The sequence below is a fragment of the Ceratotherium simum genome, chromosome 30 (genome assembly GCF_057802395.1).
Source record: "Ceratotherium simum simum isolate JZ-2026a chromosome 30, ASM5780239v1, whole genome shotgun sequence".
Lineage (NCBI taxonomy): Eukaryota > Metazoa > Chordata > Mammalia > Perissodactyla > Rhinocerotidae > Ceratotherium > Ceratotherium simum.
This window is the reverse complement of record NC_141929.1, coordinates 17,399,703-17,543,881: the sequence shown is the minus strand read 5'-3', so window position 1 is coordinate 17,543,881 and position 144,179 is coordinate 17,399,703.

Sequence of the window (144,179 nt, the reverse complement as noted above, 5' to 3'; positions counted from 1 at the left end):
GGGTAGTTGTGAGGACCAAATGAGCTTACCTGACCATGGTAAACTCTATCATCCCATCACAACCAACTTCATCATCGTCACTGGGCTCTCTATCACTGTCATCAGCTCCTTTCCCCAGTCAATCCTCTGCTCTTCAAGATCCGATCTTTGTTTATCTTCTAATAACCACAGCTCATATGCTTTACTTTGAAGACTTCTACCCTATTGTTACTCTGTATCTGAGCTCATGATTTGGCCGCTCATTGAAATTTTATCATTTCAGCGAAGTAAGGCCAAGTTCACCTTCAGCAAAAGATTGAAGGACACTGCAGAAAATCTGATTATGGCCAAGGTCACCCTAAGCAGCTGTGAGGCTTTTCCTCCTCTTTCTTATCCTTCCTATTCTCTCTTCCTCCTCCACCTCTTCCTCTTCCTGCTTTCTTCTACTATTTCTTCTTCCTCTGTCTCACTCTTCCTCCTCCTATCTAAAATGGTTCTGAATCCTTCCCTAGCTAAGCATAAGGTATAGAGTCGGTTCTTGATTATAAGTTCTAAAGGAAGAATACATTGTGATGATAATCCCAAATATTAGATGAAGGTGTACCTCCTTACTTGGCAGCCCAACGGCCTGTGGCTTTATAGAGTTATAAAATTAATCAGTCAGCCAGCACATTTGGTCTCTAAATCATTTGAGAATTCAGATTTTGAGTAATTTATCTCTTCTTTCTTGCTTATCTCTACTTCTAGGCCTTGGGTTAGCTATAGACTAACTTCTTTGACCTGCTGAGAAGACCGTGACTGCCAATAGAGTTAAGCTCCCCAAGAGTCACCACCAGATTCACTGTCCCCTCCCCCACCACCAAATGCCAACTCTACCAACTTATTGATGCCTGAAAAGGATTTGGCTCCATGAGAAAGGAAATTGACCCCAAGGTCCAGAGAGCTTGGGTTTTGTAATTCTTTTAAAACTTACTGGGTTTTAATTTTCTCCATCACCCATTGGGGAAGTATTCATTCATAGAACAAATGTTATTATTGAGCGCCTACTGTATGCTGGGTACATTGTTCCCAATAGTAGCTAAGACACAGTCCATGCCCTCCAATCTAGTAAGATATACAGGCAATTGAAGGGAAAATTAGAATACAGACTGATGATTATTACCACTTGAATAGTTCGGGGCAAACCTATAGCAGGCTCTTTTCAATGGCCATGCTTTCACTGAAATTGAAAATAGGACTTCACTCTTTTCTAAAAAAGCTTATCTACTTTACACAATGCTGGATGTTGCACAATGCACAGGATGTCTTTGAAAAGGTCATAATGATATGCTTTCTTAGCTACAGAGTGAATTTCCAAGTATTTACTTGGCTAAAAGTAGCTTGGGAACAGATTTTTCTCCTGTCACTTTGTCACACACAGAGGAGAACTCAGAAATTCTGAAGAGGCATGAAAATGGCAAATAATGAGGTCTGGATGAAATGTTTCATTGTGGGTGAATTTTAAAAGCACTTTTGTTTAATGTATTAACAAAGCATAAGTTTTTTCAGATCAACAAACATTTGTCAGTAGGAGGAAAACTATTTTTGTGAAATAGAGCATTTTTCTGGAAGTTATTTTTAAGAGAAAAGGGCTGAATCTCACAAAAGCTACTGCTGATAGCTCATCCAGTGCTCATGGTTCAACTTTGCCCTAACTTGGTTTATTGTAGGAAAAACAAAATTCTGGACCTCTCAGTAATGCTGTTACAGTGGTTGGCAAGGTTGTGAGCAGTCATGGAAATCAGCGAAGACAGTCTAAGTACCTTTCTTTTTGTGGCTGACACATCTCAAACTTGTTATGTGACCAACACTTATTGCCCATCCCATGATTTTGTGAAGCTTGAGTGACCTGAAGATTTACTACCATTGTCAACATGGCAAGATTTCAAAGAGTCACTTGTTCATTTTTCAACAGAAGGAAGAGGGCCCATGCTCTAAGTAGAGCAAGCTTTCAGTTTATAGAATTAAATAAATTCTCTTCTCAGCTTTAAAATCTTTGGGATTAAAAGACTCTCATGTTACATTGAACTGGATTTATGGGATGTTTGAAAGACAGAATGTTAGCACCAAGAAAAATCAGCTGAATATTTGGATAATTTTTAAGTAAGTGGAAGTATCATTCTGGGCTTGTTTTGTTTCTGGTAATTATGGTCTACCCTTTCTGAATTTTCTATCTTGTTGTTCGTTGGGGATTTCATTAATTATCCTTACCCTTTGGACCATTTCTTTTGCTGAACATTCTAGGCTACAGCTTCTTCATAAAGGTGACGCCATTCAAGGTCAATTTATGCACAGCCAGAGGCAGAAGTTCCTAAGTAGAGTCTTCAGGACCCAGAAAACTCCACTCTCCCAAATAACCCTACTTTCCCTAAAACATCTGCTGCTGTTGCCAGAATTTTTTAAATCAGTGAGTCATTCCTTGGCATTAGTAAGCACCATTAGAAAAAATGCAAGTTGCCATCAGTCACATGTACCCTAATGCAAATCATCTCTTTGGCTCTTCCCAGCCAAGAACAGAGCTTCTAGGGAACGGAATTTAAATCTGAATTAAGAGAGAAGGATAATTTGGAGTAGAAGCTCCCTGTAGAGGAGATCAGGCTCAAGTGGAGATAATAGGGGGCTATACTTAGGGGTAGCGTTCGGGAATACAGAAAGGGAAGGTAGGAAGACACATTTCAGTAGCTTCATAATTTCTTAGCTTAACCTCATGTTGGTGACCTACCATGTTGAAACTCGGATTTTGTGATAGTATAGCCTCCCAGTGGAGCAGGAGCTCTGCAGAGATGAGGTCTATTCATTCACTGGTGTTTGTCAAGCAAGTGGTGTGGTGCCAGCACATAGTGTGTGCTCAATAAATATATGTGAACAAATGAATAGCCTGGTGTGCAAAAGCTACTTTCAAAATGTTTTGGTCTATACTGCTAAAGCTATTTTTTCAGTTAATTTGTAAAATGCTCCAATTTTTTACCCCAACCCTCAAATGATTTTTAATAAGTTTCACTATACCAGATATAAGTAGTTTCCATCCCTCCTCCCAATACTTAAAAGACTAAGTATCAGATGTTCTAGCAAGTAAACAAGCTTATTACAGGAATCAATCAATCAAGTATTTATTGACTACAGATTCTGTGTCCAGGAATTATATATGTTTTTTCTAGAAGAGGCCAATCTGTTAATCCATATTTTACGTTTATACTTATAAGAACCCAAAACAAGCAACCCAAGGCAAGCAATTAGGGCTTTTACTATTTGGGGATGCAAATATGCATGATAAATAATAGCCATCATTTTAATCTTTCAGATTTCATTTTATGGTTGCATTATGACCATTTGTCTGATGTATTTAATTTTCTAAATTTCTGTTACATGAGAAATGGAAACTGTATTGATTTAACATCAGAAAAATGTACAGCAGTTAATATAAAAAAGGCTGCATCTAATTTTGTTAATAAACTATAAATGGTAAAATGACATACAGTTTAGATTTCAAAGCATTGGGAACCCACATTTTTTCTGTAACATTAATTATGTAGTTTTAGTTTTGGCAGCAGCATAATTCTACAGTGTGATATTTCTACTTTATTGTTTCTCTCAAGTAGGCCTAAAATGCTAATATAATGCAGGAAATTTTCCCTTGGTGAGGTGTGCTCTGAGCTAGGGGAATGTAATGTTTGCATGACAAAGGGGAGTCTTGCAGAGATTTGCAGCCTAGACACTCTGGTCATCATAACTACCCTCAACCCTGACATTGAAAGATTTTATTAATGACACACATTTGCCATTATCCATCATGAATTTAAATGTAGTTTGATCTTCCTGACTGTCTCTGGAGTCATAGTCAAGTTTAGTAGTTAACTCTGGTTTGAATCCTGGTCCTCCACTTAGTAGCTGTGTCATCTTTACTTAATCATTCTGTGTCTCAGTTTCCTCATCTATAAAATGGGGACAATAACTAGATCAACTCATAGGGTTGCTCTGAGGATTACATAAGTTAATACAAAGAAATGTTTAGAACAGTGATATGAACATAGTAGGTGCTTGAGAAATATTAGAATTTCTAGGGATAGATAATGAATATTCTTGTCTTTATTAACTGTAGCTCCAATGAAATAGTAATGTAAGAATACTACAAGCAAGGTTCGTTGATGGACAAAATGTAATGAGCTGTAGCCGTCTGGCATGTCACGTCTTGGAAGAGACTTAGTTTAGTTTCGCAAGAGGAGGTTCGACTAAGCACAGAAGAATTCAAGGTGAGAAAGAACACGGGGCTCTGCATTTGGGAGTGCAGAAGTTACTGAGTTTGTGAAAAATGAGTCTGAGTAAGTAAGTGAGGATTGAATCTGGAACCCGTAATAGAGAGCTTGGTGGTTATCTTGAGGGCAGTAGGAAGCCCTGAGGGATTTTAAGTTGGAGAATGACCTGCTGCCCTTGTGAGCAACACCACTGTGCCTGCAGGACAGAGAATGGATTGGGGGGACGTTGACTGGTGCAGAAAGTGAGTCAAGAGGCTGTTAAGAGGCAAGAGCCATGGTGGCCTGGATAAACCAGGCTGGTGCACCAGTGGGGATAGGGAAATGGGCAGATTTGAAATCCATGAAGAAGATAGTAGCGTCCATTGATTGTTTTGATGTGGTGGGTGAGAAGGAGTTTAAGAGTTGAGGATAATGTCCAGGTTCCAGGCAGTGGCTGACCAAGACATTGCCCACTACCTGAGTAGGTACCCAGTGTTGAGGTGGGCCAGAGGCTTACAGGAGTAATGTGGTCAGATGGCACTGCTGTCTGGCAGGCGGTGGCATCAAAGGTAAAACTCATTTGGTCACAGGCTGGAAGGTCAGGTGTGGGTATAGAAGCAACAGGTGTACAATGTTAAACATATGAAATGAGGGCAAATCTGGGGCCAGTGTCTAGGACAGCCTGGGACATCAGGCCCCACACTCTCAGGGTTCCAGGCAGCAGTAGGCAGCCATTTAAATTTTTTTTTTTTAATCTAATTTGACTCTTTTCTAGTGAATACTGTCCCCAAAACAGCTCCTCTAGGCTTTAAATGCCCTGGGCAATTCCAAACCTCTGTTGACTCTCTGCTTATCTGCCCTGGAGCTTTGGTACTAGCAGTTAAGGGTTGTGTCTCTACCCCCGAGGCAAATTGGAGGTCACCTTGAATTTGAGATTTTCTTTGGCTGATACCTCCAGGTTCCAAAGATGCTCTTTTCCCTCTGGGACAATGGACCCTGAGGAGCTAAAGCAGAGAGTTCTTAATTCTTCTTTGTCCATACCCTGTTTGTGACATTTCCATTCCTTAGTCCTTAGGGTTTCTTTTAAACTGTTCTGCTGAAACCTGAAACCTGACGCATTTTAGCTAGACTTTTCTGCGAGCTTGGCTCTTGAGATGAATTGGGTTGAATTCAGCTAATTGATAAATTAACTTTCTAATTTCACAAAGTTCAAGTTTTACAAATCATCGCAAAACTTTTATAATAAACTACAAGTCTGAGCACAATGTGAACTGCAGCACTGGTAGGTGGGAATTGAAAAATTAATGTTGTTCAGAAATTAGCAATCTAATCTTTCATCAGCCAGCTAAGAGTGGTGGAATTGTTAATTTGTGTGAATGAAGTGCGAATCTTTTTTCAGTTTGTTTAATGTTAGAAATTCAAGAAGAGGAAGATTCAACGCATTTCAAAATATTGGAAACCTTCTTAAGGTGATCATTAAAGCAAGCCTCAGTGAAAGTAAACAGACCTCTCTTGCTTCTTCAGCAGACAAACTGCGATGGTGAGAATGAAATTAGCACGGAGAGTATTAAAATATTGATAGCAATCATTCCATGTCCAGGCTTTGCCAATTAATAATTAATTTTACCTTGAAGGTAACTGTAAGAGTCAGACTTTTTTGTTTTTCATGCTTTCACTTGGCAAGAATGTTTGACTTTTTTTCCTCAAGTTATCAAGTCTCTGGCAAATAGTTCACATTTTAATATGGGGTTAGTGGCTGGAATCTCTTTTCTGTGGCTTCATAAAATGAAAAAAAATTTGCTATGAATGGTTTGGAGAAAGTGTGAGTGTCATCTCTCTGACTGATTTATATGTGGCATCAGTGGATTCTTCTTGTATCATTGCCTGTTATGTACGTCTCACAGTGTACCTGTTGTTTTTAAAAATTTCCAAGGGCTGCATCCAAAAGTAGAGGAAATGATCTTTATCCTCTGCACACTGATGATTACAAAAGTGTTATGGATTGCTACAAAATGGATGTTTTCTCACCAAAATAGGAAACATCCTTTAGTTTTTATGGCTTTTTATTTGGGCAAGATAAGTTTGTCTTGAACTTCTTCCCATATCACGAGTGAATGGCCCTCTTGCTATGATGATATTTTGGAGTTAAAAGAGGTTACACTGTCTACGTGTGGATCTTACCCTGACAGCTAGTAGCAAAACATTGTCCTAATTTGTTTTGTACATCTGAAAGTTATATCTTGAGAAGTCTGTTGGAATGAATTTTATGTTGTATTTTTTATTTTGATAAATAAAAAGTGGTTAAAATATTTACTCATTCTCTTAACAACTATTTGCTGAATGCCTGGTGTGTGCTGTTCCAGATAAAAGCAGACTTAAAGCCAGTTTATGTCATACTAAAATGGTTATTAAAGAATGGAACTCTATTCTCATTTTCTGAAATGGAACAAGATATTTATAGTCTTTGGACCTTATACCAAAATGTTTCTGCTTATAAAAATTATCCATCCCTTCCAATTAAAAGCATAGGTTTAATTTGTTTGATTATGTACCTTTAGTTTTAGAGTCATCCTTGACTCCAGGTTTTGGAAATGATTTATTTAAAAATATTTGCTATGTTCAACTACAGGAAAAGTATAATTTTTCTAAGTGACCGTATTCAAATGTTTGAAAACAGCATCTAGCAGAGTGCCTGGCACACGTATGTGTTGATGTCGAGTGTGCTGGAATCCCGGTCTCCAGAATCCAGTAACTCAGCCCCTGCTCTGTCTAGTCATCTGCTTCTCAACAGTGCTTTTCTGCTTTTGTTTCAGTCTTGGTGCCTCAGCTCCAGCTTGACCCAGACCATTCAGTCTGCTTGTTAGACCTAGTTTATAATGAGCGGTTTTCAGATTATTAATTGCAATATTAACATAAGACTTGCAAGCACTGATTATTTTGAATAAAAAGTCAGGAACAGAAGGTAGTATTTATATTTGGGTGACCACTTTTGTGAATGAAAGCCCACTGATAAGGTCTTGTAAGCCAGTTTATTTATTATGAAGAGGATTTGTGTGGCTTATGTTTCTACCAACTCCTACTCTACTGACCCAATGCCATAAGTGGTGAGACACTTGCTAATAAGTTAGACACGTATGGTCTTCTGTAGTTACGCGTGAGATTTATGTCAGTACTTTAATTTCTACAATTTTAAGGTCAATAGGCATTGTCACCTATGAAATGTAAGTGAGCCAGAATTTATAATTACCTTCAGATAGATTTTATTTTTCTCTTTATAGTAACTCATGGAAAGAGAGAGAATCTGTGAAAACAAAAAGATGTACCAATACAGTATAGTATTTATCATTTTTCCAGATTAGGTCAAAAGCACAGTTATAGGTTATTTGTATTGGTCATAGTAGAGTTCCCGATGTAAGTTGATAAGAAACGCTATAATATTTTATATTCAACCTTTCAAAACCCTGTTAATTATGCATAAGATAATATTCTTCAATAACATCAGGAGTAGACAAATGAAATCATTAGTTTTATATTCCAGAGGCCCGTGCACATCTGTTATAACTATGTGTTTGAATGCCTCCACCCCCATTTCTCAAAATCACTTTTTCATACATAATAATGTGATATCATAAATGAATATGAACAGTATTATATAGTGGATGAAATTATACAAAAAAGACCTTAGCTTTTGAAAATTATAAACCTGTCACATTACATGGAAGGGACAATTTGCTGACAGCCTATGACGATGGGAGAAGTGTTGATCAGCCATTTACCATTGTCTTTATTTTGTTAAATAGGGCCTCTGACAAATACGCCATCTGCTCCAACATGCTTAACATGCTGCCATGGCCGTGTCAGAGTAGACAAAAGTGGATCTTTGTGGTGGTACCTTCTAGGAATATGAAGTCTAGCTGGAGAAAAATACTCTGGCTTCCTGCAAAGACTGGTTATAATGGGATATCCGGGGTGCATCTGCATATTCCTTTAAGTTTGAAGCATTCTAGAGAATTATTTTGAGAGGTAAGAGAAGAAATGCACAGAGTACATTTAAAATGACTATGTAAAATGATATGATTTGCCAAAATGCACATTATTGTAATTTAGCCAAGATAGGTGGCCAATTGAATGTTCCCAGAACTGTAATTGTCTACATGCTATTTGCAAGGCCCTTTCTGATAGAGCTAGCAAAATGCACCTTTTTCTTTCAATATCCATTTGGTTAGGAATGCATCCATTACTTATAAATGATGACTCTTTTTTTTTTGGCTACTATAAATACAGGTGAAGGCAATTTCTAATAATGTGTTTTTTTTCTATTTTTGTAGTTGTGGAAATTATTTTAAAATATACTATGTGTTATCTTAAAATTCATTTTAAACCGTATATTTGCTAAAAAGAAAAGGGAAATATAGTCTGAGAAAGACAACCATATCCAAATAGAGGATAGTTCTAGGCATGTATTTTACAGCCAGAATTTCAAAACATGGTTGGAAATATTCTCTAAGTTTTCATTATTAAAAACTAGTTAAACTTACAAACTTCACTTTGCTGACACCAACCAGCAGCAATTAAAATACAAAAATAGAATCATATCAAAGATAGAATCATATCTGTTACAGAAATGGTACATTTTAACTGGAAAAAGCCATGATTTATATATTGGTAGACGTACTGGTACTTTGGTTTTCTAGTTCTAGAGTGTAAACACATGAAACAAATTATAGGAATGTTATATGTTATAATGTTATATAAATGTTAAATATATTTTTCATTGAAAATAAATAAAAAAGTAAACTTTGTAAACTCTGAGTTGTATCTTCCATGTTAGACCTGCTGTAGATGTCTGATATCTCCAGTACACACAACTAGTTATGTTCCTAACTAATCCTCTTTCTACTAGCTGTTTGACTTTAGGAAGTTATTTAAATCTCTCTGTGCCTCAGTTTCCTCATCTGCAAAATGAAGTAAAAATACTGTTTTCCTCATTAAGTTGGTATAGGGATTAAATGATTTAATATATATGTCTAGTCTAGGGATTCAAATAGTATGCAGTGTGGGTTATTCTGAGTTACGCTATATTAATAAAGTCCTTAATAATTAAAAATATATGTATTTTTCAAACTCTAAAAATAATATATTTTCATTTAAAAATTTTGTTAAATGGAGAAAGATATAAAGAAGATAAAAAAAATCACTTATTCCTACCCACAGAGATAATGACTATTACATTTAATTATAGGTCATCCCATTCTTAGCAGCCCCACTTTCTTTTGGTTAGTATTGGCCTAGGATGCCTTTTTTAATCTATTTTCAACCTTTCAGTGCCACTCTATGGGTGTCTCTCTAATAAACAACAAATAGCTGGATTTTTAATTTTGATTCAATTTGAGAATCTCTGTCTTTAAAAAAGGCAATTTAGGGGTCAGCCCAGTGGTGCAGTGGTTAAGGTTGCGCTCTCTGCTTTTCAGTGGCCCAGGGTTTGCGGGTTCGGATCCCAGGCACGGACCTACACACTGTTCATCAAGCCATGCTATGGCTGTGTGCCACATACAAAATAGAGGAAGACGGGCACAGATGTTAGCTCAGGGACAATCTTCCTCAGGCAAAAAGAAGATTGGCAGCAGATGTTAGCTCAAGGCCAGTCTTCTTCATACACATACAAAAAGGGCAATCTAAATCATTTGCATTTATTGTGATAATTGATACTTAAACATTTTTAGTATCTTTATGTTTTCTATTTACCATATTGTTTCCTTTATTTTTTTTCTTCTTTCCTGCCTTTAGTTGAATTATTTGTATTTATCTCCCCTGAACGTTTTCTCCACTTTACTAAATTTGAAGTTTACCTTCTATTTCAATTCTTTCAGTATTTATTACCTGTATTATTTATTACCAGTATTTATTACTGGTAATAATATTTATTATCAGTATTTATTACCAGTATTTATTACCAGTATTATTCAAATATTACCCTAAAATATTTGGCATACATACTTAACTTTAGATTTTCTTAATGCGGTATGAAGTTGATGAAAATCCTATCCTGCTCTTTTTTTTTTTTATGATTATGGGATATCTTTCCCTTTATTCCTGTCTTATTCAATTTCTTTCATCAATTTTTTATAGTTTTCAATGTACGAAACTTTCAGCTTCTTGGTAAATTTTTTAAAAAATTTTTTGTTTATTGCAGTAACATTGGTTTATAACATTGTATAAATTTCAGGTGTACATCATTATACTTCTATTTCTGCATAGATCACATCATGTTCACCACCCAAATGCTAATTACAATCCATCACCACACACATGTGCCGAATTATCCCTTTCACCCTCCTCCCTCCCCACTTCCCCTCTAGTAACCACCAATCCAATCTCTGTCTCTATGTGTTTGTTTATTGTTGTTATTATCTACTACTTAATGAAGGAAATCATACGGTATTTGGCCTTCTGCCTCTGACTTATTTCACTTTGCATAATACCCTCAATGTCCATCCATGTTGTCACAAATGGCTGGATTTCATCATTTCTTATGGCTGAGTAGTATTCCATTGTGTATATATACCACAGCTTCTTTATCCATTCGTCCCTTGATGGGCACTTAGGTTGCTTCCAAGTCTTGGCTATTGTGAATAACGCTGCAATGAACACAGGGGTGCATGTATCTTTACGCATTGGTGTTTTCAAGTTCTTTGGATAAATACCCAGCAGTGGAATAGCTGGATCATATGGTAGTTCTATCCTTGATTTTTTGAGGAATCTCCATACTGTTTTCCATAGTGGCTGCACCAGTTTGCACTCCCACCAGCAGTGTATGAGAGTTCCCTTCTCTCCACATCCTCTCCAACACTTGTTGTTTCCTGTCTTGTTAGTTATAGCCATTCTGATGGGCGTGAGGTGATACCTCATTGTAGTTTTGAATTGCGTTTCCCTGATAGTTAATGATGTTGAACATCTTTTCATGTGTCTGTTGGCCATCTGTCTATCTTCTTTGGAGAAATATCTGTTCAGGTCTTTGCCCATTTTTTAATTGGGTTGGTAGTTTTTTTGTTGTTGAGATGCATCAGTTCTTTGTATATTTTGGAGATTAAGCCCTTATCAGATGTATGGTTTGCAAATATCTTCTCCCAATTGTTCGGTTGTCTTGTCGTTTTGTTGATGGTTTCCTTTGCTGTGCAGAAGCTTTTTAGTTTGATGTAGTCCCATTTGTTTATTTTTTTCTATTGTTTCTCTTGCCCGGTCAGACATGGTGCTTTAAAATACATTGCTAAGACCGATGTCGAAGAGCGTACTGCCTATGTTTTCTTCTAGAAGTTTCATAGTTTCAGGTCTTACATTCAAGTCTTTAATCCATTTGGAGTTAATTTTTGTGTATGGTGTAAGGTAAGGGTCTACTTTCATTTTTTTGCATATGGCTATCCAGTTTTCCCAACACCATTTGTTGAAGAGACTTTCTTTTCTCCATTGTATGTTCTTGGCTCCTTTGTCAAAGGTTAGCTGTCCATAGATGTGTGGGTTTATTTCTGGGCTTTCGATTCTATTCCATTGATCTGTGTGTCTGTTTTTGTGCCAGTACCATGCTGTTTTGGTTACTATAGCTTTGTAGTATATTTTGAAATCAGGGAGTGTGATACCTCCAGCTTTGTTCTTTTTTCTCAGGATTCCTTTAGCTATTCGGGGTCTTTTGTTGTTCCATATAAATTTTAGGATTCTTTGTTCTATTTCTGTGAAAAATGTTGTTGGAACTTTGATAGGGATTGCATTGAATCTATAGATGGCTTTAGGAAGTATGGACATCTTAACTATGTTAATTCTTCCAATCCAAGAGCACGGAATGTCTTTCCATTTCTTTGTGTCTTCTTCAATTTCTTTCAGCAATGTTTTATAGATTTTGGTGTACAGATCTTTCAACTCTTTGGTTAAGTTTATTCCTAGGTATTTTATTCTTTTTGTTGTAACTGTAAATGGGATTGTATTCTTAATTTCTCTTTCTGCCACTTCGTTGTTAGTGTATAGAAATGCGACTGATTTTTGTATGTTGATTTTGTATCCTGCAACTTTACCATATTCGTTTATTCTAAAAGTTTTCTGGTGGACTCTTTAGGGTTTTCTATATATAAAATCATGTCATCTGCAAATAGTGACAGTTTCACTTCTTCCTTTCCAATTTGGATCCCTTTTATTTCTTTCTCTTGCCTGATTGCTCTGGCTAGGACTCCAGTTAAATAGGAGTGGTGACAGTGGGCATCCTTGTCTGGTTCCTGTTCTTAGAGGGATAGGTTTCAGTTTTTCACCATTGAGGATGATGTTAGCTGTGGGTTTGTCATATATGACCTTTATTATGTTGAGGTACTTTCCTTCTATCCCCATTTTATTCAGAGTTTTTATCATTAATGGATGCTGTATCTTGTCAGATGCTTTCTCAGCATCTATTGAGATAATCATGTGATTTTTATTCTTCATTTTATTAATGTGGTGTATTACGTTGATTGATTTGCTAATGTTGAACCATCCCTGCATACCTGGAATAAATCCCACTTGATCATGGTGTATAATCTTCTTAACGTATTGTTGTATGCGATTTGCTAGTATTTTGTTGAGGATTTTCGCATCGATGTTCATCAGTGATATTGGCCTGTAATTTTCTTTTTTTATGTTGTCCTTGTCTGGTTTTGGTATCAGGGTAATGTCGGCTTCATAGAATGAGTTAGGGAGCTTCCTCCCCTCCTCAATTTTTTGGAAGAGTTTGAGAAGGATAGGTATTAAGTCTTCTTTGAATGTTTGGTAGAATTCACCAGGGAAGCCGTCTGGTCCTGGACTTTTATTTTTGGGGAGGTTTTTGATTACTGTTTCGATCTCCTTACTGGTGATTGGTCTATTCAAATTCTCTACTTCTTCTTGATCCAGTTTTGGAAGGTTGTATGATTCTAAGAATTTATCCATTTCTTCCAGATTGTCGAATTGGTTGGCATATAGCTTTTCATAGTATTCTCTTATAATCTTTTGTATTTCTGAGGGGCCTGTTGTAATTTCTCCTCTTTCTTTTCTGATTTTACTTATTTGTACCTTCTCTCTTTTTTTCTTGGTGAGTCTAGCTAAAGGTTTGTCAATTTTATCTTTTCAAAGAACCAGCTCCTGGTTTTATAAATATTTTCTATTTTATTTTAGTCTTTATTTCGTTTATTTCTGCTCTGAGTTTTATTATTTCCTTTCTCTTACTGATTTTGGGCTTTGTTTGTTCTTCTTTTTCCACTTCCTTTAGGTGCATTGTTAGATTGTTTATTTGAGATTTTTCTTGTTTGTTGAGATAGGCCTGTATTGCTATAAACTTCCCTCTTAGAACTGCTTTTGCTGTATCCCATAAATTCTGGCATGTCGTATTTTCATTTTCATTTGTCTCCAGGTATTTTTTGATTTCTTCTTTGATTTCTTCATTGACCCAGTCGTTGTTCAGTAGCATTTTGTTTAATCTCCACGTATTTGTGGCTTTTCTGATTTTCTTCCTATAGTTGATTTCCAGTTTCATACTGTTGTGCTCAGAAAAGATGCTTATTTCAATCTTCTTAAATTTATGGAGACTCGTTTTGTGGCCTAATATGTGATCAATCCTGGAGAATGTTCCATGTGCATTTGAAAAGAATGTGTATTCTTCGGTTTTTGGATGGAATGCTCTGTATGTATCTACTAGGTCCATCTGTTCTAGTGTGTCGTTTAAGGCCAATGTTTCCTTATTGATCTTCTGTTTGGATGATCTATCCATTGGTGTAAGAGGAGTGTTAAAGTCCCCTACTATTATTGTGTTACTGTCTATTTCTCTTTTTATGTATGTTAATAATTGCTTTATGTATTTAGGTGCACCTACATTGGGTGCGTAGATATTTACAAGTGTTACATCCTCTTGTTGGATTGTTCCCTTGATCATTATGTAATGCCCTTCTTTGTCTCTTTTTACAGTTTTTGTTTTAAAGTCTATTTTGTCTGATATGAGTACTACTACCCAGCTTTCTTTTCGTTGCCCTTTGCGTGGAGTATCTTTTTCCATCCCTTCACTTTCAGTTTGTGAGTGTCTTTAGGTCTGAAGTGTGTCTCTTGTATGCAGCATGTATATGGGTCTTGGTATTTTATCCAATCAGCCACCCTATGCCTTTTAATTGGGGCATTTACACCATTGACGTTTAAAGTAGCTATTGATAAGTATGTACTTACTGCCATTTTTTAACTTTTTTTCTCAGTGTTTTAGTAGTCCTTCTCTGTTCCTTTCTCCTTCTATACAGAATTGATGGTCTCTTTAGTTTGACCTCTGTCTGAAAGCTCTACTCTTTAACTCCCTTCCTCCCTCATTTTATGTTTTTGATATCATATCTAACCTCTTTTTTGTGCATTTGTATCCGTTGCCCTCTTATCATGGAAATAGATAATTTTTCCTATTTGTGGTCTTCTCTTTCCCCCTTAAATCAGTCCCTTTAACATTTCTTGTAGCACTGATTTCTTGGTGACAAAGTCCTTTCATTTTTGCTTGTCTGGGAAATTTTTGATCTCTCCTTCCATTTTGAATGATAATCTTGCTGGGTAGAGTATTCTTGGCTATAAGTTTTTTCCTTTTAGCACTTTAAATATATCATGCCACTCTCTTCTAGCCTGTAAGGTTTCTGCTGAGAAGTCAGCTGATAGCCTTATGGGGTTTCCTTTGTATGTAACTTGTCTTTCTCTGGCAGCTTTTAGGATTCTCTCTTTATCTTTAATTCTAGACATTTTGATTATGATATGTCTTGGTATGGGCCTCTTTGGGTTTATCTTGTTTGGGGCTCTCTGTGCTTCCTGTACCTGGATGTCTGCTTCCTTCCTTAGGTTAGGGAAGTTTTCATTTATTATTTCTTGGAATAGATTCTCTGCCCCTTTGTCTCGGTCTTCTCCTTCTGGGACACCTATAACAAGGATGTTAGTGCACTTGATGTTGTCCCAGAGGTCCCTTAGACTGTACTCACTCTTTTTAATTCTCTTCTCTTTTACCTGTTCAGCTTGGGTAGTTTCTTCTAGTCTTTCGTCCAGCTCACAGATCCGTTCTTCTGTATCCTCTACTCTGCTTTTGAGTCCCTCTGGCGAATTTTTCATTTCCAGTATTGTATTCTTCATTTCTGATTGGTTCTTTTTTATATCTTCCATTTCTTTGTTGACATTCTCACTGAGTTCTTCTATTCTTCTGCCCACATCAGTGAGCATCCTTAACACTCTTAGTTTGAACTCTCTGTCGGGTAGGTTGCTCATCTCTGTTTCACTTAGTTCATTTTCTGGAGTTTTGTCCTGTTCCCTTACTTGGAATGTATTCCTTTGCCTCCTCATTTTGCCTCTTTCCTTGTGCTTGTGTCTACATATTAGGTAGGTCAGCTACGTCTCCTGCTCTTGGATAGGTGACCTTATGTAAGTGATGCCTTAGGAGGCTTCCAGTGTGCTTCCCTCAGTTCTCAATGTTCCAGGGCTGACCTCTATGTGGGCTACATGTGTCCTTCTGCTGTGGCCTGTTTGCTCTCCCTGTATGCGCCCACATAGGCCGAGTTATGCCTCTGGTCAGCTGTTGTAATGCTCAGCTGTTTGTAGTTGTTGTGGGCCCTTCAGTCTCTTTATCAGGTGTGGGGAGCCCCAGCACAGTTGGCTGCAAGTTCTAATACCACATTTGTGTTGCAGTATTTCTTTTAAGTGAGTAGGCCCCCAGCGTGGCAGGTTCTTAGGCTCAGGGGCTTACAATTGCTATAAGCTTCCAGCCTTTAGGTCTCTTGTCAGCTCTCTGAGGATTGCAGCTGGGTGGGGCTGGCCTCAGGCACAGGAGCACCCAATTGTTTCAGACTTTGGAAGGTGGGGCAAACCCCCATGTGTGTCTTTGAGAAGCACAAGTCTTCTGCAGCTGACAAGCCCTGCTGCCCACAGGTCCACACACACAGTCAGCACAGTCCTGCCCCGTGTGTGCGCCCCGACCTCCCGAAGTGGACCCAGTCTCTCTGTGGCGGGAGCCGCACACACTCTACCACCTCCCCACACTCTCCACCTGCTCCTTGTGCACGCCCTGCCCCACTGAAGTCGGCTCAGTTGCCAGGCTGCAGAGAATCCAGTCACCAATCTACACAGGCCCACAAGTTGCCTGAGGGCTTGTTGTTGGGTGGGGCCAGTCTCTAGGGTGGGCTGCCCGCCCTGGCTGAGCTGGATTAAATTGGTGTTCTAGTGGGTGGGGCAGACCTGGGCTAGCAGGCCCCAGGGAGAACTCCAATGGCATCTGTGTCAGCACACCCACACCAGGCCACAACAATGGCCGCCGCCAATGTCCCAGTCCCTGGAGAGGTCTCACCTCTCACCGAGATGCACTCAGGGCCTATCAGGTGAGTCTCTTTTCACCAAAGCACTATGCACCTTTCTTTCTGGTGATTTTAGGATGCTTTCTGAAACGGGTGAGTTTGCGCATGGGCCCTTTAAGAGCCAGTTTTAATTTCTTTGTGAACCAAGTTTTCTAGGGGTGCTCCCCAATGTTTTAGTAGCAGGCAAAGTCAGATGTTATGCCACTCATCTTGATTGTGCTGGGTCCACAAAATGCCCACAGCGGGGGTGCTCCCCGGCTCAGGGCCCCACGCCTCCAGGGAGGGCTGCGTACCTGTGGGCTGCTCCCGGGCGGCCGTGAAGCTGGCGGCTTGTGAAGGCAGCGTTTTTTCTCTCCAGAAGGGAGTTTCTGCCTCTTCCACCTCAATTAGGATTGTCCTTTGTTGCAGGAGTTCCTCTTATCCAGTTTTCAGTTCTGTCTCAGGGGTAATTTTTCCACGAGTAGTTGTAAATTGGCTGTGTCTGCGGGAGGAAGTGAGTTCAGAGTCTGCCTACGCCGCCGTCTTGACTTCTCTCCCCTATCCTGCTCTTAAATAAAGCAGGAATCCTAGAACCTAAACACCTTCCCATGTTTCATGTTATTATTGTCAATAATTCCATTATGATTTGAAACCCTTCAAAATTAGTTATTATTGGCTTAGATTAACAACATATGTTACCAATTTCTTTGCTTGCTATTATTTCTTATAGCCTGCTCCTTCCTGTGAGATTCATTGTCCTTTGGGTTGAATACATCCTTTAGCAGTTCTTTCAGAGGAGTCTGTGCTTAGCAAGCTCCTAGGCTTTATATCTTTTAAAGCCTCCTTTTGTTTAAACTTTTAGGTGATTGTTTAGCTAGGTATGGAATTCTAAGTTATGTTACTTAGTGTTACTTAGTGTTTTGAAGTTACTATTGTCTTTGTGCATCTATTGTTGCTGATGATAGGACTCCTGTTGGTCTGATTGTTGTTCCTTTGGAGGTAATTTACCTTTACTTTCTTGTAGCTTTCACAATTTGTTCTCCTTTTTCTTGATGTTCTGTAGTTTCACTACAGTACTTTAGTTGTGGCTTTGTCTTTATTTAGTATGGGAGTTGATGACCTCTTTTAAATCTGAGGATTTATGTAATTCTTTAGTTTTGGGGAATTTTTATATATTATCCCTCTTTTCATTCTCTGTTCTCTCTTTTTCTTGGATGACTATCATATGCTAGAGTTTTTCTTTCTCTTCTAAGTTTCTATTTCATATTTTCCATATTGTTAACTTCCTGTGATATATTTTAGGTGATTTCCTTAGATCTGTCTTCCAGTGGACTAAATTTCTCTTTCTTTTTGACTTGTGTGCTCTTTAAAATATCATTGTTTTGTTTTCCAGTGAGAGTCTTTTAATTCCAGAATTCTTTTTCAAACTTTCTACTTTTCATAATACCCTGTTCCTATCATGTGGAATCCATTATCTTTTTTATCTCCTTGGTGGTTATAAACAATTTATTTTAAAGTTCTTTATGGATTGCTTTATTATTCCAAGTTATTTGGATATGACCTTTTGTTGCATTTGTGTACTTCCACAGCACTGCATTTCTTTGTGTTGTTTGCAGTCTTCTCATTTGGGTTCATCAGTAGTAATAGGTTGGATGGTGAATTGTGGAAGCATCCTTATGGAGTAGTTTTGTGTTTTACTCTGCCGTGGATGTGTAGGTTCCTTGGCTTTGGACCAATTTTTATATAAATTTCTGAGTTTGGAGTTTCCATATGGCTCAAAGAATTTTGCCCTGTGCTGGCATGTCTTGCAGGGTAGGGAGTTCCAAATTGTCATGGTTGACTCTGCTTTCTGCCCATGACTTGAAGCAAACCTTGTCTTCAGGCTTTTGGGAGTTTTTCTAGTTCCATTTCACCCCCTGGTTTTGCTTCATGGAGGAAGCTCATGACTTACCCTCTTGACTTTCTGTGTCATTGCCAAATCTATATCCACTTCTTTCCGAGGGATGTAATGGCTTACTTTTCTGGCCCCTAGAAATGTATTTTTCTTATTTTCAAGCCAGCTGTGTACTTTGAAAATTTTTTTCAAATTTTATCTAGAATTTCTAGATGTGTTTGAAGTGGGAGGAGAGACTTCACACCTCAGCTCAATCTGCTATCTTGCCTGGAATGGCCTTCCATTTTTAATTTTTTTATAAAATTGGGATTCTACTGTATATGTCATTTTATTAATTGCTTTTTTACCTCTAAGAATTTATCATGAGTCTTATACCATTACTAATCTTCTAAACTATGATTCTTTAATAGTTATTTTCCACAGAATGGGTGTATCATTTATCTAGGCAATCCCTGTTGTTGTATATTAAGTGGGTTCTAACTTTTTTTTGCAATTATAAATAATGCTTCTGTGAACATTTTTAAGTATATATATTTGTGAGCATCTCTGCCAAGGCTACCTTCTTAGAAGTGGAAGAATTATTGTATAACAGGATAAGATCTTAACAATTTGAATCACTGATGAAACAGTAGTAATGGAAAGCATAATGGACATATTGCAAAAGTTCTGAGCATTAAGAAAGAATGGGATATAGTGGTAAGAGGAGGATAGAAATGCAAGGGCTTAGAACTTTATACTATTATAAACTTCAAACCTCTGTTCATTTAGTTTATTCATACAGTGGATATTTGAGACATTATATTGAGTATTGTAACTAGTGGGGAGGGATAAGAGATGAATAAACCATGGTTTCTGTTCTTCAGAAGGATATAGGTGAACTCTCAATGAAGATAAATAGAACTACAAGGAACTCTAATAAAAAGGCAGACATAAATAAGTAATATACTAAAGGTAACCGTGAGATTTCTGAAGAAGGATCTACTCAATCTAGTTGGAGGATAGGCCATATCTACCTAATAATTTATCACCCTTACATTGACAAGAAACAAGTGTGAGCAACAAATGAACACATGGTTATAGGAGGAATAGTTGCCTCAGTTAATAATTTTGTGAGTATAATTATCTCAATATACATTTCCTTGCATGAGTGAATTGCCTCTTCACAAGGCTCACTCCTAGTTCAAATGGTTTGCCACCATGCCACCAGCCAGAACAACACTGCCAAGCCTGTTGTTGCACTTCCTTACAGCATAGTCATCTCAACTTCCTCCTTGCCAATAGGAACTTCAATTGGTCTGGTTTTCTACCTTCCTTATACATGGCTCCGTGCTTCAGAGGAAGCTAGGCCTATCCCCTGCTATAGGGTTCCAGTTAATGCAAGTCAATCATAGAGCATTCTCCTTACCAATGACTGGTATAGGCATTGATATGTTGTGCAATTTCAGCAGGAGGAATATTTTGCTGGGGGCTTTCCTGAAAAGGTTTATTCACTGTTACAGGGGCAAAAAGATGACATGATCCTTCTTTCACTGGCCATTGTTGGGTCTGGATGTTGTACTTGGAACTGCTGCAGTCATCTTGCCATCAGCCTTTAGATGAAGTTAACACATGGGAGAAGACACAGCTAAGAAGAGGGTGAAAGGGGACCTGGAGGCTGCCCTAACTTAATGTTGTGTTAATAAATGCCCATATGGTTTGAGTTGTGTTTTTTATTACCTGAAGCCAAAATCTTCCTAACTGATGCAAGAGGTGAGGTGGGAAGACTTCAGAGCTGTCCCTCGGGACTCTTGCCACCTCGGGACAATCCTTGCAGTCTACTGAAGTGTCTCATGCAGGGATTCAGACACGGTTCCAGGTGACTTGGGCTGACTTCCTGTTTGTCGCCTTTGGACAGTTACGGGAATAAATGGATATTTGCATTTCCATTTCACAATGTCTCTTTCAACCCTTCTTTTTCCAGGCTAAACGTAAGATCTTCCAGTTGATGTTTGAATGACCTAAAACCGGGAGAACTATCGATGCTGCACAATACTGACCCGTGTATCTCCAATTCAGTTCATGAAAATTAGGAAAAAAAATACCTAGTGGAGATTATTTTTGGCCAAATGTAATGAAAAGCAACAATTTCTGATTTTCAAATGTGTTGAGATAGCTTGTATTCATTTCCTCCTTTGTGCCTTTACTCTGTCTTGACCATGCTTTGTCACTTTCTTTCAGATGCTTTTCCAAGCATTGAAACTTCAAAAGAAGTTTCCAAATGCTCAACACCACCTCTCCTGCCAAAAAAAAGTTATAATATATTAGATTAAATTGACTTCATAAATTCAAATTTATAATTGGAGATTATGGATGACAGTTGCAGTTAGAGGTTACCTTGAGCGAGTGACTTGTTTCTTTCGTTTATTTTAGATTCCTGTGTTGAGAGAATTCTGATTCACACCAATAAGTAGTTCCAAATTTAAAGATTTTGTTTGCTCAAGCAGCTTGCTTTGCCATCTCTAGGTTCTGAAATAAGGATGGTAAGAAATGCTTAATTCCAAGTTCGCAGAAGAGCAAGTTAACCTGGTTGCACAACTTAATGTTTTGCAAGTTTCATCTATGTTAAGGTTAGTATATAATATTCTCATGTGTGCCTGTTTTTAAATACCCATCTTAGAAGTAAATGCTATTTAAATGAAGAAATTAAAATGACAGTTTTTGTAACCCCTGAAGTACCCCAGCCCAGCTTGAATTTGAAGACCACTGCTTTTTAAAATTGTCTTTTTACAATACTTCTCACACCATGTAGCCATTATTTGATGAACTTTCAGTCCTCCTTGAGCTGCTCGAAGGGCTTGTGTCTCACTTATGTCTGTATTCCTGAATTTAGGCATGCAGTTTTATTTTTACATGGTGAACCCCTCCTTAGACCAACTGAGATCTTCCCAAGGTGATATTCCTCATCCACATAGCACAGTGCCGGCTGCATGGTAGATCTATGGGATGAATCATATGACACCCCAGCAAACATTTCTCTGTCTATTCTGATCTGTTCAGTTTATAAAAGACTAACTTAGGGGTTGATCTCTTATTGAAGCTTTTCTGATGGTATATGTATGCGTATCCATTTATGGTTACTTTTGTTGCTCTCTTCATGTATAAGACAAATAGATGCTCATTGTAGAAATTTAGAGAGTGTAGAAAATTACAAAGAAAATAATCACTGTGAGGTATTTCAGTTTCCTTCTAGTCTTTCTTCTCTGTATATATTAGTTATATCCTGCTTTTTTTACTCACATATTGTGGGCATTTCTCCATGCCATTAAAAAATTTTCATAAACCTAGTTTTAATTGCTTTGTGCACTATTCCATCTTATAAAAGTACCATGGTTTGTGTAACCCGTTACTTATTGTTAGACATATAGTTTCCAGTCTGCTTTTATAAATTATGCATTACACAATGCTATGATATTCTTGCATAAAATGTGTCAACTGTGCAAAGATTTATTTGTTTAGGATAAATTCCTCAAGAAAAAAGAAAAGAGTTACTGGGTCAAAGGTACGACATTTTCAAGGCTTTTGTTATATTTTTGCTTTAGATAAATTTGTGAATGTACCTATGATCTTGGAGAAGAAGTTGTATCTATTTGGTTGCAGTTGGATAATTGTTGATGCCTCAGAAAATGAACTCTTCTGTTAAGAATTTTAGAATTTAGATGACAGTAAAAGCAACAGCTAAGTTAGATTTATCAAATCGAGCAGATAGCAGAACCAGGCCACCATGCTACTTAAGAGAATTGGCTTTCAGACACTGTGCCTTGAGTCTCAGTTCCTTGAAGATTCCTCCCTCCTGGGCTTTTTGTATTCTTGGTTCTTGATGGATTTACATTTCCTGAGTTTTGTTTGCATCTGACCTTTCCCTAAAGAGCAAAGGACGAAAACCTGGGTAGCAGTGCACTCCACTTAAGAACCAGCACCCATTTACTTCCTCAGTCAACCTTGGGTTCTGGCCAGAGGAATACAGTCCTGATTTCTCCTCTCAATTTTGCATTAACAAAGCTTTTTTAAGCTCACACGTGCGGAAAGACTTGATATAGTGGGAACATCATTTTGTTTCAGGGAAGGGATAATATGTACAAGGGGAAACGTTGAAACTGAATTCTTGCTTATTTAAAAAATTTAACCTATTTACCCTGAGGCAGAAATAATTTAGGGCTTAGAAAAAAAAATCACAGATAATTTTAAATTCATGCATTATTATTTGATTTAAAACCATATCTTTCTTCATCTAGATTATATCAGTCTCATACTAAGAGAGACATCTAAGAGGTTTGAATGGAATTTTTTTTTAAATGTAAAGAAATGGCACATTTTTTTAACCAAATCGGCTTTCACAGTGGCAGACTTACAGCTGTTAACTAATCCCATAACGAGCGGTATTTACCCACACATTTTCCAAATTAAATATGGATATATGCAGGCCTGGCTTAAGATCCTATAATACAGACACTTTACTTGCTAAGGAAAAAAAATTAAAACCAAAATCGCCGCAAGGATTATGAGCACTGAGGGAGAGATGAGGATAAAAAAGCCCGAGAAAGGGGATGTATGTGACTTTGTAGAAGGCCCACTTAGGGCAGAGAGGGGAGGAGATTACAGGGATGGTTAAGGAATAATGCAAGTGCCTGAGCATTGCTTAGGAGATCTGATCAGTTGTCCAGAACAAGTCCTGCTTACATTGTTAGAACCTAGGTATTAAGTACTGCCATTCAGGCAAGCACTGATGGTTGTTCTTTGCTAGGAGGTGTTACAATTTTTTTTTTTTTCCAGAATTACTGTGTAATTTCTATTTGCCCTTCTCTTTAAAATTCTTTTTCAGATAGTGAAATGACACTTTTATGTCTTTAGTTTAATTTGGATTCAGTTCAATACAGTTTTTGAAAACAAGAAATTAATCCTGCACTGGGCTAAAACTTGGCTTGGTAGAGTGGCCAATCATAGCATCTCCTCCTAGCCCGCAAATTTTTTGAGAATCCCATTAAATTTTATTCAGGAGTTCCTTACCAGCCAAATGTATTGTTTCCATGGATACAATTAATGGGGAAAGCAATTTTATAAGACTGATGCAAAAAATGAACACTTCATCAGCCCCCCTGCTGGTCGCATTTAGAGCCCAGAGGAAGGAAGTCTGCTCTTGTGGGGTTTGCAGAAGCTCTGTGGTGTAAAGGGGGCAAAACACTGAAAGCAGAAGTCAGAAGTGTCTTCTTAAGTGTAAGGAATTACCCCTGAAGACTTTATTAGGAATTGGAAAATGCCATTAATTGTGACATCTTTTCACACACTTTCTATTTACAGAATCTGCTCTATGACAAGCTTAAAACAACAACAGCTCATTCCTTAAAAATACAGACATCCCTTCTCCTTTAATTGGTGAAACAGGTTTTAGGGTATTTGATACAGGCAGATAGACCCAAGAAAGAATGAAAGCCTTGATGAAATGAAGAACTCACTTCTTAGCTCTGTCACTAATTTCCACCACATTTAAGTTTTAGGTAGTTATGACTCAATCATCAAAATTTCTCTAGATTAGCATTTTTATTCATTTATTTTCTGAAATACATACAAGGAGGTGAAATCGGTATCACCTCATCTCATTTTCCAAAATATTAAAGTGAAAATAAATGAACCACAATGTAGTTTTCTAAGCATCAGAGTGCTTTTGCTCCACTGCCCCCAGCTCAAGCTCAGAGCAGAAATCTGGAGGGATTTCTTGAAAAATTCAGAGCCCTACTGTACAATGGTCTCATGGCATGGGAATGACTATTAAAAAAATTTTTTTTGGAATCTAATTTGGGGACTCTGTTCAGTTTAATGTCACCATGTAGCTTGTGACAAAAATGTTGCCCTTTTCCTATTTTTGTGTGACTGGAAATATGGGACCAATCAACTTTTTTAAATAATACGGTGTGAACAAGTGTATTTTTGGGTGAATAAATGCAGTTTAATTGCTTACAAGCAAATCCATTTAAGAAACCATTTGTTTATATTTTCAGTAGCACAGCTGTACTGTCTTCTTTTGAGATTGCTTGAAAGGTGGCTGTTAAAAAGACATTTTCCCCTGCAGAGGGCAGTCTGCCTCTACAAAATACACCTGGCCCTGGCAGCATCTGAGTGTAGAGAACAAGTATGTATAATTATTTTTTAAGCTGTGAATGTAAATAATTCTTTTTCTTTTGGATGAAGCTATGAGGAACGCAATCTTCTATGTTAGAAAATTATAGATTGTTTACAGCTCTGTGTGTGTGTTTTCCTCTTGTCCTTTTAGATATTGCCTTGCTGACCAATTTTTTTTTTTTTTAAATTGAAGGCATTTTTGAATAAGCATTGAGCAAGAGAGATAACAAATAAGGTCCCAAATGGGGGTGGGGGATGGTAATGAGGAGAATAAGAGATGCATCAGGCTAGGATGTAGATTAAAAATGTATTTATATGAAGAATTTGAGGGCCTACAAATTGCAGCACAAATGCAGAGAAAGTGAAACATACGACCTGATATTTTTTTAAAATACAGAAATTAATTTCAGTTTAAAGAGGTCTTTATCTGCAGCTGGAGATATTTAACCTGAAAAGTGTGAGAAAATAGGTATTTCTTTCCGTAATATTTCTCTCCTTTTTGATATACGTCTCTGTCTGGGTGAGGAATGGATTAAATAGAGGCAGCTAATCCAGAGGAGAGTCGGAACCTTTCGAGAAGAGGCGCTGAAATGCATGTAACTGATGCACAGATAAATACGAGACAACAGAATTCCCAAAGTTTAATCGCAGGTTTTCTGGACTTTAAAGGAGGGGGAGGATTCCACTTTCTGCTGACCAGGAGAAAAGTGCTTAGAGATATCGTGATGGCTTAGTTTAAGGGTGTGTGCAAAATGATCAAGCTGCAAACGATCATTTCAATAGATCAACTTTAATGGGCAAAATAAGCCACCTTCCTGGTGTAGAAATTCATAAATACTGTAAAAAAATTATACGGTTTTTGCTTATTGAAAAACAGAAGAAATGTGTAAAACACTCCTTAAAAATACAGTAACTCATATAGGGAAAAATGCTCAGAATCTTGTGTCTTGGGAATATCGTAGGAATCTGCAGCTCACACCGATTTTCACGTCGTGAATGCAAGTTTGGAAATACCTTTGAGAATTTCTCTTTTGCTGCTTGCCTGCCTATTTACTTGCCAGCATTTTCTCTCTTCCTTTTCTAAAGGAGTTTGAAAATGTGATTTCACGTCGAGATGCTTTTGTGAAGTGCAGTTTATTTATTTGTTTCTCACCACATATGTTTTTATTAATGTGCAATTACTATATAGCAAGATAATACCAGCACAAAATTTATTGTCTCTAAATGAAGAGGAGGGACTGTAAGTGGCTTAATTTTTGAATCTTACGTTTTTGGAGCCGACTCTCAAATCATGCAGCTTTGTAGTGTGCGATTTATGACCGCTGTGGTCGAGCCAGGTGGAGCAAAAGCCGCAAGATGGCAGGACAATTACTATAAGGGAAAATCGTGGAGGAGTCATGTCAGTTCCCAATGTGAAATTTAATCAGGTTACGTAGACTGATGTGATCTATCTTGTTAGCTCATTCTGAACTATTTTGATAATATATATATAAGCCTTTCAAAGTTTAAAACATAGGGAGATTCAGAACTGCATAGATGATCATCCAGATGTTTTTCTGCTGCCATGAATTTTTATATGAGCAAGTTTATTTTAATCAAGTGGCCCATTCGGTATCATACTGATGTTGCACATACAATCATGGTTATTAGGGTCAACAATTTAGAAAGAATTTTATTTTAGCAAGTTTATTGTGATCAAATAGTCTATTCTCTATCACATTGCATTGTTCTATCCTATCATAGTTGCCAAGGCCAACATATAGGTCTTCTTTTCCAGAACTATAGAACAGGTATAAAATGTTTGCATACATCAGACTAGCTCATCTTTGAGGAGTATTTCTCCCTGTGGTATCATAAGCATTTGGGCATTGCTTATACCTCTAATCTAAACAAATCTTAAAAAGTTATTTGTGTTGTGTCCTTTTGTTTTAAATGAACACTACTTAAAACTCCTTGAATATAAAAAATTAAATATAATAAAATGTACAAAGTACTACTAAGCCTTCCAGATATTTAAGGAGTTATAATGTTGGATAGATTATTTTTCACTAAAAATTGAAGACTTTCACCTGTAAAATTTGTGTGCATTTTGTGCCACCAAATTGACATAGTTTATGAGAAAGAAGCTCTTTCTCTCTTCACTCACACACACACACAAACACATGTATATATGTATATGAATATATAAAATACATAACACCCTTTTCTACAAAAAATATGCCTACTTTCTTTCATGGCTAGTGACGTACACCTAATTGACTATCTGTAAATTAGTACTCTTGCCAAAATGTGTTAACTTTTACAGTCTAAGTGCATCTTGCATACAAAATCCACACAGCTGGATTTGCCTGTTCCTCCTAATACCTTGTGAACAATGCTTACAGAGAAAAGGGTGGATGGCTTTTCCTTGGCTTGAAAATTTTAAATAATATTCCAACTTGTACATTGTATGTGCTATTCAGTGATCTTAAGATCTGGATTTTTTTTAAAAGATTGTCTTAGAATTTTAGGTATACGTTGAAATTATGAAAAAGTATACTAAATATTGTTTCTTTTCCCCCATCATCAAGAAAACTCAATTTAAGTAACTTTCACATTTGATTTGAAAAGCAGGAGCATTCAGTGCTGTGAGTTACCCCTCTGTCTTGAGCCTGTATTGTGCTGTGTTTTTCTTGCCACCTTCCGCAGTGGAGTGCAAAAAACCACAGTGGGAACCCTGATTTTTCAGCCATTCTGTATCTTTGTTGCTGTTAGACTCTTAATTCTGCTTGAGTTTATAATATTTGCGTTTGCTTCTATTACACCAAAAGAAATTCCTTGGAATGTGTATTCACTTTCTCCCCATTCCTTTCATTTGCAGATAAAAGGCAAATGCAGATTTAAAAAAAATAAATAAATACGATGTGGTTAGGACCATTCATCACACTCGCTGTCTGCTGGGTCTTTGTTTCTGTTTCATGCTGCGTGCATTACATTACATTTCTGAACCTGTTGTGAGGTTTTTTTTTTTTTTTTTTTTTAGCATTTTTCTTTTGTAGTTTATTAAAATAAAAATATTTTCAGTCAGCAGAAATCCCATTGGTTCTTCTGGAAATCTTGCCCCACAGGCCTTTGCAGGACAAGAACAGATTGTCTGGGGCCTAATTCTGAGCATTGTTTTTATGAGGAAATCAAACGTATAATTGTTAAAACCCAGTGTGTCCTTTTATGTCTGAAAAGGAGAATTAAATTGCTGGTGGCAAAGCAACAGGGGACAGAGAGAGAGTGGATGTGAGGCAGGCCCTCTGGAATTGAAGGTTTGTTATTGAAAGTGAAGGGAGAATGCACTTCAGAGGGTACCCAGACGAGTGTACATGTGGCAGGTAGATCATGGGACCCAGTGAGTGCAATGCAACGGGAATTGAAAAAGAATAAATGCGATAAAATGGTCTCTTTGGTGGTTCAGTTTGCTGCTGTCAAAGTCTTTCTTAAAAAAGTCCCAATTTGCAAATGGTAGAGAAGACATTCTGATTCACACTTAGATGATGGACTATCAAATACTGACCAGCTTTGGTTCTTTCTAGGATAAAAATTGTTGAGGGCTTTTTACCTTGACATGTGCTTTTTAAGCATTATTCATAATGGGACTCCTCTAGCTTTTAGACCTGCACTTTCATTTTTAATTCTGAGGATAAGTAGCTTGAAATTTGGATTTCATTTGAGCTAATTCAGTTTCTGGATCTGATCACTAAATGATGTGTCTTGATTTGGGACTTGTGGCATAACCGTTCTAGGTTCCTGAATGGAGTGAAGTTCTAACACCATCCCCAGAGGTCTGTCTTTCATCGGAATATTCGTACCATTTTGAATTTTGCCTAATATAACATCTCTGCATATTTTAGGGTACACGTGTAAAACAAAGATTCCTTGAAAACACTTTGTGTTCCAAGTTTAATTGGGATGTAACAAAATAGATTAAAAAAAAAAGTGCTGTGAATGCTGACAAAACCTTAGTGGTGTGCTGTGGTGGACAAATGGTTAAAATATACACTCATTGGAGTATGAAGGCAGTTCTTCTTGGCTGTCAGATAGTTTGACCAGTGTCAGGCTATCCTGACGCGTGCAGCATACCTTCATTGCATCATAAATAAAACAGACAAATTACTTTTTTTTTCTCCCTAGGATGGAATAAGCACCATGAGAAAGGATTAAGGGGGGGAGAGGGGTGATTTGGAAGGTCTGTGGGGGGGAGTGAAGAATTAGAAGGGGAAGGAAAAAAGAGAGATCCTTTCAGCCCCTCTATGAATCTCAGAATGGCAGCTGAGAACAATGAGAAAACCAGGCAATTACCTAGAATCCTGTTCCGTTATCCAGACATAGAAAATATATTCTTGCACCAGCCTTCCTTCCATCCCCCACTCTCCGCCTGCCTCCTCCCCTTCCCCCTCTATCTAATTCAGTTCTTTAGTGGAAGGCCCAGCAGATGTAACAAAGGGAGAAGGGTTTCTGGTGATGGGTCACTCAGAACTCGAGGGCCCAGCCTTCCAGGTCTGCAGTGGGAAACATTTTTTTTTATATTCTGTGCCCTTACAGACTTTGGTAACCTCTGAAGCCATAGCAGTGAAAAGTGAGCAGAAAGGTATTTTATAGCCTGAATTCTTTTCTCGATTCCCTGAAAATCAAGTGGTCAGGACGCTAAATCACTTGGCCCAAATGCACCAAACAGATACATCCTTTCAGCGTTTAGAAATTCCACCCTAAGGTGTGACTAGGAATTCTGGGCTCTGAAACCATTTTGCTCAGAAACCTTCCTGAATTCCACTGAGGAGTTCTGCTTTATTTCTTATTTAATCATTGCAGTCCTGCAAAAGGCTGCCCCCGTACCCAACTTTTCCCTTCGATTAGACACCGGTGAATGAAGATGCTCGTAGCGTTGGAGATTTGACAGGTTCTGTCAGAGTGATTGGAAAGTCTGCCTTTCTTCACTCCTGTGCTTCCTAGCCACCTGGCCAAAGCACTTAGGACAGGTACGGAAGGATGAATGGTAAATGACTACTCCCTTTGAGGCCTTTACAGTTGGAATGTGTGCATTCAATTATATACTGAACAGGAGCATTTGGTTAACCTATCTATTGAAGACTGACATTTAAGCGAGAGTGTGTGACTGAACCCCTGTCACTTATATTCCAAGATGGCAAGAGTGGACCTATATATGATTTCCTGGGTCCTCCATCCACCTCCACCCACAATAGGCAAGACTTACTTTGCACTGTCTTGAATGGTGATGGTTTATAGTGCACCATCCACACTTCTTGTCTTGACCTGTAGTTCATTAAGTGGGACAGCTGCCTGGGGTTAGGGTGTGGTTGGCGGCTGCTTACAAAAATTCCTCTCCGTGCTCTTTACAGTAGCTGTGCAACCACTATAAAAAGTGGAATACCCAAGCTTTCCCATGGCAACGCTTACTCAAGCATAGTGCTTGAAAGAGACTTACGTTTCTTCTTGGAAAAACAATCAGCAAAATCTCAGAGGCCAGGAGATTGCCAAGACCACCTCCCTACATTAGCCAAAGAACACTTGTTGGCGTTCACTGGCTTATTTAACCTTTCCCTTTAAGTAAAATAGATTTACTAGAAATGCTATTGTTTCCAGTGGAGTGGTGGTGTTTGGTTTCAAAGTGGATGCAAAGTGCTTTGACATCTACTGTGCCTTAAAATGTGATTTATGTCTTATGCAGTTTTCACTGTATTTATTTTTGCAACTTAGTTGTAAGTCAGGAAGGGCTGGAACCCTGGTTTAGACTTCTCTGCATCATCCCGTAGAATCTGAAGGTTTGCTGTTGGAGTCTGGGGGTTCAGATTTCCAGTTTTCCTCTTGCCTGGTGTAATGCCAGGGATATTGATGACTCTTACTTAGGTTGAGACTCAACTTCCTAGAGGACAAAAATTCATCAGCAAATTAGTGAAGTTTAATAAAATAAAAGCATATCGTATCACTTAGTAAACTAGAAGATGCCTAGAAATGTTAGTTATAATTACTCCAGGATGTACTCAATATTTGTTGATTGAGGCTGCATTTACATAAAGATAAGCCTAGACGAAGCAGCTATTTTCTCAAGAGAGTTGTATTGTTCAGGATAAACTCCTAAAAATAAAGGTACCTCTGGATAAATACTAGGAAATATGTTGGAAGATGGCAGCATTCAACTTAAAAAAAAAGTCACCCAAAACAGCTTTAAATTGCCAGATAGAGTGTTTTCTCTTTCTCCTTAGAAGTCACATCTGAATTTAACGTAAGTTCCAAAGTTCAGCGCTGAGACAAAACATAAAATAATCCAATTAATGAGTCCCTAGTGCAATTTACAAGTTTATGTAGCAGATTCATCATTAAAAAAACCCAAAAAACCCTGATGTTCTTCCTAGTGGTTTTTCTGATATTTAGACCAAGTTGATTGGACCTGTTTGAATGCTTCTTGAGTACCATCTTTCCAAAATGTATCTACTACTGACTATTACAGATGATCCTTCACTAGGTGAGATCACTTAGTTTCTCCAAATGTAATTTCTATAAACTTTGAGTTTTAACAAAACTTCACTACAGTCGAGGTTTTAATTGTCAAGATAATTGTTTTCAACCTCACTGATTTTTTAATTCCCATGATGTGATTTCATTCATTACATTATAATCACCTTCACTCCCCGCGTTGACAATGCGGGCGGTTGGTGTATGTTGTATGATGCATCCTATCAGACGGAGCCCACGGAGCTGATCAGGACGGCTTTCATTTACAAATCTCAACTATGAATAAAAATGTGTAAAATCCAGAGAAATTCCACAAGTCCAAAGAATGAGGCAGAAAACCTTTTCTGGGTAATTGTTGTACTGAAATGGCTCACCCAATTTTTTTGCTAGGGATTGGAGATGCCCTGGAAGCATTCCAGCCTACCCAAAGCAGTTCAGGTCCTTAATTATGTGAACTTAAATGACTATAAAACACTTATTTGAGTGAATAATTAAAAATATTATGTAAAGCTATAACTCTGTTTTTTTTAATGGGGTTATAGGATTATTGTTTTTTAAAAAGTATTTGACAAATCAAAGTTTTATTTGCAAGAGTGGCTTTAACTTTGGGAGAAGTGCAGAAGCAGAAAGAAAGGGTTAAAGATCGTACGTTATTTAAATATCTATAAACTCTTTTTAAGATGCTCCTTAGATTTTGAGATTTGTTTTTTAAATGTTGGAGGATGACAAGTAATTCTAGAGGGACATCAAAGGACAGAGGATGCTATATCATATTAAGATAACAGTTTGGTGAATCTGTGCAAGGCTTTTCCTTAATCTAATGTAAAGGTTTGTAAGAACCTGTCATCTAGCTGGTCGTAGGCTGCTTTTTACATAATGCCCTTCAGCATCATTGATACCAACATCGATGGCATTATTATTGCTATTTACAGTTGTGTGCTAGTAATGTTAAACTCAAATGGGATTAATAAAATAAATTAAGTGATAAAGATTTTAATGCTATTAATAATCAGTAATACTTCTTGACAGCCCAAGAAAAGGAATAGCATGCTGTTAGCCAGCCTAGATAGACTACAGTTTGTAAACACAAAGATTCCTGGTAATTCGTGTTGATAAATCTTACTTTCTTCAAGTGGCTTCCCTCCCCTCTGCTTTCGTATTTTTTACCTCCCTTCTCTTCTTTCTTCCCTTCTTTCCCTTTCTCCTCTTCCTCCTTTCCATCCTTCTCCTTCCTTCACTCTTCTTCTTTCCTCCTCCTCCCTTTCCCTCTCTGTCATTTATGTGTATGTAAAGAAGCATTCTCCACGATCTCCCATCTCTTTACTGCTTTGTGGTTATTCTGCTGTTATTGTCTGGAAATTGACCACCGCCTGGCAATTGTGCGTGTAACTTCTGCCAATAAACCTGCTGGCTCAGCCTGCTTTCCCCCCAGCTCTCTTTGCCTTCCTTAGCTCGTGCTTTCCTCACTCCCACTGTCTTCCAGCTTCCACCTCAACACTCTTCACCCTCCCGCAGATGCTTCCTGGGGTTCTTTTTGAAATGGATGCTAGCCTTTTGTTCCACTCCCACTCCCGAGCCGCTAGGGTCAGGCAGCCAGCAGCCTCCCTGGGGCAGTGCTATGATGAATTTTGGCATGGCTAGGCTGTTTAACAACTCCATCGCAGAGTGCCAGCTTCCTCAAAGATTGAAAGGAGCTGTGATGAGCTTTTTCCAAAGGCTCCACTCAAGTTTTGAAATGCCAAAGATTCCCGTGGATCTCTAAATTATGTGGTAATTTTTTGAACCACGCCTTCCCAATAAAAATGAATTTTCTTTTCCAAGAAACATGGCTACTCAGTGATCTTATTAGTTAAGCACTCAAATTTTCCTGGGATCCATGTTGTTTGGATTTAGTAATTTTTTATTTAAAAATGTTCAAGTTCTGTCATCCTTTTTACTGCTGATTGTCAATTATGTCTCATCTTTGCCGTCACTCACATGCTTTCTTCTTTTTAAAGTCATAATTGTTATAAATGACTCCCTCAAATAATTTTTAAAAACGCTAGTCATTTCAAAAACATTTAGAAAGTTGTTCTTTTTTTTTTTAATAATTTTATTTATTTATTTTTTTTCCCCCAAAGCCCCAGTAGATAGTTGTATGTCATAGCTGCACATCCTTCTAGTCGCTGTATGTGGGACGCGGCCTCAGCATGGCCGGTGAAGCGGTGCATCGGTGCGCGCCCGGGATCTGAACCAGGGCTGCCAGCAGCGGAGTGCACGCACCTAACTGCTAAGCCACAGGGCCGGCCCATGGAAAGTTGTTCTAATTGAGTGCAATTTTTTTGGTGGGTAGAACCAGTTATTTCAGCTCAAATTATTTGTCTAGCTCTGCAAGTATGTGAAAAATTGTTTAAATTAGAGTACGTTTCATTTTCTTTTATGGTATTGAAAATTTATCTTTTACAATGATTTTATCTTTCTATATCTACATATTTGGGTTGTAATGTGGCTACTAAAGAGGCAAATAGTGGTCTTGAATTGGGTCTACTTAAGTAGTCAGCAAGGAAATAGTGCCAGGGACCTTCTGATGTTAGTCATGAATGAGAAAACGTTTAACCTTAGTTTATGTGACTCTGTGCACAAAACATGAGCATGTCACATGGCCTCTTTGCAAATCAGGTGTACCTTTCAGCTGGACTTCACTGAGGTGACACCCAGCTTTTCTGGAACCAAAGAATGGGAGAAAAGTGCACGAGGAGGTGTGTGTGCGTTTCCACTCAATATGATGAGTGTTTTCAGGAAGGATAACTTGGGCCGAGTTAACAGTTCTGTACCCTTCTCATCCTTTCTGGTATTCATTAAGTTAATATACTGTTGCCTGCATGGGGCACCTTCTTTGATGGTAAGTACAGTTAAATGCCTGTTTAGACATGTCATGGACTAACCAGTGCAAGAAGGTACATGAAGTGTGGCGCAGAGAGAGAGAAGGGAAGAGAAAGAGAGAAGTGTTGCTATATATTTTTTAACTTAAAAATGCTTCTTCTTAACAATCCTTTGCAGCTGGCAGAAGGCTAAGGTTTCTCACACTACGAAAGGAAGTCAGACCATAAATAAGCCAGTCGAGCACACCTGGAAAGAATAAAATGCCTTTCTAGACTTTACACTGTGCTTAGAATGGATGCCAGCCTGGTGAGTGCATTCAAACGGTATGGAAGAATGTGTAAATGCCACATTAGTATAAAGCTAGGGAAATGTTTCCATTTTTAGCCTCCAACTTTTAAACTAATGGTTTACGGGAGAATATATGGAAAGGCATTTTTCAAAGTTTAATATCTTGCTGTCATGTTTGGAGCGATGGACCTCTTTCAAAAAGTAATGACAGAGTAAGACAGAAAGATATGGTACTTTCAGAGCCAGAGAGCGACTAACAGACTTTCCAGAAGTTGTCACAGTTTTCACACTTATGGATCTAATTCAAAGAGTAAAGATATGCAATACATTCCTCATCTGATGTGCGTAAAAGGCCTAATGTGATCCAGTGATTGTTAGCTCTTTGTACCTCATCCTCTTTCAGGACAGACATTACACGAGATTTTGTATTGCTGCACTGGTCAGACATGCACCGGTGCGGGTCTTGAGCTGGAAGTTGTGGATGTTTCTGTTTGATCATTTGGCTGTCAGTACTGTCTGTGAGTTCCATCCCGTCTGGCTTAGGCCTTTTGCAGATTTTAAGGTAGGGTACTCAACCGCCCCAGAAGCTGGGCACAGCTGAAACAAGTCAGCAAACTTATTGGCTGTATTCCTTTTGTCCGAAAAATGTGCATTCACAACCTTCCTTATCTGCACAGCAGGGTTCACGTCTAGGCCACGAGGATGGAAGGGAAGTGCGTTATTTGCTGGGCCAGGCACGGCTGTGGGACAGAACGTCTTAGGTGAAGAAAGGAGAGCTGGTCTTGCACGACCCATTCCTTAGTCTGCTGACTTTGCTCTCAGATTCTAAAGTCCAGTGGGGTGGAAAGCTTTCTTTTTGTTTGGTCTGTATCAACTTTTACAGATGAATGCCAAACGCAAGTTGATTGTTTAATACATTTTAAAACATTTATGGGTGTAGCAGGAAAGTAAAAACAAGTATGTCTGGGTCTAGCTGCCTAGTAGTCACATTCTTCCCTCCCTCCCAACTGTATCTCCTGTTGCTGCCTCCCTGTAATGGCAGACACACATTCTTCGTGTCTCCCAGCTGGTCTACTTCATTAGCACCCTCTGGTACAGAGAGAAACGGAGGAGGGCTCCTGAGAGCCAGCAGAGGGTTTCCCTTGTAGGGTGTATTAATCTCCTTTACCCAGGGAGCCTCTTTCCCAAACATGGGCTCTGCCTCTCGCTGTGAAGCCAGAGGAGCTGGGAGGAAATGACTAATTATTAAGGACCTGTTATTTGCCAGGCATTGCCAAGGCTGGTACTCAATTTTTCTTGAGTCATTGTGATTGTGTGAAGGGGTTTTCCTTGATGGCTTTCAGACTTTTTTTAGGGAATCCATGTCTCCTTCTGAACCTCATGGACTAACATTTCTGATAATTATTTTGTGCCAGACACTGTTAGAATATCACTTTGTATTATACAATTAAATATATTTGAGAGGAGGAAAGTCTGAATGTTTGACTTTTTTTTTTTGCTGAGGAAGATTTGCCCTGAGCTAACATCTGTGCCAGTCTTCCTCTATTTTGTATGTGGGTTGCCTCCATAGCATGGCCGCCAACAAGTAGTGTAGCTCCATGCCCCGGAACTGAACCTGGGCCACTGAAGCAGAGTGCACTGAACTTAACCACTAGGCCTCGGGGCCGGCCCAGTTTGACTTTTTTTATACCAACTTAGTATATTCTTCTAAAAAGAAGAGTAGTGAGGAACTAAAAGAGGAAAAAGCTTATTGTCAATTTGTTTATTCTGTGGAAAAATTAGTTGTGTGTTTTGATTTTGTATTCATTCATTCATTTTTCTTCCTTCAATAACTCTATACTGGGTAACTCCTTTATGCAAGGCATTGTTCATGGTGCCATGGGGCAACTACAAGTCATGGTCCTTAGCCTCAGAAAATGTGTACCTTAATATGCATCATCTATGGGAGTGTGTTCTAATTTTCATATACGTCAACAACTGAATTTTCTGAGTCAAGATTTTTTTGACAGAGGAGTCAAGAAACAAATGAAAATATTTGCCTCCTTTTTTCAGAGTAATGATAATTCCTGCTGATCTTAAGTAAAAAGCCCAAAAACCTTTTAACCTTGTATTTTTAAGAAAATTTTTGTTCCATTAATTAAAAAAAGAAATTTAGTTGTTGAATATGCTTAGAGTGATTCTAAAAGAAGAATATCTTAGCTGAACAACTAAAAGCTTAAGTTAATAGTTTGCTTCAATAATAATTGAAGCCTAGCATCCATTTTAATATGTTTGTTTGTAGACCAAATGCTGAGAATACTTGCCTTCTGATAAAGATGGAATTCACTGTTCACGAAGTTACTATATGTCCAAAAGGAGGAGTAATATTTTCACAGTAATGTACTGCTAATGTTTAAAGTGTTGCTTTTCTGATATTATTGCTTAAAATTTCCAGTGGTGTAAATTAGACCTTCGAATCCTTGTCTCAGCAGTGAGCAATAATTGAGAATATTGGATGGTTTCTATCCACATGGGAGAATGTACCACATAATTCAAAAGCAGCAAATTTCTGTGTTCAGTTTATTTATATTGCATTTTTTAGTTTCAATATTTTGATGAGGTAAGGAATGGTTAAATAATACTTTCTTAAGTGACCAGTAACAGAGAGAGAAATTTAGTAAAGAAATAAATGGGAAAAACCTACATTAATATGCATTTCTTATGTGTGAGTTCAGTTTTTATTCAGTTATCCTTCAGCAACTATTTTCAACTCTTCTTCATAAGACTCTTGGCTGATTTTGGAAGCATGCATCAACTTTCTCGTTTTGTGATCTGTTTCTTTGTTTTTCTAATATCAAAGCATTTTTAGTTCATCATTTTTTAGTTCCTTTTTGGTTCAGAATCAAATGGAGGAATCAAATGTGAGAGTAAAGGAGGCAATATTATTAGTTTGTTAGGTATGTCACGTAACACATCTGGGTATTATAGGTCATGATGTTATATATAAATCTCTTTACTGGGTTTATAACTTCACTGTCAAAATTCACCTGAGAGTGATGCTCTGTAGGTAAGAAATCTTAACTGAAGAGAGATTTACAAAACCAAACCTTAAAGAAAACACCAGAGAGTGTTTCTAATTTTCCCAAGCATAGTTTTCATATTTGTATTCCCTCTAATATGGCACTATGATTTTTAACACTAAATTTGACAGGCAGTAAATCTAATTATTACTGAGCCTATGAAAAAAACATATGTAGATATATAATGTAAGAGAACTGGCATCTAAATATTTTGCTTTCACATTCATGGAATATCTAGTAACAAAGTTTCATAAGGATTTTTAAATCATTACACATCACAGTTATACCTCTAATAAACTAATTATATATGTTGTTTCTACTCTGTAATTAGGTGTAATTACTCTAATTGCATAAACAGATGATAATCAACCCGAAATTACTTTATAAAACAAGAACATTTACACAACAATAATGTCATTAAAAAACATAAGCCCCCAAGAATGAGACAAAGCAAGCACCACCAGGAAATTCAGTTAGGGATTAAGTGTCTAGCACTGTAGGTATAATAGGAATGCTGTCACCTTCCCATTACCCTAATGCACTCTATTCCTCTTAGATATAGTATGTTTAAATCCCGAGCTGTGAATTTCTAGGCCTTTGTGCCTTTGTCTCACCACCTTAACATTTTTAATGTAGTTTTTGTTGTGTAAATCTATATAAGTGCCATCACCCGTCAGCGGTGACATCTGATGGCATGAGGCCGACCCAGTCTGCATGTATTAGGGCTTTTTGTGTTTGTGCAGTGGAACCTACTTAAACAAATTCCAGTTGAAGGAATAAACCTGTAAAAGGAATACATTTTCACTGTTCTGAAACAATAGCTCAGCGTTGAGTGGATGCCCATGAAAAGAATAAATCACATAGAAGGATAAAGCTCTTTTGCTCCAAAAGGCAAGAGGAAGGTAATGATGATTTTGACCTTTGGTGGAAATAAATCTCTTGGTTTATCAGTTTAATGTGGAGACCAATCTAGAACACATGCCACGAAGCCTCCTTGAAATTATTGCTAAATTTTGGATTGTCCAAAAAGAATTTCAAATAACAAGAGCAGTATCAAGAACTCAACAATTTTGCAAAAAAACTGTTGAAGCCCCAGATGGGGCAGGAGCACTCTTGACATTCCTTACGTAACTCTTTGATATTTAGTCATTGTGTCAGTGCTGGACACCAGTAAACCGAACACCTGGCATGCTGAGGTTAGAAGTAAAATCAGCCTCCATTAAAATACAGTATTTACATTGCAATTGACCCTTTGTATTGTTTGTGAACAATAGTTTAGGAGCTCTAGATCTGTTATCAGACATGCCTTGGGTAGGATTTGCTGTGAATTTGCAGTGACCTTGGAACTTTAGAAATGTATAGATCTTTGAGTCTTCAGCTCTGAATACTTGGGGGATCTATGTCACGTGAAAGTTCAGTATCCATTATCACCTTAATTTGTAGCAGAGCCATTGGAATATATTTAAGAGCATTTAGGACTTGAGATGCCAACTCAAGTTCAACTTGGGAACTTAAAGATACCAACTTGTATTCTGGTTTCTCCATCAATTAAAAAATGTAGTCAACAAAATAATGTAAATATAATTTTCACAACTGCCAGTTACTGATATAAAGCAAACACATAGATGCTCAATAAATACTTGCTGAACAAATATATGAATACAGGGAAAAAAGAAAAAAGTCGTATTTGGTAGTTTTCTCCAAAAGAAGAGAGAGAATATGAGCTGTGTTTTGCCTGAAAGCTTGGTAATGTTACTTAAATTTTTTCATAATAAGACTTTATTTCCCTGATTATAAAATAATATTTATTATAAAATTTTTGGAAACTACACACAGGCATAAAAGAAGAAATGAAAAGGCTTTGAGGTGTGTGCTGCCTTATTGCTCACCAGGAAGCTTCCACTCCCCCTAGTATAGGGTATAAGAAAGCCATTTCCCCATATCTTACCAGTATGGGGTGTTTTAATTTTTTAAATCTCTGTTAATTTTATGCACAAAGTATTTCTTTTATGCATCGTCTTCAATTCTAGAACACTCCTTTTTTTTTTGATTTCTGTTTCCATTTGATTCTATCGAATATAGTTGGTGTTTGATAAATGTTATCTGAATCCCTTTTCTATGTTGAGAGAATTCTGCAATATTTTGAGTCTCAGTGGCAGCCTGCCTTCCAGTATAAAAACTGGAAATTTCCATGTCTTCCTTATTATGAGAATACAGGCATGTATAACAAGTTCTACCCTTAGGATGCCCCCAATTCAGAGTCGAGGTAACCATGAGGACTGTTTCTTTGTGACAGTTGTAGAAAGACTAAGTTCCTGGGGAGTGGTGGCATCTGTGCAGCTATCTAGTGTCTACTGATGAGAGTGTCGGCAGTAGGGCTGCATTGTCCAGTGCTCAGCAGGGGCATCAGTGATGTCCTCACTAGACCAGCTCCCTGCTGGGATTCTAGGCGTTACTCCTCGCTTTGTAGCTCTGAACCTGCGTCTTCAGTTTTCCTGACAGTTCTGTGAGCTAGACAGTATTCTTTTGGTAAGCATCCTTTTTGCTTAAATAATCCAGCATAGGTTTCTATTACTTGTGACTCAGGATATTAATTGATAAGTAAATCCATGCTAGGACTGGTTGCTTCTAACGTTGCTAGACAGTTTATAGAAAAAGAATAATGACCTCAAAGTTCTAAACTCTTGGCTCTAGAAAGGGACTTTCTATTACAAACCAAGATAGTATCTTCTCTCTTGCAGCCACAGAGATGAGGAAATTCAAAGTAAATGACGATTGACCCCCCTACCCCAAGGTTGTTGAATTACCGAGTCAGTTGAATTCACTGCCTGGTGTGAAAGTGTATTGATGGAGAAGGAGAGAAACTTCAGAATTGAGGTGGGGATATAGGGAAGGATTCGAATGATTCAGAGTATGTTGAGCTCCCAGTCCAATGAGGCTGGAGCTGTGGGCTGAAGCAGCCTTCTTGGCCTGTCTTGCTTGAAAACCCCGGAATGACCTCCTTGCAAAGGGAATCGAATCCTCCTTATGGCCCATTCTCAGCATCATCACCATCCCCAGCCCTATATCTAAAGACAGATCTCATGCCCTGTAATACCAATTACAGAGTTGAAACCGCAAGATTTTGCTAATTTTTGTTAGCAAAAATCTGATAATATGTGTGCAATGGATTCTGAAGTTACAAGAACAAGGCAGGAAAGAGGACTGTAATTTTACATTTGGCTGATTTAATTGATATGGATATACTTACTACAGATTCTGGATTCTATATAGTAGCTCAAGTGAGAGCGCTTAACGTCACACAGGCATTCAGCTGCTCAGGAAGTTGGCAACATTGGAGTGGATTTGTCAAGTTTGTCTAACTCTAGCCAGGTCCTCTAAGAGGACTCAGAAGATACTCCCTTCAGGCATTTAAAATACGTTAATGAGAGTATTCCAGATCTCAGAAGAGGGCTGAAGTGGCCATTCTCTATAAGGCAAGGACACTAGTGGGAGACACAGTAGGGTTCTATGAATTCTGTGAGGTTACATGGATCCTAGGGTGGCAGAGGCTAAGTAGCAACTCAAAACCATTAGAGACAAGGTGGGCATGGTTATCATAGTATGCATCAGAGCTGCTGTGATAATAGTTGGACCAGCTCTAGTGTTTGGTGGTAACTAGAATTAAAATAGATGGGCAGCCCAATTAGGTTCCACTTGATATAAATAACTGAGAAAACCTGCATACTTGATGAACTGAGGTCTGACTTCAACCACCACAATAGTCATAATCTCTTAAAGTCCCAAATCTGTACAAGTTTACAGTTTCAGAATTCTTTAAATGAAGAGGAGGCCAGATATCCTTTAGAGGGAGAAATCTATATTAACATCTCAATTAGTGTATATAAATCTTCTTATCCTCTTCAAAGAGACCTGAGCCATTCACCAGGGTCACTGGGCACTTGGAGGAAAGGGAAATACTTAGAACTTTCAGAAACAATTAGACGTTAGCCCTGAGCTAACACTAAGTCTTGAGGACCCAGAATGCAAGGGTTTTTCTGTCAGAATGTGGGTTTTATTTAGATGATAGAGATATGATTCAAATTTGTCTCATTGTGGGCCCAGTGGGACCCTGAATGCATTCTGCATTTATTTCTTTAATTCATGAATTTATTGTTGGAATATATATCATTAGCAATGGAAGAACACCATAATGGCTTCTGATATATTAGAAAGGACCAAATGGAACCAGTGGAATTCATCTCACTACCAAGAGAGTAAATGAAAAGCAATACCACATCCCTGGGGAACTGTAGAGATAAGTGTCATCAGAAACCACTTGAAAGAGGCAGGGATGTTGAGGCTTATCACTTCCTGACATAACTCTCTAGCGTGGATAGGTCTTAGCAAATTCTGATGGATTATCATTAGCTTAAAGAGTGGTAACTTTAGTTAAATCAAGTGTTCCAGATGTGGTGTCTTTACTGAAGCAAATGAACATAGCCTTAACTACTGATCTTGCAAATCTTTTTTTCTCTATCTCAGTGTGTCTAGAACACCAATAGCATTACACTTGGCATGGACAGCAATATACTTTTGCCACTGTGCCTCAGAGTTACGTAAACTCTCTGACCTTGAGCCATAATTTAATCTCTAGGGAACTTGATCATCTCATTATCCCAAAGGACATCAAGCTAGGCTGTAAAATTAATGACTTCATGCTGACATGATCTGGAAAACATAAAGCAGCAGACGTTCTAGATATATGCACACCAGACAATGGGAGCAATATCCATGAAAAAATAAGGCCTGAGTTGCTCAGTGAAGTGTGTAGAGAGTCCAGTGGTTTGGAAGATTTCAGGATATCTGCTGACATTTGCATCCTCTACCATTAAGAAAGAGACGCAGAGCTTAGTGGGTCTCTTCACTTTAAAGGCAATATATCCCACATTTGGCTGTGCTGCTTGAAGCCATTTACTAGGTATAGCAGATGCCGTCAGTGTCTCACCCGGATCCTTTCACCTTTACCCCCCTCACCACTTCAAGAAAACTTATAACTGCCAGTACTTGCATTCTTTTTCCTGAGAGATTTCTCTGGCTTCCAGAGCATACTTTCTTGCCCATTACTCAGTGTCTTGACAAACTGTGATGCTGTAGGAAGACTGTGTTAAGTCTCATCAGGAGAGGCATAGCAAAAGTCCCTAGAGTTTGGGATTAAAGCTATGCTTTCTTAGTCAAGTAACTAGTCTGTTGAGAAACAGCTCTCAACTTGCTCTAAGGCCATTGTAGAGACTAAATGTTTAACCATGGCATACCAGATAACTATTCAACCTGAGCTTCCCAGGATGCATGTTATATGATTCACCTAGCCATATATTTGGGTGTGTTAAACTGCACTACACTTTCAAGTGGAGGTAGTATATATGGGATCTAGCTCAAGTAGGTTTTTCTCAGCTCACATTTATGGTGAGCTCACACATAGGAGAGGTTCTTATGACCAATTGATTAAGGAGGAAAGTAAAATGGGAGCTTAATTACATTGCTTCAACATGGACTGTTTTAATTTTACAAATATACTGAAGGGTAGCTTGGCCTCAACTCATAAACTTCATCTCATCAAGGTTGACTTGACTGCTCTCATTGCTGAATGCCCAACCTGCTATCTGCAGTCTCTAATATGGTACCATACTCAATGGAGATTAGTCAGACACCTAACTATCTTAGACTGTATCATTATGGAGAAAAGTAATTTTAAATTTGAATTTACTTTCATTGTCTGCCGTGCTTTAGCCAGCCCCACCATTCTTAGACTCACTAAAGATTTTATTTTCCATCCTGGTGTCCCAAGGCACATAGTTCCTGAATAGGAACTCACTTTACATCAAAAGAAGTGAGGCAATAGATGTAGCCCATGAGATTCGTGCAATCTCCCAGAAGCTGCAATGGAGTTTGTGAGATATAATTTTTGGCTTTCCAGCCATTGGAGTTCAGGAAAGCATACAGAAGAAAGTAGGAAGGGATGATAAGGGACAATCAACCATTTTCTGCAATTCATGCAATCACCCAGAGTGGTGGAATGGTCTGTTGAAGACTCTGTTATAGCTTCAAATCAGAGACTATCTTGTGAAATTGAGGTGCTGTCCTATGGGATGCAATGTATGCTTTTTTTTTTTTTTTTTTTTTGGTGAGGGAGATTAGCCCTGAGCTAACATCCGTGCTAATCCTGCTCTTTTTGTTGAGGAAGACCGGCTCTGAGCTAACATCTATTGCCAATCCTCCTCCTGTTTTTCTTCCCCAAAGCCCCAGTAGATAGTTGTATGTCATTGTTGCCCATCCTTCTAGTTGCTGTATGTGGGACGCGGCCTCAGCATGGCCGGAGAAGCAGTGCGTCGGTGCGCGCTGGGGACCGAACCCAGGGCCGCCAGCAGCGGAGCGCGCGCACTTAACCGCTAAGCCACGGGGCCGGCCCGCAATGTATGCTTTGAACTAGTGGTCAAAATGTGATTCTGTGTCTGTCATATCTATATAATAATAGCAAGATGGAGTTATGGAACCCAGGGGACTCTTGGGGGTGCCTTCTTGTACTGCTCCAATGATAAAAATTTAATGAAAGACTGTATCAGTATCTCAAATCCCTCAAGAATGTGGGTTTAGGTCATCACATTGGGTAAAGCAACCTGGTCAGCTGAGAAGCAGAATGAAATTGAAAGGAACCTGGAAGGAGGAGTGAAGAAGGGAAGTCAAATGTACCAACGATAGCATCATGTCCATTTGCAGATGACTGTAGCATCTGCCTGTATTTTCTGACCTGCTATGTCTCATGTACGTTTGTATACCTCAACAAATTTTCTTCTCCTTTCCTTTTCCTTTTCTCTGCTCTCTTACATTGTGTATGTTAGTGATTATTTACTTTACAGTTTAGTCTATAGATTACAGAATATTGAAAGGTGACAGTACTAGAGAATATCTTAGGCTTACAGCTGGATGCATTAACTGAAAGGCCTTTGGGTTGTCCACTATTGGAGGAGAGAAGGTGTGCTTTTAGATAAGGATGGTTGTATTATGTTAGGCAAGAGCTCTTTTGGGGGAAAGAAAAAGTATGTGGAAGAAAAATGTATGTTGATGTGGAGCAGTCAAAGGATGGTCTTTCAGGGAACATTTGTCATCTGTTTTGGTCACTCAATATCTGAACCTCCTTTCCATGTTTTGGGTTCTCCCTCACCTTATGAGCCTTATTGTGGACAGTACCTACCTCTTGGTGGAAAAGGTGAAAATGCCAGTTATTTGATTTTCTATTCCAAAACCCCCTTTGGCTCTCTTGCAGCTAGAGTGTGTAGGGGAGGAAGACATACCCTCTACCCACTCTGGGTCCTTCTGGCTGGGCTATGAATTAAAATGACATGAGACAGAATAACAGGAGAAAATCAAACAAAGCTCTATAACATGTATACGTGGGAGAAACCCAGGAAACTGGGTAATTCGCCAAAATGGCAGAGGCTGTCATCTTAAATAGTATCTTCAGCTAAAGACAAAGGAGGGTGTTGGGGGTAGTGCTTTGGGACTTCAAAAGGGAGGAAGGCAATTCACATGGAAATGGAAAAGCAAATGTTTGGTAAACAGGACTTTGATAAGAATGGTCTTAGCAAAGACCCTCCCATCCCAGTCTGTTGATACCCAGAGTTATTTATGGTGCTGGCCTGTCCTGGGGACAGGCTGTTTATCTTAAATTTCTTTTAGGCAATTAGTCAGGGGGAGGACAAAGTTTCTTTCAGAGTCTTTTGTTCTTGAAAATAATCAAGGTAAAGAGACATATTTCGAGGTGGCCAATTCTGATGCCCCACAAGTGCAAGCACATAATCTAGACTCCAGGGACAACTGTCCCAGAATCACAGGGAAGGCACACCCTCAAGGTTGTCTACCTGATAGGGGTAGTGGCTGCAGAAAGATCATGTTCCTGGGACAGCAGTGATGCCACATCAGTGAAAGCATCCCATGTTCCTGCTTGTGTTCTCAAGTGGTCAGCAGTGACAGGAGAATTGTCCATTCTCCACTGGTTCAGAGGTGTGATTTTGGGAGTATTTTTGTCTGTGTTGACCCAAATCTAGCTCTCCAGCCTTTCTGGGAGTTCTGTACATTACCTACTATTCTTTTTCTGTTTTCATCAGACATGGTTGGTTTCTGTTGCTTGCCACCAGGAAAACCAATGCATTCAATGACATACCAGGAGGAGCACTGGACTTGTAGGCAAGAGCCTCGGTTGGAAACAGGGGCTTCCACCTAGTGGTCATGTGACCTGGGCATTTTATTTAACTTCCCTGAGCCACAGTTTCCTTATCTGTAAAACAGGAGTAAAAATTCCCATCTCAACCAGTTGGCATAAAGATCACATGAGCTAATATTTGTGAAGGTTCTTAGACCTGTGCCTGTCACGTCTTGTTTTTATTGCTGTTTTTGTTTTTAAATAAGCAGCACAATTGGAAGATCCAGTGTTTGAGCACAGAGTAACTGCACTCTTAATATGACTATATTTAATATTACTTTCATTAAAATGTCCTGGAAAAGAATATGTTGTCTTTCTTGCTCCTAGAGTGCATAAAGTAATGGAGTTGTAGCTGCCAGTTTGGAGTGCAAGTGTTCTTTACTTTTTGTTCAAGCAATTTCCATAGCACATATTCAAATTTCAAATTTCTGAGGGTCATCTTGGGACCTGCAGAGTAGCTAGATGTACTTTTATATCTGATTGCTGTTAGAAAGTTTAATAAAGTTGGTGAATATATTAAATATGCCATTTGTGGCAAAAGCTTGCTTATTTGTCAATTAAATTATTTTATTCTTACAAAAGAATATTATATATAGAAAGTGTAAATAATAATTAAATAAACACCTATATACCCATTTCTCAACTGAAGTCTCTTGTGTAATTCTCCCCATATCCTTTTTCTCTGTCTTCCCTCTAGCAGTATGCGTAAAAGATGTCTGGAATTATGTACAACAAACTGTTAGCAGAAACAGGAATTGGAGTACTTTCATTTTCTTTATTTCTTTGTATTTTGAATTTTTTAGGACAGTGCATTTTTACATTTAGGAAAACAATACATTAAAAAAAGAAAAGGAACAACTATATTAATTACATTGGAGCAATAGAAATTGCCTAATGAGTTGGAAAACATAAATACAGTAGACTTGCTAAACAAATACATGAAATTTTAGAAGCACATTAGCAACAATTATTTAGACAATGATTAATTTTTCTGATTTAATTGCTCTCTGCTATTTGTAGTCATTAAAATGGTGGAGCCTGGAGCCAGTGGGTATAGTTTCAAACCCAACTGCAACACTTACTAGCTGTGTGGCCTTGAGCAAGCCACATCAATCACTTTGTGCCTCTGTTTCCTACCCTATAAAATGTGGGTAATTATAGAATTGATCTCATAAGATGGTTGTGAAGATTAGGTAGATAATTAATTAGAACAGTGGTACATAAATAGTATGTATGTATATGCAGGAAGTGGAATTCTGGGACATGTAGCTCAGCCTAGCCAAATGGACCCATTACAAAGCCATCACAATCCTCTGTTCTCTACATTTGCTCTTTTAAAAACTCTTCTTACATGGAGAATTCTTCCTGGCCTTCTGATTTGCCCATTCAGTTTTCAGTAGTTTCCGTTCTGCTCTTCACTGCTTTTGCTAAACACCTGCATCCCCCTTTTTCCCACTACACTATGAAGAATTCATTCTTGTTCTTAGGTAGTTTCTTCTCTCCCTCCCTCCTTCTTTCTTTTTTTCTATTCTATTCTTGTTCCAATGGTGAAATAGCCTCTTTAATCCCACTGAGACAGCAAGTTAAACATTCTCTACTGTTTCCTGCATTAAAGTTAGGTCTGTTTTCTCTGACTTCTCAGTTGTTTGCCCTCTTTAAATTTGCTGATAATATTCCTGTGTTAGTAACTTTTCCTCATCGCCTGATATTTTAAAATTAAGATCTTGTATCTAGTGGTTCCCCAAAGTGACTGTGCCTTAAACTCAGCAGAAGGCTTTACTAAAAATACAGACCCTTATGCCCTGCCCCTGGAGATTCTGATTTGGAAGTTTTGGGGCAACACCCAGGAATCCTACTTTTAAAAATAAGTATCCAATACTTTGACACCACTAGTCTGTATAGACCAGTGTTGGGGAACTCCTGATCTGGTTTGCTCAGTATTTATATCTAGTACAAGCTTACGTTGGCTGCAGTTGTATATTTCTTTCTGTTCAGTTTTTCTTGTTAGAGTTTTCTCCAAACATATCAGTTGGTGCATTACTGGTATGTCTTTCCTTTCCCCACCCACAAACAGTAAACAGGAGCCAACCATCAAGCGTATCCTCTGTGAGTACAGATGTTGGTTGTAATGGGCTTCTTTAATAGTATGTCATATATATTAAATACATATGTATACATATATGAAAAAATTTGGATATGAATATTTTACTTTATTTTGATTCTTTACTGTTTAATAAGCTAACGATTAAGGCTATTAATTTGCCTCTGGGTATAGCTTTAGGTACATCCTATAAGTGTTACTATAGTAGTGGTATCATTGTTGTTATTTCCTAAATAATATATGAGTGCTTTTACTGAGGAAGCCCTAAAAAGTGTTCAAGTTGTTGAAGGTTTTGTTATGTTTATGCTTAAAGGTTTATTACATTGTGGACAGATAATGGACTATAATGCCTGTATAACTTTTACTATTTGGAGTTTAGTCAGTATTTCCTTGTAGGTAATGTATGGTAAAATAATATTAGTATTATATGGGTATTAATATGTTTGCTTTATGTGGGGGTAGTCATATGAATTGTTATTTATATTTTGACTAATCTGTCATATTGACTCTCTGACATTTCTTATATTTTTGTTACTTTTTTCTTTGCTTCTTTCAGATTTATTTTTTTTGTTTCAGGGCAATGTTATTCCACGTATAAAAGTTAGTGATTGTTATAGCTTCATTATATATGATACTTTTTATCAATATAATAATACCCTATTTATTCATTTAGTGCTTTGCCTTGATTTTTGCTCTTAGTAATATAGGAACTATCACTTTCTTTTGATTTTTGTTAGTCTGTTATATCTTTGTCCATTCTTTTGCTTTTCAGCTTTCTGGGTCACTTTGTAAGTGTTAGGCAAGTTTTGTTGTTTTTTAAAATCCAATCTAAGAATTTTTGTCCCTTAATAGAGATGTTTAACTCATTTATATTTATTATTATAGTTAGTAGGTTAATCCATATTACTCTTGGTGCTTTCAGAGCTTCCTTTCTATAATGTATTTTTGCTGTTTCCTATCTTTTGAATCATGAATATTCTTTGCTTCTATTTTTTTCAATGTTCTGGAAGTTATATATCCAGACTTTAATTCTAGAAATGGTGATGTTGCTCTTTCAAATGCATTTGTTACTAAGTGTGTTTTTTATATAATTTTCAAAGCTGACCGAAATAATAGCTTAAACAAAACACTAATTGACAGCACTCTCTGGCTGCTATTGCTAATGGGTTAGTGAGAAGGAGAAAGGAAATTTTCCCATCTTGATTCTTGCCAGTTATTACAGGAACTGGTGGAGAAAATAGCAGCCATTGCTGCTGCTGGGAATAGTGGCAGGAAACAACTTGAGTTTTTGAGTAGATTTGTATATTAGACGTATTATAGTTTCTAGAATATAAGAATATATCTGTTTTAAGACCATAATGTATCTGCTCCTAGAATAGCCATCCCATGTTGCTCTGCTATAATTAAATAAAAATGTAATGGAGCTAGAAAAGATTCAGGGAAGGAAAATGAAAACAATTAAAAGCAGTCGAGAAGCTTCCATATAAAGACACATTTTAAAATAATTTATAGTTCCACTGACAGGACAGAACTCTGAACAAAAGGAAGCTGCCTCAATACGAATTTTTAATTGTTTTTAACACAATGAATTTCTTTTCAAAATATTGTTAATTTATCAAAAAAATCATTACATGCATATCTTTGATCCCTATAAAAATGCGATATGGAGATTATTGCTTCTTTGATCAGAGATATGAAGCCAAACTGAGATTATTTTTTATTGTTTTTTTTTTGAACCAAGCCCTGACTAAATACTCAAATTGGAGATAGTCTTTTGTATTAGAAGTGATCAGAGTGGTTCAGATCGTCACCATATCGATCACCATTCTTTGAGTTGAATTCACTTCATAGAGTTTTGAGATTATTCTTGTTTTTTTTAGATGCCCAAAGCCCACATTTCTGCCTTGGAGGTGGTATGGAATAACACAAAATGAAGACCTAGAACAAAAGAGAGAAAAAAAATTTAAAGGAACCCGCTGAAAAGCAAGAGAAAGGGAGAACTGATTAGCTAGCAGTAGGACTGTTGGTCACTTTGGTATGGTTTATTGTGGGAATCCTAAAGTTGGTAGCCTTTTTTCTGGGACTTTTTAGTAAGCCAGATAAGTGAGATGGCTGACTGCTGGTTTTGGTGAGCAAAAATGTCTAATATCAGAATGCATGTACATTGCAAGACCATAATTTACCATGATATTTTGTGTATAGATGATGACCCAGTGAAAGGCTTAGGTTCTACAATTTATTGGCATCTTCAACCCTCAGAGGAATATTTTATATGAGCTCGTTAAAAAGGAAGTTTAGAATGCTTTATGCAAGCATTTGGTCAATAGTACAATATTTGTAGCCCTGGGGCAATGTTACTAAATAGATTGTTTGTATTGGAAAGTGGTGTATTCTTTAAAAAGTGCTTATTTCTCATCACTAGTGGATGGGGATCATCTGATGAGAGTAATTCTTCAAAGTACTTCTTAAATCAGGAATTACCTGGCCAAGGAATTCTGAATATTGATAAATTCATTTGAAAGCAATTATGTGGAGCATTTGTCACTGTGAAGAAAACCACGTATAAAACCTGTTCAGCAAATAGTTTTTCATACTTTAGAGAAAAACATGGAACTACTATGACCTCTTTGGAATGTAGCCCAGTAGAAGGAAAGCAGACATATGGAAGAGAGTTTCAGGATATTTATTCCCCATTCACAAACAACACATTTTTCCAAGTTAAAAAGGTCTGACTGTGTCTGTGTATTTTTGGCATCCTCAACATTTCTCTAGTAGCTGATGAGTTATATAATTTTCTTCTGCTCCAGTTCTGTATCAGGAAAGGTGTAGCATGAAGATGGGATGGTGGTTCTCAGATATGGATTTCGGTTTGTGAGGAAAACAACCACATGCCAGACAGCTTTGAAGGGCAAGTTGTTTGCGTTGTGTCCATTCTCTCTTTTCTTGTCTAGTTGGTGACCTATTTATAAGGGCAGATATCTTATGTGGTGACTTGCCACAGTGTTCTCAACGAATGTCCTGTGTTTTGTTCAGTCTTGTTAATCAAGAAAGCCGTTCCAACAGAGCTTGACAATGCTTGACAATGCAAAACTATTATGTGGCCCATGAGATTTTTTTTTTTAATTGAATTGTGATTTTTCTGGGGACAAGAATAGCAAGGGATACCTGTTTCTGAAAAAAGTTGGGAGAGAAAGGAGGGTTTTTAAGCAACCAAATGAACGTGGACTTGAAGTAAATGGAAAGAGGGAAAACCAAAATGATTGTGTTTTGCGTGTCTCAGAGCATGGGCATTTATTTATGTTCCATTGTTTGTGAAAGAGCATGTGGTGTCACCCAGTCCTGGTCCCTGGAGGGGAACCTAAATGTACCCACGGTTAACCATAATGTGATGGACTAAAAGTTTAAAGAGAAAAGTTTAAAGAGAAACACATGACTCCTGGATTGCTCCAGTATCTAATTAGATACTGTATAGTGGGAGAATGTTGAATAATAAGAGCAGGAAAAAAAATCTGGCATGTCTTTTGTTGAAATTCAATCCTCTCGTTCCCCCCCTACATTCTCTGCAACAGGCTGAAAACTTTTCAATCACTTTTTTTAAGGATGCAGTGAATTTTATCACAATTTTGTCAATCAAAACCACATGTGCTTGCTCCATTGATGACAGAGAATAGCAAAATCATATTTGTTAAGACCCAAATGCAGGTAATCAATAACTGGGATGCAATGTGAAATCTAATGTTCTTTAAAAGAAACAACGTTGCCAAAAAATCTAATTTGGAGAGTAAAATGAACTTTTTGAAGAGAAAACCATGTGAAAGTAGCGCTTGTGGCTCAATGACCCTTTTTTCCTATCAGACCAATTCTATTTTTCTGTCCTGAGGCCATAATAAGAGCTCTCCTGCAAAGTGCCCAGCATTCATATGATGGAGGCTAAGTTCCCCAAATGTGGATTATGGTCATGACCACGTTTTAGAGCAAGGGTGGGAAAATTACCATCGGCAGGCAAATCTGGCCCAACGCCTGTTTTTGTGAGTAAAGATTTATTGGAGCACAGCTACGCCCATTCGTTGATATGTCATCTATGGCTGTTTTCAAGGTACCATGATGAAGTTGAGTAGTTGCAAAAGAGACTGAGTGGCCTCCAAGGCCTAAAATATTTATTAGCTCACCTTTCATAGAAATAGTTTATTAGCCTCTCTTTTAGGTGATCAACAATATTCAGACAAAAAACAATCAAAATAATTGACTCCAGGGGATGAAGGATTAAGAAGGATTGTGGTAATTTAAGAAACATTTTGTTCTGATTCTCGGGCTATGCCATTGTTTTGTTTTTAGTGGGATAAGGAAGACTAATCCTGTGTAGGTGACAAAGGCCATCAGCAGCCACTCAAAGACCTCCATTGTATATTACTGAAATCCTTGTTCTTGGGTTTGGCTTTGGCGAGTAGCCAGTCTCTGTCTGTCTCCTCCCTCACTCAGAAGGGCCTGGCTGCGACCTAAACGCATAGTAGCTGCTTTAGGAGTGTGGAAGCTTCAAGTTCCTCCTTTGACATCATCACTGTGGAATGGTCTGTCCTAGCATTTGTATCCCAGGATAGTTAAGGACCAATCACAGCCTTGCCTTTGGAGAATGATGAATGTTAGGGTGTCATTTTGTCTGTTTTTATTTTTAGCTTTGGAACTGTTTGATTTTAGGAATGCTATCAATTTTAATATGATTGCGCCAAGAGAACAAAAGAAATGTAATGGTATCTCAAACAAGATCTTTGATCACTTAATTGATGAATTAAAGACTCTCAAAGGCCATGCACCAGGCGGAATGCTTCAGATTTACCGGTAATTTTAGAAGCGCTTTGTTATTAGTTCCTTATTTCTAGCCGTCCTGCAAAAGGTATTTCAAAATGTATATTAAAGTCAAAGCCAAGCTGCCTCTCTTCTCCAGCGGCTACAGAGCTCCAGGGAACTTTTCTAGGAAGGCAGTGTCAGGATATTTGGAAAGGTTAATTCATCTCTAGGTGATAGGAACCAGGTTCTGTCCATTTGAAGGGAAAGAATGGAAGGAGGGAGGGGAACAAAAATGAGACTAGGAAAAAAAAATGAAGGCTATATAACTATAGAAAATAACCATGAAATGTGTAAGGCCTGTGGGCCTTTGCTTAAAAGAAATCAGGCTGAGGGCAGTTGAGAGTTTGAATGGTAATATAAAAGGTCTCTGATTAGATATTTTCAGATGATTAATGCTCTCGGCGTCCACTGCATCATTGTTGTAAGTATGGAGAAAGTAATCATTTTAGCAGGCTGGTTTGATTTTGTATGTTGCTTCTTTAACCAAACGAAGATGGCAAGTCAATTTCTCAGCAACCTCTTCCAGCTCTAGTGTGTTTGTATATCTGAACTGTAGAAGATTTTTTGAACTTACCCCTGCCACTCAGAAAATAACCTGATTCTGTTGTGTCCAGGGAAATCCTTGGGTACTGGGGACTCCTGGTGCCTTTGGGCTTTGTTGCAGGAAGAGTGAAGGGGAAACAAACTGATGGGTCATCATGCCTCTTGGAGGCAGGGTACTTGAAATAGAGTTCTTCATTGTGCATGTTCCCATGGCCAACATGTTGAAATATTTTTTTACTTGGAGACCAAAGTTTGGGGGGGATCTTCACCTGATTTTAGGGAAGCAGTACAAAGACCACTGAACTGTGAGCCAGAGGCTTGCTCCATTCTGTTCTGATCTTTTATGAGTCCATAATCAGAATCTCTCTTTAGTTTGTGACATATTTAGTCTGTGAATGATCACATTTACCAAGGGTAGAGACACATAGCCAACAGAGCTTATTAGACCATTTTCCTGGGGAGGTTCGTGAAGTAGGCTGTTTTGATGTTGGAAAGGAGAGAAGAATCAGATGAACGTGGCATGCCCAGACCTCTCTGAAATGGTTAGGTCTCAACTGGAAATTTGAGTTTAGTTTTGGGGACCACATTTTAAGAGGTATATTACATATTGGAATATGTCCAGGAGGGTGAGAGAACTTGAAACCGAGTATTCATTCATTCGGTGAAGTTTTTGAGTGTTTATTATGTAGCAAGCACTGTACCAGCCACTGGAAATACTACAATAAAAGACAAATATGGAACCTACCCTCATGGAACTTACAACCTAAAGGGGGAAATGGAATAGTTAAACACGTACACAAGCCAACTAGTTAACTGACGACTCATGAGGGAGCTGTGATTAATAGGGAGGGGTGAGTAGGTCCTAATTTAGAAAGCTTGTAGAGATAGTATCTCTGAGGAAATAGTATTTAAACTGAGGACTGAAGGATGGGGAGGAACAGGGTGAAGAGCATTTTGGGAGAGTGCAAAGGTCCTGAGATGGGAAAAATTTTAACATGTGCTAGGGACTGAAAGCAGGCTGTTGTCACTCTAATGCAGTGAATGAGGGAAGGGAGATAGTGGAGTAGCATCAGAGAGGAAGGCTTGAGTCAGATTGCTCAAGGTCTTAGGGACCATGGGTAGGAGGTTGGATATTTTTCTGAGTGTCGTAGGAAGCCACTGAGGGTTTTAAGAAGGGAGGAGTAACATGATCTACTTCACATTTTAGAAAGAGTGCTCTTGGCTCTCTTATGAAGAATGGCGGAAAGAGGGGTGAGCGTGGATGGGGAAGGGGGCAATTAGGAGACTGCATCAGCTCAGGCTGGAAATCATCATGGCAGTGGAGATGAAGAACCATGTGTGGATACACATACATTGAAAAGGAAAATTAGCAGCTCTTGGGTTGGATGAGGGTGAGGTGAGGGTGAGGTGAGGGTGAGGAATCAAACATGGCATTCAGGTGACTGCCATTTGCTAAGATGGGGAAGAGCAGGAAGAACATGTCTGAGGAGTATTGTAGGGGATAGTAAGAGGCACGACTGGAGAAAGTGGAGATGTTTCATCTAGGGAGATGAAAACTCTGGGGAAGACAAAATGCTTCATAGTCATCTTTAAATCAATAGTTTTTAACTCTTTGTGGGGGAGTCACAGATTGTTTAAGAATGTGATGACAGCTAAGGATCCTCTCTACAAAAAAAAAATCGCATATCTAATATTGAATATAATTTTAAGAGCTCCAGAGACCACCTAAAGCTGACCCATGGATTGTTCGTGGACCCCAGTTTAAGAACCCTTCCTTTAAATTGTGAACAGCCTATGGAAAAGGAATTGGCCTAGTGTCATCATTACTTGTTAGATAATCTGGATTAAAGTCTCCTAAATTTGCTAAGTCTGAGATTCCCAACCGGCTAGATGAAATTAATAATGTCTGTTTTATCAATTTATATAGCTATTCTAAGATTTAAATGAGATGGTGCTTTCTTAATTAATATGACCCTGTAACTACTAATACTTTAACCAAATGAACCCATAGGGAATTAAATATGGCTTGGATGAAGAGGAGCTTTTGATAATTGGTAGCATTCTATGGCCAAAATGGACTACCTGGTGAGATAGTGGTTAATGAAATTGTTCAAGCAGAATTGGAATGATCCTTGCCCATAATGAGGTGGGGAGAGTTGGACTAGATGATCTCTAAAACCCTATCCCATGGCCGTCTTTACCAATGCCTAACTACATGCAAATTTGTAAGATTCAATGAGGAAGTAATCTGTGCTGGGTAGTGTTAAATCACTTAATAAATAGTTATGGTGGCAGAGGATGCTGGGTGGTTGCCCCAATCCAAATCCACAGACCTGTTTCCTGTAGTCACCTTCAACCAGGGGTGACCATATGAAAGATAGTCTACCTAATGAGCAAGTAGATGCTTCTGGGAGAGCTTTTGCTTTTCTAAAAAAAAGAGTGGCAGATCTAACTGGTAAGATGCTTTCAACCTGGTTCTTTTACATTTACGTTCTTTGTCCGGGAATATGGAAGTGATGCCAAGAACTGAAGCAGCCATCTTGTGATCTTGAAATAACAGCCATGAGGCAAAGTTTAAGAGAATCCTAACGATGCTTTCATGTCTCTTGGGTATATACCTAGGAGTGGAATTGCTGAGATATTTAGTAACTCCATGTTACAATCTTTTGAGGAAATGCAAAACTGTATTCCACAGTGGCTGTACCATTTTACATCCCCCCAGCAATGTATGAGCTTCCTATTTTTCCACATGCTCTCCAGCACTTACTGTTGTCTTTTGATTATAGCCATTCTAGTGGGTGTGAAATGGTCTCTAATTGTGGTTTTGTTTTGCGTTTCTCTAATGACTAACAATGGTGAGCATCATTTTATGTGCTTGTTGGCCATGAGATCTATTCAGATCTTTTGTCTATTTTTCAATTGGGTTATTGGTCTTTTTATTATTGAGTTATATGCATTCTTTATGTATTCTAGATACAAGCCCTTATCAGATATTTAATTTGCAAGTATTTTCTCCCATTATGTGAGTTGTGTTTTCACTTTCTCAGTGTTATCATTTGCAGCACAAAAGTTTTGAATTTTAATGGTCTAGTTTGTCTGATTTTTCCTTTGTCACTTGTGCTTTTGATGTTGTATCCGAGAAATCTTTGCCTACTCCAGCATTATGAAGATTTGCTCCTTTGTTTTCTTCTGAGAGTTTTAAAGTTTTAGCTCTTACATTGAGGTCTATGATTCATTTTGAGTTAATTTTTGTGTCTGGTGTGAGGTGGAGATCTAACTTCATTCTTTTTTATGTGGCTATCCAAGTGTCCCAGCACCATTTATTGAAAAGACCATTATTTCCCCATTAAATTGTCTTGAGACTGTTGTCAGAAATCAATTAACCGGAAATGTCAGGGTTTATTTTTGGACTCTCAGTTCTATTCTGTTGATCTACAAATCTGTCTTTATGTCAGTCCCACACCACCTTGATTTCTATAGCGTTGTAGTAAGTTTTGAAATCAGGAAGTGGAGTCCTCAACTTTGTTCTTTTTAAAGATTTTTTTGCCTATTGTGGATCCTTTGCCTTTCCATAGGAATTTGAGGATCAATTTGTCAATTTCTATAAAAAGCTAACTGGGATTTTTATAGAGATTGTGTTTAACGTATAGATCAATTTGGTGAGTATTGCCATCTTAACAGTATTGTCTTCTGATTCATGAATGTGGAATATCTTTCCATTTATTTTAGCTTTTCTTTAATTTCTCTTTCAGTGATGTTTTGTAGTTTTCCATGTACAAGCTTTACATTTCTTCTTTTAAATTTATTCCTAAGATTTTATTCTTTCTGATGCTATTATATATGGAATTATTTTCTTAATTTTGTTTTCACAATTTCAAGTGTATGAAAATATGATTTTTTATATTGATCTTGTATCCTGCAATCTTGCTGAACTTGCTTATTAATGCTAATATTTACTTAGTGGTTGCCTTAGGATTTTCTATGTACAAGATCATATCATCTACAAATAGAGATAGTTTTACTTTCTTTTCAATCTACATGCCTTTTATTTCTTTTTCTTGCCTAATTGCCCTGGCTAGATGCTCCATTACAGTGTTAAACGGAAGTGGTGAGAGCAGATATTGGTGAGAGCAGATGTTGTTGTTTTGTTCCTAAACTTAGGGGGAAGACGTTTAATCTTTTACCATTAAGTACGATGTTAACTGTGGGATTTTTTTCTAGATGCTCTTTATCAGGTCGATAAAACACACTCTAATTCTAGTTTGTTGAGTGTTCTTATCATGAAAGGGCGTTGGATTTTGTGAAAATTAATAAAGGAAAACCTCATTTAAAGTGGAGTCGGAAGGCCAGAAGGGGGAGCTCCCATGCAGTACCACTAGAAGTCAGTTACAGGAAGGGTTGTCAACTATAGACCCCAAGGTGAAGAATCCTCAGCAGGAAAGAATCATAAATTACAGACCTCAACAGGAAAGATGTACTTTGCACCTCCTGGAGGAAATCGACTACCCCAGCAACTAAGCCAATGAGAACCTGTCATCACCCTGAACTCTCTGTTTCCGCCAATGGACTTCCATTCAAAACAACCTCTCCCAATTTCCTCCTTTTTCTTTGTAAAATAATGTTCCTCTCCTTTTCTTGTTGGACTTGCCTATGGCCTTTGCTATGGCTTGCTTGTCCTGAAATGCAATTTCTCTGCTATTCCGAATAAACCCATTTTGCTGGTAAAATAACGGATGTTTTATTTTTTAGATTGACAATTATGTCAAATGCTTTTTCTACTTATATTGAGATGATCATTTTTTTGTTGTTTATTGTGATAATATGGTGTATTCATTAATTTTGGATTTTAAATCAACCTTGTGTTCTTAGGGTAAATCCCACTTGGTCATGGTATATATTCCTTTTTACATGTTGCTGGATTTGGTTTTCTAGTACAGATACACCTCAGAGATATTGCAGGTTCAGTTCCAGACCACTGCAATAAAGCAAATATTGCAATAAAGTGAGTCACACCAATTTTTTGGCTTCTCAGTGCACATAAAACTTATATTTACACTATACTGTAGTGTATTAAGTGTGTAATAGCATTATGTCTAAAAAAATGTACATACCTTAATTAAAAATACTTTATTGCTAAAAAATGCTAACCGTCATTGGAGCCTTCAGTGAGTTGTAATCTTTTTGTTGGTGGAGTGTCTAGTAAAAAAAAAAGCAATATCTGCAAAGCACAGTAAAGTGAAATGCAATAAAATGAAATATGCCTGTATTTTGTTGGGAATTTTTGTATCTATCTTCATAATGGATATTGGTCTGTAGTTTTGTTTTTTTCTTGTAATCTTTGGTTTTGGCATCAGGGGGATAGTGGCCTCATAGAATTAGTTGGGATATGTTCCTTCCTCTTCTATTTTTTGGAACAGTTTGTGAAAGATTGGTATTAATTCTTTTGTGAATGTTTGGTAGAATTCACCAGTGAAATCATCTGGGTCTGGACTTTTTTTTCGTGGGAAGTTTTGAAATTACTAATTTGCTTTCTTTGCTTTTTAGGTCTATGCAGATTTCTGATGCCTTCTTGAATGTGTTTTGGTAATTTGTATCTTTCTGAGAATCTGTCCATTTCATCTCAGTAACCTAATTTGTCAATATACAGCTGTTCATAGTATTCCCTTAAAATATATATTTTAAAAAATTTCTGTAAGGTTGGTAGCAAAGTCCCGTATGTCATTCCTGATTTTAGTAATTTGTGCCTTCTCTATTTTTTTTTTGGCTAGTCTAGCTAAATGTTTGTTAATTTTGTTGATCTTTTTCAAATAAACAACTTTTGGTTTAGTTGATGTTCTCTCTGTATTTTATTTTTTTTCAGTCTAGTGTTTACTATTTCCTTCCTTTTTTGTTTTTTTGGTGAGGAAGATTAGCTCTGGGCTGACATCAGCATGGCTTGATAAGTGGTGTGTAGGTTCGCACCCGGGATCCAAACCTGTGAAACCCCGGGCCACGGAAGCAGAGCATGCGAGCTTAACCACTGTGCCACAGGGCCAGCCCCTACTATTTCCTTCCTTTTGCTAGGTTTGAATTTAGTTTGCTCTTCTTTTTCTAGTTTCTTAAAGTAGAAGTTTAGGTTATTGATTTGAGATGTTTATTCCTTTATAATATAGGTGTTTACAGCTATAAATTTCCTTCTGAGTACTGCTTTAGATGCATAAGTTTTGTTATGTTGTGTTTTCGTTTTCATCCATCTCAAAGTAGTTTCTAATTTGCCTTGTGATTTCTTCTTTGACCTATTGGTTATTTATGCATATGCTTTTTAATTTTCACATATTTATGGTTTCCTTAAATTTCCTTCTGTTATTGATTTCTAACTTAATTGCATTGTGGTCAGAGGAGATATCTTGAATGAGTCCAGTCTTTTAAAATTTATTGAGGTTTGTTTTATGGCCTAGCATAAGGTTTTCCTTGGAGAATGTCCCATGTGTACTTGAGAAGAGTGTGTATTCTGCTGCTGTTGGGTGGAGTGTTCTATAGATGATTGTTACATGTAGTTGGTTTATACTGTTCTTTAAATCTCTCCATAATCGAAAAAGAGATATTGAAGACTCCCTCTATTGTTGTTGAATTGTCTATTTTTCTCTCAGTTCTGTAAAATTAAAGTTTTTGCTTCATGTATTTTGGGCCCTGTTGTTGGGCGCACATATTTTTATAATTGTTATGTATTCCTGATAGATTGATCTTTTTATCATTATGAAATGCCCCTCTTTATCGACAATAACATTTTTTTTTGTTTTAAAGTCAATTTTGTCTGATATTAATATAGCCATTACAGTTCTTTTATTATTGTTGTTTATATATCTTTTTCTGTCATTTTACCTTCAACCTGTTTGAATCTAAAGTGTCTCTCCTGCAGACAACATACAGTTGATAATGTTTTTTTAAAATCCAATCTGACAGTCTCTGCTTTTTGATTGAATTGTTTAATCCATCCACATTTAGTGTTATTATTGGTGTGGTTGGAATTACATCTGCCATTTTGCTTTTTGTTTTCTACATGCCTCATGTGCTTTTTACTCCTCTATTCCTCCTTAATAGTATTCTTTTGTATTAGATACTTTGTAGTGAAACATTTTAATTCCATTAGAGACTTTTAAATTATATTTATTTGAGTTATTTGTTAGTGGTTACTCTAGGGTTTATAATATACATTTGAAGTTATCAGAATCTACTTCAGATTTATACTGACTTCATTTCAATGAAATGTAAAAACTTTACTCCTTTTATTGGTACATTCCCTCCTCCTCTTTTTGTGCTATTATTATTATTATACATATTATGTCTATACATGTTACAAATCCAACAATGCATTGTTATAATTATTACTTTATTTAATCTTATGTCTTTTAAAGAAGCTGAGAGCAGAAAGAACTTCCTTTCCTATTTTTTGTAAAGCAGGTCTACTAGCAGCAAATTACCTTGGTTTTTGTTCATCTGGGAATATCCTTTTCACCTTCATTTTTGAAGTATAGTTTTGCTGGATATAATATTCTTGGTTGACAGTTTTTTACTGTCAGCACTTTGAATCTATCATCCTACTGCCTTCTGGCCTCCACAGTTTCTAATGAGAAGTCTGTTCTTAATCATACTGGGGCTCCCTTTCTCATGACTAGTTGTTTTTCTCTTACTGCTTTCAAGACTTTTATCTTTGGATCTCACCTTTTTGATTTTGATGTGTCTGGCTGTGGATATCTTAAGTTTACCCCGTGTGAAGTTGGTTGAGCTTCTTTGTGTATGGGTTAATGTGTTTCATCAAATGTAGGAAATTTTCAGCTATATTTCTTTTTTTTTTTTTTTTTGGTGAGGAAGATTAGTCCTGAACTAACATCCGTTGCCAATCCTCCTCTTTTTCCTGAGGAAGATTGGCTCTGAGCTAACAGCTGTGCCCATCTCCCTCTATTTTATATGTGGGAGGCCTGCCACAGCATGTCTTGATAAGCAGTGCATAGGTCTGCGCCCAGGATCCAAACCTGTGAACCCTGGGCCACCAAAGTGGAGTGTGCGAACTCAACCTCTTTGCCACTGGGCTGGCCCGGCTATTATTTCTTTTAATAATTTTTCTCTCCCTTTCCCTCTTATCTTTCCTTCTGGTAGTCCTATTACATGTATGTTGGTGCGTATAATGGTATCCCACATTTCTCTGAAGAGAAAAAATGAGATGGGGATCAGATAATAAATTTTAGCAACTTTGGATACTAATCCCCTCTCTCAGAGTATTTTGTTGTTGTTGGCTCATTTTGTTTGTGTATTTGTTTAATGACTTGGCTGAAATAATTCTGCAAAGTCTCATTCTCTTGCAGTGTGTATCCTCTAATGGCCTTGCTGAGATTTCCCTCCTCCCCTTTATTTCTTTTAGCCTGGCTACTTAGGGGTTGCCTCGGGGTTAGAATAGATTACTGTTCATCAGTCTTTGTTCAGAAGCCCCTTGTGGGTGGCTTCTGAGGCCGCCACCCTAGTTGATGGGTTTGTGTGCAGTTTGGTAAATGCTTTCAAGTCTACCCTGCACCTGGCTCTGATTGTTCCTGAGTTGGAGCAGCCTGGTGCTACGCACTGAACTCTTCCCAGAGTTGATTGTGATTCTAAGAGGACTCTTCTTGGATGTCTCTTGCCTTGGTTCTTTCTATTAAACTTTGGCTGCTCTGACAATTTGCTTGAATCATGGAGCTACCAGCCTCCTCTTATGGTTCTTCACCAAGGTCTCCACTGTTTTCAACAAAGCCCCTAGCCTGGCACAAGGACCCAGTGGCTGAGGTCTTCCTTACAGATGGGGTAACTTTATCTTGGTAGGTATTCTATATCTCAGCCAGAGTCTCCTGTTTGCCTGTTTTCCACCTTGGGCAGAATTCTTGCCTTGAGACAAATCATATACAGTCCATTTCACATAAAACCCAGCCAATTCCCTCAAATTCATTGCCTTGAATCTGCTACCCTCTTTGCCACTTTGCCCTCTATTCCACTCCTTCATCTTTTATAGATGGTTTTGGTTCCTGCCCATTGCCTTGAAATCCTAGCCACCTGCCTTGCTCTGCCCTACGGTATTCTTGGAGCCCAGCATTGTACTTAAATCTTTATTTGTGTCTATTTCAAATCACATGTCATTTCAAATTTTCTAATGAGTTTTGAGGTCGTATAGTCAAAGTGAACTTTCAAAATTTTCTTGGCACCTCAGTCCAGTTTCTATTCGATTTCTGCCCTATTTTGTTTATTGCTGGCTACTGTCCCTCTTCTGTCATTCCATATCATCAGAGGAACATGACTGCAGTGTGTGGTAGAATTTTAGTGAAGGTCTGAAGGTCAAAGGGGGTGATTACATTGCACAGTGGGGAATGAGCTGAAATTATATGCTGACTCTCACTCTTTTAAAATATTCGTTGGTCACCTGAGGACTTCTCACTGGCTGCTTTTTTCCTTAAGCTCCAGCCATGAGCTGGCTTGCTGCTTCTCTCTGTCTCTGTCTTTCTTGATTTGTTTGTCTGATTTCCTTCTCCTCTCCATTCCAGGGTTCCCAAACCCTATCTCTCCTCCTGCCCGCTTTTTTTCCCTTCCTTAGTGTTATCTTTTTAAAGACGTTGTGGTAAAATATACATAATATAAAATTTAGCATTTTAGCCATTTTAATTGTAAAATTCAGTGTCAATAAGTATATTCACAGTGTTATGTAACCATTTACCATATACATTTCCAGAACCTTTCTATCATCCCAAACAGAAACTCTGTACTCATTAAACAATAACTTCCCATTTCCCCCTCCCAGTCTCTGGTAACCTCTATTATACTGTCTGTCTCTATGAATTTACCTATTCTAGTATCTGATATAAGTGGAATCATACAATATGTTCCTTTTTTGTCTGGCATATTTCACTTTTCATAATGTCTTCAAGTTTCATCCATATTATAGCATGTATCAGAATTTCTTTTTTTAAGGCTGAATAATATTACATTGTATGTACGTACCACATTTTGTTTATTCATTTGTTGATGAACACTTGGGTTGTTTCCACCTTTTGGCTGTTGTGAACAATGCTGCAGTGAACATTCACATACAAGTATCTGAATCCTTGTTTTCAGTTCATGTGGATATACACCTAGGAGTGGAATTGCTAGGTCGTATGGTAATTCTATGTTTAGCTTTTTGAGGAACTTCCAAACTCTTTTCCACGGCAGCTGCACCATTATACATTTCTACCGGTGATACACAAGGGTTCCAATTTTTTTACCTCCTTACTGACACTTGTTTTTTTCCCATTTTTTTGATAATAGTCATCCTAATGGGTGTGAAGTATCCTGCCTGCTTTTAATTACTCCTCCCTTTACCACTACCAGGGGGTGAATGAAGATTCCTTTTATTGTGTTATGCAGAGCAAATTTCCTGAGAGAACAGGAAGAAGCTATCTATTATAAACTTGTCTACTTTTTAATTGTGAAATATTTCTCATATATGGAAATGTATGAGATCAGAAACTCCTATGTTTTAAAATAACATTTGTCAGATCTTATCATTTTGCCATATTTGTTTCATATTTTATCTTTTATAGTGTTCTTTGCCTTGAGATGGTCTTCCTACCTCATCAGTGGTTACCTGTCTATAAGCTAAATGAGATGATTAGAATATTTATTCTCTTCTAGGTCCAGAGCAAGTCCTCCACTGTCAGTATCTATTTTTTGTTGTTTGTTCTTATTTGTATGTTTGTTTTAAATTTCTATTCTAGCAACTTTGTATCCAAAAGCATTTTCCATGTTCAGAATGAAGCTTTTCTTGACATTTAGGTAGACCCATTTGCAAATAAGTCCTTTCACATTTCCTAAGTTGCTTTCTAAAATATCATTATTACAGTCTCCTTCTAATAGGTACACCTCAGGAACTCCGTTTTTCCACATCACTGAGGAACTCCTCAGTGAGGAAACTGAGGTTTAGAGAAGGATAGAGGAAACACTTAAGTAGATGGAAAGATGAGGATTAAATAAAGGAATCATGAGAAATGACCGTCATTCTTTCTGAGAGGTTATGCATACTTTTCTTACACTAATGCTTGAATTCCAGGAAATCTTGCTGCCATCATCTTCAGCATTTAAAAGAATCCTGTGATTGTATCTGTTTACATGACTGAGAAAGTTCTAGTATTTTGTAAGTGCTTCCAACCACAGAGAAAGTCAGAGTAGCAGAGTGTGAGCAGGAGAAAACAAATGTAGAGGAGGACTGTGGTTCAAGGATTCTTTGGCAAATGTGATACACTAAAATCTTTGAAGGAAATACAATGCTTGGGTTTGATGCCAAAGATCCAGAAAGCATAGACAGACCTAAGATGATAATGTGATTGAAGAAATAAAACTATACATCAAAATTTTTTTTCAGCTAAGGAGATTAACAGTACTTCATATTTATTTAATACTTTTTAATCCTTCATAGTTTATAAATATTTTATATTCATTATATCATTTGATTATTACAATTACCCTGAAAAATACTTCTTCTGAATCCCATTTTGTAGATTAACAAAAAAAAAGGAAAGGCTCTACTTTTTGTTGATCAGTTGCTATATGCTGGCTGCTTTACAAACTTTATCTCATTTAACCATAAAATAGATATTGTTATTGCCATTTTACAGATTAGGAGACGAGGGTCACAGGTGCTCAGTGACCAGCCCAGGGCTATACAGAGAAAAGCAGAGTAAGAGCTCAAATTTAATTGTCTTTCTACCATCAATGTTAAATTCTAGAATTTCTTAATCTGAAATTTTAAATCTGTGCTGTCCATTATGGTATCCTATTAGCCACATATGGCTCTTTAATTAAAATTAAGTAACATCAAAAATTATTACCTCAGTCACAATAGCCACATTTCAGGTACTCAATAGCCCCATGTGGTTAGTGGATACCATTCTGGATGGTACAGCTATGGAACAAATCCATCATTGCAGAAGTACTTTGGAACAGGGCTGCTAGAAAGGCTGTGCCAAATGTCTAATACTTTTGTCACATGTGCATATGCCAAAGAATGAAAAAAGGTGGAGTCAAGAAAACGAGGTAGCAGAACAGAAAGCAATACCAATGAACCCACTGCTTGTTTTGTGTATGTGGGGGGTGAGGCATATTATTACTGAGTGTGTATATACAGCAGGCAAGAAGAAAAAAAGAAAAGATGGCTTCAACTCAGCGTATGGAAAGTAGCAGAGGTTGTGGGGAGGATGTATCGGTAAACGTGGTAGTTAGTGGATAAGTATTTGAGTGTCTGTAGGATGGTTAGTTCTATACTAGGTGCTTGAGGGTACATATTAAAAATAGACATGGTCTAGTGCACAGTTTGTGGATCCTGTGATTTTTCAGAACTCCCAGAAAAGCTGACAAGGAATTGCCTTGTGCACTGCACAAGAACCACACAGATAAAAACCATTCATACCGTCAACACAGTCATACAGAATATTGGCTATTATTTTCTCCCTCAACAAATGTGGGAGATAGATTGCCTCAGGCAAAATAGTATTTTACACATGGTTTCCCAAAAGCCCTGTGCATATTTAGAGCTCTTCTCAAAATGTTTGCATTTGTTCTTCCAACAAGAAATTTGCATGACATTTTAGAATTGCATTCTGTCTAGAAAGCAAATCCTGGCTTTTCATATTTAAATTCAAAGCTTTCTGATGTAAAATATGCCAGGAAAATGTATGTTCCAAATTATGTTCTTCTTAGAGCACAGCAGACTTTTTTCTGACCACTGAAATAATTTGGGGGAAAAACTCCTAACATCATGCTTTCCTTCTTTCTTGGTTGAGAAAACCATTGATGGTGACTCAAGGATCCGTCTAGTCTTCTGCTTACAGAAAATTGAGGCTGAATTCCATTTTTGATGGGGATGCCCAGAGATAGTCATGTGCTGTTAATAGCTAGCCACTTGATGTCATGGTTGTTCCATATAAAGGCCATTCATAGAGTATTTGACAGCAGTAGTGAAAAAGAAAATTCTGTACTATTAAAGTAGTTGATGATCAATGTAATTAACAAAGATTGGTGACTTACTCAGGTTGAATAAAGGGACTCGTGGTAATCCCTCAAATTCACCTCTCAAATTGACTTCACTGGACATCATCTCAATGGGCATGATGGCTTGCAGTTATGATCCTTTGAATTTTTCATTCTTGGGCTGAATTTCTCTTGTTGAATTGTCTGTGAACAATTGTTCAGCATCCTTCCCTTTAAAACTCTGCAGCAAATTAAAAAAAATTCTAGTTCTTTCTAGTTCTTTTTTTTTCATACTGTGCATTGTAGAGTACCTACCATAACAAATTCTAATGTGACTAGGCTCAAGCAACAGTTATGGTCTGGTGGCAGAGATCAAATTGGTGGGACCAGAGCCAGTGGTATGATTACTTGGTATGGTCAATTTCTGCCCCCTTGTAGCCACACCACACAACTTTGGACTTGGTCATGTGACTTGCTCTGACCAAAGGGATAATAGCAAATGTGACACAGCAGAAGCTTGAAAAGTGCTTGTGCATTTGGGCTTTCCCTCTCTTGCTGCTCTTTGGAACTCTAAGACCACCATGAGAAGAAGTCTGGTCTAGAGGGTGAGAGACCATATGGAGCAGAGTCCAGCGGTCCAAGCTGAGGTCTCATTAGACAACCAAAATGGCAGCCACCAGATGTGTGAGTGAGGCCATTTGGCCTCCACCACTTCACTAACTGACTTCAAAGATCAGCCAAACTTGCCCAAGGTAGTTGCAGCACCTGGCCTGGCCAAACCACAGAATATCCAAAGAACCACCTTTTGGCATTGTTGATATCTATGATTTGTTTTATGTTACCTAATTTCTGCCTTTATCTGTATCGTTCCTTCCCTCTACTCTATTTGGCTTCTCTTGCCCTACCTTCTTAAATTGAATGCTTATTAATAATTTTCAGTCTCTTAAAGAGACTGAGAAAACTTGCTTTAAAGGCAAATTGAAAGGATTTGGTGGTAAATTGGACGTTGGGACTAAGGGAGATAGAAGCATCACAAATGACTCGCAGGTTTTAGAATGCATTTAGATTGGCATTTTCTTTGCTCTAAAGGTCCCAGATGGGTTCGCCTTGTTTGTGTGAGTTCAAGTTTAACAGAAGTCTCCATTCAATCTCCAGATGATATCACAGGTGGCAGGTAGCTTTTGTTATCTCTTAGTAGGACGAGTGTAACAATAGTACTGATCTAACAAGATTGAGAATTAAATGAGATAATACAAGTGAAGCATTTGACATGCATACAAAATGTTAGCTATTATTATATTATTATTATTATTCTTAGGCAGATATAGTGCAGCTCCTAGCATGGGAATTCTTTCATTGTGATGATTAACTTGGCAGGGCCTCCCGCCAAAGTGAGAACCAAAGGCTCAGTGTTGAGTCAACTGAAATGCATTGCCGGCCTACCTTGGGCTTGTCGAACTTATTTGTTCTTGATTCATTACTTTGTATTTTATTTTTAAACTGGGTCCTTGTCATGTTCATTAGATCTTGTCACTTGGTATCACTGTGCAGTGGTTCTCCATGATTTCTTTCTGTTTCAAATATGAAGAAATGGAGGTGCTGAGGGGTCCATAGAGTTAGTGAAAACATTGAAATCAAAAATCTGTATTCTGCATTATTGTTGAAGCTTTTGAATACTTAATTTCTCCCAATAATTTCCCAGGTCATTTGAAACATTAAATGAATATCTTTTTTAATATCCCTTTATTTTCAGTAAGCAGGGTTTGACTGTGTCCCTTTGGACAGGTTTTGTCCATCCCACATGTCCTCCTCAACTGGAAACTGGGGGTCTCTGGGCAAAGGCAGGCTGTGGAGCCCCGTCCTCTACATTGGTGGCACCTGCTGCTTTGTCCTGGAGCAGTCTTCTTGGCTCTTTGTTCTTGAGTTCCATTTCTCTTCAGTTTGGTTAAATTGTAGCAGAAAATTACTCTTCTTTCTGTTATAGGAAACTATTTCCCTTTTCCCTTTTGGGCTCTCTCAATAATTACAATTCTTTATTTTAACACATTGCACAAGTATGAGGTCTTGTATTTGTACCAACACTTGGTGCTTTTTATTAGCTCCTGTGCTGCTTCCGACAAGAATGCCTTTAATTCTCTTTGAGGTAGATGGAAGGTACGCCTTGCTTTGGGTCCCGTGGCTGCAGCAGTATATTGGACGGTGCTGGCTGCCCTGTTGGTGCCCAACAAATATGCGCTCATGCTGATGAGAATGAGCAGGCAAGGGAGAGCCATCCATCAACTCTCTGTTAGACGGTATTGAAGTGGAGTGACTGTGGTGCAGAAGGCAAACCTGTGCGGTCTGCTTGGAGGTCTGGGCAATGGACTGGGCACAGACTGATTAGTTAAATTTTGCTGCAAGTAAAATACCACCACACCCCCCGCCTTTGATTCTTGCATCTGATTATTGCTGGCCAAAAGAGCACAGCTTATCTATCCTGCTGAACTGTTAAAGAATTCTGGCTCTGCTTGTCAGTCCTTTATATAGCACAGAAAATGTGGGTGGCAGGGACAACTCCACCCTGTAACATAGCTAAAGGCCTTCCTGGTCACATGTCACTTTTGGTACATGCGATTTGTAGATTATGAAACAGACCTTGCCTCAGGTAGGGTCTCTTTTGGCAGAGCAAAGTTGAAATGCAGAAACATTCGGCAATTTATTTTATCCTTTCTGCTCTATGAACAGCGAAGCAACAAACAACCCACAAAAGGAGACGCTAAACCTTCCAATCAACTTTTCTGTGCGTGAATCTGGCCTCCTGCCACTTTGAACTCAGAACTGAGTTTCTTTTCCTGGGTTTGCAAATTTCTTTACCTTTTGCTGTTCCCTTGATAGAAACTATAAATCACCTTAAATTACATAAGGTGCCTAATTTTATTCCATTTCTATAATAAATTTAGGTTTTGCAGTACGTCGCTTAAAGACGCCCCATGTCACTCTCACAAAGCATTTTGAGTTGAATGGGAGCTACTATGAACTCTGTTTTTTAACAGAGACGATCGTGTTCTATCATAACAGTAACTGCTGCCACTGAAATAATTCTGAGATGCCATAGTCAGCTTTCTGTCTCAGATGCCATAAATACAAGAGCCTTATTCCCCAAGTGCTTTAAGGACAAACTGTGATTACAGTTTCTTCCATGGCTGCCTCGATTTAGAGCCTGAAATTCTTTAAAAGCAACTTCCAGATTGAGCAGTGGAGGGAAATTCCATCCGGGCAGTTCTTCTGTGCAGGATCTGGGAGCGGTGCTAATGGGGAAGGGGGCTGGGAGCAGAGATTCTTACAGTTGGAAGAAATAACTACTTAAAGCAAATGCTAATGATTTAAAATGTTATTCCTTCTGTGCTTTTAGAAAAAAAAAATAAAATTAAAGTAATAAAGGCTCACAGCCTGTACCTCATCTCCAGTCACTCCACTGAAATTCCCAAGAGGGACTCAGCTCCCCTCTCCTCACTTTAAAAATGGTGGACCTGGAACCACTTACAGGAGAGGTTTAATAAGAGGCAAATGTGTTTTATATTTTGTATCTTGTTAAGTGAAAAAAGATGGAGTCTCACAAGTAGTCTCTTGGTGCAGATTTGAGTGGTCTGTGCATGCAAACGTGGGGATGCTTCGCCAGCTAGCATCTCTGTTCTAGTCCCCCATGGCTACTTAAAATCCCCCCTCCCATGCCTCTCTCCCCACCCCAGAGCCAGCAGAGATGAAATTGCTTCATTTGTAGAATGGATCTGCAGATCCAGGAAACTTGTTTCTATCTGATTTGCTGATAATTTACTCCTCATTTGATTTAGGGGGAAAAAAGGGAGGGGAAAAAAAAGAACCAGTTTCAGCTCATATAGCCCTTCCTCAAGGAAGGAGGGATTGCTGTTCAGGTTGGAGAAAATCATGATCGAAAGCAACTGCAAAAATTAATAAAGATTTATGCAAAGGTTGCACATTTATTAGAGGAAAAGCAGGGAAAAGCTTGCACCTGTGACAAAGTGACCAAAAAAAAAAAAAAAAATCTTAAAGTAGCTCATTGAAGGGAGAATGATTTAAAAAGTATGTATTTTATCTCAGATATATAATTTTACAATGAGACACATTCCCTTTCTGGCAATTTTTTTTTTATGACCTTTGGGTGCCAGATAGCGCCATTCCTGCTGTCTGCTTTCACTATTCAGCATTGAGGAAGCCCATTATATCTGTCTTTGATCCGAAGATCGGGATTGCTAAAACTGATGGCCACAATTAAAGACAGTCCTGTTGAAAAGCTGACCTCTGTCTGCTCTCAACTGCATGTAAACTTTTCAATATGGATGTAATTTGGTATTAAATTACCCATGCTTTATTGCTTTTTAGTACAGCCCTGTCTGTTGCCTTTTAAAGATAAAGGTAACATAAAAGAAAAATTGTGGTGTGTCTGCATAATTATGTAATTATAAACTTGTTTTCCTACATTCAGAAAACCCTTTGTGTGTGTGTGCCTCTATTGAAAAGTAATAGGCTGGTAGGATTGGAGAAGAAGCCTTTCTATTTTTTTTTCTCCTGATCTGTTCAACTTAGACATATGCTGTGCAAGATAGGTCACTGTATTTAACTATTTTAATCTTGGCTTTCAGAGGGTATTCTTGATTTAGAAGTGAGGTAGGTTTGTAAAAGATGTTGCTAGGTTTATTCTTTAGAATTGGCCAAACTGGAATAGAGTTTATGCCAGAGCTCTCAGGTAAACCTACCTGTTCCACCAAAGATTGGACCTGTCTTAGCAACATGATAATATCCCAGATGTCTACACTGAGCTCTTGGATGATTTAAACCTCACTTTGCTTGAAATTAAAAATGACGTCTGTAATTTTTTCTTCTAACGTTCTCATTTGGGGTGAATTCTGCTAAGAGGAACTGAGAAAAGCTGGAGAGACTGGAGGAGATTTTCCTTTTACATCACAGAGCTACCTGCGCCTCTCAGTTCAACTAGCTACCGCTCTGTTATTTCAGCCGCGAAGAGCATAAGCTATCATTAGAGTTTGATATAGGTTTCTAGAATTGCATTTTCTGAATAGAGACAGAATATCTGTTTGGATGGATAGTTGAAATCACAATCCCATCATAAAACTTGGAGGAAGGCGCACTCTCAGGCCTCCGGAAACGTGCAATAATTCTGTGTGTAAATGGAAATTTTTGAGCTTACTTCCTTTTCCTGTTAAATGTTCCATGGCAAGATTTTCTAGTAGAACTGCATAAAAAGCCAAGCAGATAAAAAGCTGGTATCAAAAAAACAACCCAAGGGAAGCCAAACAGTTTGCACTAAATACCTTAAAACACAATAAAGCGAGGTTCCAAGTTGAGGGGAAAATGTCTGCAGAATGGAGGCCAGTCCATCTCTCCTTCCTTGCCGGACTTCCACTGAGTTATGTGTCTAGTCTGCTGTGCCCCCAGCCTGATCCTCTGGGCACACAGAAGAACTGTGGCCTGATCCATGTTGTAATTCATCTGGTTGCTCTATAAAAATTGCATCCTGTGGAAAACATATGCTATATAGACTTTTATTGGCTCTTATGTAAAGAGGTAGTTCCAGAATATCAGGGAAATATTGACAATAGATTCCATGTTAGATTTAATTCCCCAACCCCCATCACTCCCCAGCATAGCTTGCTTTTAGGGACTGAGACCAAAGGGAAGGCTCAGCTTCAGATAACCTTGTGTCAAGCTACTGTTTGAACAGGGCTCATCCTTTTTCTTTCGTTCTTCCACCATGGATCTTCTTTGCTTTGATATTTCTAGTACCAATGATGAGATGGCTGGGGCATTAGATATAGTGGGGTTTAAGGGTTGGACTATGGGGCTAGATCTGAGCCATCCAGATGGTAGCCACTAGCCCCATGTGGCTATTGATATTTAATTTAGTTAAAATTATATTAAAATTCAATTTGTCATTCAATTTGTCAGTCACACTTACTATATTTCAAGAGGTCAGTAGCCACATGGGGCTAGTGGCTACCGTCTTGGACAGTGCAGATATAGAACATTTCTATCATTGCAGAAAATTCAATTGGACAGCACTAGGCTAGTTAGACCTGGAATGTCAGCTCCACTCCTACCTTGGCTAAGTCACTGCACCGAAGTTTATTCATCTGTAACATGGGAATAATAGTATCTACTTCTTGAGGGGATTGTCAGGTTAATTGAATCAAGATATGTATGTGCTGTCCAATAGAACTTTTTGCAATGATGGAAATGTTCTTGATCTGCCTTGTCCAATACGCTAGCCACTAGCCACATGTGGCTATTGAGCTCTTGAGATATGGCTAGTGTGATAAAGAACCTGAAGTTTTAATTTTATTTGCTCTTAATTACAATTTAAATATGCCCCTGGGGCTGTGGCTACTGTATTGGACACTGCAGGTCTACCACAGAGCACCGGCTCAGTAAACCTCAGCTTTTGTCTCTTATTAGTTCTTCCACCAATTTGGAAAAGGTGGATAATGGTACATCACAGGTTTGTTTTGAGGTTTAAATGAAAGAATGTTCATAAAAGCACTACAAAATATAGCTTATTTAACATATTTCTTCACCATGCATTAAATTTATTTACAAATATAAGGCTTATGGAAGCAGAAGAGTTGCGAATAGGAATCACAAAGCATTAGGAAATAATAAAGGACCAAGTAAGAACTTTGTCATCTGTGTAAATGCTCCATTAAGTTTGAATTCTGAGAAAGTTAAGTAGAAGTTCAGAAGACTAGTGAAAAGATCATTATTTTTCTTTTTGTCCCTCTTAATTTCATATGTTATCATTAATATGGAGGTCAATTTTGATATCTTTTAGAAGGCCATTGGATCAGCTACATTTTTTTCCAGTAGGAGTATTTTAATCTAGCAGTATTCTCGCTTATTTTTGCATATAGCCACAGGTTTGGGGAAAAACAGAATCTTCTCTTTTTAAATGCAGCTGCTTGAAGCTGTCCAATGGAAGAGAGTCTCTGGTGTGAAAAGAAAGAGTTTTAGCCAAATCTGCAAGGCAAGCAGACCTGCTTTTGATTTCTTTACTTGCAGAATTAGCTTGGAGCAGTGTCTACAAAATTTCACTTAGCATTTGATCATGAGTGCTCTTGTGTTGTTTTGCAGGAGTTTGTCCTGCCCTCCCAACTAAATCATAAGCTCCTTGAAGGCAAAGTCTAGAGTTTTATACTCACCTCCCATCTAGCACAGTGCTGGTAGGCAGGTAGGTCTATAAATACGTGCTGACTTATTATTGATTTTTCTCTACTGCCTTTTTTTTTTCTTTTTGTAACACCAAATTTTATTTTGCAGTTGTGAAACACTGAAGACACGTAAGGTCCTCTGTGGCCATGAATAATGGTTCTGCATTTGTTTACACTCACAAAAACTCTAGTGGTTTTGCTGTTGCATCCCAAAGACTTCGACAGTTACAGATCCCTGATTTTAGAAAAATCAGATCTCTTGGGAGCCTCAGCGTTGCCTACAACCACTCTTTGAAGATCATCACTTATTTTACCAGTATAGAAACAATCCGACCTTTTTAATCTTGGGAAAAATATTCCATATTATCGTGAAACATTTGGTAGAAATTACAGTGTCTATTTAAAAAAACCATTATCAATTAAAATTAGGTATGCAAGAGTGGCTGCAATTTTGGATAACTTTAAAGATCCAGTTTTGTAAAAGATCTGACAATAATTTAGCTTCTCCTAAAATATTCCACTGAATATTTTGATCCCGATACATTTTAGCATTTCTTTGCATAAAAAACACCCAAATTTAGACATTTATTTTTTGAAATTCACCAGAAAAGCCAATTGTAAGAGAAATGTGTCTACTCAAATAGACTTGGTCCTGAAAGTAGAATTTTAGAGTTGAAAGAGACCTCAGAGTTCAAATGGTCTGGTACTGTAGAGGTTAATTAACTGACTCATGATTACACAGAGCCAAGATCAGGTTCAATTCAACTCTGAAGGGCCCACTTTACTTGCCAGTGTAGATGCAAGACATGATTCCCTTAAATAAAAATGCATCATGAGCTCAGGGCTGGTTTAACTCCAGTTGTTACAATTGTGCTACCTTGTGGGCCTTCTGCTACATTTTTATTAATCCCTAACTTCTCATTGAGATTACTTTATTTAAATGTCATCACCCAGCTCTAAAATATGCTTTCAAAATAACCGTGGTGGCCATGGGATACAAAGTATTGGGAGAAGAAAAGGAAGCAGTGGAAGCCAACTTCTGTTTGATATGTAGACACGTTTCAGTCCACTGGGCCCCTGGTGGTGGTACTGAGGCAGGCTTTACAACCAGGCCCGGACATCCCAGCTGTCAGAGGGGAGCTGCCATCACCACTGGCAGGGTTGTGCCTTTGGAGGCATTTGGGTCATTGGTGGAGTAGGATCAGAGAAAAGGTATAAAAAGTGAGATGAAGCAAAGGGGTCTATAAACTAAAGTCTTATGATGCAAGGTGGGGTGGGGGAGGCTCCTGGCATTAGACAGAGAGAAGATCAGAGTCAGTTAATAAGTTTGGGGTGCTGGCGACTGAAACCAGATCACTGGTGGCTGTCAGCTGGAGAGGGGCGTTATCCCAGGTGGATGGCGACCTGGTCAGCTCTGCTACAGCATGTACCTTAGTATTCATTTCTCTCCACTCCTGTTCACTTTTTTCAATCCTTTGTCGAAAGACAGTGAAGAGTTGGCCTTTTCTCCCCCATGCTGATACAGGTAAAGGCAGAGACTGATGGTGCCAGCCTTAATTCCCCAAAGAAAAGGAGATCCAGATTTATGTGAATACCTTTAGTTCTGAAACAAGAAAAGATAAAACAGGTTGCATTCATGTATTCATGAAGCAGGCAGTGTGGGTATTGGCGAATTCTGTACAAATTCACTTATTGTTCCATCCCTCTTATTTCTGAAGACCCTGTGTTCATTTTCCCTCAATCACATAAAAGCAGTTGTAGCACAACTGAATTTTCAGATTTAGAGCGAGGTATCCACAGTTCACAAATGCCCTTTGTGTGTGTGTTTGCGGGCAAATGGTTGATTAGAAGATCAATGTGATTCCACTGGGAGTAAAAGTTTTTTCTGGTTTATGAGACTTTTTTTTTATCAGTAAAACTAAAGGACATCTTCCAGCTAGGAGAACTGTGGTCACGGTTCAGAATTTTGACATCTTGATATAGATGGTGAGCTGCGACAAGCAGCCAATTTTACTTTCTTGGTCTGTATCACTTGTCTTGCTTTTCCGCTGATAGATGTTCTATCTTTGATAGCTAGAATGACAACTTTTATGGGGACTGGGAAAAAACTGGGTCAAGGAACAGTGGTCCTCAAGTGTTTGTATGTCCATAAATCACCCAGGGGACTTGCTAAAAAAAGAAGCAGACTGTGATTCAGTAGGCCTGGTATGCAGCCCAGGAATCTGTAATTTATACAAGTAGCCCAAGCGATGCTGTTATGAGGCCACACTTTGAGAGGTTTTGGTCTAGGACAAGGGTGGGTAACCTACAGCCTATGGGCCAAATCCAGCCCACTGTCTATTTGTATAAATAAAGTTTTATTGGAACTTAGCCACCTTCCTTTGTTTTTGTGTTGTCTACGGATACTTTTGCACAGCGATGGTAGAGTTGAGTAGTTGCAACAGGGAATGTATGGCCCACAAGGCTTAAAATATTTACTATCTGGCCCTTTGCAGCAAAAATTTGCTGACCTTGGTCTAGGAGAGAAAATTTTCAACTTGTCGATGGAGGTCAACATATATATACACATGTGTGCTTATAATATATGTATGTATGTGTGTGTACACATATATATGTACACACACATACCTACACATATACATATATATTTTTTAAGTGCCTGGTGTTAGTTTACCTATATGAAAGTTACATAAAATTGTGGATGATTTGGTTCGAGGGCTAGAGGTTGAAGGTGGTGCTGTCCCAGTATTTTAATAGGAGAACTGTAACGTGGAAGTTTGTAGTGTCATCTCTGTGCTACACAGTGATCCAAGAGCTGACTCCATTACATATTGGACTTGTGACCTTGGACAAGTTACCTTAGCTCTCTGAGCCTCAGTTTCCTAATCTGTGAAAAGGGGATGATGGTAGTACCTACTCATGGGGTTGTGAGGATTAAAAAAGATAATGCGCGTGAAGTGCGTGGTATTGTGTCTGGCGCATATTGAATACTCAGTGCATGTTGGCTCTTAGAATCAACATCCTCACCAGTGTTGCATGTTGCTACTGAGTTGCAGGGTATTGAGGTCAACAGATTTGGCTACTGTGCCTGTTTCAGCCCCCTGGGCTGACAATGTGGGCCAAACTTCAGGACTCTGGATGGCCCAGACCCTGAGTCTGTCGATTCTGAACCAGGCATTTTTGGAGGCATGATCTTCTTTTATTAAACGTCATTTCCAATTTTCCCCTTGAGTATGCAATTTCAAGGAGGTGCCTGTACCTTTGGAAGTGGTTAATCCAATCTCCTTTAAAAATATTGCTTGATTGTGGCCGTGAAACCCCATTCCCCATCAAAAGTTCCATCAAACAACAGCCAATAAATGGTAAATTAAGATAAGGACTGAGAAGAACCTGTGTACTTTGTGAATCGCTGATGGTGGATATGATACAAATGCACATTTTCTATGCAATTGTGAAAAGATCTGCCTATAATTCAATGGCTATTTTCTTTTTGCTCTGCTTATTAACTATGGGCTAAGTGGTTTAAAAAAACAACTGAAAACACAAGATTCAGGTTAAACACTATCTTTGTCCTTTTTAGAAAAGAGGCTGAATTTGTCCTTAAGTAAGGAAAGAACAAACAAAATATCATCAACATCATTATCACAAGTTTCTAGGATACCTGCTGTATGCAAGGCCACATGTGGGTCTCTGGGCACACCCTTCTGCCTTTACTCTAAGTAAGTGATTCTCAGTGGCCTCCTCACCAGGGACATTTTTGGTTGTTACAACTTGGGGGGAAATGCTACAGATATCTAGTGAATAGAGGCTAGGAATGCTGCTAAACATCCTATAGTGCAGTGGCCAGCACCACCCTGCCCCCACCAGAGAATTATCTGGTCCAAAACGACAATAGTGCTGCTGTTGAGAAACTCTCATTTCTGGGGATAGAAATCCAGGCCCTCCATTTCCTGGACCAGCTCCTGGCATAGGTACCAGGTGATTAGTGATTCTAGCCTGTTTATTGCCTTGAGGCCTCCCCCTCCAAAATTTTCTTCCTCATTTGTAGTCTTTCTGTCATTGACTGCTTTGATACCCCAGAAAGTATGCTTCCCAATTAAAAATAGTTTATAAAGTAAAATGTATTCACCTGGGGGAAGGTTATAACAGAGAAGAAATGATTCAATCATGATATGGTCCATAGGTTTTTTTGGAGGTGAATGAATCCTCACTTTCATGATCATCCAATCCTGCATACCATGGTAACTTATGGTGATTTCAAGTGGCTGACACCATACATTATCTTTAATTTTAACCATTGCATATTTACTTTAACACATTATCATATATATTCTAATTATTTAAAGATTATAATGTATTAAAATAATGCAGCTATTAAAATTAAAAAGAAAATGTTAATAGTTAATGGTATTTAATACAAATTAATTAGAAAAATAAAATTGATGTTAAAACTTTGCTCTAAAGATTAATTTTAGTAAACATATTTAAATTTTAAAAAGTGGGTTGTAAGAAAAAATATCAGGTAGCACTTTAATGGTGCAGGATATGGCAAAACCAGAAAGGTGACATTAAATTTTCTGAGATCTGAGGAACTCTGATGTAGTCCACCTCCCTTGTTTTACATGACGGTAATATTAATAATGATTTAGAAAGCACTGTCCCACTTATCTATTACTGTAAAATGAAACACCCCAATGCTTAGGAGCTTAAAACAATGGTAACATTCATTTTGCTCATGAATCTACAATCTGGGCAGGACTTCATGAGGACAGCTCATCTCTGCTCCTCTCAGTGTCAGTTGAGATAGCTGGATGGCTTGGGGCTGGAATCCTCTAAATGCTCGCTCACTCACACGTCTGGTGGTTGATGCTGCTGTCAGCTAGAACCTCAGCAGGGGCTGTGGTCAGAACGTCTACATATGGGCTCTCCATGTGGTGTTTGGCTTCCTTACAACATGGCAGCTAGAGCCCCGAGGGTGAGTATCCAAGACAGAAGACCAGGCAGAAGCTGTTTTACCTTTCATCACTTAGTCTCATGCAGCATCAATTCCACCACAGTCATATGGAGTGGAGACATAAACCTCCCTTCTCAATGGAGGAGTGTCAATGTCACATTGTTAGAATAATGTGTGGGATGGGATATATTGTTACCACGATTTTTGGAAAAAATGGTCTACTATAAGCACCATCACATATATATAGTATATTTAAATTCTTGAAACCATTTTGTGTGAATCCTTTTTTGACCCTCCCCACCCCCACTGTTTTCCAGATAACAAAATTGAGGCTCAGAGACCTTAAGTGACGTGCCCATTAAATCTTAGCTAGTTTGTGGCTGAAACAGAGTTAAAGCAATTTTGGAGTCCAGAAAAGACACCCTTCACCAGGTTGTCAAGTTCATAGGGATTCTTCTCACATTCTCTCCCATTCTCTCACCAAGACTATTGCCTTCCTTCCACCTGCGACCATTCATTGAGCAGTTCTAGAAGGGGCCCAGATATCTCTTAGAAACAAAGATCCCTGTCACTGCCTACCCCAAATGTTATCAAATCCTGAGACACTTTAGTGAGAGGCTGTTGACTGTTTTCTGTTCAGTCAAGAAGCTTAATTTCTTTTAGACACTAAGACTGAAGGTCAAAATGATTTTCCTGGGCAGCCTAATGCAGAGATAATTGTGCTGACCACATTTTCTTGAGTCTTTAAAACATTTTTCAGTTTTTAATTGTGAAATATTTCAAATAAATACAAAAACAACACTTATTACCTACCATCTAGCTTTAATGGATCTTTGCCATATTTATTTTTTCACTTTAAAAAATAGGACATTACAGATATCCAAATCCCCTCTCTTCCTCCCTCGAGGTTACCACTATTCTAATTTTGTTTATATCATTTCCAAGGATGTTTTTGTTCTTGCTTCAAATATATATCTAGAAATAATATATTCTTTTAAATATATATAAATTCCTACATTTCGTTCAGAGGTTAGTTTTGAGATTTGTCCATGTTTAAACTTTAAGAAATAATTTATTCTTTTATCTACTGTATAGTATTCCACTGAGAGAAAAGTTAGTTTATTCATTCCTGTGAGTTTGTTCCTGCTTTTTTTTTTGGCTGCGATGAGCATGCTGGAGTAAACATTATTATGTGCCTTGCAGAGCGTGTACAACTTTTTGTCTAGGAATGATCATTAGAAATAGGATAAGCACATCTTCATGTTTATAAGAATTGCCAAATGTCCACCAAATTTCTTCGCTCAATTATATGTAAGAGTTCTAATTCCCCGCTTTCCTTACTGACATGGTGTTATCAGGCATACTTATTTTTTTAACCAATCTGATGGGATTAAGATGACATTTTAGTATTGTTTTAATGTGCATTTCTGTGATTACCAGTGTGTTTGAACATCTTTTCATAAATTTACTGCTCATTCGGAGTTCTTATGTTAATTGCCTGTTCATTTCCTCTGCCTATGTTTTTCTATCAAAATTCTTTTTCTTGTAAATAGGCAGGAAATTTTATATGTTCTGATCAGAATACTGTGCTAATTATACATGTGTAAAATATCTCCATCTGCTCTGTGGATTGTCTTTTCTCTTTATTCCTCGTGTGTTTTGTCATACAGAAGTTTTAAATTTTAGTGCAACCAAAATTATCAGCCTTTTCCTTTCTGGTTTGTGCCTTTTGTGTCTTGTTTAAGAAATTCCTCTCTACTGGGATGTTAGAAAGATAGTCTCCCATGTTTGATTCTTCCAGTTGGATGATTTTGGCTTCTCATGTTTAAATATTTAATCTATGTGCAATTAATTTTTTTCCATTTTGGGAGAAAGTAATCTAATTTTCTACTTTTCTAAATGGATGGTTGATTGTCCTAGCAGCATTTGTTGAAAAGTCCATCATTTCTCCCATCGATTTGCAATGCAGCTCTGTCATGCACCAGGTTCCCTATGTCTATGATACTGTTCCAAGTTTTCCATCTCTGTGTTAATATTAGATGGTTGTAATTACGGTAACTTTATAATAAGCTTTGCTATCTGGTGAGGTAAGACCCCCTCCCTGGTTAATTCTTCTTTCTAAAAATTGCCTTGGCCATTCTTAACTTTTTATTTCCATGTGAATTTTAGTATCAGCTGTCAACTGCTAAGAAATGCCCTGCTGGGGGTTTCGATGGGTATTGTATTTAGTTCATAGATTGTTTTGAGGTGAATTTTCATCTTGAAATAAAGTTTTGCTGTCCATGAAAAAAGTATAGCTCTCCACGTATTCAAGTCTTTCGTTGAGTCTTCAGGCCTCTTTCTTGATACCTGTGTGTGGGAATCAGCCAAATACGCTTTTCTAGAAGCGCACGCTGGCTCCTCCCATGCCCATCTATCTCCTGAGCCCAGTGAAGTCCCTCCCGTGTCAACGGTGATGATGGTGTGGCTCTGATAGCCATGGTAGAGGGCGCTGTGGATATGCGGATCCCCTCCCCTCACTCTGGTCAGCCCATTGGCTGCTGGAGTCTCGCTGCTCTGACGGTGGCAGGGTAGAGAGGAGGCGCTGGAGGCTGAGACCCAGGCAGCAGGTCTGAGGAAGAGGCTGGGAGCTCCAGTCATTGTGAGTGTACGGTTATTTCCTGGGCTCAATTGCCATGTATCTGTGTTTTGGAACATAGTCTCCAAATTAAACTGCTTGAGTTCAGATCCCATCTCCACCACTTACTAACCTGGGAACGTTGCTTAACTTATGCATACCTCGTTTCTTCATTTGTTAAATGGTGAACCTCATGGGGTTGTTTTGAGGAGTAAGAGAGGTAATATCAAAAGTGCTGAGAATAGTGCTCTGCTCATTGGGGGTTACCTGCTGCTCCAGCATCACCGTTAGTATTATTATTGTTATGACTGTACTGAACCATCTTGGATTCAAGCTGATATTTTCCTATGTGTGTTTTCTCTTGAAATGAGCTTCCTGGGACATACTCCATCTAATCTATTGGAGGTTGATGGTGTCCATTAGCACATTTGAGGTTCTTAAAATATTTGTAGTAAAAAAACTGTTTAATCTTAAGCCAATATTTTCCAAATCCACCTGTCCATTGAACTCTTCTTTTTTCCAGAGTACCTACTAACATCAGTGTAATTACTATTCCATAGAAGACAATTTCAGGAACAGTCCTTAGGGAATTACTTGTAAAAATTATCTTTATTTTGGCATATAGTACAGAAAGACATCCCAAGAAGGTATATTCTTAGTGGGAGATTTGAAAACAGAAGTTAGCCGAAGAATAGAGATTGATATTGGTAGGCAGTCTCTAATCAGTAAAATATCCTTTACGTATATAAAAATCTGTACCATACATTGGCCAAACAGCTCTCACTGATTGCTAACATAGTCACATAACTTATGCCGTTGAAAAAAAGGACAGTGTAAGTTTCTTTTTTTTTGTTTTTTTTTAAGTAAAAGTGTCGTATATTTGGTGCCTGTATTACAGCCTGGTGCAGAGGGACAATGTGATTCATTTCATAGAAGCCCTGTTGGACTTTATCCTAAAGGCAAGAAGGCCAGTTTGTTGGTATTAATCACAGGTCATTTACTGCTTGTTTTTGTTTCTTCAAAGAACTCAAGTTGCAATTGGGAATGGCATTTTGGGAATGTTGGGAATGCTACTGGGATATAGCCTGACTCCCCCACCCCTCATACGTATGTTATTTCCTTAGCTATATTCTCCACCAACAGCCTGTGAAAATGTTTGACTGGTTAATTGTTCTGAATAAAGAACACAATGCCAAGGGAAAGCGCCAAGGAGGCTGCTCCGTGCTGCCACCTCCCCTGTCACTGTCCTGTCACTGCTCTCGCTGCTCTTAGCTGAGCTGAGGCAGAAGTGGATTATACTAGTGTTTGATCCAAATAATTAGCTCTTTATCACGAAAAGCAAAGTAAAACCAATTGTGGACACTGTTTCCTTTCCTTTTGTTTCCTGCAAGATCTTTTCTTAGGATAACTTCCCTCAACCTCTTTTCCCTCTCTCTTTTTTCCCCCCATGGCTCTTTTTATTGCATTAAGATGGTACCTCATTGTCAGCCATGGATGAGTCTGAAAACTGCTGGGGCCAGGAGCTGGGAGGGAAGGTCTAACCAAGCAGAGAACTAGAACTGAGGAGTCAACTCTCCGGTAGGGTCATTGATCTTCTCAATTATTCATCATTAAATTTCCATCATGCGGATTCCTCCCATTAAAGTGTTTTATCAGGTAAAGTGAGCAATAAAACCCACGTGATCTGCTGATAAACATTAAGACCTCCAGTTCACATATGGTAGAATAAAATGTCTAGTTTTTGTTCTATGTGCTTCTAGAATCTTAAAAACAGTTATTCTACAGCCTTGGTTTCCATGGCTTGTGTTTAGTTCTTTCAACACACTCATGCCGAGTAAGGTGTCTTGGGTTAACTTGAATTAGGAACGTTTTGTTGTTTTACAGTTTTATGAATGAAGTTTTATAGATGTTTTTGTCTCATATATTTCTTTCCAAACAAACTTCATATATTTACTTAAAAATCTATGAATTACTCAGAAGTCAAGTGAAAGTAATGACTTTTGGCTTATCTGTCCAAGATATATTTTTATGGGGCTTAATCACCACTGTATTTAAACAGAAACATTAAAATACAAAATGAAGCTTGTTTTCATTAAAAAAGAAAAGAACTGGTAACACTTGCAATATGTAAACATTGTTGCCTGGTAAATTATAATCAGATTGCTATTGGATTACACATTACATTGTGCTAATGCTAAAAGACGGATTCCCAGTGATGTCATTACAGGCTCTGAGCAGACAGGATCTGTTACTATTAAAAAATGCTGTGCTAACAATTTGCAACAGACCAAGGAGTAATTTGACTGGGGTAGGATTGGCTAGAATTGTAAAGAGGCATTTCTTTTTATTGAGAAAAACTTTCAAATGTTAGATTTTAACTCTGTCTAGGACAAGATTCATTACACGTGGACCATTTTATTAATTTACAAAGTTTCTTTAATGCCGCCAAATTCATTTCTCTGTGTACAGTTGACTTTACAATAGGATCAAATGAAGGAGAAGTTGAGGCTTGCGGAACAGTTTTTCTCTTTGTTCATGCCTCTGTTTTCATTGCAGATAAAATAAAAAGTGAATGGTCATGTAAATAGTTTTTAAAGCAGATGCTTTTTATTTTATACTGTTTCTTTTTTTTACCCCCAAGAGACAGTATGCATCTGTGATTCTAATATGTCCACTAGTGGGCGCTGCAGCGCTTCCAACTTTCTGTATATTTTTATCGGGGCACAGTATAAAAAGAATCACATGGTGAATGGCGAGTTTCCCTTAAGAGCTACTGTCCTGTCAAGAAAGACAACAAAAATACATTTGGAAGATTATATCCACTGGAATTATTTACTAAAATTTTAGAACAGAATAATGTGCTTGAGATTGCTACTCAGTTTTTGCTGGCATTCGTTTATATTTGTGAATTGTCACCTTTATTCTTGTTTGATAGGCATATACATTGAAGCCCACATTATGCAGAAAAGAAAAGGTACTAATTCCATAGCACAAATTAACAATATTTATTAGAAGAAAATCCTGCCTTTTTCTATTAAAGAAAAACATGTAACATCTTCAGTTTATATAATTTTAGTATGAAGCAGTGTGGTTGTGGCTAAGATGTCTTTTTGATATTTAGGGAAGAATTTGATGCTTTAATAAGGGAATCCTCTGTCTCCCTCATCCATCATCCGCCGTCCTCATCCATCCAAACACCACTGTAAATTTGTCAGAGCCTTTTCCATATTCAGTACTTGTATAAATAATGGCTTCTGTGATTTGAAAAAAGGGAAATGTGCACTTTTCCAGCTATGTTATATATCTGATCACAGTCATGGCGACATCTCATAGTTTTTGTTTTGCATTGCTCAGCCTCGGTGCGTATAATTTAAGCTCCAGAGCCAAAGGACATTTTTGAATGTTGACCCTTATTGTGCTTAGTACGTGCGAAAATGAAATTAGTTTGGGGGGCTTTTCTACAGCAGACGAAACACAGCCTCTGCTCCATTACTACGCTTTTATCATTGCCCATCGCCTCTCCTTCTCTCCTTTGCTGTCTTAGGGCTTATGCAGCTTCTCTGCAATATTCTGAAATTAATCAAAGGAAGCAAAACCCCATGCCTTATTATCCATCACAGGAAGAGAGTGGTTTCCACAATCTAGACAGCTTAGTGATGTTGTCCAGTTGTGTACCTAGAATTTTATTATCTTAAAAAAAAGAGGTTCTGGTTTTCACACAGTGAAACCTTTTCATGTTAAACTTGTATGAGCAGTAGATCGCTCCATGTGAGTGTGACAAAGGATCTGAATTTAACTGATAGGCGATTTCCCTTATTTAAATAAGGAACTGATCTGTGAACAATGTCCATTTCTTTCTTTGATTTTCAGCTTAGCAGAACAGCTGTATGTCCTTAATGCAGTTTGGGTATTGGAAGCTTTCTATGCAATGAGATAGGAGCAAACTTACAGGATGCTTATCCAGTCTGGACCTTGTATTCTATCTCATCTTTGTATAATCATGCTCTACAAATTATTTTTTTCCACTAAATTAGTGGCCATTGTACAGATTGCAGACACTTAGTTTGATTGAAAGTAATAAAAGGAGATTATCCACTGGGTTGGTTGAGTGAAGGTTCTGATTTGACCCACTGCCTGGAGAGAAAAGAATTAATCTTATAAACCCGACTCACTTCTGCCATGCTTTGAAAAACTGCCAGGAATGCATTAGATCCCTTTTGTCTTAAGTCCAGTGAGAGCTAAAGATGGAGTGGGACAGATCCAATACATGAACAAAGAGACGGTGGCCTGCATGTTGTGCTTTGAGTGGTATCTTGAACTGTGGTGAGCACTTTCTCTTGCTCCCAGAGTGACTTCCTACCATGACAATCTTTGAATTTGATGGGCACGAGGAAGAGGAGGAAGAGAACGTTTTTTATTTATTAAATATATTCTTTGTGCCAGTCACTGTTTTAGATTCTAAACTTAGAATCTAAACATATTTAGATTATATATGTTTTCGTATCTAATCCTCGTGAAAGAGAGTATCATTATGTCAACTTTATGGTCATAAAAACAGGTACAAAGAGGTGAAGTGCAAGATCCTACAGCTCATAGGTAGATGCTTTGAGATTCTAGCTCAAATTTTTTTCCCTGCAAAGCACTTGCTTGTAAACACCACACCCTCCTGCCTCCTCTGAGATAGCAGAGGTGGAAGCATTAACTCTAGGAGACCAGAGTGGGATCTTGCAGCACGCCCAACATCAGGCTGGCACAGGGAGGCACTCAGAAAAAATGAATGAATAAAAAAGTACATCACCGATGTTGAGGGGAGAACATTTTGTCCTCTTTAGGAGATAGCATGATGAATTGCAAAGCACACAGGCTTCACAGGCTTTGGAGCCAGCCAGACGTGGGTGTAAGCATCCTGAGTCTTCTGTTTGTTGTCACTGGGAGCACACCACTAACCTCTCTGAGCCTCTGTTTCTGTCTCCACAACATACCTTGTAGCGTGTGGGGAGTGTGGGGGAAGATGTCCTGGTGATGTTGGATGGCAGATACTAATGTGGAGGTCTGTGGACAGATGTGATGAGCTGCCTTGGCTGGGAGGTTGGAGGTTGAGGATGGTATTTGGCACCAAGAAGACAGAGGGATCTTCCCATATGTCATATTAGAATCTTAAGGCACCTAATTCAAATGGAAAGTCCCAATTTAGAGTTTACAAATAGTAGGACTCAAACCTACCTCAATAACCTTTGAATCCTAAAAAGACAACCCTCCCCCCAGAGCTGTTTTCAGGATACATTTTAGGCAAAATTGTAGTGTCAACTCGGACCATGATTTTAGTTGTGGAATTTCCACTTGGCATCTGGAACAGCACCGAGCGTTCAATACTACTCTTGCTTCTTCCTGTTCATGGAGGCAGCTGTGGTTTCACGGGAGAGGCATCTCTTGCAACCACTTCTCTCTTTCCTTTTATTTTGATTTCTGTCCTGTTGTAGGAACAAGAGTGAGAGAGATGGAGAGAAAACAAAGAAACATTGTGCTGGAAATAGTTCCTTTCCCTCCAATTCTTCAGTTCATTTTCTTTGTCTGAAGGTGTTTCCCTTTGATGTTTTGTTGTTGTTTTTGTTGTTGATGGCTGCAATCCATTTTCCCAAAGTTGCCCCTTCTATTAGTCTTGAGATCTGGTAGGATAGAATGAAGGAGAGAAAAAGAAAGAGTAGGAGATAAGGGGGTCAAGAGGGTAAATGATGTGCAATTAGGCTGGGAGGCCGTGCGGGGATGGCCCTGGCTCTCCAGGTCAGCGTGCTAAGGGCTGCTCTGTGGGTTGAACCGCAGAGGTGGCCGTGGGACCTGTTGAAGCCTGGTATGCGTGTGTGTGTGTGTGTGTGTGTGTGTGTGTGTGTGTGTGTGTGCAAGCGCATGCTCAGAATTCAAGGAGCCTCTTCCTACCCTACCTGTATTTAGGTCTTTATTACCCACTAGCAGAATAGAATGATGCTATTATGTTATCTTGTCTACCTGGTTCAAAGTCAGTAGTACTAGTATTAAATCTTTCACGTTGTTATTCAGGTAATTTCAACCTAAAGAAAACCAGTCCTCCACTGTTTCTCTGGCGGGGAGAGAATGTGGTCTCTCTCTAACCCAAGGCTTTAGATATAAGTGAACTGGCAACTGGGAGACCAGGTCAAGGACTGAGTCTGTTTTTCTTTTCTTCCTCAGTCTAAAGGTTTTTGTCTAGTGTCTGGACAGACCCCGAGGGGGTCAGGATTGTGGGTGGAGGTAGCGATTCAGTGATCTCTTGATTTCTGAACTTTGGGGCCATTGGGGCTGCCCCTTCCTGTCCCTGTGCTGGCCTCTTGGGGTGGGTGTGTGATGTGAACTCTCTGTAGAGCCCCTTGGGCGTCTGGTTAGGGTTTGGCCTGACAGCCGCAGAGCATGCTTGTTGCATGAAAACCTCACTGGATTCTCCTGTTCTTGTCCCTGCCGAGGGAAGGTATTTGACAAGGGACGCCTGAGCGGGAGTCCCTGGAGGCAGGCTGTGGCCCTCTCTCCGGTTCCCTCTTGCCTTTGTCTGAGCGAGAGTCAAGCTCCTGGTCTGCAAGTTGTTCCGCAGATGGCTCAGCTGCAGACGCCCAGCTGGGCTGATTTAACCCACAGAGTGTTTGTGTTTGTGTTTGACAGCCAAGACGGGGAGCTGGAAAGCTGTTTTCATTGGGATCAGCCTCAGTTGTTGCTCCAAAAGCAGTTGGTTGAACGGCTGCACTGTTTATGGAGCCGTTATGCCACGAGGTGAAGTTTGGATGAAGGACAGATGTATTATCTAGGAAGGAATCTTGGTTCTTCTTCCAAAGAATGTTCAGTCATTGCCTGTGCCAACAAATGAAGCTGCTCTCCAATGTTCTGTTTATGTAGAGTCTATTTCTGGGGGAGAAAAAAAACTCTGTGACATTAATCCTCCTTTGCTCTGAAGCAAGTAAGTAGCAAGTGTCAGTTAATATCCATTTTATAGGTGACGAAGGAGAGGCACTGAGAGATTAAATAGATAGTGCTTCTTGAAATTGCATGTGTTCATGAAGTGCCTAAGGATCTTGTTATAAACGCAGATTTTGATTCCATAATCTGGAGAGGAGACCTGAGAACCTGTCTTTCTAACAGGCTCCATGGTGATACAGATGCTGTTGGTGTGTGATCCATACTTTGAGTTTCAAAGATGTGACTTACCTAGGCATGCAGTGAGTTAGTGAGCAACTTAGATAAAGCTACTCGCCTATGTCCTCAGGAAGCAAAACAATACAGTCTTCTAATTAAGACTATCTAAATTGTTTCAAAATACCTAGTTAAAATATGAAGCATACCACTTACTGGATGTTGTGACCACAGGGCATAAAACAACCAGATTGATGGGTCTGGTTTTTAGCAGAATTAGCTGGTTAGACTGGTTTCATGCAGCCATAACTATAGCCTACCTTAGTTGACAGAGTCACAAGAAATTGTATCCAAGCATCAGAAATTCAGAAGTACTTAGAATGGAAGGCAACTGCTAGCTTATAAATTCAAGTTTCATTCCAACTAAAGCCCATAAATTGTCTGTGTGTGTGTAGGTCCAATGTTACTCTGTTTCTAGCTGTGCTCCTGTAGTCTATTTCCTTATAACATGTTATCAAGGCAAAGTTGGCCTCTGTAAAAGACAATCTTTCCCATGTGTTGCTACTCACAAGGATTGCACAATTTGTTGATGACTCACACATCTGTGTGGAAGTAGACGCTACTGCCCCCAGCTGCAGTAGTTTATGCCTTTCTCCCCTCCAGAATATGATTACCCGGAAGTATGTAATAGCCATTTAATGGAGAGCAGGTGTAAGAAGAAACGCAGCAATTTTGAACAAAAGGAATGGATGTAAATTGCAGCATGAAGGATTTAGGTTAGACATCCACAAGTGGCGAAAATTCTCTTCTGCGGGTAAGAGCAGTGAAACGTTGGAACATAGGCTCCAAGCAGAGTTGTGGAACATTCTCAGGGCAATTGAGAGAAAAGAGCACGTGGTTTTATTTCAATGCTTTCTATATAGTTCTTCTCAGAGGGAGGCGAATGAATTCTGCAATTGCTGGAGATCATTTTCAGTTCTGTGATTCAAGATAGATGAATTCTGGGGACATCTGATTAAAAACCATGTCAAAGAGCCACATATTCTGGAGATCCTTTCTGGTCATCCTAATTGATAGCAGGATGTCATTTTTTGGCATGGGGACGGGAATCCAACAAGTATTTAAGACCAGTTTCATGTAATGTCTTTTTCTTTGGATGGTTTTCACCTACACCTTCAATGATAATAAAAACTGTCTTCCCTAAGGGCTTATGAGATATTGTAAGTAGAGTATCATCTGGAATACTCAAGGGATCCAAAAGTTATCAGATATTCTTTCTCCCAGTATTATTTGGAATCTTACATATTTTAGTAGTCTATACAATACTCCTTCATTTTCCTTTCTCATTGGAATTTCAACTAGCGATGCCTAGAGGCATTGACTTTCCTCTCTTTGAATGATTTGGTGCATTAGGCAATGATAAAGGGTGTCCATACGTTGGTCCAAAACTGCCACGCTGCTATCGTTTTTGGCATTATACCATATTAAAACCCATGTCTCCAGAGAGAGTGACAGTGCCTAGAAAATAATGGAGATTAAACTTTCCCAGCTTTTCAGAGGATCCTGAAAATAAAATACTATGTGTCTCCTAAGTGACTAATGGCACCTTCTTATAAACAGCATCATAAGGTATCGTGCGCGCACACATGCACACACACACACACACAAGCACAATCACATAAAGGTGAGAAATGGGCATTTGAGTGTCTAGTGAATATTTTCTGGGTCCATTATATATGGGGTCAGTAGCAGTGTACGTTCAATAAAATTCAGAGCGAGCAAATAGGAACATGGAGAAATTCTACAGACCTTTTGGAGCCAGATAACTCAAACATCAAGAAAGTGAGCAAACTTGTATTTTTTGAAAGCAGGAATTAGGAAGGTGGAAAAAGAGGATGGGGGAATCTGATAGTGGAGAGTGACAGGCCTGTATTTTAAAGACTGCTATGTGGGGGATTTATGGCACCTGGATTCCACACCTTTCTGTACTGTTGTCTTTATCCCAGTCGCGGAATCTACCTCTCGATGAGCTGACCCGTCAATCAAGCAGTGTCTGGACAAGAAAACTGAATTCTGTGGTGGTGGTTTTTGGTTCTTAAATCCAAGTTAGCTAATGCTAAGCCAACACAACAGTTCATTCTCATCAGCTTGTCAGATTACTAGACCAATGAGATTAATTAGTATTTTGAAAGAAGAGAGATGGGAACTTTGTCCCTAGAACATTTTTCTTATTCCACAAAATCCCAAAAATTTTCATGGATCATGAAATTTCAAAATTTTGCTAGTTAAAATGCTTCCAAGAGGGGCCGGCCTGGTGACATAGTGGTTAATTTCACGCACTCCGCTTTGGCGGCCCAAGGTTCGCAGGTTTGGATCCCGGACGTGGACTTACGCACCGCTTATCAAGCTATGCTGTGGCACGTGTCCCACATATAAAGTAGAGGAAGATGGGCACGGGTGTTGGCCCAGGGCCGATCTTCCTCAGCAAAAAGAGGAGGATTGGCAGCAGATGTTAGTTCAGGGCTAATCTTCCTCACCAAAAAAAAAAAAAAAAAGAAGAAAGTGCTTCTAAGAAAGATGTTTCCAAATTAAAAAACAGAACTCAACAAACAAATAGAAAACAAAATAACCAACTATCACTTACTATAACCATTATAGCATAAAAGAAAAGACATTTGAACACTGAAAGTGTGGGAAGGTGATATTCTCAGAATAAAGGATTGCCTGTGCATTAAATACATATAACTTTATGACAACTTTAGTGAAGACCAGTGAGAATTTCATCATGGACCAACACTGGCCAACTGATTGGGATTTGGGAACCACTTCTGCAAAAACCAGCCACTTGTTGAGAAGTCAATCTGCTTGAGGGGACAAGGTGACTTCTGGGGGCACCTTGGACTTTGGCTGTTGGTGATCTTCACTGATGAGATAAAAAGTCCATAAAAAAATTAAAAACATTGGAATATTTATACAAAAATATCTTCATAAATGAAAACACATCATTTTGACTCATTCATGCTTGAAGAATTTCCCAACACTCAACTTATTTTTTTATTGTTTCCCTGAGATTTAGTCATTTTGTGGCCTTTAAAATATAGAAAGATATGAAATGTGCTTTTTCAAAGAAAACGCACTATCTCTAATTAAACTCGGCTCTGTCTTCTGTTGTTACAATCATGAGATGACAGCAATTTCACTGCAGAAACTTGTGCATCATAATGTTTGAAACGAGAAAGCTTCCTGTCACTGTTATATAACTTTTAGTTATAACTCTTCACTCCTCTTACTACTGTGTTATATGTAAAGCTTTCTGAACGAGGAGGTCTTGGTTGAGAGGAAATGAAATGAACACCAGTACTTGAGGATTGAAAACCAATTGCAAATGCCTAGGTTAGTCCAAGCCTTATATGCTTACCTTCCATTTTTTACCTCAGTTGGGTGTAATAGTCCATTTTTTCACCCAGATTTTGTGCTTGGAAGCAAATGCTGGGGATGAGGTAAGTGTCTCAGGACAAGCTCCCTTTCAACGTTGTAACCATTTGGAGAAATTGTTTTACATGAGAACCTCTGGGCCTGACTTGGTAGGAATCACATAGAATGGTACCGCAGGAGAAACTTGAAGGATACTTATTTTATAGGTGAGGGATGGGTAGGGAAGCATCTGGGGAGGGATTCAAGTTGAAATGCAGATGTCTGAGAAAGGGTATAACAGGCCCCAGAAGTGGAAAATTGAGGAAGATGACAGAGTTGAAAGGTATAACAGTATTTCAGATAAAGCTTTATGGATTCCTTCCAGCAGTATGTGGATTGCAGTTGGAGCTAAGTCAATGGTTTTGGATATAATGTGTTCCACAGCCGTTAGGAGATGCCAGATGTGTGTGTGTATTATGTTCTTTGGATAGACAGTGCTAATGAGGGCCTGCACATGGTCACTTACCTATATTTGCAGTCAGCTACAGCTTTCAAGGGCCATAAGGGCATCTTCTAGGTTCATTGCAGCAGGAGCTCTCCCATTGTGTGCTGTGATGATAATTGTGGCAAAAGAAGATGTTGCTTAAAACATTTGCTTATTTAAATATTACGTGGGCATGACACATAGAGAGTCTGCTCCAGTTTTAGGATCTCTGGACACTCTTTTGTCTTTCTTGATTCAACCCTTATAGTGTGGACTGCTTTAGCTTAAAGGAAAATTTGAAAGGTCAAGCATCGCTGAGTTGACCTTAAACGGATAAACAATTAATCTAAAGATCACAGTATAGTCCTTTTATTAAGCTCATTTTTGTTTGCTTTTGGTTTGTTTTGGCCAACTATACCAAGGCATTCAAGTATTTAGGTCTTTGTAAGACTGTGTCTTTCCTCCACTTGTGTTAATACAGATATTGTCTAATAGTATCTACTTAGCATAAACAAGAAGATAAAAATGATTCCGATGATTGAAATGTTTGTTATTTAGCATTAAGCATCTTCCTGCTCCCATGTGTTTTGCATTTTAATCCACTTGGTGCTTGGTTTGGGGATTGCTAGATTAGTTTTAATCCCCTGTCTAATAGTGGAGTAGTGGTGAGATTTATTACACAGGCAGGGTTTGGTTCTTGGATTTAAGAGGGCTCACGTGCACTCTTCATGCATATTAAATTTGGGAAACTACTGGTTCAGTATAAAAGGTTGGGGAGACATCCCTTATCTCAGAATGGTTCTCTTTAGGCACACAAAGTACAGACAGCATTTATTGCATTAATGAAAAGAAAATTGATTACAAGTGTTTCTCTCTTTTGGGGTCAGACTAATGTTCTCAGAATCTGTTTTGTTTTTGTTTTTTTTTCCTTTTGAAATGTGCTCTACTATAATTTCAAAGCATTCTAGATTTTTTCTTTATTTCTTAAGAGGCCACCTCTGGGGGGAAGATAAATAGCTTATTATATAATGGGTTCTTCCCAAGAAAAATGGAAAAGGCTGAGTCTACCCAACGAGAGGAATAAATATTTTCTGAAATCACAGAAAAATAGGATAGCTCACTATTCCTAGAGAAATCTAATCATTGCCAAATTTTCTCCAAATTGGTATAAAAACCTGCTATTTTTAACATTGGAGGTTTATTATTATTATTTTAATACTTGCTATGTTTCACATGATGTGGAAGATTCTAGTTCATAGAAAACTTGAAAACATCACAATACCGTGACCTGCATGCATATTTTTTTGATTAATGAATGAAATTAATACTGCAGCAAAACTTTTAGTGGTAGCTTATGTTTTCTTAAGTAATTTCAACTTAAGGAAAAGAATGGAATGTATTATGTAGTTAAGTGATAGACAGGTGCTGGGAACAACTTGGGTTATGGAGGGGAAAACACAGATTTTTATGGGTCAAAATACCATCCAATGTTTTGAATGAATGTTACCCACAGAACTTGAACTGGCATCCAATGAACTTAACCTGTGACTCAGAAATCTTTAGTTTGTCTTTCAGGGCTGTTTTTCTTCCCATTAAGGTTTGATCCTCTGGAGGAAGACAGGTATGTGTAATGGTCAGTGGTGTCCTAATAATGAGCTCAAATGAGGGCAAAACAGTTCAGCTTACTTAAGAGTCATGTTTAAAATTTACAAAAGAATGTTTTCTCTTTAGATTTGAGAGTTCAAAGGAGCCCTTCTATGTTCATTTTATCCGTCAAATTTTGACTTGATTTTGTATCCAAATTTGTACTTTATTCATTAAATTTGTTTGGTGCTAGCTGTGAATATAAGTAACTCCAAGTTAGTGTAATTTGTTTCCTTGAGAGACCAGAACAAGAATGAAACATGTTCTCTTGGAATGTTACTAATGCTATGATTTTAAATCCCACTCAACATGACTTTTAATTTATATATTTAATAATATAAATGAATGGATTTCATAGTAATTCTACCAAATTTGGACTCCTAGTCCAGCTTTTTAACATGTCTGTGACTCAGGTGAGAGTATGCTGTCGGTAGTCTCTAAGGTACATTTTAGCTCCAGGATTTTGTGATCCTATGAGCTATGTCAGACAGAAATCTATAAACCTATTAAATTTCTGATTTGAAAACTCAGCCAATTGAAGTTGTGAAATATTTCCTTCATATTGAATAAAACATTAATATTATGGTAATATTTTCTTTTGCATTTCATCACCATTCAAATGTTGGCTTCATGAGGGTAGGGACACTGTCTATCTTGTTCACTGTGGCATCCCCAGAGCTTAGAATAGAGTCTGTGACATGTCACATTTAATAAATACATAACGAATGGATAGATGGATGGATCTATAGAGAAGAGATGTCTGAGTCTCTTCTGGCAAGTTCTCAGACAACAAATTCTTGATATGCTCTACAGACTTAGGGAATGGTCAGCCAGACTACGCAAAGGGGATAGGAGTGGGGTAGAGAGGGGGAGGGGTTTGAATCTGGGGGCCAAAATTGAGGTATAGGATATTTTCATTATATATATAAAATATATAATATTTATTATAAAATAAAATATAAATGTATATTATGTATATAATGGAAATATGCTATACCCCAATTTTTGTTGTCTGAGAGTTTCCTTCTTTTCCTAGTTTGTTGAGTGTTTTTATCATAAAAGGGTGTTGCATTTTGCCAAATGCTTTTTCTGCATCAATTGAGATGATCATATGGTTTCTTTTCATCAATCTGTTAATTCTTCATATATTCCATCCAGTTTTCTAGCTGTTTATAGTGGGAGGAGGGCAAGTCTGATAGCAATCATTCCATCACGGCCAGAGGCCTCTGGATGCTGAATTTTTTCAAATATCTTTTTTCATATCTACTATTGATTAAGTATTAGACATCCTGGATTCATTTTTTTTTGTAATTATTTGTATCTTTGGATATATTTTCATCATCTTCTTTCTGTTTCTATCTGTCTTGCTATTTCCTTGCTTCTTTTTCCTTTGTTTTTGCCGTATTTTTTCTGGTTGATTGCACTTTTGTTGTTGCTGTTCTTTTCTATAGTTAAGTAGTACCTTGATCTACTCTCCAACAAGTGAAGGTTCTCAGAACTTTTAACTCTCAAGACTCATGTATGTCATTGTTCAATAGTGGAGCTCTGCGTTTCTGTTTTAAATGACCCAAATTAGACATCATCATCATCATTAGTATTATTATTTTATATGAACAGTATTTGTTTGGATTTACATCCATGCTTACCTTTTTTATTTGTTTACCATTTATTTCTGCATCTGAAATCTCCTTTTGGGGATTATTTTTCTTCTTGAAGGACATACAATTAGAAGTTCCTTGGGCATGGGCCTCTTCGTAATAAGATTCTCAGTTCCTGTGGATTATTAAATATACTTAGTTAACCACTGCTCTAGAAAGATAATTTTGTTGAATACATATTTATAGATGGAAAATAATTTTCTCATAGCTTTGAAGCATTATTATGCTGTCTTCTTGTATCCAATGTGGGTATTGAGAAGTCTGTGATAATTCTAATTGTTGTTTTTTTGTAATTTTTCTAGTCCTTTCTCACTGATTTCTCTTAATATTCTCTTTGTCTTTGGTATTCTGTAATTTCACTACAATGTATCTAGGCATAGGTCTCTTTTTACTTATATGACTTGAGGTATGTAGTAGTTCTTGGGTCGTTGGAATCATGCTTTTCGTCAATCCTGGAAAATTTACAACTATTATCTCTTTAAATTTCCTTTCCTCCATATTCTTTATTTTCTCTCACTGCTATTCCACTTAGATATATTTTAGACTCAGTTGTTCTCTCCTTCACATCTCTTAACACCTCTTTTATATTTTCCATCAACGTGTCTGTAAATTTTTAGTAATTTCTTCATATATATTTTCCATTTCATGAGTTCTCTCTTCAGCCATGATGATTCTGCTATTTAACCCACCCTTTAAGTATTTTACTTCAATAACCATATTTTAATGTCAAGAGTTTCACCTATTTTTCTTTTAAATTTATCTGCTAATTCCCAATACCTTCTTGTTGCTTTTTTATCATTGTCACTGTGCTCTTATTTCTTTAAATGTTTTTGTCCATAATGTTCTCTATTCTGTATCTGAAAGTTCCAATGTTTACATTCTTTGAGAGTCTAACTCTCTCATTTGTCATTTCTTTGACTCTCATTCATAGTGACTTGCCTTCAAATGTGCTTATTGATATTTTATTGTGAACTCTTCCTCTTGATCTTAATCAGTGGGGCTTCTTCAGACCTAATTTGTGAATATATTTCTTCAGAAAAGATGTTTCTTTCTGTAGCCAAGAGATTCTCCCAATCTGCCACCAGTTTTGGGGGGCTTGGTTTAGTGCAGAAGTCCCAGGCTCATGTTCCTCTTTCCTTGCTGGCCCAAGCCTCAGTATCTTGATAGGAGTGCTCCAACTGGCATTCCTTTCAGAGTAAACTTGTCTCTCCTCACTATCGTTGCTCTGTCCTCAGCTAAAGGTTTTGGGTGGAGAGTGTGAAATCCTGCCCTTTGAGACCTTCCCTATAACTTGTGAGACCAATGACACCTTAAGAAAGTGCCCCATTCATAATATAGTTGTTCTGAATTATGAGGCTCCCTCAGGGCTTTTAGATAGTCATGATGCTACAAGGAGAAGTCACATAGTTGCTTTTGAAATATTACTTAAAAAAACCCCTAATTTTGGGGGGCCAGCTCAGTGGTGTAGTGGTTAAGTTTGTGCATTCAGCCTCGGTGGCCAAGGGTTCGCCGGTTCGGATCCTGGGCGCGGACCTACTCACCGCTCATCAAGCCATGCTGAGGCAGCGTCCCCCATAGAAGAGCTACAGTTCTGCAACTATGACACACAACTATGTACTGGGGCTTTGAGGAGGAAAAAAAAAAAGAGGAAGATTGGCAACAGATGTTAGTGCAGGGCCAATCTTCCTCAAAAACAAAACAAAACAAAACAAAAAACTGTTGCTAAAAAATGCGTAAAGTTTATCTTTTAATTCAACTATTTTATCTCTAAATTTTTTTTGACTTTCTCTATACACATATCTCTTGAAAATAATGACAGTGTTGTTTCCTCCTTTCCAATCTTTATAACTTTTATTCATTTTTTTTCCTTACTGTACCAATTAGAACCTCCAGTACAATGATGAATAGAAGAGATGATAGTGGGCGTGCTTGTCTTGTTCCTCATCTTCAAGGGAATGCTTTCAGTGTTTCCACTAAGTATACTCTTTGCTGCAATGACTGTGTGTACATGTGTATCTGTATGTAGAACAATTAATTCTTACCAGAGAAGTTGGAGAGAGCTTTGTAAGATTTAAATCTGATACTGAAGATGAGTAGGTTGAGATATGTCATAGGTATATGGCATGCACTAACTATATTATGTTGATTAATAAAAGAAAAGGTTAGAAAGGTTAATAAAATTTTTAATCTTGTGTTTGCATATTCTTCATTCATCTATATATCTAAGCATAACAAAGCTAAACCCATACATTTTGTTTCCTAGCTTCCTTTGTACTTGATATATGCATGGCCTTTCTGTGTGCCTAATTCTAATGTCAGGCAAAATTAGTAGTAGAGTAGAACTCAAACATTCCTGAAGTTAGGGTCTTTCAGAGAGGAGTAGTGATGGGGTAGACTTGATTAATTTTTTTGCAAAATTTCTTCTTTTTTCACTTATCCTGATTAAAAAAGGTACATTCCAGCGTTTAGCAATAAGAATATTATTAGCTCTTAAATTCTTTGAGCCTGAGAGATATTTTGTAGGAGATACATTATTTGCTTAGGTCTTAACCACCTGCATTCTAGAATGTACGTTCCTCCCTTCATGTGCTACCATGTAGTTTTTCATGCTACCAACACCCTTTTCACCACTAATTGTTGATTGGAAGAGGGAGGCCACTGGCCTAAACATATTTTCTTTCCTGAAAATTAGGAATTGGAACCGAGAGAAAGCCAGATTTCTCTCTTTAAGTAGGTGAACTTGAAACATATAAATTCAGTAGCTATAGCATGGCCATCTGTACCTGCTATGGGAACTGTGGATAAGAAAAAATGATTCTGCAGAGCAGGAAAGAAGAATTCAAAGAGAAGCTGAGGTGAGTGATGGGAAGAAAGGACTGCTGGGGTTTCTGACAACACTCTTCTTTCTTCCTCATTTCAGTTTCTTTCCAAACCTAGCTGCCTTACAACCTTTGTGTTCATGAGACACCTCCATATCCCTATAATGACTCTTTCCAAAGGCCTTAGGGGACCACACGCTTAGTTATCTAATACACCTAGATTTAATTCTAGTTCTAGTGACCCTGAGCAAGTTGATTAACCCCTATGAACCTCAGTTTCTGCATCAGTAAAATGGGGATAGTTACTTATATTTTGCAAAGTTCTTGTGAGAATTTGAGCTAATGGATGTAGTGGAACAACTGGTTCAGAGTAGATTTTTAATAAATAATAGTTATTACTTTTTAAATTATTCTCCTAGCCTGATATGCTATCTGATAGTGCATTGTTTGCATATTTATTATCACACATCCTATTCTGCCTTGTGTTATTGCTTCTTGGATGCTTGCCCTGTCTTCCCATTAGAATTCAAGCTTCCTGACAGGATGGATTCTAACATGTGCTTCTCTATACCCTATCAGAAACCATCCCAGACTTTGTGCTCAATAAATAATTATTGGGATAAATACTTTTGAGATTTCTTGTCAGGGAAAACCAGAAGAGCCAAGAGTAGACCACTTTACCTATTATTTATGATTGCTCCCTTTATAAAGCTAGCTAAGCACCAACTCTGATGTCTTCTCTTCCAGAAAGAACTGCCCTTAAGTGAACAGTTCTCCTCCTCAGATAGGCCCCTGAAGACTCTGTGTTGTTTTAGTCATAGTTTTTCAAATCAAATTCTATGAGGAACTCCAATATATGAAACAGATTTAAGCAGAGGCTTTGTGGCTGAGTAGGAGAGAGGCCTGAGCCCCATATCCCATCCTCATGGTAGATCCCAAGGCACCTTAGGGCTCTGTGGAAAACATTTTGAAAACCATTACTTTGGATTATCTAGGATAGTCTATGTAACCAATAGCTATCAGGGGTTTTTACTGAATTAAAAAAATGTGAAACCAAAGGAGCAAGATGCCATAACCCTTCCCAGAGTGATTATGAGGGTTTTAGAAAGCTTTAGGGGATTGTTGTCAAGCCTCTTAACGATTGATGGTGTGGGAACTTTTGGCTACTATTATAAGCAAGAGTAGTTTTGATGAGGTAGAATGGAAAATGTTTTGGGCTTGATGTCAAAAGACATGGGTTTGAATTCTGGTTCCTTTTCTTACTGTCCAGTGACTTTGGACACGTCTGCAACCTCACCAAGTCTCAACTGTAAATTGGGAATTATCATCCCTATCTACTTCACAGAGCTGTGAGTTCAAATAAGACAGAGAGGTAAAATGGTTTTGTAATCTGAAAAAATAGTACTCTATAAATATGAGACATTTTTAGTAACAGGATTAAGGGACTAAAGAGAGAAAATACAGTATATACAATTAATGACTTCCCCTAAATCTGAGCTATTTTCATCTTGTGACATGGTATACACGTATTCCTTATTAGTTTCACTCAGATAAAAACCCAAATAACTGTAGTATCAGCAAAGGCCCTCCTATTGGTCTGAGGTTTCTTGTTTCTCTGAATCTTTACATTTTTGGAATATCTTTCATGTTAATCAGGTATTGAAAGCACATTGTGAACTTCTGCTTCAGGAAAGATGAAGTAGACATATTTTTATGCCTCCCACTAATTAATCTAAAAACACTGACATTAGATGTAAAATAAGTATGAGACTCTGAAAGGTAGAGAGAAGAAGAAAGACCAACTAGAGACTTCAGGATCTAAGGAAGGACACGGTGGTGAGTTTCCTGAGTTTTCTTTTTGCCTCATACATCTCAGACTGGGTAGTGGAGAAGGTGGCAACCTGGAAACGCCGATGGGCACAGACACAAAAGGACCCAAGAAAAGACTGCTCCCTTTAGCCAAAGGACCAGGAAAGAGACAGCCTAGCAAAACAGAAAACTTTCGTTGTGTTTGTTTGCTAAAGCTGCTGTAACAAAGTACCCTGGACTGGGTAGCTTAAATAACAGAAGTGTATTGTCTCACAGTTCTGAAGGCTAGAAGTCCAAAATCAAGGCGTTGGCAGGATTGGTTTCATCTGAGGGTGGTGTGAGAAGGCTCTGTTCCAGGCCTTCCTCCTTGGCTTGTGGGTAGCTATCTTCTCTCTATCTCTCTTCACATTGTCTTCCCTCTGTGCATGACTCTGTATCCAAATTTCACCTTTTTATAGGGACACCTGTTGTATTGGATTAGAGCCCACCTTAATGACCACACTTTAACTTGATTATCTCTGTAAAGACCCTATCTCCAAATAAGATGACATCCTGAGGTACTGGAGGTTAGGACTTCAGCATACGAATTTTGTCATGACACAGTTCAACCCATTAACAGTGACTGCTCTACTCCAGCTAAACATCACAGAAAAAGTCTCTGGCCTTACTCCATTACCCACCAGCAAAGGCCAAGTGGAGAGATGATACTTCTACCCTTGCCAGGCTGTTACGAGGTGTCCTCCCTATCATTCCCATGAGTGAGGACCATGTGGGGAGCCTGCCTGGACTTCCACCCCTACACAGTGGTAATGGGGTACTGTTTCATTCTCCTCACTGTGGTGGTGTCAGAGGAGGCCTAGTGGAGAGTCAGGATGTCCAAACCTGCTCAACAGTAACAAGATGTCAGTGGAGGCCATGTGGAGAGAAGTAAGGAAACTCCTCTCCCACTCCCACCCTCCCAGCAAGGCTGTTATCAGCAGAGGCCTGGTGGGAACTCTTAACTCTCCTTCACACCCAGCAGTAACAAGAAGCTCTCTGGGTGTCAGTAGGAGCCGAGTGGAGAACCTGGACCTTTTCTCCCACTTGGCAGTAACGAGGTGGTGTCCCTCCTTCCCTGCTGGAGCTGTGTTGGAGGAGCCTGCTAAAACAGAAGATTTAAATAAGATCCAGAGTCTTACAACATAGTATCTAAAATGTCCAGGTATCAGTCAAAAATCACTCTTCCTACCAAGAACCGCGAAGATCTCAACTTACATGAGAAAAGACAACAGACACTGCCACTGAGATGACATGGATGTTAGAATTACCTGATGAAGGTTTTAAAGCAGCCATTCCTAAAAATGCTTCAGTGAGTAATTAGGAACATGCTTGAAACAAATGAAAATATAGCACGTCTCAGCAAATAGTCTCAATACAGAAATAAGATATACAGAAGAACCAAATAAAAATTTTAGGACTAAAGAAATATAATGGAAATAAAAAATTCAACAGATGGGCTCAACAGCATATTGGAGAGGAGAAAGGAAAGAACTAGTAAATTTGAAGCTAGAACAATACAAATTACCCAACCTGGGGGCTGGCCCAGTGGCATAGTGGTTAAATTCATGGGCTCTGCTTTGGCAACCCGGGATTCACAGGTTCAAATCCTGGGTGCAGACCAACACACTGCTTATCAAACCAGGCTGTGGCAGCGTCCCATGTACAAAATAGAGGAAGATGGGCATGGATGTTAGCTCAGAGCTAACATCCTCAGCAAAAAGAGGAAGATTGGCAACAGATGTTAGCTCAGGGCCAATTTTCCTCCCCCCAAAAGAAAAGAAAAGAAAGAAATTACCCAGTCTGAACAAAATAAACAAAATCTCAGGAATATATGGGACTATAACAAATGATCTGTCATTCAGGTCATTGAAGTCTCTGAAGGAGAGAATAAGGATGGGACTGAAAAAGTATTCGAACAAATAATGGCTGAAAATTCCCCAAATTTGGCAAAAGACATGAACCAACAGACTCAAGAAGCTGAGTGAACTCTGGATAGGATAAATCCAAATAAATCCACATTAAAGCACATCATAGTGTACTTTTGAGAACTAAAAACAAAGAAAATAGCAGCCAGAGAGAAATGATGTATTATCTATAGAAAAAAATAGTTTGAATGACAGAATATTTCTCCTCAGAAACCGTAGAGCCCAGAATGTAGTGACATGAGATTTTTCAAGTCCTGAAAGAAAAAAACAGTGAACTCAAATTCTATTTCCAGTGAAAGTATCCTTCAGGAATGACAGAGAAATCAAGATATTCTCAGATAAAGAGCAGCTAAGGGAATTTGTTGCCAGAAGACCTGTTCTAAAAGAATGGCTCAAGAAAATTTTCTACACAGAAAGGAAATGAAAAAATAAGGAATCTTGAGCATCAGGAAGGAAGAAAGTATGAGAGATACAGCAAAATCATGAGTCTAAATACAATAGGCTTTCCGTCTTCTCTTGAGTTTTCTAAACTATATTTGGTGGTTGAAGCAAAAAAATTATACTGTCCAATATGTTTCTCAATATATGTATGGATAATATTTAAGACATATTTTACAAATAGGGAGACTAAAGGGATGTCAAGTGACATAAGGTTTCTAAACCACTTGAACTTGTAAAATGTCAATATCAGTAGACTATGATAAATTATGTATATGTAATTTAATACACTAAAAACCCTGTGCAAAGAGATATACTTCAGAACAAAAAACAAAAACTATAGAGAAATCAAAAGTAAATTAAAAATTTTTTCAAGTAACTCACAGGAAGGCAAGTAAAAGGAAACAGAGACAAAGAAAAATAACCCAGAGAGAACAAACAGAAAACAAAACATAAAATGGCAGACTTAAGTCCTAACATACCAATAATTACAGTACAGGTAAATAGTCTACACACGCCAATTAAAAAAGAGATCGGCAGAGTTGATGAAAAAGAAATTACTCATCTATATGCTGTCTAAAAGAAACTCACTCAAATATTATATAGGTAGGTTGAAAGTAAAACAATAGAAAAACATATACCACACAAACATTAATCAAAAGAAAGAAGGAGTGGCTAAATTAATATCAGATAAAGTAGACTTTAGGGCAAATAAAGTGGTCAGAGACAAAGAGCTTCATTACATAGTGATAAAAAGATCAATCCACCAGGAAGACATAGCAATCCTAATTGTTTATGTACCAAACAATACAGCTATGAAATGTGTAGAACAAAAACTGATAGAAATGAAAGGAGAAATAGACAAATCCACAATTATATTTGGAGACCTCAGCACCCCTCTCTCAACAATTAATAGAATAACCAGACAGAAAATCAGCAAGAATATGAAAACACAACAACACCGTCAACCACCAGGATCAAATTGACATTTATAGAACACTCCACCCAACAACAGCAGAATACATGTTCTTTTCAAGTACCTGTGGAACATATGCCAAGATAGACCATATCATGGGCCATAAAACAAACCTCAACAACTATAAAAGAATTGAAATCATACAGTGTGTTCTCTGACTGTAATTGAATCAAACTAGAAATCAATACCAGAAAGATAACAGGAAAATGTCCAAGTACTTGGAAACTAAACAGTGTATTTCTAAATAATGCATAGATCAAAGAGGAAGTCTCAAGGGAAGTAAAAACAAAACAAAACAAAATGAAACCCATGGAACTGAATGAAAATAAAAGTACAACATACCAAAACTCGTGAGACACAGCTAAAGCAATGGTGAGAGGAAAAGGCATAGCACTAAATGCTTATAACAGAAAAGAGGAAAAAATCTCACATCAATAATCTTAGCTCCCACCTTAATGAAGTAAAAAAAGAAAATCAAGATAAACCCAAAGAAAGTGGAAGGAAAGAAATAATACACAAACCAAAATCAATGAAATAAAAAGAAGTAAAACAGTAGAGAAAATCAATAAAACAAAAAGCTGGTTCTTTGAAAAGATCAATAAAATTGACAAAACTCTAGCAAGATTGACAAAAGGAAAAAGAGAGAAGATACAGATTACTAACATCAGCAACGAAACAGAGGTATCACTAGACCCCACAGACGTTAAAAGGATAATAAGAAAATAGTACAAACTACTCTACACACATAAAATTGACAACAAACTGCTAAAACTCTATGAAATAGATAGTTTGAGTAGTTAACTCTTAAGGAAATTCTAATTGTAATTCAAAACATCCTGAAAAAGAAATCTCCAGGCCCTGCTGTTTTCATGGATAATTCTACCAAATGTTTAACGAGGAATTAACTCCAATTCTACACAATCTGTTAGAGAAAATAGAAGAGGAGAGAACACTCGCCAACTCATTCTACGAAGTCAGTATTGCCCTGATATCAAAGGCAGTACAAAACAAAACAAAACAAAAACAAAAATGAAGAAAGAAAATTGCAGAACAATATCCCTCATGAATGTAGACGTAAAAATGTCTTACAAAATATTAGGAAATATAATTCAGGAATATGTAAAATAATTATATACACCACAACCAAGTGGAGTTCATTCCAGGGATGCAAAGCTGATATAATATTTGAAAATCTGTCAGTCCAATCCACCATATTAACAGGTTAAAGAAGAAAAATCACATGATTACATCAATCAATACAGAAAAAGCATTTGGCCAAATTTAACACCCATTCATGATGCGAAAAAAAATCTCATAATACTAGGAATAGAAGAGAATTACTTTAATTTGATAAAGAACACCTGCAAGAAACATACAGCTAACATCATACTTCATAGTGAAAGACTGACTACTTCCCCCTCCAGATCAGGAATAAGGCAAGGATACCCACTCTCACCATTGCTATTCAACAGTAGTGCTGTAAGCTATAGTCATGGCAATGAGGCAAGAAAAGGAAACAAAAGGCATATTAATCAGAAAGAAAGAAATAAAACTCTTCCTATTTACAGAATACATGATTGTCCATGTAAAATATCTCAAGAATCTATTAAAAAACCCTCTTACTACCAGTAAATGAATTCAACAAGATCTCTGGATACAAGATCAACATACAAAGTCAATTATATTTTTATAGACTAGTGATGAACATGTGGAAACTGAAATTTAAAACGCAGTACCATTGAGAGAATAAAAAGACAAGCTACAGACTGAGAGAAGATATTTCAAAACACATATCTGATAAAGGCCTGATATCCAAAATATACAAAGAACTCTTAAAACTCAGCAATAAGAAAACAACCCAATTAAATAGTGAGCAAATGATCTGAATAGACATCTCACCAAAGAAAGAGGTACAGATGGCAAATAAATATAGGAAAGATGCTCAGTGTCATTAAGGAAAGTCATTAGGGAACTGCAAATTAAAACAACAACGAGATACCACTACACACCTATTAGAATGACTAAATCCCAAAACACTCGTAACATCAAATGCTGGTGAGGATGTGGGGCAACAGGAACCCTCATTCATTTCTGGTAGGAATGCAAGATGGAGCAGCCACTTTGGAATACGGTTTCTTACAAAACTAAACATAGTCTTACCATATGATTCAGCAATTGCACTCCTTTGTTTTTACCCAAATGAGTTGAAAACTTACATGTGCATAAAAACCAGCGCACAAATATTTATAGCAGCTTTATTCAGAATTGCCAAAAGTTGGAAGAACCAAGATGTCCTTCAATAGGTGAATGAATAAAAAAACTATGATACATCCATATAATGGAGTATTATTCAGTGATTTAAAAAAATGAGCTATTATCAAGCCAAGAAATGACATGGGAAAACCTTAAATGCATACTGCTAAGTGGAAGAAGCCAGTCTTAAAAGTTTTCTATTGTATGATTCCAGTTATAGGATATTCAGGAAAAGGCAAAACTATGGACATAGTAAAAAGATCAGTGGTTGCCAGGGGTTGGGAGAGGGAGAGAGGGAACAGGTGGAACACAGGATTTTTAGGGAAATGAATGACTCTGTATGATACTGTAATGGTGGATACATGTCATTATACATTTGTCAAAACTCATGTACAACACAAATAGTGAACTCTAATGTAAACTATGGGCTTTAGTTCATCATAATGCATTAATATTGGCTTATCAATTGGAGCAAATGTAGTACCACACTAATGCAAGACACTAATATAGGTGAAACTGCAGGGTGGGGAGAGGAGTATATGGGAACTCTCTGTATTTTCTGCTCAGTTTTTCTGTAAACCTAAAGCTACTCAAAAGTAGTCTATTAATTTAAAAAATACCATTACAATTTACAGAAAATAGAATATTTAGATGCACATCTAACAGAACATGTACAGAATTTGTATGCTGAAAACTACAAAATGCTGATGAAAGCAGTCAAAGATCTAAAAAAATGGAGATATATGCTGTGTTCATGGATTTGAAGACTCAACACAGTGAAGAGGTCAGTTCTCCCCGGTTTGATGTACAGGTTTAATGCAGTTCCTAAAAAATCCCAACAAGATTTTTGTTGACAAAGAGGAATATTCTGAAATGTATGTGAAAAAGCAAAGGAACTAGAATCAGTCTACCCAATTTCAAGGCATATGTGATAAAAATGGCATAGAACTATATGCGCATGCTGCACCCATGTCGGATTCTTGCATTTGATATTGTACAATATTTACGTAAGATGTAACCATTGGGGGAAACTGAGTGAAGGGTACTTGGGACTTCTCTACTACCCTTGCAACCTCTTATGAATCTATAAATACTCCTTTTTTAAAAAAGGAAATTTGGGGCCGGCCTGGTGGTGCAAGCGGTTAAGTGCGCGCGCTCCACTGTGGCCGACTGGGATTCGCCGGTTCAGATCCTGGGCGTGCACCGATGCACCGCTTGTTAAGCCATGCTGTGGCGGCGTCCCATATAAAGTAGAGGAAGATGGGCATGGATGTTAGCCCAGGGCCAGTCTTCCTCAGCAAAAAAGAGGAGGATTGGCATCGGATGTTAGCTCAGGGCTGATGTTCCTCACAAAAAAAAAAAAAAAAAAGGAAATTTAATTTGTTCAGCTTTATTGAGGTATAACTGACATATAAAATTACAAGATGTTTAAAGTGTATGTCATGGTGATTTGATAAACGTATACACTGTGAAAGGATTCCCCCCATTAGTTAATTAACACATCCATCACCTCACATATTTATCTTTTTTTTTGGTGAGAACATTTAAGTTTTACAAAGTTTCAATTATTAGAAGTTTAAAGAAAAAACAAGAAGCACATTGCAAGAGTCAATCATTTGCTGGCTGGCTCTCAGCCCTTGTTCTCACCCTTCTGTGTTTTATTGTTAGGTTTGATGGGGTACCAGGGCTTTGCAAGTGACTTCTTCCAAATTCCTCTCAACTGGCTTCTATTAGGTCCTACTAATTAGTGATCCTGGGGAGGTACTGGAAGATAGAATATGAGGAGAAGCTAGTGTCTTTTCCCTTCCAGCTTCTGTTGATGTTTCTCTAGCAACAGCGGGCAGCTACGGACTACAACATTTTTTGACTGTTCCAGCACATGTCATCTGGAGCCTTTTTCTTGGTCCCATCACCAGCACTCAGCACCCCTCAGCAGTTCCTGCTCTAGTCATGTGGTCCTCCTTCATGGTCCTGGCATTGCAATTTGATCCTCTTCTGCACTTCTGGGCTCTGGTAATACAACCACCTCCATTCACCAGGCCTGGGGGTGATGGTTGCTTGGTCTACTTAGTTACTAGTCTTTGGGCTACCCTACCACATTTTTACTCTCTCAATCCTTTTAATACCCTTCTAACCAATTCCCTGTATTAAATTTCTCTGTTTGAAATTCCTAGATTGATTCTATTTTCTGGTTTGGCCTTGACTAATGCATCACTATTGGGTGAAACAGAGCTAGTGCTACGTGTTACAGGAATTAGACAAAATTCTTTCCATTGCTTTATCTCAGAGCTGAGCCACCATTCCTAGAAGCTTTTGTTTTTTTTGGCAGAACCATCTGGAGGTGAGGAAAAGCATGGGATATTTTAAACCTGAATTGTGGCTAATACTTGGCCCTAAGATCCCTGAAATTTTAGTGGGATTGGTGGAGACTGAACAAAAAAAAAGTCATTTCTAATTGAAACACAGTTTTTTAACTTGCAAGAGAGGTTACACTTGGAGGCTGTTCCTTTTTTCTAGGAAATCTGCCTGAATAAGTCAAATAAAAACAGAAGTATATTTGTCAAGAGGCTCCAACAAATTAAATCACTGTATTTCCTAGACTTTTTGATTTTATGTTCCTGGAAAAAAATTTTGAGGATGAACATGGAGCCCAACTTTTTAGTTTTACCAAGGAACATGTTAAAAATCAGAAAAAATAGTGATAATGTATCATAATAATTTCATCAAAGAAAACAGCTTATTAAAAAAAAAGACATCAGAAAAATGGATTGGGTTTTAAACTTAATAAAGTGTGCCTTACAGGCACAAATAAGTAAAATCAGAAATGAAAGAGGAGAAATTACAACAGACACTTCAGAAATACAAAAGATTATAAGAGAATACTATGAAAAGCTATATGCCAACCAATTCGACAATCTGGAAGAAATGGATAAATTCTTAGAATCATACAACCTTCCAAAACTAGATCAAGAAGAAATAGAGAATTTGAATAGACCAATCACCAGTAAGGAGATCGAAACAGTAATCAAAAACCTCCCCAAAAATAAAAGTCCAGGACCAGACGGTTTCCCTGGTAAATTCTACCAAACATTCAAAGAAGACTTAATACCTATCCTTCTCAAACTCTTCCAAAAAATTGAGGAGGGGAGGAAGCTCCCTAACTCATTCTACGAAGCCGACATTACCCTGATACCAAAACCAGACGAGGACAACACAAAAAAAGAAAATTACAGGCCAATATCACTGATGAACATCGATGCAGAAATCCTCAACAAAATACTAGCAAATCACATACAACAATACATTAAAAAGATTATACACCATGATCAAGTGGGATTTATTCCAGGTATGCAGGGGTGGTTCAACATTCTCAAATCAATCAACATAATACACCACATTAATAAAATGAAGAATAAAAATCACATGATCATCTCAATAGATGCAGAGAAAGCATTTGACAAGATACAGCATCCATTTATGATAAAAACTCTGAATAAAATGGGTATAGAAGGAAAGTATCTCAACATAATAAAGGCCATATATGACAAACCCACAGCTAATATCATCCTCAATGGTGAAAAACCGAAAGCTATCCCTCTAAGAACAGGAACCAGACAAGGATGCCCACTGTCACCACTCCTATTTAACATAGTACTGGAAGTCCTAGTCAGAGCAATCAGGCAAGAAAAAGAAATAAAAGGAATCCAAATTGGAAAGGAACAAGTGAAACTCTCACTATTTGCAGATGACATGATTTTATATAAGAAAACCCTAAAGAATCCACCAGAAAACTTTTAGAAGTAATAAACGAATACGGTAAAGTTTCAGGATACAAAATCAGCATACAAAAATCAGTTGCATTTCTATACACTAACAATGAAGTAGCAGAAAGAGAAATTAAGAATACCATCCCATTTACAATTGCAACAAAAAGAATAAAATACCTAGGAATAAACTTAACCAAAGAGGTGAAAGATCTGTACACTGAAAACTATAAAACATTGCTAAAAGAAATTGAAGAAGACACAAAGAAATAGAAAGATATTCAGTACTCTTGGATTGGAAGAATTAACATAGTTAAGATGTCCATACTTCCTAAAGCCATCTATAGATTCAATGCAATCCCTATCAAAGTTCCAACAACATTTTTCACAGAAATAGAACAAAGAATCCTAAAATTTATATGGAACAACAAAAGACCCCGAATAGGTAAAGGAATCCTGAGAAAAAAGAACAAAGCTGGAGGTATCACACTCCCTGATTTCAAAATATACTACAAAGCTATAGTAAGCAAAACAATATGGTACTGGCACAAAAACAGACACACAGATCAATGGAATAGAATCGAAAGCCCAGAAATAAACCCACGCATCTATGGACAGCTAATCTTTGACAAAGGAGCCAAGAACATACAATGGAGAAAAGAAAATCTCTTCAATAAATTGTGTTGGGAAAACTGGATAGCTATATGCAAAAAAATGAAAGTAGACCCTTACCTCACACCATACACAAAAATTAACTCCAAATGGATTAAAGACTTGAATGTAAGACCTGAAACTATGAAACTTCTAGAAGAAAACATAGGCAGTATGCTCTTCGACATGGGTCTTAGCAACATATTTTCAAGCACCATGTCTGACCGGGCAAGAGAAACAATAGAAAAAATAAACAAATGGGACTACATCAAACTAAAAAGCTTTTGCACAGCAAAGGAAACCATCAACAAAATGAAAAGACAACCTAACAATTGGGAGAAGATATTTGCAAACCATACATCTGATAAAGGCTTCATCTCCAAAATATACAAAGAACTCATGCATCTCAACAACAAAAAACTAACAACCCAATTAAAAAATGGGCAAAAGACCCGAACAGACGTTTCTCCAAAGAAGATAGACAGATGGCCAACAGACACATGAAAAGATGTTCAACATCATTAACTATCAGGGAAATGCAGATTAAAACTACAATGAGATATCACCTCATGCCCGTCAGAATGGCTATAATTAACAAGACAGGAAACAATGTGTTGGAGAGGATGTGGAGAGAAGGGAACTCTCACACACTGCTGGTGGGAGTGCAAACTGGTGCAGCCACTATGGAAAACAGTATGGAGATTCCTCAAAAAATCAAGGATAGAACTACCATATGATCCAGCTATTCCACTGCTGGGTATTTATCCAAAGAACTTGAAAACACCAATGCGTAAAGATGCATGCACCCCTGTGTTCATTGCAGCGTTATTCACAATAGCCAAGACTTGGAAGCAACCTAAGTGCCCATCAAGGGACGAATGGATAAAGATGTGGTATGTATACACAATGGAATACTACTCAGCCATAAGAAACGATGAAATCCAGCCATTTGTGACAACATGGATGGACATTGAGGGTATTATGCAAAGTGAAATAAGTCAGAGGGAGAAGGTCAAATACCGTATGATTTCCTTCATTAAGTAGTAGATAATAACAACAACAAACAAACACATAGAGACAGAGTTTGGATTGGTGGAAGGGGGGAGGGAGGAGGGCGAAAGGGGTAGTTCAGCACATGTGTGAGGTGATGGGTTGTAATTAGTATTTGTTTTTTTTTTTTTTTTTTTTTTAACAAGTACAGGCCTTACCAGGCCTGCCTTTTTTTTTTTTTTTTTAATTTTATTTATTTATTTTCCCCCCAAAGCCCCAGTATATAGTTGTATGTCATAGCTGCATGTCCTTCTAGTTGCTGTATGTGGGACGCGGCCTCAGCATGGCCGGAGAAGCGGTGCGTCGCTGGGCGTCCGGGATCGAACCCGGGCCGCCAGCAGCGGAGCGCGCACACTTAACCGCTAAGCCACGGGGCCGGCCCTGTAATTAGTATTTGAGTGGTGAACATGATGTAATCTATGCAGAAATAGAAGTATAATGATGTACACCTGAAATTTATACAATGTTACAAACCAATGTTACTGCAATAAACAAAAAATAAAAAAAAGTGTGCCTTACAGAATTTCACCATTTGCCCTTATTTTTTTATTAAAAAAAAAATCCATGATCCCTTAAAAATTCCTACTGCTCTGGTGTTTAGGAAGTCCTGCTGGATAACTTAATGTTGATTCCATGGTGTAGGTAGGGTCCATCTTTGAGACAATATTTCTATTGTGGAGATGCTTCTTTTGTAAGTGGATTGAGACAGCACTGTCCTAGAACACTGTTGTCTGTTCTTTCAAAGATGTGTTGTCCTTGTTTTAGAGTTGCTAACAAATGTTAAAGGTGATATTTTCATGAGAGATTGAGATTCTGTGTCTTCAGGAATCTGTACTTATTAGTGCCTAGGTGAAAAAGTACAGCACAGAGTTGAGGAAAGGGAAAGTCTCCCTACTTTTGCCTGGAACACCTTGCTGTGCTTTGAGTACTCAGACTAGCAACTCTGGGAGCATCTGGAGAAAGTCTCCTTGATCTAGGTATTAGCTTTCTCATAATGGACTCAAGGACAGTGAGAACAGTGATGCTCACTCAAGTGGCTTTGCAAGCATGCAAGCCAGAGCGAAGCATGTCAGATGCTATATAGTGGCTGTAGAAAAGAGAGTTTGCAAGCACACATGAAACTCTCCCTTTGAATACTCTTAGGTGCTCTTGGGAGTGAGGGATTTTGAAAGGAAAGCATAAAATGCTCTGTGAGCCATGTACTTGGTTGCACATGGTATGTAACAGTTAGCTTTTGGTGTGTAACAAACCACCCCACAATTTAGTAACTTAAAACAAACATTTATTGTTTCTTTTAATTTTGTAGATTAACTGGGTAACTCATGTGGTCTGCACTGGCTTGATTGGGGCTGGATGGTCTCGGATGGCTTTATATGTCTGTGGCCTCAGGTGGAATAGCTGGAAATACTGAGACCAGTGGGGCCTCTTTCCATGTGGTCTCTCATTTTCCAGGAGGCTAATCCACACTTTTGCACATGGTGGTGTCAGTGCCCAGCAGCAAGAGAGGAAAAGTAGTTTTTGTGCCTCTGAATGCATCATGTTTGTTAATATTCCATTGACTAAAGCATCCATTGGTTTGGGTGATATTCAAGGCTAGATTTAAGGGAAGGAGAAATAGCCTTCACCCTGGATAGGAGAATCTTCAAAGTTATATGCAAAGGGGCATGGATCTGGGGAAGGGAGTAATTTGTGTCCATTCTGTGATCTACCACATGGAGTGATGGTGCGAATCTTAGCTCTGAGCTTGTATGACACACAGGATTCATTATGAAGATGCTCAGCATGGCTGTAAGTTTCTAGGTGATGGGGGTGGCCTCCATCATTGGTAAGAATATTTTTGTCTTCTCTGGTAAGCATCACCTGATGTAATTTAATATTGTGCCGTGTATTAAACTATTGTCTTTCAGCTTCAAACTCAACCTTATACATGCTGCTTTCTGATTCTAGAGGCTGGAGCCCTGCAAATTACTTTTCTGCCTTGCCTGTAGTTCCCTGTTAAGCTCTGCTAATAGGGACTACTAGAAGGATACTGAAAGGCTGGAGAGGAAGAAATGACATACTCTTTTGGTCTGCTTCTTGTAGACTCCCTGTCAGTTTTTTCTCTATAAGTATCATCCCAGCATCATTTTGTCACTCTGTCCATGGAGGTTCTTCCTGTAGTAGCACTTGAGTCTCATTTGTGGTTTTCTTGATATCTTCAGAACCAGTTTTATCATGCTCCACTCAGATATGCCAGCAGCAGCCACCTAGCACTCCCTCCTCAGAGACCCGAGTTTGGCCCTTCTCCAGATCTTTTAGTTTTAATAATTCCAACCTCTTCCCTTTATTCTCCCAGTCCTAAGGGTGGTTGCTACTTACTTGATACCTTAGGGTTCTTTTTGTCTTTTCAATTAGCTGGCTAAGAAATCTTTATACCAAGTTAACAATTCTATATGTTAAAATTTCTCTGTTACACTAACTGGTATAGTTTCTGTCTTCTGCCTGAAATTTGACTGATCAGGTAGGAAGAAGAAGATGAGGAAGGGAAGCTGTCTTGAAATGTTCAAGGCACCACTGATTTTCTGCTATTAGTTTCCTAATTACAATTACAAAATATTTAAGACATCATCTAACCTCTGTTATGAAGCTAGCATAACCTTGATAGCAAGACTTGACAAGGATGGTGTGAGAAAAAAACAAAAACAAAAACAAACAGCCTACCTCTTTGAGAAACAGAGATGCAAAGTCAAGGAGAAAATATTAGCAAACCAAATCCAGCACTTTATATAAAGAATACTATTTTATGTCCTAGGCTTGTTTCTGAAATGCAATTATGGTTTAACATTAGAAAATCAATTAATATATAATTATTATACATCATGTAATGTATATCTACATTATTACTTAAAAAAGAAAAATGATATCATCTTAGTAGATACACAAAAAGAATTTGATGAAATTCAGTATATCCAATGTGAGAATTTTTATCAAACTAGAAATAGAAAGAAACATTCCTAATCTGGTAACTAATATCTAAAAAACATGCAAGAAACATCATTCTTAATGGGTAAACAATGAAAAGGTCCTTTTTTTTTGAGATCAGGAAAAAGATAAATTCACCTATCATCACTTCCATTCAGCATGGCACTGGCCATCCTAGCTAGTGCAATAAGGCAGGAAAAAGAAATAAAGGGTATAGGATTGTAAAGGAGGAAATAAAACTATCATTCTTCATAGATGATAGGATTGTGAATGTGGGAAATCCAAAAGAATCAATTGACAAATTATTAAAATTAGTAATAATTTAACAAGGTTTCTGGAAACAAAATCAAAATGGAAAAATAAACTACGTTTCTATATGTGAGCAACAAATAGAAAATATATTGCTTTTCTAAGAGTATCAAAAATATGAAGAACCTAGTAATAAATCTAACTGAAGATGTATAATGTCTCTCACTTTAAAATTAAAAACCTTATTGAACAACATTTAAAAGGACCTAAATAAATGGAGAAATGTAGCATGTTCATGAAAGATAGCAATTCCTCAAAATTGATCTCAAACTTCAATGCAGTCTCAATCAAAATCCCAACTTAAAATAATACATATATAGAAATGCAAGGGATGAAGAATTGCTAAGAGCCTTTTAAAGAGAAGCATAGTTGAGACTTCCTTACCAGATGCCAAGATACATTATTAGGCTCCATTGAGACAGTGTGGTAATGGTACAGGTATAAATAAACAGGCCAACGGAACAGAAGAGAAAACTGAGAAACAGAACAATCCATATGTGTACATTAGACAGATAACAGAAGTGGTTTTATAGAGCAGTGAGGAAAGGAGAGACTTTTCAGTAAATGGTGTTGGAACAATTGGTTATTTATATGAAAAATAGAAATGAAATTGGACCTCTACCTCACAGTATACAAAATAATCAATTCCAGGTGGAATAAAGAACTAAAGATGTAATAGGCAAAGCAATAAAGCTTTTAGCAGATAATTTAGGAGAATATCTTCATGACCTCAGGATGGGGAAAAATTTCTTTAAAAAGGCACCAAAACACTAACCATGAGGGATAAATATAACAAATAGAACTACATTAAAATTTACAACTTATATTTATCGTAAGACACCATAAAGAAAATGAGCAGAAATACCGTCTCATGGGGAAAGATATTTGCAACACATATAACTAACAAAAAGTAGTATCCAGAGCATTTAAAGAATTCTGGCAAATGGATAAGAAAAAGACTAATCCAATGAAAAAATGGATGGGAAATCTGGACCCTTCACAAAAGAGCAAAACAATTGGCCAGTAAACATATGAAAAAATGCTTCTCCCTCCTGGTAATCAGGTCACTCCAAATTAAAACCAGAAAAAGATATCATTGCATACCCAACACTGTAGCAACATTTTAAAAAGTTGTCAAAGACAAAGATATTTGGGAATTTTGCTGATGGAAGTGTTGAGACAACCATATTGGAAAAGAGTTGGGTTTATTTGGTAAAGTTGAACTCACTCATATACTAAGACACAGCATCCCCACTCCTGGGTATATATATTCTAGAGAAAGTCTTGCTTACAAGTACCAGGAGACATGAACAAGAATGTTCGCAGTAGCATTGTTTATTATAGCCCCAAACTAGAAAAAATCGAAATGTCTATCCACAGAACTGGATCAATAAAGACTGATATAGTCATACAATAGAATACTACACAACAATGAGAACGAGTGGACCGTGGCTACACATGACAAAATCAGTGAATTATATAATATTGAGCAAATGAAATAAGTTCTGAAGAATAATGATTCTATTAGTATAAAACAGGCAAGACTAAAATCTTGTTGAGATTAAGATACAGATAGAAAAACTGTGTGATAAAAACACAGGGAATGAGGGGCTGCCCCATGGTGTAGTGGTTAAGTTCGGTGTGTTCCGCTTTGGCGGCCCGGGTTGGCGGGTTTAGATCCTGGGTGCAGACCTACACTGCTCATCAAGCCATGCTGTTGTGGCATCCCATATACAAAATAGAGGAAGATTGGCACAGATATTAGCTCAGGGCTAATCTTCCTTAAGCAAAAAAAAGAGTAAGATTGGCAACAGATGTTAACTCAGAGTGAATCTTCCTCACCAAAAAAAAAAAAAACCAAGAACAAACCACACAGGGAATGACTATCTTAAAAGTCAGGAGAGTGGGAACCTCTTAAAGAGTTGTGAGAAGGAAAGGAAGGTTTATGGTAGAGTCCAAGATAGGGGGAAATGGGACAGGGGAGGAGGGCTGGTTTCTAAGGTGTTGGCAAAGTTATGGTTCTTAACCTGGTTGGAGGTTATGTGGGTGTTTGCTTTACAATTTTCCTTTCAACTGTACACATGAATTTACACTATTCTGTATATACAATATATTTTATGGTTAAAAAATGCTCCTTTATTTCTCTTAGAGTACCTAATGTAGAAATTGCAGAAAAAGAAATGTGAACCTGGAAGCTACAAAAGGTTGCTTCTTTCAAAGGTTGCTTTCTCTTAAAAGTTGCTTCTTTCAAAAAAAAGTAGTTTTTAAAAATTCCTTTGCATGTATGCAAATGTTGATGTTAATTATCATTATTAATAAAGTTAAGTTAGTTCATTATGGATCTGGCACAGTGTTGTACTAAAAGTACATGAGGTATCAGTCCTAAAACAGCTATTTTTGTCGTTCTGAGAAGCTAGCATCACTGGTCGACATCTATTTTACTGTGGATTGTCACCATCGTGGAAAACACTGCCCATAACCCTCGAAAATGACTTGCACGCTGGTGGGTTCAGAATGCTCCAGAATGCATTGCTGGGAGCACCCCTACATTTATAATCCTGAGTGGAACTCCATTTTGCCATTTAAACATCGATGCTTTCCTTTGGGGAGCAAAATTTCCACATTAAAAAAAAAGCAACAAAACAGCAATTATGTAAATTGAATGGAAGAAAACCAGTAGTGTCCTGTTTGAGGTAATTTTCCCCATAATGAGTGTTGGGGGACGGAGGAGAATGGGAAGGACTGGAGGTTAAAAATGGGAAATTGTGTATCTGTATGTAATAAGCTTGCACAGAAAGCAGATGCACGGTGTGGAAGTCATGTATAGAGGCAATAATCTGTGACAGAAAGATTTACATAATATTCTTTCAGGGCAAGTTTCCCATTTTAAAAAGATGGTGAAATGCAGACGGTATGCCTGACTATAATGAATCTAAATCAGGTAAATAATTTGCACTCTCAGATTATAGCCCCTCCAATCCACACTTGCTTAATGGATCTATTACAGCTTAGAGAGTAAAGAGAACTGAAGATACCCTGATGTGTGTGTGTGACATACGTGAAAACACTGTTTCGAAAGGCAGAATGGTCCTGATAGGCATTCACAATTTTGATCTCGCAGATCATATTAATAATTGGTGCATTTACAAGTGGAAGAATGTTGCTTTAAACACACACACATATACCCCAAAACTGGTTCAGAGGGCTTGGGGTTAAATGGGGTGCTGCGTTCTCCCTGCAGTGGGTCTGTGCCATAGGATGAACATTATGTAAAACATCCGTCAGTTCCCCTTTCTCTCCCTTCTCCTCTTTGGCAGTAAATTTCCATTAGGTACTGGGCTGCCTTTTGGCAAAAGAGGGAAAACCAAGAGCAAGAAGCACTGTTACCCCCATGTGATGTCACTCAAAACAGGATAGGGATGAGATCCAACTGCCTGCCTTACTTTAAATGTTCTGACAGGGGCGGCCCTGTGGCTTGGTGGTTAAGTGCGCGCGCTGCGATGCTGGTGGCCCGGGTTCGGATCCCGGGTGCGCATCGAGGCACCACTTCTCCGTCCATCCTGAGGCCGAGTCCCACATACAGCAACTAGAAGGATGTGCAGCTATGACATACAACTATCTACTGGGGCTTTGGGGGGAAAAATAAAATAAAGAAAAAAAAAAAAAAAAAGAAAAAAAAAAATGTTCTGACAATTCTTACATGTTAAACTTTCCCTGTTTTTATTTATAAACACCTCACTTGTCTGTTATGCTCTCCATTACATTCGTATAATTCTGAGTGACTTTTCCCTCTGCTTGTCAGTTGGACCTGGGGGTCTTTTTTTTGTGGGTGCTTCGGGTACAGGGAGGCTAATAGACTTGACTCCAGCAGCCCAATACCAGATTCACGGTTTCTCACTTTCTACCGTGCAGTAGCCATAAGCTGTGGCAAAGTCTTGACTTGGATCCTTAATACCTTGTCTCTATTACGGAAGTTTCAATTAACCTGCAAACCTCTTGGTTAGTGTAATGCTTAACTAGAGCTAGAGTAATTAACCATCTATAATTACTACACAAAGCAATGTGTTGTTTCACATGTGTGGAAATTGAAAAAAACACCTTTAAGACTTGGTTTATTTCTTTGAATATTGTACATGGATTATATTGTCCATTGTATATGCATGGTATTTCTTTTTTTTAGGGAAACACAAAATGCTGAAAGGGAAGCAAATCAGAGAATGTACCCAAAACACCCGTGTTGTTGTTTGTTTTCAATCTTTTCGTTTTCTTTTCAGGTCATCAGTATGGGGACTAAAATGAGATGAGCAAAGGAGAGAATTCTAATTAAGTTTTAAAAAAGAAAAGAATACAGTTTATTTGGCAAGTGTGTCTGCTTTGCCAAGGCACATTCCTGTTTCAGATGCAGGCAACCGTCAATTATTACTACACATTTATCATCACAAAATGCTTATTTTGACTTTTTTTTAAAGAAAAGGAAAATTGATATATGTATACACACACACACATACATATAAAGGGCAGAGCAAGGAGCTGTCTCTCAAGGGTAGGCTATTATTTGTCCCTGCTTGGAAGAAAAGGCTTTCTCAATGGGATTATGTCCTCTCTCATAACCTATCAGTTGTCTGATCAGAAATTCATAACGCAGCCCATCTATCGCTCAGCTCGGCCAGGGCTGCAGGATTGAATTTAAATAGGCAAATGCCAGACTTGGGCGTTGACATTCTCTCTGTCTCTCTCAATCTTTCTCTTTCTCCTGTCCTCCTCCCAATCATATTGTCTCTCTTTTCTTTTTCCTATTTTCTTTTTTTTTAATTCCTTCACACACCAGCATTTTATATTAGGCATGAACTAACGTGATGAGAAGTTATCAGGAAGTGGAGGATGGATGGTGAGTGGAGAGGCAGACACAGTAAGAGGCAGAGGGAGGGAGGATGAGAGAATGAGACGGAAGGAAATTGTAAATTGTTGCTGTCATACCCTTGCTGGGACAGTAAAACCTGGTTGCTTTTTTTTTTTCATTTAAAAGGAAATATTTCAGGATTAATTACTTAGCACCTATCCTTATTCAACCAGCAAGATGTCTGTGTGTATATAGTTTACATGTGTCCATATTATATTCCTTTTTGTGTGGCTGATATGTAGAAAATGCATTTGAATCTGTGCATTGTTGATCTTGGCTTCCTTTGGTTGCATGGCTACCAAAGGTGTCAATTCTATAGAATTGTAACCCGATGACATTTAACTTTGGTCTGATAAAGTAGTAATTTAGATTCCCTCTTCCCACTCTTCCTTCCTATCTTCTCCAACTCCAATAAAAGTAAGTCAGATTTACATCTAAGTCCAGAAATCACAGTGGGAGGAAGAACTTGCTTAATTGATAACACATTAAAACTATCTGTAGAACTTAAATGTTGAAAGTTGAGGGTTTTCGTGTTCAGACAGATGGATGAATGCTAATCACACTGGTTGGGTTATGCTGCAAATGATTAAAAAATGAAAATTGCTATGAGAAGACTGTCTATTGTCCTGCCTCTCTTCCCTAAAGAAGGTGGTAAAATTCATTCAACTTATGTCAGATTGCTAGCTTTTAAAAGTCGTGCTCTCCTCCTTCTCTCTTCCCAGTATCTTTTCATTGGGGTAGAAAGTGAATCTTGAACTAGGAGTTCCATTGTGTTGATGCTAAAACTCCTCTCCTCGTGGCTACGTCTAGAGAATTATATCCCTTGATTTTAATGTTTCCGTCAGTAATGCTCAGTTAAAAAGAAACGTTTATAAGTATTTATTATTTTTAAATCACCATCAATTTACTGGTATTTAAATTTATTTCAGAGGACAAACTCCAAATAAATTTTGTCCACATGGGAAAACATATGGTGCGGGATATTGCACAACTTGTAACAAATACCCCAGGTTAATAAAAAGGGTATTCTGTGCTTTAATATATTATTTCTGCCTGGGGAAGGATAGTGTTGTATTCCAGAAAATGTTGCTAAACATTTTCACTTTTAGAATTATCTCTATGCAAACGTTACGACATCGTTCCTGTCTTAAGATATTGAAAACTCATTGGCTTTAACTGATAAGAGATTCAATAGCCAAAAGAAAAAGAAGCAGAGGCGCTGGTGCTGGTTGTCCAGTTAACCAGTCGCTGACATGCTAGGGCTTGCAGAATTTCCTTTGTTACCATGTTTCCTTTCAGATGTCTCCACTAACGTGCAGGCACTTGACCCACGGAGAATTCAATTAGTGCAGTTTTTGGTCTAGTTGCTGCAGAAAAAAAATAAATTTAAACCAAATTCATTGAAGACCCAGATAAGTCTCCTTCCTCTTGAGGTTTGCGTTGATAAATAAGGGAGCCCTTATACTTACTCTCCTTGGCATTTTCTCCATTATTTCAGTCTGATGAGCCCCCCCTCCCCCAGTTGTTGCTGTTTTTCAGGAAGGGCTAAATTGTACACTTCTAGTGGGTCAGGGTTTTAGAAGTCTCTTTTTTTTAAACAGCTTGTTGAGATATAATTCACATACCATACGATTCACCCATTTAAAATGAATTCAATTGTGAATTCGGTGGTTTGTAGTATATTTACAGAGTTGTGCAACCATGGCCACAATCAGTTTTAGAACATTTTTATCACCCCAAAAAGAAATCCAATACCCATTAGCAGTCACTCCCCATTTCTTCCCAACTCCCTTCCCACACCCTCATCTCTAGGTAACCACCATTCTATTTTCTGTCTCTGTGGATTTGCCTGTTCTGGACATTTGCTATAAATGAAATCATACAACGTGTGGTCCTTTGTGACTGGCAGATGTGGTTCTAAACATCCGCTGGGGACACTGATCTCTTTGGGAGTCCAGAAAGATGCACATACACACAGATGTTGAGAACAGTGTTGGGGGCAGTTGTCCCCCCTGAAGGCATGGGCCTGCATTTAAGAGCACCATTCACTTGGCAGAAATATTCTTTGTCTATATGAACAGCAGATTCAGGGGAGAAGAAGTAGGCAGGGAATAAAAGATACGCTTGAAGCTGGCCTGTGAGTCTCTGTGTCTTTCCCAGAGGTTTTCCCATGGCATTTGTTTTCTTCCTTAATGCGTTTTGCTAAGGGAAAACATTAGTGCAGCCTGCCTATTGCTTTCCCAAAACAGCAAATATTCATTCTGTAATTGCTGGGATTCACATTTAAGTCATATATTTGTTACTGTAAAATAAAATTGTACAGCCTAAAATAAATTAGGGTGGGTCTAAAAGAAGTGAAAATGGTTTTATATCTCAACTGTTTGCCATTTAATTCACCTCTGATACAGGCCAAGTAAAGGTGGAGAAGACTGATTTAAGTTTTGGCCGTCCCTTAGCATTCTTTTCAAGTCTGTAGGTACGTAGATGGATGAAAAAAATAAATAAGTAAAAGCCATAGGCAGAACTCCAAAGATGCTTTTTAGGAACCAAGGGGTTGCAGATGGCCACTGGTCACCTTTTCTCTCTGCCTATTTACATACATTTATTTTTTCCCCTGCTAGCTTCCCGTAAGCTGGCTATATAAGTACAGGATAGCTTGTGTTACTCTTTTCAAGCTTGGTATGTATCCAAGCCTGCTCCTGAAACCCTAAATGTTCCATTTTTAGACCAGAATCTTCCAGCAGCCGCATAACAGTCTGGCATCTTTTGCAGAATTTCTTTGCCATGCTGGACTTGTGCAATTGTGGCCAGCCCATTGGGCCATTCTTAAGATTGTTTCTCACACCCCCCCTCCCTTTCATACTTCAGACTGTCTGACCTTCTGAGCTTCCAAGAAAGCTGCCTGGAGAGAAGCCCCAGCAGACAAGTCTTCCCTGTATGGTTTTTTCCAGAGAGGAGTCACGATACAGTTCAAACCCATCAAACTCTCTTAGTTCATGCGGAAAAATATCTAGCCAGGTAATGTGTGTTGTTTTTCAATGGATCTGTGCTGTTTGTTTTCTTTTCTCTATTGCTTCCTCCCTGCTTTGGTTGTTTTCTTTTGCACATTTTTTTTTTTTTTAAATTAAGTGCAACAGAATTTGTTGGAAAACCAATTTCACACACACAATGAATCTTTATCTCCATATTATTATAAGCAAGAAGTACTAGGGGATCCATGGGACCAGAAGCACAATAAATTTATTTCTCATTTTCAGCTATAAGTCAGTGTCTAATTCTGTCTTGAGATTGATTAAAAAGAAATACTGGATTTTTGTGGCGCTTAGGCAGGGGTGGGCATATACTGGGGTACAAAGCTGGCCCTCAGACATCACTGTGGCTTCCCTCACTGCCTTCATTCTGCAACCTGGGAGCTGCCGTGGCAGTAGGCTGGGCTTGGGGTCAACCTGCGCTTCCTTTAGTAGGTTAAGAGCCAAGGTCGTAGCAACTGGGATTTCTCCATTCAAGGACGTCCTCATGAGTCATTTCCGTTACCAAAGGGAATCCAAATCAGGCTTTCTTTTCTTTTCCACAGTGTCAAATAGGAAATTAAAAACCATAAAAATCTGGAAAAAGGAAGAACACTTGTGTGACAGGAGACAAGTACACAATTTAAAACTGACCTCTTGGTATTAGGTCAGATGGGGTTCGTTTGCCTTAGTGAAGAAGTTGTTGATTCCAAGGAGCCCACGAGGGGAGAAGTTTAACCACACAAGGGCTGTACAGGTGACCCTGATGTCAGCTGATGTTAGTTTGTCCTTTGAGATTTAAATTGATGGTTCAAGAACATGTCTTGTAGGGAACCCAAAGCTCTCACCAAAAATGCAGTTTATTTCTGGGGCCTGTGTTTTTATAGCTCCTCCCAGCTCTAAAGTGCTTGCTTCCAGTGACTTTTCAGTTCCCACATTAACCACACTCTATCAAGCACTTTTTTTTTCTGGAAATCTCTACATTCCACAGTAACCTAGATATGGAAGTCAGCCCTTGCCTCCATTTTCCCCCAAATCACTTACATAAGATGTTTGAGCAACTGACTTTGTTAAAGGTTTGGAGGAAAAGAAACTTGACTTTGCAATGGTACAAGAGCCTTCATGATAAATATTATGTACATTTATTCAGGGAAGTTTTTTGGCCTCTTAACACCAGAAATTTCTCACTACTTTTCTCTGAAATCACTTCTTTTTCTATTTCACACCGTTGTTTCTTCTCTCCTTCTCCCCACCTCCTAATTTCTATGTTTGCACATGAAAAACAGTTTAGCATTTTTTTTTGGTTGTCGTTTTTATCTTCAAATCAGCTCAACTTCCACACACCAAAGTGGCGTATGAAAGGATTTCCTGTTTGAAGATGGTTTATTCCTTAGCATGAATGCTATTGCTTGTAAAAAAATGCGTGACTCTGCTGCATAGCTCCCTGAGGACTGAGGATGATGAAGGCAGAGCAAAATCAAGCCATTTTTTTTTTCCCAGTAATAACTTTGGAAGAACCCTGTCATGTTTCCTTGGATGGTTCCACTTGTGACACTAGATATGACATTTATAGTTTTTATATTGCATCAGTGAGTTGATTTTAGATCACTGAAATAGTTCTGTTTGAATTCTTAAAGTGGAAAAGTAAGATTTTTTTCCTCCAAGAGTAGGAAGCAATTGAAGCTGCAGAGAAATAAAAAAGGAAGGAACTGTTTGAAGTTTCTAGAAGCAAATATGAAAAGGTGTTTTTGGATTCTGCTAATAAATAAAAATGGTGTCTGTGAGGTCAATATTAAGAATTTCTCAGGCTGGTTATGAAGCTTTATAAATGAATAAGTAAATAAATCTTGTGGATGACAAAAATGAAAGAAAAAATCTGAACCCATTTGAAATATTATTTGAATCCAAATGTCTTACAAAAAATAAAATTTCAGAGGAATCCAGCCAATAGTTGCTTATATACAGTAGAGAAATCATCAATGTCTGAAAATTCACAAACCTTTGAAAAGGTAGTCTCTTACCTCTTACTAGATTCTCTCCACAAAGCTATAGCATGACATAGAAATAATAAACAAAAATATAAAGATAAAAATAACATTTTGTTTATCAGAATTAAATGAAAGCAGATCCTGGACAAAATTTTTGCTTTGATGAAAATAGATTGTTAGACTTAGCTCTACCTTTTATGTGTGTGTTTTTTGTTTTTGTTTTCGTTTTTTGCTGAGGAAGATTGGCCCTGGGCTAGCATCTTTGCCCATCTTCCTCTACTTTATATGTGGGACACCTGCCACAGCATGGCTTGATAAGTGGTTCATAGGTCCGTGCCTGGGATCTGAACCTGCGCACCCCAGGCCACTGAAGTGGAGCGCGCGAACTTAACCACTACGCCACGGGGCCAGGCCTGTGTGTGTGTTTTTTAATTGATTTCACATTGGTTTATAACATTATATAAATTTCAGGTGTACATCATTATATTTTGACTTCTGTCTAGACTGCGTCATGTTCACCCCCAAAAGTCTAGTTGCCATCCATCACTGTACACATATGCCCCTTTACCCCTTTGACCTTCCCCAGCCCCCCTTTCCCTCTGGTAACCAGCAATCTGTTCTTTGTATCTATGTGTTTGTTCATCTTCCACGTATGAGTGAAATCATACGGTAATTGTCTTTCTCCATCTGACTTACTTTGCTTAGCATAGTACCCTGAATGTCCATCCATGTTGTTTTAAATGGCAAGATTTTCTCTTGTTTATGGCTGAGTAGTATTCCATTGTGTGTATGTATATACACCACATCTTCTTTATCCATTCATCTGTTGATGGGCACTTAGGTTGTTTCCAAGTCTTGGCTACTGTGAATAATGCTGCAATGAACATAGGGGTACATAAATCTTTTTGAATTAGTGTTTTCATGTTCTTTAGATAAATACCCAGAAGTAGAATAGCTAGATCACATGGTAGTTCTATTTTTAATTTTTTCGGAAATCTCCATACTGTTTTCCATAGTGGCTGCACCAATTTACATTCCCACCAGCAGTGTACAAGCGTTCCTTTTTCTCTACATTGTCTCCAACACTTGTTATTTCTTCTCTTTTTAATAATAGCCATTCTGACAGGCATGTGGTGATATCTCATTGTGGTTTTCATTTGCATTTCCCTAATAATTAGTGATGTTGAACATCTTTTCATGTGCCTGTTGGCCATCTGTATATCTTCTTTGGAAAAATGTCTGATGAGATCCTCTGCCCATTTTTTGACTGGATTGTTTGTTTTTTTATTGTTGAGTTCTTTATATGTTTTGGATATTAATCCCTTATTGGATATATGATTTGCAAATATTTTCTCCCAGTTGGTGAGTTGTCTTTTTATTTTGTTGATGGGTTCCTACATTTTGTGTTTTGATTTTATTCAACCTGTATCCAAAATTTAGCTTGGTGGGGTTTCTGGTCAGGTAAAAATCAAATGTGAAAAATCAGAATCAAATGTATTTTGGAGCCTGAACAATAATATTTTCATGTGCAATTCTGACTCATTTTGCTGGCGAGAAGCCTGCTGGTTTTCATCTGCATTTCTACGCTGGTGAAGCTTCAGTCCTCTTGGTTTGTAAATCTTGATAGGAATTACTTTTGGGTTAACAGAGTTTTCGTGATGTCATCAGATTTTTCCTGATGATAACTCCTGGACGTCTCATACCCCCCCATCTCCGCGTGAATATTTCAAATTGGTGAGAGTGTGGAATACAAAGCTTAATCTCTTGTTCAAACATCTTGAGAGGTCTAGGCATTTAATATGTGCACATACTTTAGAGAGGGCTCCAGTGGTGCTGAAAACTGGTTTAGTTCGGCCTGCAAAGCAGCTGATGGATCCATACCTTTGACATACACATTTCCTACTGTTCAGTGGGGTTCCTTTGGAAAGTATGCTGTAAAATAACACCAAGTGAGTTCCTTAAGCGAGCTTCAGTGCTTTTAACAGAACAAACCAAGAGAATGGGATTATTCGAGGGCTCACCATTGAAAACTATAATAAAGTTGGTTTGGTAGAAATGTACCAATTCCTGTATCTACATCTGGTTTTCAAAACTTTTGAATATGTTGTCTCTCTCCATGTATATAGATGTGTGTGTGTGTGTGTAGGTGTTAATTGTTGATGATGGGTGTTTAGTGGACGGATCCAGTGAGATTCAGTGAGAAAAGTTCTATTTATGGTCAGGGAAAATATAGAGGCAAAGGCAGCTATAACACAAGTCAACCAACACCGTATCTGCCATGCCTGGTCCAATATAAATACTTCTAGACAGAGAGGATGGAGTGGCAGTCATAAGAAATTCCCAACCTTAGGATGAGTGGTATAGACTCATTGTATATACTCATCCCCAATGTCTTTGGTTATCTGATAGTAACAGAAGTATTTGAGTTATTCTGCAGCATTATAAAAGACAGAACTCATGTCCAGTATTTTCAGTTCTTATCCTGTTCATTAAGTATGGCATGCATTCTTTCTTCTCTGCTAACATCCTTCCTTCATACTGGAAATTTCAAGTAGCTTTTCATTGCCTGTCAGATGCCCTGCTCTAACCCTATAGACCACATTATTTATCAAAATGCCTCTGAGTCTATCTGTTTGCATGTTGTGTTCAGTGTGGATAGTTGAGGGGAAGTTTTCATTCTAGTGAATGTGACCATGAATGCCTCCCTTGTAGTTGGTGACCTGTAATTCAAATAAGTCCCCTCACCCATAAGGAAAGCTGCAGGAGAAATCACTCATGGAAGTCACTGTGGTACTTTTCCACCTGTGTCAGAGAGCGATGGATATACAGTGGCTTTAGCTTCTGGAGCAGTGGTTCTTAACTTACTTGCGGTCGTGGATTCCTTTGAGAATCTGATGAAAGTTATGCACACGCACACACAAACACACACACACTTGCACACTCCTCAAGATTTGCAAAGTATTTCAGAGGATTCTTGCATTTCCTGAGGCTCATCAATGATCCTATTAAGGCTTAGGCACCCAGGTTAAGACCCTCCCCGCCCCCAGCCTCGAGAACCCACAGACCAAACATTCTGCATATTAAGATAAAAATCCATTTTTGAAAATTATAAAATTGAAAGGCCATAATAAGTGACTACTATACTTTGTGTCTCTTGGGATTGACCCCTCTTCCATGTCCTGCTTCTGTGTCTTTCCCATTCTTTCTCTGATTTTTGTCCTCCTCTCACTCGAAGGTCTGTCCCAATCTGGATATATAACTCTGATTTCTATTCAGGTTTCTTTCTTATTCCATTTCTTTTCATTTGAAATCTCTTTTCCATCTCTACTCTGTTATGCTTTTCTCCATCTGTTTCCCACATGCTTTGGTTCCTTTAGGGGACTTGACAAATTAGATGGTGGTGCTTAGAGGAAACAGGCTTTAGCATGGTTACATAATTTTGGTAGCAGCCACTGTGCAGTGTGACAAAATTCTAAGGATCCCAGTTTTATTTTGGCAATATCAAAATGCAAAGAAAGAGAATGGGGGAAGATGTGGTGGTGACATTTTACAGGCACAGAAATTTTGATGTAAAACAAAGAATATTGATGTTTTATCAAAAATGTTTAATATTTCCTAAGTTGCTGTGCTACATGAATTATGATCCAGGAAAATGAGGCACTGACTTTGTTTTCAAGGCTGTTTAACAGGAACTCTCAGTTTTAGAAGTGAAGGTCTGATTACCCATAGTTGATCTTTACGTTATTTACTCCTGTGCCACATTTTAAGTAGACACTGTTGAAACCAATGAAAATGAAAACCAATGAAGTGTCCATTTCAAGATACACCTTAGAATTAAGCAAGTTAAATCAATGGAAATCAATAGAATGTTAGGAGAACCAAGAAAACTACCTGGCAGGAGAGCAGTGAAGTAGGGAATTAACTTTTCATGCCAGAATCAGTATATTTCCACTGCAGTCCTGGGGCTCCATGGGCTCACTCGGGTGAGTAATCTACATGCGATTTCTCAATTTTTAACAATTTGAGGCCGATATTCTTGTAAAACTGCTGTGTGATACCATCTACTATAGGGCTGGAGCACGGACAGAACTTGCTTTTTTGAACATGGGCTCAATCAGGCCTGAGATCCAGGTCTGTATGAAACTTCCTTAAATGTAAAGATTCTAGCTCTTGCTTGGTTTTTTGAGAAATACTTGGTAATGTTTCTCTGTTGAGATTTTGGTCAATGTCTATAATAGGTGATTGTGACTCAGTATACTGAATTTTGTACATTGTTTGGGTAGCTTTTATAGCATCGACTACCTAAACAGTTGTTCAGATATTAGGTTAATGAAACTCGATATGCACTAAAAAACCTCTCATCAGATATATCTTTTTAGAAGACTAAGGGTCTATCCCACTCTCATTTAATTTAATTATAGTTCTTGTCCATTAAGAAAGACATGACAGGAAATCAAGAAGATGTATAATGAAGGATTTAGAGTAAATATAAGGAGTAATTTGATAGTTGTTAAAAATCACACTAACATATGAATGGTTAGTATGAACTTCTTTTTCTGGAGGTCTTGAAACACAACCATGGTTTTTCGCTTGTCTGAGATGGTTTAAATGTGGCCCTGAAAAAATTAGTAGACTTTTCTAACAATAATCTATTTTAAACAGTTGAAAATTGATGAAGGCATTATAGTGTTCTGAGTTACAGATGTTGATTTATAGGTTGCCTGTGTACATTTTTGAAAGTACATTTTATATTGTTTTTCTCGTACTTATATGAGTTCTGAGCAAGTAATTTTGTAGTTACAAGAGATACTATATAGTATATTAGACAAGACGACAAGCGAAGGGGCCCCTGCCCTCGTGAAAGTACAGTGTCATTCGTGCCTTTTACTGTTTTTGTAATATTGATGGACATTTTATTGTATTTTTCTACAATTAAAAATCTCACATGTACAGACTTGGTGCAGAGTACGAAACCAGAGACTTAATCAGACCGAAGGAGGAGCTGTGGCATAAGAAGTGGGAAAACTTCCCGGACTGTGATGAGAAAAGTAAAGATATTTAGATTTTTACAAACTTCCTAATTAATTAAGACATAGAGTCATCTTCATCCTCTGCTTCAGAATTCTGTATAGAAGATGACCCTCTGTTAAGTATCTGCCAGTAATGTGTTAAGTTGGTAGTTGAGCTAGTGACTTGGAAATAGGCAAATTGGGACCTGGTTGTTTTACACTGTAAGGGATTGTCTTTAGACCAAACATTCTTATAAATTTTTGTCACTGTGTATTAACTACTACATATATTGCTAATCGCCAATTCTTAGTTGTTTTTGGCCTATAAAGTGGCAATTTCATCTTTCCACCTAATTCTATTAGACGTGTTTTGCAAGCTATAAATTCTGTAGGTTCTCCATTTTAAAAAGGAGGTAACAATTATACTTGCCTCATAAATTTGTGAGGATTAAATGAGATAATACATGCAACTTGCTTATACAATGCCTAGTGTAGTAAATGCTCATGAACTCTTGCTATGATCACTGTTGTTATTAAGATATTTTTTAAAAAACAACCCATTGAATTTTTATGGACAGCACTACTACCAAATTTAAAGAAACTTTTTTTTTTTCCTTTGGTAGCTTGAAATATCATAACAGCTACTGGATAGTGAATGAAAGGTGGCCTTGGTAAGAACTGCTTCCTAGTTTTGGTGTAGATACCATTACCTAATTCAGCCTCTATCCTTAATGCTTTGTAAATGTCTTTTGCCTAGGAAGTGCTGGTATATGTTGAACCGAATTGCCTTGAACTGAGTTCCTCTTGAGTTACAGAGCAGTTTCTAATTTCACCCTATTTTTTTTTGGAACCTCATTACAAGAGATCTCAATAAATTAGGAGGCATAGGAGTGTATCTCAAGATAATTGCAAAAGATGGTGATGGTAAGAAAATCTCATAAAATAGTAACTATGTTATCATTAGATGTGCTGAAACACATAAAATAGGGAAGTTGGATCCTTGAGGGCAGAGGGACACAGGGGGAAGAGTTTGGCTACCAGTCTGACCTGTACCAGGTCACCTCAAAACATCATGCTAAGGATGACATTGAATTAGTCAGCCTTCATCAGCTCCAACAGGTCCTCCTTCCCCCCAGCTCTTGTGAGAGAAGAAAAGGCGCCTGATAGGAAGGAGCTGGGCATCTCCACCTCTTACAGAACAAAATCTGGTTTTTGTTAAAGTGGTGTTTTCTCTTGGACTCCTGGTATTATGGAAATTATTTTTAGCCATTTTATATGGTATGTCATTTAAATTTGGGCAAACATTAAATTAGGTATTAATTTCCTATGCCTAAAACTTTTATACAGCTATAAAACTAAACTAAATTTACAGATTACTATATAAATTTCCTATAAAAACCATTAAAGTTTAAATTAACAACATTAATTTAATATTCTATGTGATGTTTTGCTGAAACTAAAGCACTGATGGTGGATTTTATCACTGGAAAAATATATTTTCATATTTGATATTTTACTTATTAAATTGATTCTTTGGATTTTGAGCCTGATGGGATTATCATTTTAATAATTTTCATTTTCATGGTTATTTTTTCTTTTATACACTGAATTCATTTTAAATCACTGACCCATCATTTTGATGAGCCAATCAATTGGATAGTGCTACTCAAAATGCAATATTGAAAAATTTTAAAATGTGCTTTAATGAAAAATTCTTTACTATTATTTTCTACATTTCTTAAGAATGAATTGTTGCAAGTTCTTATGTATAAATATGGGAGTCTCACTATTAATTTAAAATGGGAATATTACAATGGGACTTTTATGGTAAATGTTTGTTGGAATTTGGCTTCCCCATAGCAGTGTGTGCCATGTGATGATTAAATTTTCCCACCAATTTCCTCCATTCCACCTGCCACCATACTTTTGTTCCTACAATGTTCTGTGAAGTCATTTGGCAAGAACCTATCATTACATATTAAGCCGGGCTTTGCTTTTTTCTCATTAGACGCTAACTATTAAAGGAACATATTAATCCTCCACACTGTCGTTTTCATGATGTCAAATCAAAAGCTCAATTTATTAAATAACTTAAGAATCTATGTCTTATTCTGCGAAAATGGCTCTCAATTGATAATCATCACCGCAAAAGAGAAATTTTGTCTTTAGAGTGTAAAGAATTCCACATGAATATCATGATAGATGTGGCACGATAATTTTGTGTTTAGATATTTTCAGTTTTGTAAAACTTCGGCATAGCACATGAATATATTATTTGAATGACTGCTTTGAGGGACAAGGATGAAGAGAATTGAAATGGAAGGAAGTTTCACTGTGAAATGGATGTGTCTACTACTCTGACCATATGTAGAATTGATTTTTCAAAAGAAAAACATGGAAATCTTTGTTACACAAGGTAGTGATTCCCAAAACACTGTAAAATTGAGATAACATTGCAAATTATTTAATTTAGCACAAGAACTTTCAATGGCTGAGCTCTACTACATTTGTCAATTGATACTTGATACTTAGCTTATTTTATTGCTAATTTTAGTTGTTTCCTAAGCTTCTCATAAACACCTTAATGCTGGTAGTAAATTTTTACTCTATGGCATTGATTTGTCTTGAAAACAAACCGTGTGTATATGTGTCTGTGTGTTTTCAACAGTAATTTCATTGAAGGAGAAATCGGAAGTGTCAGAAAACCTGAAGGGCAGTGCCAGCTCTGCCACTTAACTAACTAATCTTTGAAAAGTCAGGGTCTCTCAGCCTCAATTTCCTTTTCTGTAAAGTGGGGCTAATACTACCTGATCTGCCTCATCAGAGGGTTAGTTGTGAGGAAAGAGTATAAGTTTACTACACTTTGAAAGAGTAAAAAGTGTATGTATACATGTTATGGTTATACTAAATAGAGACTCCAAATGCTTATCAAATGGGTTTAAAATTTTATGTATTTACAGTCAAGATTCTCCAATTCTTTCACTTGTATTGAATATCTCCACCCATTATTCCATCCTTCAATTGCATCATTTAAAAAGTTATTATACATCAGATCTGGGTAAACTGCAGGCTGAGTCCTGCCTGCCACTTGTGCTTGTAAATAAAGTTTTATTGGAACACAGCCATGCTCAGAGGTTTACTATTACCTATGGCTGTTTTTTCACTACAACTGCAGTTGAATAGTTGTGACAGAGACTATGTGGCCTCCAAAATCTAAAATACTTACTATCTAGCTCTTTACGGAAAAATGTTGGTACCCCGTGTTACATATTACTAAAGTGCAGGGCCAATTATAATCCAGTCCTTTCTGGAACCTAAGTACTTGATAAATGATGTAACTTTGTTTAAGATCCATACTCTACTGTAAGGGACTAAGTGTCCCCTGTTAGTAGGCAGCAGCCTCACCCCTCCTCTTCTGATCCGTGAGTTCAAAGATGTGGATGTCTTGAGATCCTGTTTCTTTTTTTGCTCCTTTCATGGCTTGATGTCTTTAAAAGAATATTCTCAGCAACTTGAATGATGTTGCTGAAAATTTCTGTCAGAAATCTAGGCACATTTTAAATCCAGTTCATTACCAGGGTACAACAGTGTAGGCAGGCTAATGTCTAACACATTTTTAAGCTCACGTGGAACACTGAATAATGTAAATTACAAGCCCAGCAAATAGATAATGTGGAAAGATAAGATACAGTGGATAAGTTCACATTTTGAATGCACTTATCTATTTTTCCCATTTCCAGATTTTTATATGTTTAAGTTTTTAAACTTGGTATGCCATATTCATGTGAATTTGGAAGTATCTAGTGGGAGAGATGAGGGATTTGGCATTCTCTGCAAGTTTAGTTTTCACTAATTTAGGGAAGTCAGAGGTGTCTCATTTAAAATAGAGAATTTTAGAGCTGAAGTCAACCTCAGAGATCAATATTTCCCAGTCTCTTTTGACCCATGGATTGTTTTCATAGTAATTTATAATCTTGTCAACCCTCTTAGGAGTTTTTAAAATCAGTTCATCATTTTTGTGTGGCTTATTATGAAGAGGTAATTTCAAGTGAATACTGTTTTGTCTTAGTACATTATTAAAGATTATATTATAAATTTTGTTTTAACACAGTTATTAATGATATTATATATAAACAAATTTTGCCTTTTTTATTTAATGAGTGGCAAATACTTTTTAAATTCATAAAGAAGAAATTATTAAAGGAAAAAGTGAATTATCAAAAAAATTGAAAATTATATTGTTTTCATATGTAGTTTTGGAGTTGAAATGTAGATTAGTATAAAAGAGGCAAAAATTGCTTTCCTAATCTGGTATTTGAAATTCTTAGATTTTATGCTATACAATTAATTTATTTTTTATAAGTTTTGTATTAATGCTTTAAATGATGAGATCAGGGAGGTTTGGAGTTTCCATTCTCCACAGAAGTCAAGTTGACTGAAAAGTCCCAGTGACAAGCCAAATTGGATATAATTGTGTGTGTGTGTGTGTGTGTGTGTGTGTATTTCATTTTAACAGTTTTTGAGTACTAGACATATATTTATATGCTATATAAGAAGTTTGGTCAGATAAACATATTTTTTTACCTCTTGAGGCAATTTGGCACAATTATTACTATTTTAATTTCCTCATGAGTGTTCATTTCAATATCCCTCCCCCCATTTTCTTTTTTGGCTTTGGTATTAACCAAACGTCCATGATGATTATGCATTAAGCTTGACATGACCATGAACAAGATAACTTAAGACTGTGTGGTGGTCAGGGACCTTGGTAGTTGGCTGTGGGTCTGGGTCCAGAGCACACTCATCACCACTGACCTCAGGCTTGCTCCACGTACACTTGGAGGCTCTTGAACCCTCCAATTTAAAAGGAAAGGGTATTTCAATTATTATTTCATTTATTTATTTTACAAAGGAATGGAAATAGATGTTATTGACAAGAGCCCTGTGGTTTGCTTATTTTACAAATAAGGAAACCGGAACCAAGAGAAATGAAATGATATGTCCAAGTTCACACAGTAGCCTAATGGCTGAGCCAGGGCTGGAACACAGGACTCCTAATTCTCAGTGCACCAATCACATGTTTTGACTGAACCGTCTAGCTAACATCTTGCCATCTGAATGCATGTGATGAAATAATGGTACTGTGCCCTGCACAAAGCAAGTGAAGTTGACCTGGTTGTGATTTTCAACTGAAGGCTCACCAATTAGTTCGCCCAAAAACATGTATTGTGTTCAAAAGCTGTTATTCAGCAGAAGGAAGCCTGTCCAATTATTACTCAGATGTCTCTTTTGAAAATGCTGATTCTTAATGTGCCTTCCTTTATGATATACCAATATTCTAATGGTAATTATTTGTGTATAAGTCCAATCACAGCAAATACCTATGCCACGGCAATGGCTTTGTAACAAAGAGTATTGAATTCTGAACTAAAGAACCATTTATTGGAAGTGAGTCATTGACTGAATGAGTTTACAAAATGACAAAAAATTTGGAGGGTACGCTAGTACAGTAGATTTTCAGCATAAATAAATTTTCCCCCGAACAATATGGAACAATTTGTTTAAATCATTGCTACAAATTCAGACTGAACATTAAGTGGAGTCTATTGTAGCATGTCATCTCTATTGGTCAGTCAAGTAGAATTCCACTCAAGATATGTGTTCATTTGTAAAGTTACTTTGGTTGTGATTGTTTTTCCTACAGATTATAATGAAAGAATTCCTTGGGTGTCTTCAGTTGATTGATTGTTGACTGTTCATTCATTCAGCAAATATTTATTGATTTGTAGTCCTTCCCCTCCATTGTTAAATTTATCAGATTACGTTATCACCCAAGTCAAGGCTATGCTGTCATCTCATTGGAGATTATTTTAAACCAATATTGCTACCAATAGGAGTAGAAGGTTTCCTGTTTGTAAGGTAGTATGTTTAGTGGCTACCTAGAGTGAAGATGAAATGCTAGCATATGAGAGGATGCAAAGGATAAGCAAGCATTTATAAATTTACTCTGGTCAAAGTATGTGTCTTTATGAAATGGGAATATATCTGGGTTTCTATATTTAGATGTTCATATTTTTCAAGCAACATTTTAGGATTATAAGGAAAGTAAGGCCTTAACTAACTAATTAGCAATTACTCTGTTGTCTAGTATTTCTTTCTTCTACTCGTCGTTGCTGGCTGCATTTATTCTTGATGGAGTCACGCTGCACCTGTGCACATTCCCAAAGAGGTACCTCTCAGGTAGATTTAGAGAAGTAGTCTGACCACTTTTAAACCTTTATTTAATAAAATTTGTATTTATCAGCACCAAAATTAAAAACAACCAAGGTTGCAATGAATAAAATAGTCCCTATGCCCTTTTGTCTATTGTTTAATTCTCTCTGATCAATTGTTGTAATGATCATTATTTGGAAAAATAAATTTTTTGACCTTGGCATTATGATATCTTGGAAGAAAGCCATTTGTTGTAAGACTTTTGCCTACGATCCTAATTAAACGCTTATGCTCTTGGGTTATTCGTGAGCCCAACATCTCTGCACTCCATTTGGGGGTCGCTGGACTAGATGGGAGGTGGTGTCTCCTGACTTCCACATCCCTTTAAGACTTGCTAATACCAAGCTCTTCAAGCAAACTAAATTATCATGGGAACATTAAAAGAATGTCTTTAAAAAATATTATGTAGAAACCCTAAAAGTTTACCCCTTTGCCATGATTAAGAGCCATGAAGTTCTAAGCGGGAAATCTGGTTACAGAATAAAGTCTTATTTATGAAAATTTCATAGGTGACTCCCACCGTGAATGCCATGCTGAACTTACTGCCAAAATGAGGCACCTTTGAATAATATTTCCTTTTCTTTGACCCACAAATGGAGTGGGGAAGGAGAGGAATATAAAAATATAAAATCAGGCTTCTTTTCTTGCCTCTTTATTCTCTCAGTGGGAGTCACCAATGGCAGATGATTCACGTGGCTCTGTTGAAAAATCGTAGATTTTTAATATCTGGACTACTGAGTACAAACACAACATTTAAATAAAAATAATGCAGAGTTATTTATCTTCACCAAATCTTCTCTGTCCCATAGGGGATGCGAGCTGTCTCTTTAATAATGCAAAGGAGTAGTAAATTTCAAGCTGAGGATGGGCAGTAACAAGGAGAGTGATCTCCAGGCTGCTCTAACGTCGGTGGAGTGCCTTAGGAGAACACCTGATTAGTTCTAACAGGCTGCTTAGTGCCGGGTCACCTCTCTGCCTCCATCTTCCCCAGCAGGGTCACTCATCTCTGGGCTATATTTGGGAGGAAAGAAGTGAGGGGGAGGGGAAGGAATATATTTAGTGCTTCTCTCATCTCTCCAGCATTGAGAGCTGTTTATTTTTATTTCTTGTCCAATTGTGTTCATCTCCCCTTTCTCTCTCCCTCTCTCTTTCCTGAGCCGCCCATTCTTCTCTTCTGGTGGTATGTCGGCGCGCATTCTCTGTGTTGAGTTAAAGCAGAAGCCCTATCAATGTTTTGTTTTGTTTTTTTCTCATTATTGTTTCATTTTTAGAAATCATCTGAAATAAATGTAGTTTATAAATCTGTATTTGAATGAGTATTTACTGTGCTGAAAAACTGAAAGAGGGGCCCAGCATAGCTCAGCTTCCAATTAACACGACAAGCTGGGAACAAATTGGAGGGAATGTAGATAGACGTTTATACACCTTTTACTGTCTTAAAAAATTGAGATCAATATATTTTGTAAATCAATCACATTTTAGAATTGTACTTAATGTTTTCACAAAAGAAAAAGATTAACTATCCTCTTTTTAACAATGTATTTTTGTGCTGTCTTTGATTTTTTTTTTTTCATCGTAGCTACCAACATGAACCCTTTCTCCTTCCCAGCCCCCTGTCCCCATCCCCCATCCTCCATCCAAAAATGAATGCAAAGAAATACTATTAGGCTGTCTGGTTATGTATTTTTTATGAGGCCATACAAGACGCTGCCTGACCCCTTGCAGCTCATGTTATAAGCACACTGAAGATGCTTTTCATTTGGGTTTTGCTTTTCAGCCTGGATGACCTCTATTAAATAAAAAAAAGGGAGCAGGGGTGGGAGGGAAGGCCTAATATGTGACCCCAGGGACTAGTCCCTTCAAGGATTACATTTAATTCATATGATAATATTGAAATATAATGTTCCTGGGTTTAATGTTTTGGTTATTTTCTCTATTTCTGGGATTCATTGATGAGTCTTGTCATAGATGTTTTTCATCAATTTTGGGTAGAGAGCTGAAACTCGTACATTAGGGTCAGATTCTTAAAATTACCTTTTTTTCCTCCTTTTTGAATTCAGGCCATGGATACAAAACATCTCTCTTTTCATAGTTTCTCTGAGAGACACAGAGAAATTAATTTTTCTGATGTGTGTCTGCCAAGAGTTCTGTTTCAAATAAAATTTTTATTTTGGCATTTCCTTAACCATCCTCAACAACTGATCTGCAAGTTCTTTATTAGTATGAATGCTAACATCTTTTAAACTCCTCTCTTCTTCCCTCCCTCCTTTCCTTCTTCCTTCCCCTGCAAAGTCAGCTGTATGTATGTAATGGTATTCTCTCATGTATGGTATGTGTCATGATCTAGGTAATGACCCACATCTGGGTCCTTGTGCCTGGTACATATATATGCTGTAATACGTATTTTTACATTGCTTTTTATAATTATCCTACTTTTTATAATGTCCCTATTAGTTATTGAACGCTCACTTGCATAAATTTTAGGGACTTATAACTTCACTGTACATTTTTTTTTTCCTTTTACAGTGAAACATTTTTCATACTATTTAAGTTTAGAATTAAAGTTCAAAACTAATTTGCAAAACCATTCCTCTTGCCAGTTTTTAGGATTATATGTCTGTTAAAGTTTCTCACAACATCAGATGCCTGTGTGTCTTTGCTAGTTGAAATGAACAGGTTGAGAAATGGAATTGAACTACACGCCATTTGTTGTATTTTGAAAATGTTTTTATTCCTTTCACTTAACAGACTAGCACTTAATTTCCTTGAATCAGCTGCTGTTCATCAATGCTGCAGCGGTTCACTTGTCTTCGAAGGCAGGTTCCTTGGAGGGACAGTAACATTTCACTGGAGCTAATAAAGTCAATAAGGATAATATTATACAGTAGGCCACTAGAAAATCAGGTGCATTTTGCACTAATCATTCTGCTTTTAGTTCCTACCAATTTTACACTTCATGAGGAATATTTAAAGAGATCTATTATTATTAGTTACATCAGCTTGCATATATATTTAATTGCAATTTTTCTTTTTCTTTATTTAGTTGTTGCAAGAAAAAGCAAAAAAATTTGTGGACATGTTCACACATTTTCATTACTACAAAAGTACTGATGAAAACTGATCAAAGCTGGGAAATGCATCGCAGTAGCTCGAAACCCCATCTCAAGCCAGTCCCTTATTACCCAGGTATTGCCACAAATGTGATTCAGCAAATAAAGCCCCTAGCTGCCTTGCCCCTCCGCAATCAGAGAGCAGCAAAGTGGATCCGAAATGGGGTTTTCACAATGATTCATAATTTTCCTACATTTGTTTGCGTCGCAATCTTAACATTTTTGACATCTGGATTACTAGTGAAAACGTACATATGTTTCTGTGTATACATATAGTACATATATTTTTATCTTGGTTAGTCATTGTGTGTGAGAGGGATGTTTTAAAAACAGAGACTCCAGGTTCTCCTTTGTAAAGCATTAAGCTGTGACCCTCCCCTCCTCTCTTCCCTCCCCCTGTAGCCCTGGACTTCATGATGCCTTCTTGACTGCTAGCTGAACATGGAGTTGTCTTTTTATTTTTTTTTTTATAAACCCAGTCACAACACAGAAAGAGGAGGAGGAAGAGAGAGAGAGAGAGAGTGAGAGAGAGAAAGAGAGAGAGAGAAGTAAAAACCCTGAAGGATGGTTCTCAAAAATTCTAAAGGAACCACAGGGAATTCCTTTTAAGAGCAACAGAAAGCAAGCTAGCTGAGGTAAGGCAGATGTGGACAGCCTTTCTTTTCTTCTCTTTTCTTTCCTTCCCTCTCTCTGTCTCTTTCTGTGTATGTCTCTCTCTCCATTCCCCCTCCCTGCTCATATTCTCTCTCTCTCTCCCTTTGCATTCATATGTTCTCCCTCTCTCTCCCCTTCTCAAGAGCTGTTTCTTTATGGATCTGGGAGGGTAGGTGGGTGGGGGAGCGACCTAACTTCTTCCCTGCTTAAGCAATCTGAGAATGGAACTCATGTGAATATGCAAATAGGACTGCCTGGGCCGCTGCTGACACGTGTATGTGTTGTATCTTTCTCCCCACCTTCCTGTCTTTGCGTCTGATCTTCAACAGATTGCTGTTGTTTCTTGTGATCACCAGCACAGCGTGCTGGAAAGAGAGATGTGGGGAGAGGTGGGGATTGGAGGGAGTGTTGTGGGGCTAGAAGGCAGGAAATCAGACATGATTGCTGTGACTTTTTTATATTAATGTGTGGCTTTTTTCTAGCTCATTTGCATGTCAAAGTGGCGGAGGTGTGAGGGCAGAGATTAGTATGGAGATGACATAATGATGCAATGAATTAAATGTGATCACTTCTCCGGAGCGGGGGTGAGGTGAGGGGGGAGAGCAGCGAGGTGGGGAGCGGGGTGGGAGCCAGCAAGACAGACGGAGTGAGAGAGCAAGCTGGGAGCGCGCTTCTGATCTTCACCACACACTTGATTGATGTCACCAGCGAACAGAATGCATCTTTTTATTGTGATGATGGTGATGGTGGTGGTGATTGCCATGATTACACTTATCGTTAGTGTGAAATTTGAATTTTAAGTGGTCAGTGCTGGATCTCCAGTGCACGTGATTGTTTGGTCCATCAGTGCAAACCCTTGGCTGTCAAAATTTAACGGCGCTCCACGTTTGCTTTTATTTAAAAAGGAGGATGAACATACAGGAAAGAGATTACTAATTTGTGATGTTACACAGGGGGCTGGGATATCAAGGTTTTTCATGGAGCTTGAGTTTTCTTTTGCGTATGCAAAGAAAAAGAAAAGAGGGGGGTGAGATTAAAAACATTTTTATTATTACAAAAAAAGGGACTCTCTCACTGGATCGGTGAGGTGGCAAGGGTTTCCACCATTGACTATAAAGAAAACACAATTTCATCTCTGGCATTCGGTGTTATCTCCCTTTAATAACAAAACCAAACCAGACTGATTACTGAACAAAGCAAATTCTTAGGCATCTAGTTGCAGGTCTGAATGCAGGAATAAAAGCTGAACATTGTCCCCTACTTCTTTTGGCTATTTTGTATGCGATACCTGCAAATGTGCATGGAGTCGTTGTAAAAGGATTTGTGGGGGAGGAAAGGAGAGTTTTTTTTTTTTTTTTTAAAACTCTCCTATAATTAAAAGAAGAAAAAGAATATAAGCACAAACTACAAAGGTTTTTGGACTTTGTTGATTTATTTGTTTTAGAAGTCAGATTCATTCTGTCTGCCAGTAAGTTTTCCTCTGATGAGTCTCGGCTGCTGCTGCTTCAGGAGGACGGACTTCCTACCGTATAGACAAATCAGTATAGAAATTTAGGACTAATTGTTCTGTGTGCAGTAACCCTGATGATATAAATGAGCACTTAGGAATCCACAGAACATCACTAACATTAATTTATTGAAAAAGAAAATCCAAAGCCAACTCCATTAGTTTTTCCCTGTTATTGTTAAAGACTTTAAATGGATTTCCTAATTGGATAATTTTATTCACAAGAATAATACACAAATGGAAAACAAGCCCCAACTCTGGAGGTGGGGGTGGGGGGTTGGTCTGCAGAAGGAGGAACAGTCAGTGTAAGAGTGAATTGCTGTCAACTTCTAGAAAACCTGCTCAGATAGTGCACTAAAGAGAAAGGCGAAGGGTTCAGACACTAACACCCATGTCTGAGAACTAGCTGGCCAAATGGGGTGGGGGCAGAGGGAGGTTTCAGCATGTTGAAGCAATACAGTGGATAAATCCACCTGCCTGCTTTTTATGATATTTAAAACAACATCCATCAGTATTGCCTCTCTTTGATCATAGGCAATTCAAGTTCGTTCTGTCTTAAGTTTTCCTAAGATGGAGCATCACATCTTCGCCTTCTCTCACTCGCTCTCATGCACATCTTTGGCATTTTCTGTCCACCAAGCTCATCTTCTTGGAGTGGCACTTGGCCTTGCGTCGTGTGTCTTCCCTCTCCCAGATGAAAGTACCTGTGCTTGCCATAAGCTGGCTCTCACTGAAGGCTGTGCACGGCTGCTATTAATAGAAAAGCATCCTGTGTCCTGTTCTTACACCCTTTGCCTGCCAGATACACAGAATGAATCAAGACAGCCAGAGAAAAGTTCTTGAGCGCTGGTCTGGAGTGGCTTTCCTCCCACACATCAACACTCTTTATTCTCCGTCTATCCCCAGGTAGTACCCGGCCTCCTCCACCTCCTGCTTTCCCTTTGCCTTAGTCTTCTGGGCCAATAAAGAAGAAAGGCAGGGATGAGGATTGTTCCTATTGATCTGCCCAAGGGGATCATTAGGCATCCGTATCAATCTACAAATCAGTGGGCCTGTGTTACTAGCTTGGGCAGTCATTGCCAATTTGTTCCTATTAGATGGCGGAGCCTGGAGGTGTTTGATGAGCAGATCGGCTCTTCATCTCAGCACTGGAGAGTATGCAGGCTTGCTGCCAGACGGCAGAGGTTTACGGGATTGTTTTTTTGGTAGGGGGACAGGGATCCTTATGGGTAGTTTTTGCACACTGAAATCTGTCTGCATCTTAACTAGACCTCCAAGGTGGGTCCTACCCTGCCCTCACCAAACTGTATCTAGTTAAAATTAGCCCCCATGTTGCCTCCTCTAGCCCTGACATCTCCTCGGAAAGCTGCCCACAGAAATATCTTCCTGAGCATTCACTTGTAATCCTTTTTGGACCAGCATCTGAACAATTGAAATGTAGACACTTTTTTTTTTTTTTTCCTTCCTCCAGCTCCTTTGCTATGAGGGGCAGTGTATTTACTGTTGAGCAGGTGACATTTTTAGCTGATATTTTCTCTGTAGTTCAATTAGAGAAAGTAAAAGTTAAAGCTCCAGGTAGTTTTGTTTGGGGAATCTTATTCACCCTTTCTCTTTGAATTGAAATCTGGAAGGAAATATGTTCTCATGGCCATCTTTTTCATTTTTAAAAAAAATCTTTAGAAATCGTCCTTGTCTCTAGTCTTGGGCTTTGAAAGAGCAGCAACTATGGCGAAAGCCAAGTTCTCCAGTAGGCATGTAGATTTGAAAAATAAAAATTATGTTTCCATGGAGGAAGGGGAGAGGATAGGGATAATGAACGAATAAGCACAATTTATGCTGTTACTGCTGCTAGCATGACATTTCCTCTTCATTATTTTGCGAAAACCTCAATCTTAAACCTGGTTTTACTCATTCCTGACGTGAGCATTATTCAGTATAAATATCTGTCCATTGCCAGACCTCAGCGATGCTCTCAGTGACATTTCAGCTTTATAGCTTTTGGTGGGGGGAGGAAGCGAGGGAGGGAAGGTGGGCCGATGCAGATGGGGAGGGAGGGGACCAGGCAGCATCCACTTCCTGGGAACTCTGTTTTTATCCTGCCCTTGAGTTTGTTACTTGAGAATAATAAACTGTTATTCCGAGCTGGGGCCCAGGAGGTGTAGCCCAACCTGAGATGTATAGTTAGCATTTCTGTCTTCTCTTGAAAGTTGCTCGTCATTCCAAAGGGGCAAAAAAGTATTTTTTTTAAAATATCATTTTTAGTATTTTGAGTATTGAAAATAAGATGGAACTCTGTTTACACTGCAAAGCAATTTCCAAGTGGTTTTGGCCTGTTTTTAGTTATCTAACAGACTTCAGGTAACTCTTAAAAAACAAAACCCTGCATTTTTTTAGAAGACTTTATACTTAGTGATTATTACTATTTTTTAGTTTGTATTTACATTTTCTCACCTGTGTATTTTTTCCCCTTCTTGGTCCATTTCATCCACTCTAAAAAAAGCACTCGTTTCATTGCATTTGACAAGAGCCTGCTTTTTTTGGTTGTTGAGTAGCTCACAGAACTTCACAGAAATACAGCTGTGTGGGGTATATGATTGTTGGAAGTTAAACCAGCTTAATTGATCATAAACCAGACATCCAGTCAGCTCTCATCTTCACAGTGCATGTATAGAAATCGATTTGGAGGGGACTCAGAGGAATGTTTTAAGAGTTTGTTTTGCAAATATTTATAAACCTTTTTCTCTGGAGCAGAGTCTATTTTAGAACGGTCATCATACTCTTAAGAACAGAGCTTATTTTAAGGAAGATGCTGCCAAATTCTGGTGTTTGTTTTATCTTGAGGGTTGGGAGTTCAGATTTGTTTTGCCACTGACTTACTGTCAAAGCTAGAGATATCTGTGAAGAAGCTGGTTATTTTATTCATCCTCAGGACGTCTCCCCTTCCATTTTTTGAACCCCATGAGAACTTTAGAGTGAGTGAAACAACTCAGCTTCTCACTTTGCTTTTCTGCCTGAATGACAGAAAGTGGACTTTTTTGCATTTCTCTTTAGCAGAGAAAGGAAACCCATCATTTTCTCATCACATAAGGGCTTATTACTTAAGGATGATGACAGTATGTTGCAACTTTATAGAAACTTTTAATCAGTGAGGGTCTGGCTTCTCAGCCAGGGCATTTACAGTTTCCTGTTCACCTAGCTCACGCACCAGGGACATTACCTTGATTTCTCTCATGGTGATAGAAAACATTTTCATTCCTGAACACACTCTTTGTTTATCTCTCCATATATCTCCCTGGTTTTTCTTGTTTTATTTAGTGTGGCTTCATATATGCCATTTCTCTGTGAAACAATTGATACATTCTCAGCACGCTGTTGTGAGTAGGAAAAAACTCCTAGATTAATGGTCAGTGTCTCGCACACGTACATTTGTGTTGTGATGCTACGGAGGAGCTGCGAATTACTGACAAGATCTAGAATAATTCCTAATGCTGTCGAAGGCTTCATTTTCTCCGCGGCATGATGGATGAGGCCTAAGAAGTGCTTTCTGAGATCATTAT